This window comes from Pseudopipra pipra, chromosome 24 (genome assembly GCF_036250125.1).
Source record: "Pseudopipra pipra isolate bDixPip1 chromosome 24, bDixPip1.hap1, whole genome shotgun sequence".
Lineage (NCBI taxonomy): Eukaryota > Metazoa > Chordata > Aves > Passeriformes > Pipridae > Pseudopipra > Pseudopipra pipra.
Genome location: NC_087572.1, coordinates 7,022,431 through 7,142,748, shown reverse-complemented (window position 1 = coordinate 7,142,748; position 120,318 = coordinate 7,022,431). Strand labels below are relative to the sequence as shown.

The 120,318-nt window shown below is 45.0% G+C and overlaps 3 protein-coding genes and 1 long non-coding RNA gene across 11 annotated transcripts; 2 read left to right on the top strand and 2 right to left on the bottom strand.

Moving 5' to 3' along the window:
• The first annotated feature begins 2,489 nt into the window (after nt 1-2,489).
• KDM1A (lysine demethylase 1A) lies at nt 2,490-43,274 on the top strand. 3 transcript variants are annotated; one of them, XM_064635392.1, is made up of 20 exons: nt 2,490-2,793; nt 5,402-5,567; nt 10,400-10,459; nt 14,018-14,151; nt 16,900-16,978; nt 17,924-18,016; nt 18,768-18,874; nt 21,554-21,635; nt 24,346-24,440; nt 29,000-29,142; nt 29,663-29,753; nt 30,474-30,608; nt 32,582-32,655; nt 33,340-33,451; nt 33,813-33,945; nt 34,599-34,786; nt 35,213-35,327; nt 39,296-39,423; nt 39,781-39,927; nt 40,951-43,274. In XM_064635392.1, exons 1-20 carry the CDS (start codon nt 2,506-2,508, stop codon nt 41,134-41,136), a joined length of 2,556 nt encoding a protein of 851 aa, XP_064491462.1. In that variant the 5' UTR covers nt 2,490-2,505; the 3' UTR covers nt 41,137-43,274. The 3 variants fall into 3 exon arrangements, with proteins under 3 accessions (XP_064491462.1, XP_064491463.1, XP_064491464.1); XM_064635394.1 differs by lacking the exon at nt 2,490-2,793 and adding an exon at nt 3,266-3,328; XM_064635393.1 differs by lacking the exon at nt 10,400-10,459.
• Nucleotides 43,275-50,182: 6,908 nt separating this feature from the next.
• On the bottom strand, nt 50,183-88,351 carry LUZP1 (leucine zipper protein 1). 2 transcript variants are annotated; one of them, XM_064635390.1, is made up of 4 exons: nt 88,202-88,351; nt 60,505-63,760; nt 56,254-56,418; nt 50,183-54,769 (listed from the first exon to the last, which is right to left on the bottom strand). In XM_064635390.1, the coding sequence occupies exons 2-4, from the start codon at nt 63,664-63,666 to the stop codon at nt 54,734-54,736; spliced, it is 3,363 nt and encodes a 1,120-aa protein (XP_064491460.1). In that variant the 5' UTR covers nt 63,667-63,760; nt 88,202-88,351; the 3' UTR covers nt 50,183-54,733. The 2 variants fall into 2 exon arrangements, with proteins under 2 accessions (XP_064491460.1, XP_064491461.1); XM_064635391.1 differs by lacking the exon at nt 88,202-88,351 and adding an exon at nt 81,890-82,083.
• Nucleotides 88,352-88,537: 186 nt separating this feature from the next.
• LOC135402332 (uncharacterized) lies at nt 88,538-95,837 on the top strand. The gene is made up of 2 exons (XR_010425089.1): nt 88,538-92,834; nt 93,038-95,837. It is a non-coding gene; the product is annotated as an uncharacterized LOC135402332 (long non-coding RNA).
• A 9,224-nt stretch (nt 95,838-105,061) lies between these two features.
• Nucleotides 105,062-117,366, bottom strand: HTR1D (5-hydroxytryptamine receptor 1D). Of its 5 annotated transcripts, none has more exons than XM_064635402.1 (4): nt 116,692-117,366; nt 109,467-115,899; nt 107,792-108,011; nt 105,062-106,942 (listed from the first exon to the last, which is right to left on the bottom strand). In XM_064635402.1, exon 4 carries the CDS (start codon nt 106,905-106,907, stop codon nt 105,771-105,773), a length of 1,137 nt encoding a protein of 378 aa, XP_064491472.1. In that variant the 5' UTR covers nt 106,908-106,942; nt 107,792-108,011; nt 109,467-115,899; nt 116,692-117,366; the 3' UTR covers nt 105,062-105,770. The 5 variants fall into 5 exon arrangements, with proteins under 5 accessions (XP_064491472.1, XP_064491468.1, XP_064491469.1 ...); XM_064635398.1 differs by having other exon boundaries at nt 105,062-106,938; XM_064635399.1 differs by having other exon boundaries at nt 105,062-106,938; nt 109,467-109,507.
• Nucleotides 117,367-120,318: the final 2,952 nt, after the last annotated feature.

Below are 120,318 nucleotides of genomic sequence, written 5' to 3'. Positions count from 1 at the left end.
AAAAGCCCAGGAAACAGTTTGCCCACATCAATTAGTGAAGAATGAAGTGAGTAATTGTGGAAATGGCTTCGGCATTGATTATTTCAGACTTTCCTGATGAAAGATGCAATTAAATTTACTTTTGTTGAAATAAAGATAAAAGTTAAATATAAGTTTGCATGTGCATACAAATGTTTTGGACCAGCCTGAATGCACATACTTCATATAAAAATTAGGTTTTCTATCTGCAGTAAATTAAAAAGTTTTGCTCAGCTCTGTACAGAGGTCATCAAAGCAAATTGCTGTTGTTTCAGATGTCAGAGTATTCTTAGATCCTTTATTGATAGCTTTGTTTCCTTTTCTGATCATAAGGAAAAATGCCTTTATAAGATGATGGCCATGATGATGTCTCAGATGCAACAAGATGTTGCTGCAAGTCCTTTGTATGCCTTATTCTAATTGTGTTTATACCCCAGCAAATACAGAGCTAAAGTATAAATATGGATTTAGGATTTGGTTTTACAAATATGGAAAGCCTATATTTGTCATGTTAACTGCATTTAATAAATGGCCCTCAAAAATAAAAGGATTAACTTGAATCTGTCAATTCAGAAGAATAAATGTGTCAAGTTTTGAATGAGATGTTGGCTGGTCTAAAGCTATGGAAAACATGTTAAATGTGCTCTGAGAAAACCATTTGCCTCATCCATTAGGTAAAAATTATACACAAAAATTAATTTTGTGGCTATTTCAGAAATTTGGCTAAACACAAATAAAAGGGAGACTAAAATGGGTAGGTGAAGGAAATATCAGTACCTATGGAAGCATGAAAAACTTAGCTTACAGGCAAAGATAGCATTCTTGCAGCAATTGCCTGTTACTTCCTTTTCTTCCCTGTCACTATTTGGAGTTGATCTCTGCAGTTCTTGTAGCTGGATTTCATATCTACCTCCTGAACAAGAGTTTGGGTTGGTTCCATTCTGCTCCAGTCACTTCTCAGCACTGGAACTGTCAGTGTGTGCTGCTGACCTTCTGCCTGCTCACCTTACTGCTGGGCAGACATCTGGAACACATCATCTACACCTTGCAGACATTCTACAGCCTCTAGTTGCTTCCTGGCTTCCTGAGAATGGTTGAAATCACACCTGAATCTTCCTGTGCAGCTTTTGCCTTCCCGGGTACATCAATCCTCCTATAGTGTCTACACAGCCATGTGATCAGCCAATACAAACCAGCTTCATGACAAGGTAGGTCTGCTTGGACCAGCCACTATTCCTTCCAAGGAATGACCAGTTTTAAGGAGAGAGGCAAGAAAATTACCTGTTATCTTTAGCAAACCAAGAGCAGAACATCTCTGGCAGTACTCTCCTCAAAGGCATCTGTGGGGCTGCTGGGCATTGATCAGCAGTGTCCTGCCCAAAGGTTGGAGATCCAGTTTCCCATTCCCACCTCACCAGCGTTTTCTACTTGTTTAAGTAGAAACTTGGGAGAGGACATGGTGAGGAAAATTCTCAGACCTCAGAAGGTGACAGGAAGACTAAAATTTGAATGCTTTGTGGATGTGAAGCTTGGTAGGTCTTGGCAATGTGTGCTGGCAGCCCAGAAACCCCCCGTGTTCTGGGCTGATCCCCAGCAGCCCGGGCAGCAGAGCAAGGGAGGGAATTCTGCCCCTCTGCTCTGCTCAGGTGAGACCTCACCTGCAGTGCTGCCTCCAGCTCTTGGGTCGCCAATATAAGACACGGACCTGCTGGAACGAGTCTGGAGGAGAGCACAGAGATGGCTGGAGCCCCTCTGCTCTGGAGCCAGGCTGGGAGAGCTGGGAGTGTTCAACCTGGAGAAAAGGCAGCTCTGGAGAGACCTTAGAGCCCCTTCCAGTCCCTAAAGGGGCTCCAGGAGAGCTGAAGAGGGACTTGGGATGAGGGCCTGGAGTGACAGGACAAGGGGAAATGGCTTTAAGCTGAAGGAAGGTAGATTTAGATCAGATATTAAGAAGAAATTCTTTAGTGGGGCTCAACTGGCACAGGTTTCCCAGTGAAGGTGTGGCTGCCCCATCCCTTGAAGTGTTCAAGGCCAGACTGGATGGGGCTTGGAGGAACCTGGTCTAGTGGAAGGTGTTCCTGCCCATGCTTTAAGATGAGCTTCCCTGCCGACCCAAACCAGTCTATAATTCTATGATGAAACAGGCACAAACGTCTCCCTTTCAACTGTCTTGACGTGTTTCAAGGGCCTCCATGTGTTCACACAGGACTGCTGTGGCCGCAGGGCTCCTTGCTGCTCTCAGCCGCCAGGAGGTCCTGCTGCTGTGTGCAGGCAGGGGAGCGGTGGGGGAGCTGCGTGTGCGGGGCGGGGTGTGCAGGAGCGCTGAGGGCCCGCTGAGGGCCCGCTGAGGGCCCGCAGAGGGGGGGTGACGCTGCGCGGGCCGCAGGCGGCGCTGTGCGCGCGAGGCCCGGATGTGACGTGTAGGGCGGGCGTTGCCAGGCGGTCCTTTGTGCGGCGCGCGGCGCAGCCCTTTGTGCGGTCGGGACGATGCTTGCGGCGGGCGGCAAGAAGGGCGCGGAGGCGGCGGCGGGCGGCGAGGCCGGGCCGGAGGCGCCGGTGCCCCCGCCCGCCGCCGCGGGGGCTCTGGGCTCCTCTTCCGATAGCGGCGGGGCTGCGGAGCGCACGCCCCGCAAGAAGGAGCCTCCGCGGGCCTCGCCCCCGGGCGGTGTGTCCGAGCCGTCGGCCGCCGGGGCCGCCCCTGCGCCCGGCGGCGAAACCACCGGCATCGCCGAGACCCCCGAGGGCCGCAGGACCAGCCGCCGCAAGCGGGCTAAAGTAGGTCTGGGGTGCTCCGGCTACGGGCCCTGCTGGTGCAGAGCCGCGACCGGAGGCGGGGCTCGGCCCTGCTCGGGGTAGCGCTGCCCCTGGGACCGGGTCCGGCGCGGCTGAGCACGGGCCCGGGCGCTGCCGGCGGGGGCGGGCCTGTGCCCGAGAGGGTTCGGGGGCGTGAGTTCGAAGGATAAACACACGGGCGCGCAAGAAGGCAGTGTGGGTCAAGATCCCGTGGTGTCCCAGCTCTTCGTGGACTATGGCGTGACACGGTGCATGTCACAAAGGAGAGCATTCTGCAGCAGCCCAGGAACTTTTTGGGGTTCCCGATCGGATACCGAGCAGTAAAAATACTTCAAGTCCCTGACAGTGCATCGGAATGCTCATGAGCTTCATTTCATCAGTGCATTCTTGTCGCTGGAGTATAGAGGTGCAGATTCTCTTGAGGCTCATGTTCATGGGCCTGTGCTGATTTTGCAAGGTTGTGAAGGTGATGGCCACGCTCAGTCCACTGTTCCTCACCTTCCCTCTATTGGCTTTGGTGAGCTGAGTCAATGCTGTGTTAAGGGTGAGACTTAGCACTGAAATCTAAAGGCCATAAAGAGTCTCCAGTAATTTGGGTCTGTAACATGTAATTCTCATCTATTGTTCTGAACGTATGAGAACGTTATCTTCTTTTTGTGAAACTTTTTCTTCGAAACCTTGTCTCAGAAGATATTGAACATCTTGGCTGTGCCCACAGCTGGGGTGTTTGGCTGGGAAGCTGAAATTACTTTTCGGAACTGTTTTGTCCTGTGGCTGTGGCATTGAATGTCTAGCTTTTCAGAGCCATTGTGTGATGTGATAGCTGGTCATTTGCATACAGGAGCTGCTGGGTAGGTCAGTCTGGTGCATCTTTTAAACTGAAAGAAGGTAGATGTAGATTGGACATAAGGAAGATATTTTTTACTGTGGGGGTGGTGTTGGGCAGAGAAGCTGTGGCTGCCCTATCCCTGGAAGTGTTCAAGGCCAGGTTGGACGGGGCCTGAAGCAACCTGGTCTAGTGAAAGGTGTCCTTGCACATGGCAGGGGGGTTGGAATGAGATGTTTTGAAGGTCCCTTCCATCCCAAACCATTCTGTGATTCTGTGATCTTCAGAAGCAGCATTCCTGCTTTATAGTGGTCTGTTAACAAGTAGGAATTATTGCTCTGTGTGGGTTATGTGTTGATGATGTTTCTCTGCACTGACAGTACTTATCTGCAAAGGGTTGTTCATCTCTTATGACACCCTCTGTCCCCATGAGCACTTCAGCCCAGCACGAGATTGCCTTACTGTGAATGTTTGTGGGGTGAATTTAGTTGGGGGGGTACCCAGGTTAAAAATAAACCTAGGGAAAAGCTTAGGTTTTTTATTGGACTCGATTGTTCTTGGAAAGCTCTGTGAACTCAGGGGGAATAGGAGAGTTCTGAGGGCACACGTGGCTTCAAATACGGTGGTAATGTACGGTCGTGCTGGAGGGTCACTGTAACTTGCTTCAGAGTGGGAGTTCGCAGAATGTCCTGGTGGTGCAACATTCGCTCAACAGTGGGAAAAACTAAATATGCTGGAGATTGTGGAATGCAAATATTTAAAAGAGAGCAGATCGTGGTGTGTGTTAGTGTTTTACTGAATCCAGGATTTCCTATACAGAGGCTTCCCAGTGAAACACAGTTGTGTTTTGAATTGGTGCCTGTTACTGCCGTTTCTTAATGATTGAACTTGAGCTATGAAAGATTTTTTGTTCTTTTAATGAGAAATGCAGAGTTGCTTTTGTTATTTCATGGTGAAAGCTGACCTGTCAGATGTTGGAGGGTCACTAGCTGCTTTCTTTTTATTTTTCCCATGGCTGCATGTCGAGAAGCGCTTTTTTCCTTTCCAGTAGATAGGGCTATTCAATAGCATTGTACAAAGCTTTCTTACTTTGGAATTCGTTTTATTAAACAGTAAGAGATGCATCCCTTCCAGGCTATTCTTGAGGTTTCCGTATTCCTTTAGGTTGGAGCAGCGTCTTTTTGGCTGGTAATATTATTTATTTTTACTGGAAAACAGTACAAAACATACATGGCAATAAAGATGGGTGGGAGCAGGGCATCGTTCTGGTGTTAAGCCACTAGTGTGACTGTCCTGGAAAGGAGGCAGCTGTGAGCCTCTGTACCAGGACAAGATTCCCAGGAGACTGTACGGGACACAGATGGGATTTCCTCAGGAAGTCTTATGTATGGTTCTGATCACCCATGGAACGTAGGGACACAGAGGCAACTTCTTATCCCCAGGTTTGACAGGGACATGAAGGAAGGAAAGAAAACTAGATGGGGTTAAATGATGATACAACAAATACACGTAAAGTGGGCTTCATATGAGTAGAAAGCTCCCACTATTGGGTGCTGGAGACACTTTTTTTAGGTGGAGGTGAAAACATGGGGAACTTGTTAAGCTTTGTTGCATTTTATAACATGGTATCTGTAATAAGACTGCATAAGGTAACACAAGCCTTCTCTTTGAGCTGTAAGCAATTTTGTTATTTGCAATGTTCATTTTTGTAGTCCAGCTTACAGACATCTTCAGTGCGTTTATTCTCTGTTGTGCTTTTTACAGGTGGAGTATAGAGAAATGGATGAGAGTCTTGCAAACCTGTCAGAAGATGAGTATTACTCTGAAGAAGAGAGAAATGCTAAAGCTGAGAAAGAGAAAAAACTACCCCCACCACCTCCACCAGCTCCTGCAGAAGAAGAGAATGAAAGTGAGCCGGAGGAGCCATCTGGTGAGTAAAGAAAGACCTCTTTTGACACTACTTACCTAGTTTATTAACAGAAATGTAGCAGGGCCAGGTGTGGCATCATGAATTCCATGTGTGGGTTTGATCTGGTTTCAAATTATTCTACAGTGTTTTATTTACTTGCCCCATTCTCCTGAGGGGAAAAACTCAGAAGAGCAGCCTGAAAAAGTTGAGAATATGCATGAATCTAATTCCAAATGAAGCCAGACTTCTCGTGCTAGATTCTCATGATCCTTACTGACTTGTCTTTGGAAACTTATTGACCAGAGTAGCCTCTTTGGCTCTCTGCTGCCACACCTGTTCATGTAGCAACATTCACTTACTCCTCTGAGAGAGAAAAGGTTGAGTTTATGGGGGGAGATTCTGTGCAGAAGAACGAATTTAATATACTGTGATTCCTGTAGCTTTAAACTGTGGCTCTAATCTTAAGTTCTGGTTGAATACTGTTCGCTTAAACTTCAGTGTTTTCCTCATTATCTTTGACAGAGCTTCATTTTACAATGAAAAGTTTCTTAGACAGGAGGCAGCTTTCAAAATCTGTGGTAGTAGTAGTACCCTATCCTTTACCTCTGTTGTGTTTACAGTTCCCATCATTAGCGAGGTCTAGTGGTGGGGCATCACTCAGGTGTCTACAAGATGGTGCTTTTACAAAGTTCAGAGTCCAAGATTTTATGAGATAAAATGTGTACTAGTTGTTTTGGATAAGAGCTGAAGTCTAGTAGTAGTTGAATCTTTGCTGATTCATCACCTGTGTGAATTACTGCTAGTCTTCAGTTGCACTCCCTTAATTTTCTTTTTATCTGGCAGGTTTGAGAATGTAGGCAACAGGACTGATGTCAGCTTGGGGATACCTACCTTTAGTTGCAGAAAAATTATTAAAAGCCACAGTTGTGTTTTATCTCTTAGGATTTTCCCTTGTAACCTTTCCTTGTTGCAGCTGTTGGCTCCTGCCTTGATACAAGAATACTGTAGCTGATATGCTTGACTAAAATATTTGCAATGATAAAAAACCTCCTCCCTCAGTTGTAGCTGATGTATCAAAAATGGAATTTTAATAGATGTAATTAAGCAAGTATCTTAAGTTTACTATTTAGTTTTGCTTAGACCTTGTGTTTAATCATTGAGACCTAATATTAATACATTTTTTATTTCTCTCAGATTCCATTTTATGCTTCTAAGAATGATTATTGAAATCAGTTTGAGGCATAATCGGTGAAGTACAGTGAATCAGGTTTTATCCCATGAAGGAAGAAATGTGGAAGATAAGCAGTGATGAATCATGCCATTCTATACACACAACAACCTGTTAAGCAGCTATTCTGCAAGCACTATATTTAGCCATCTAAATACAATCAATATTCAAACAGGCTCTATGCAGCAGCCTAGAAATGAGTTGACTTCAGGTCATCATATAATTTCTCTATTCCTAGAAATTCTGTGATACACATGAAGCAGTAAAGTAGGAAAAGGACAAATTTTCAGTTGTCATTCCATAGCTAGTCTTGCTGTAGTTTTAAAGGCTTCTGAGACTATATACATTTGTGGATCTCTCTGTCTGTATTAATGCAGGTGTCAAGAGCATCAGGTGTTATGCTGGCTGTTAAAGTGCATTGAAACTTGTAATTCAGGCACCTGTTAGAAGGAGGAGGCATGGAGTCTGCTATTATATAAAAGCAGTGTTTATAATTGAGGTTTTCTCCTCTGTCGCTTTGGAGCAAAAATTGACATATGCAATAAGAAATACTAAATTGGACAGTAATACTAGAGTAGGATTGCATATTGAAAATTTAGCAAAATTTTAATTAGCCTGTGTATTACTGTTAATTTATTCTCATTGCAGACTTTAAAAATTTCCTTTCTGTGTTTAAAGCCTATAAAAACACAGGAAATGCAGTAGAGATGTTACAGGTTATGCCCTTTAGAGTTGAAAAGCCTGACTGTGCAACTTAAAAATGTCTTGGTGCCAGTGTCTGGCATTTCGTTAGCCTGTTCCCACAGACAGCTTACAGTGAAGTAGGTTACTGTCACAGTTCAGGTGAGAGTGAAATGCTGGTCTTATTTGGGGTAGGTCCTGTTGATGTATTCAACTGTCAGGAATTCCAGGTGTTTTGGCTATATACATTATTACAGTCTGGATTTGCAAGATTTACTGCCTGCTATTGCAGAGCAGTTTTAAAAGGTGTGACAGTATTTCATAGTTAAGATAATTTCCTTAGATTATCTCTTCTCTTTTTACTCAAGGAATGTTTTCTAATAGCAAAAAGCTTCCAAATTCCCTTTCAGTGCTGAAAGACATTTGTGTTCTTGTTTGCCAGTATCCCTTCTCAAATTAAGGAGCTTACTTCTTTTGTTTTTCTCCTCTAAGGATCTTTTTGGTTTTCCTCACCAAATTGGATTTTTATTTTTATAACTATTGAAGATTTTCTTTACCAGCTCATGGCCGTTTAGTGTGCTCAGTATTCTTACTTTGTGGTAATCCTAGCTGCTGTTTTCCAAGGAACTGAGTATGATCGAGATTAACATCAAGTGAATAGTCAAGCGTAGTGGTGCTCTGTCTGTCATCTGACTTTGTCTGTTTTTCTAAATAAATTCAGTACTCTGTGATACTCATGTGCAGCTATTTTTTTATTTTGAGACAGGGGATGATTAGATGAAGTGGACTCCTTTGTGGATCTACTTCCTGATTGCTCTTCAGTTCATGGTCTGTTATTCTGTTGCCTTGAGACTTTCAGCAGATTCTGCTCTTGCACATGTTCTGCTGAGCTACAATAGTGGGATGTTATCGTAGATCAGCAGTTTGCTTGCTGCTTTGTTCCTTTGCAACTAGAACCTGACTTTCTTCCAGGGAAGGAGAGCCAATCTTCACTAGCAGGCCTTGTTTCCACACTTCTGTGCTCAGACTGGGTAGGATTTAGAATTGTGTCCAAGCAAGCAGTAATACTCATGAGAAGAGGAAAATACAGATTTCTTTCTGTAAGTAAGCCGAGAGCAATTTTTTCCCCTCTACTCCTTGTCAGTGCTAATTCATGGATAATGAATTCTGCAAACTGATGTCAGCATCTTTTCACTTTCTTAATTTATGGAAGGCATGAGTGAAACTTTGATTGCAAATTAATGACCTGTGATTGAGTGTAAATATTAATGTTTGAGCAATGTTAGTCTCTGCTAGAATGGAAGCAGGTCTTGAAATGTTCCCGGCAAAATAAAATACTTACAGTGTTGGTCAAGTAAGGAATTTTATCTTGCTGTTGCAGGTATGTTAGTTCATAGAATCCTGACTTTGGGTCTTGTAAGGCCTTTCAAAATACAATTATTTATCACAGTCTCTCAAGTGAGTTTTTGAACTTTCCTGCTGGCCAACTGATTATCTACAAGTACTGACTATTGCTCCTCTGCTGTAGCTGAGTGAAAATGCCTGTCTTGTTTCAATTCTTATTTTGTTTTATAGATGTGTAATGTTACGACATTCTAGATGTTAATCCAGGTTATCACAGTATGCAAACATTTGGTTCACTTTTTGCGTCTTACTGTAGGGGTTAAATTTGTAGTTCAGATGAAATTCTTCTAAGTGTATCCCCTAAGAGCCTCAAATTACATTCTGGCAAAATTGTCCACCTGGTCCTAGACTCTTTAAAAGCGCATTCAGCCACAGGTTAGACCTTGCTCTCATCTGTTTGGAAATAACACCTTGAACAGTTGTGCTCTAGGAAGTGGCTGTTGTACTCCAGTGACTGTTGCAGCAGTGTGTTTCAGCGGGGGTTGCTTTGGGATTGCTGACTGTTGAAGCATGTGGTTTGAAAAAGCCTTGGTACAGCAGCAGCCAGCTGAACAGCACTCAGCCATCGCTGGAGTGTGCCATGGCTTCCTGCTCTCTGCAGGTGACAAGACTCCAGGCAAACATCTGACTGTGGAGGAATAGTGCTCATGAGCTCAACCCAGAGCTAGTGTCTCCTGAGAAGTGAGCAGTGTGTGAGGTGACCTGTAGTGGCTTTGTTCCTGCAGGCACTGCAGCTGCACTTATCTCTGTTCTCAGCATGCTCTGTTCCTGCTTGTGTTGCAGTCCTGTAAAGGCTGCTGCTCAGGACTTTCGTGCAGGCTAAGGTAATTCTGAGACTTCTTCAGATCTTTCAGATGAGTGCTTAGCCTTTCCCCATGTTTCTGTCACTGGGTATGTTGAAAGACTGATGTCTTTCAGTGCTGGGTGTTGATCACATCACTGATCGATGGTCTGATGTGTACTTGGCTTCAAAGGCAGTCTTAGTGTGTTAGAACATTGATGGTGTATCAAGGGCACTGAAGCCAAAATAAGTGGTCTGAGCCTTTAAAGAAATGTTCTGGCATCAAGCTTCAAGGAAGGGTTTATGACAAAAAGATTAAGAATAGGCTCTCCTGAATGTAAGAGGCTTTTCAGAATGGCTCAGACTATACCCTTGCATATGAGGAGACTCGGGAGCACCAAAGGCAAGCTTTTCAAATTCTTAGGGTTTGAGATCCATAGAATCTGATGGTATCCATCCATCTTGACAGTAAGAAATGTGATCTGAGTATTTAAATCCTAGGCATTAATGAAGTTGATTATAAATATTTAGCCACCAGGAATGCTACATATTGTATACTTCTTTATTTCCCATAAAATCTGATGTAAAGCTTTCCAGTAACACGGATAACACTTTAGAAGATCACAGTTTGGTGCCCTGAATCTAGGTTCCAGGGTTGGTGAAATTTAATACCTACAACGCCAACTTGCCAGGCCTTTATGTCCAGTATGGTTTAACTTATGGAGTAAGGTCCCTGAGTTCTCCTCTTTCCTTCCACAGGGCAAGCAGGAGGACTTCAAGACGACAGTTCTGGAGGGTATGGAGACGGCCAAGCATCAGGTGAGGGTGGCGTTTGATGCTTGCCACTGAGTAGCAAGAGCCGCCAAGTTAGGGATTGATGCTTGCAAGTGCGCATGGGTGTGGTTGTCCCGAATTTAGCAAGAGATGTAGGAGTTGTGTACCCACCTGTTCAAAAAGCGTGGAGTATTTTCAAATTTCAGTTGAGGACTATAACAACTGTGGAAAAGGGCACTAGCTAACCTGTGTTGAAATGCCTCAGGCCGATCTCTCATCCCTCCACTCCTCTCCATGTTCAGAGGAGTCCAAACGTGCAAAAAGCTGTTTCTTACCTAGCCAGTTGTACCACCTGGACTGACAGAGAGAACCCTGGGCTTTAGAATAGTAGACCTTTTTTCTAATTTGCTGAAGAAACAGCATGGAGTACCTTTTTGCTCCTTTATTTTTGTCTTGAAAGGGTTTGTGTTTGAGCTGTGTGCCAGTGGTTAGACCAGGAGATTATCTACTGGGCAGATTCATAGTCTGCGGCTCACTGGACTTGTTTGTGAATTGCATTTGCCATTTGGCCTCAGTACTGCTGCTGGCAGTACACACTTACTGCTTCAGTCACGGGATTGGTGTCTTTACTCTTAAGTACTTGGAGTGCTACTGAAAATCTTCTCTGCTTTTGCTCTCACTTCAGGATTAGGGTTTTAAGCAAAGGAGTCAAAGGCTCTAGAACCTGTTCTGTACCTCCAAGTTGCTCTTTTTGAAGAAAACAGAACTTCAGGATTCTCATCTAAAAGTGCATCCTTTGCTGTTCTAAGTAAGGGAGCCAAATACTGTTATGAATCTTACCACTTAAACAGAACTGCTGGCTCATGGGCTTAAGGATGCACTGCCTATTTCATTTTTAGGCAGGCATTGGCTAATTGGAAATTCTACATATTTTGCATGTAGGCTTGAGAGTATGCTTTAACAATTGTCCAATTCATTGGCCAGAAAACTTTCCTTCAGAGTGTTTTCCATCTGCAGATGTTTCAGTGAGTCTTTAAATGAGTAGCATCCCTCAGGATTTCTTCTGTGAGGAAGAAGATAATCAAAACTTCAGCGCATGAGTTCCTGATGCTGAATGTCAGGAAGTGGCAAGTGTGTGTGCGAATGTGTGTGAAGAGGAGCTAGGCAGAGCCATTCCTTCAGTTGTTAGAGTTGCCTGCCCCAAGAAGAGAAGCATGTGTAGCTCTGAACTGGTACTTCCTGTAATGTGTCACTTTCATGGAATACAAGCAATAAAGGTGTGGAATGGGTGGGATTTAAGTAGCTTGAAATCCAAATCCATTTAGCTTTCAGCTGTGTAGTTGCAGAAGCAAGTTCAAGGACATTTAGTTCTTATAAGATCTTCCAGTGCTTGGCCGAATAAAAACGATATATTTGCTATTAATAGCTATGCTTTTGCTAAATTCTTGTATCAAATGCTGTTGCAGGTTAGGTTTTTTGTTTTTTTTTCTTAAATACCAGTGATCATCTGGACCTATTCTGACATTTTTGTTTTAAAGTTCATGTATTCCCATGAAAGACATATGGCCTTAAAAAAAACCAACAAAACAACCTAACCCACTTTAAAGTTCTTTACAAAAATATTGGCAGTGCCATATTCTCTGGCTGCTCAGTTTGAAGAAATAAATCCCAAAGCTTTTCAAGAAAATACCGAGTTGCCTTAAATCCACATGTCTGAGTTCCCCGGTTATTCATGATTGCATGGCTTTTTAGCACGTACCCAGAGAAGGACACTTCTTTTAGCACAAGTCTATAAGATGGAGTCAAATTCAGCATTTCAGGTCTTTAACTGGCCATTCTCTGAAATTGTGCTGCTGAGCTTTTTGCTAGCACTTGAGGATCTAGAACCTTAGTTAAGATTTGTTAACATTAATGAAGTATCAGAGAATTGGTAACTTTGGTTTGATTTCCATGCTCAGTTTTACAGAATTTATAGTTGAGCATGTGCATTCTTATGCAGATGTTGACACAGTTGGGCCAGTGTTAGATGGAAGGACAGCAAAAGGGCTGTGGGGGGTGGTGTTACTGGAGAAAGTGAAGTTCTAGCAGAGCTGTAGGTTTCTATTCCATAGGTGAATATCAGCACAAGAAGCATTGTGGGTGTGGCAATTTCTCCTATGGTTACTTTTATTTTACTTGTAGTGCTCTGTAGCTTCTGTTACTAATTTCCTCTTGTAAAATTCCTGGATTACAGACAGTTTTCTTTACCTTGAGTCATCACACAGTTAGATCTTTTGATCTTTGCTTGTGGATGAATTTTTTTAGTTTCACAACCATTTCCTTCCTTAGTTTTTTTTCATTACCTTTGAAATGTAAAAGTGCTTGGAGTGTGTGGTGGCACCAGAATTGGAGAAAGATAATTCCTCTTCCTGATACAGTGACATGTACTGCTGCAGGGGAACTTCAAACTCTCAGAGAGTTGTCTTGATTAGTGTAATACACTGCAAGCTTGTATTTTCTTTGATATTTATAATAGTCTTTTGAACAATTCCAGTTTCAGCAAATGATCTTAATCTTACTGCATTACTTGTGGGATTTTTTTCCCGTGGGATGTATTGGCTTCTGTCTTTCCAGACTGAATGCACTCTCCTCTGTCTCACTCCTGATCGTAAGTCACTTCCTAGGACACGGGAGATTGATATTGTTCTTGCTATATTTCACATCTCAGTACTTCATTTTGCTCACTGTGCCTGCGGGGTGTGCTTTCTGCACTCTGCTTATGCTGTAGCACTTGATGCACCTGTGTCTTAGTTTGTTACTTTATAGTACAACATCACAGAGACTGAGGAAAGCAGGGTACAGAATTATAGTTACTTCACTGCCAGTGTGTGAATTGACAGAAGTGCAGGTGCCTGTATGAATGAAGGCTTTCCCTGGAGAAAACCTCTCCTGTGTGGGTTCAGCATCACTCTTTTACATGTGGAGCATTTAAAAGGAAACGTAAGAAATCTGTAGTTGTAGTGTACACAGCACTTAGGGAGGCACAGGAAATGTGTGTGATTGTATGTCATTGCACTGCATGATGTGAATATGCAAAAGGAGAGGTTAAGGTGGGTTCCTCTAGCTGGAGGAGGTCAGTGGAAATTAAACCTTGAGAAGCAGGTGAGAGGGGACAGTAGACATTGTGCTTGTTTCTTAAAGATATTTTGGCTTTGAATAGGTTCCAAAATGTTGTCCCAATTCTGGTAGAAACTGGAAACCACACAAATTAAGGACAACATCTAAAGTAGTTACATTTTATTGATATTATTATGTGTTATGTATAACATATTGATATATGCCCCTGCCCCACTTATTTTTCAGGCTTTGGTTTTGGGGTTTTTTTTGTTTGTTTGTTTTTTGATTCCCCTCCGTAGTATAGCTTTTTCATTAACTCTAGATGATACCTGTAATTCAAAGTACTGTTGACTTGGAAACCTGTATGTCTTGCACAAGTAAATAAAAGGACTAATTGAAAGCATGATGTGAAATTGGCCACCATATCACCTCATGGCTGGATGCACTGGCTAGGAAGGGTGGTGTTCCTTTTAGGGTGCCTGTAGACAACTTGTCTTTTTATTGTAGGTGTGGAGGGTGCAGCTTTCCAGAGTAGACTTCCACATGACCGTATGACATCTCAAGAAGCCGCCTGCTTCCCTGATATAATCAGTGGGCCACAGCAGACTCAGAAGGTGTTTCTGTACATCAGGAACCGCACCGTAAGTTTGTTGTAAAAGTATTGATGAAAAAAGGGTAGGACATTGCAAAGAGTTTTGGCAGTTACCATGTCTAACAGTTGGTAGATTGTTTTTTGTTCTGAGACAGTGGGGTTTAATTTCTGGCATTCTGTCATGCTCTATGTTGCTAAGGAAGTTGCTATCCAGTTCTTGATCAAAGCAGTGCTGTAAGGCAGCATAAAGAACCTATAGTGTATTTACAATATCCAGAACAGTCATAGCAAACTACATGATTCAGCTAATGCAGCTTTTAAAAAGGAAACAGAAAGCTGGTGCAAATGTTCTATTACTTGATTTCAGCTTAAAGTAGAAGCCTCTCTAGATTACTTAAAAATAATAATGAAACACATTATTGCTTAAGGCAAACCTCTAAGCTTTTATTTTTTACTTTGCTTAGCATTCAGTTGCTGTATTCCTGAGACATCAAGCCAATCATGTGGCTTATTCTCAGACCAGAACAGTTACTTTGCCAGTTTTGATTTCATAAAAGAAATTGTAATGTTGAAGAAATGAAACTCTACTTCTGTATGTTTGTAGCATTTCTGCCCAATTCAAAACTTCCATGCAACTTAAGAATGAAGGGGCAGTATTCAAATAATTATTCAGGAGTTCACTCACTTGAGTCCAGCCAAACATGCCTGAAGTTTAGCCCTTAATAAAACTTCAATATTAGTATTCTGTTTTGCAGATTGCGACAACACTTTCAGGGTCCTCAGCATACCAACAGGGATCAGGACTTTCTCCTGTATTTTGAAAAGTGTGTTTTAGAAAACTTAAGTCATGATAGAAAAAATTAACAGTATGACAGCAAGAAATATTTTGAAAATTGCTGTATTGCCATAGTTAAGGGAGAAAACACCTTATGTACCACTCAGTTTTTTTCACAGACTTAAGATGATCAAGGAGCATCACGGTGTACTGACCCTGGTAGCACCCAGTGCTTAGTAACTTAAACAAGTTATTTAAAATTTATGTGTGGTGGACATCTTCATGCTTTTCCTGTGAAATTTCCCTCTATCCCGGGTTGTAACTGTTGGGAAGTTATGAGATGTGTAAAAACAGACCAGAACATGCCAAAAAGTTTGAAAAACTGTTCTCTCAAAATGAATAATGAGTTACAAATGTGTTAGAAGCAGAAAAGCCTTCCACTGAAACTAAGAAATTACTGGAGAGGAGTATTTGCAGGGCAAACCAGCATGTCGACCTTATTCACTGTGGAGGAACTTGGAGAAGTTCCTGAGCAGGAATCCCATTTGAGGAAGGCTTGTGAGAGGATCTCCTCCAGTGAAGATAGCAGAGGTTATGGAACAGCTGATATGAACCTGGTGCTCAGCAGTGCTCTGGCAGTGCTGGGAACTGCAGTGTGCAATCTCGTACTTTGAGCTGGAATCAAGAATTGAATGAATGATCTGATAAGTAAAAAATATAGTTTTGAACACTTACAGTAGCTTTTACAAAGGGAAGTCAGTCATTTGATCTTTTATGTGAATCCCTCCCACCCCAAAACATTAAAAAAAACACAACCAACCAACTAATGAAAAAACTCAACCCAATCCAATAAAAGCTCTTGCTAAATTACTGTGACATAAAACAGATGATGAAAATCCACAAAGCAGAATGTAGTATAAAAGATCTGTCATGGCAGTGCAGGGCAGTTGTGGTTTGAAGCCTTTAAAATTTTCTAAGGCCTGTGCTGTTGTGTGCTCATAGAAGGTCTAAAAATCAGAATTTGTAGAAAAAATGGAAGTAATTGTATATATGCATACAGAGAGATTTATATATAAAAATATAATTATGGGCTTTGCACTCTTCCCTCTGAGAATGGAACCTTAGCGTTGTGGTACATAGTACTGTGAAATTGTTAGTTCCGCGCTCAGAAATTGTTAGAAAAAAGGGTGTTAAAAATCACTGGGAAAATGAGTACAAGGAAGTACTGAGCTAAAGATGGAATTTGCCTCAAATGGCCTCCCAGATTATATGGAAATTATTTCTTAATCCTTCCTATTCATTATACTTGTACGATTTGTTTAATATCTGTGAGGAGCTGTAAAGTTAAGTAGTGCAACTGTAGAGAAATACCCCAAAAAATTACTAATTCTGGAAGGTAAAATGATGTGGAGATGCTATGTATGACCTAGATCTAGGCATGGAACAGTAAAATTTTGTGACACTCTGTGCAACAAAGTGGGCGTTCTGTTGGGAAAACAGTTTTTTTCCTAGCATGAAGTGACATTAACATTTCACAGACAGTTCTTCCTGCTCTATTTTTGAACTGTAACTGTCTTCTAAGTATGCTTTTTATGTGTGCGTGGCCAGTATATATGTGTAGTTTGTGTATATGTGGTAGTGTCTTACCTTGGTGAAGATGGATTGAATGATTAAATGTCTGAGATAAATAAACCTTATAACATGACAAATATTGCTGTAGCTTTTACAAAAACAGGAAATTTGATGCTGAAAAGACAGTGCTGGCTGATGTTGTCAGCTACACACATCTTCATGCTACCTTCGTGTATTCCCACTTACTTGAAATGGTGTGAGAGTTTCAAGTGGTCTGTATTGCACCTTAAGGAACACTTGAAGACAAAGTTCAGTGCAGCTTGGGTAGTCCTACCAAAGTTTAACCCATTAGAGGATTTCATCTCCTGACAGTATTTGGTAGCAAACACCTCGAAAACACCTCTTTTGTATTGCTTAATATGACATGTCATATTTTTTGTTTAAATACAGTTGCAGCTCTGGTTGGATAACCCAAAGATTCAGCTGACTTTTGAAGCAACTATCCAACAATTAGAAGCACCTTATAACAGTAAGTCAAAGCTTTCACTACCAAAACCATCCTGTGTGTACTGCTGTTCTCTTTCACTTTTATTTGGGGAAAAGCTGCTACAGATGGGTCCTTTGTTAGTGGAGCTCCATGAGCGTTTGTGTAGAGACTGTGTTACTGCATTATATTCATGATTTAGGTTTGTTAGAATTCATTTGTCTGGTAAAGAAATATCACTACCAGGATTCATAAAAGCTGCTAAAAAGATGGGTTGTTACAGAAGTTTCCTGCAGGGTTAATTCACGTGCATCTTTTAAAGTTTGCTTCAGCTTCATGTTGGTTTTCAGCTGTGAGACTTTATTAATCATATGGGTTTGGGAGGCATTAAAAAGTTGCCTAAGACTTGAGCAGACTGGATGTGATGAAAGAAGGCAGTCAAAGAGTGAGGAGTTACTGCTTGCAAACGGAGACTATTCTACCCATCTCAAGATCTCAATAAACTGAAAAAAGGTGGAGAGGAGTCATTAAAAAAATTAAGAAGAAAATAGTACTGAAATGAACACAGATACAACTGTCAAGGATTGCAAAATAGTGAATTATTGTGCTTTTAAGAATAAAAATGAGAATTCAGTGCTCCAGTAAGGGGTTGGCATGATATTGGTAAATCACATCACAGTTCTGTGTCAAGATCTTGGGATTTTGCAGTCAGTTTCAGAAAAGGTGTTCTTCCCCACTAGATTAAAAGAAGCACTTAATGTCCTGTACAGCTTTTCAGGCAGGACTCAAAACTGCAATACAGCATGGAAAACAGCTTGTGTTTTCCAGAACAACTAGTCTCAGGAAGATGGATTGCTCAGTAGGGCAGCAGGGCTACAGAAGGTGATGTGTTCAGTAGGGCTTGACTAAGTTACTGCTGTGAGTATGTCCTTAGTCCATACATGCTGCTGAACATAAAGAATAATTTTAAAACCGTACACATTCTTTTAGGTGACACAGTGCTCGTTCACAGAGTTCACAGCTACCTGGAGCGGCATGGGCTGATCAACTTTGGGATCTACAAAAGAGTGAAGCCTCTTCCAAGTAAGAAACTTGAACATTCTTCTGATTGAAGTTTTGTTTTGTTGTTCTGTGATTTCTCAGGACAAATTTTTGACTGCCTTTTTTTTTTTTCCAGAATTGCAGTGCTAAGAAAATAAAAAAGTCTGGAAAGCCAGCTGGTTATAGATGTTAATGTGTTTTATTTTGATGTGGAGAAGCCACGTACTTATATAAATTACTTTGAGAGGAGAAATGTTGGCAAATCTTCTTTAGAAAATTTGGTGACTGTTGCTGTTTAATGAGTTATCTTTGCTCCTCAGTTAAATAACTAAAGTCAGAAACACAATATTGTACTTAGATCTGTTACCTGTTTATGTGGTGCTTGAATTTTGCAACTTCTCTGCCCTTTCTAGGCTTTATTCTTCTGGGGCAGAAAGAAATAAAACTATGATACTTGTCCCATAATTAATAAGAATCAGTAAGTAATTAATAAGAATCAGTTTCTTCTTCAGACAGTTCTCCTTCAGTAGTATTTTTCCTCCTGTTTTCTTCCTTGTCCCAGATGTACTACTGGTGCATTTTTCTTGTATGTGTCTCATTAAAAAAAATGAAGTATAATGTACAGAATTACTTCAGTTTTCTTTTTGCTATAGTTTGTTCTGTCAGAGCTACTGATGAGAAGGAAGCTGCTTTTTGTTCTTCGTATCTCTTAAATGTAATTTTAACATAACTGCTTGCAATCTAGTACTGTATATACAGAGCATTATTATAGCTGATTTTTCCCTTTCTTTAGCCAAGAAGACTGGAAAGGTGATCATTATTGGTTCTGGAGTCTCTGGGTTGGCAGCAGCTCGCCAGTTGCAGAGTTTTGGAATGGATGTCACAGTTCTGGAAGCCAGAGTATGAATTTCTGTGCTATTTTACTTCTATATAGCAACTTAACCAGTAACCACATGTAGTACTAGCACAGGGCTGTGTCCCAGAAGCGTGCCCAGGGTGGATAAGTGTGTGTGCTGTTCCAGGCAGCATCCATCTGGGATGGATTGCTGATTCTGAACCTGTCTCACAGTGAAACAAGTGGATCTGTTCTTACTGGGAGCTCTCTGATGCTTTCTCAGGGATGGGCTGGTGTAGTAGGGAAGGGTTTGAGACATACTGAAGCTTGAAAACCACGACACCGTTAAAAGCTTAACAAAACCCAATATTTATTACCAAGAGGTGGCCAACAAAACGAACAAACCCAAAAGGGAGGAAGGAGGAGAGAAATAAGCCCCCAGCACGACCTCCCCAGTTACCCAGCTGTTGCCCATAAAGTTATCTTACTGACCTAGCATGCCTATAATTACCCAGAGCAGAAGCTGCATCCCTGGAGAGTCAGTAAGTTCACAAACTGGCAGGCGTCCCCGCCAAAGGCAACGTTGTCCTTGGTGTGAAGTTAGCTCCCCTCCAAGAAAGCACTATCTACTTTTATACAATTAACTGAGTGACCACAACCTCCCAGGTGTGGCCAGCACCGCCCAGCCTGAGGCCCTCAGTCCCACCTCCCGGTTATGTCAGTGCATCTCTTCTGCGCATGCGTGAGAATTTCGGAAATCCCCTCACGCACGCGTAGTATGCTTTGGGGGTCTTTCTTAATTGAGTTGGGGGTCGAGCCTTCCTCCCCTCCTCATCACTTTCTCCTTCAAGCGACCTTGGAGGACAAGTAGCCAATCACAGAACACCAACTAAAACAGTTTATACAGAAGTTCTCCCTCCAAGGACGAATTCACTGTTTTATCAGTGAACTTGGCAGGGAGAGTATAAACTACTGCAGGTGGCTGGGGCCAAACAGACCAAAAGTATCAGCATAAATTCACCCTGGTACAGACTGGGTACTCAGGTGCTAGTGTTGTGTGCTTACACCAGGAGCAGCTTAGAACCTTCTTCCTTTCGTGGTTAGAAATTGGTTGTTCACCAGAAAGCAGAATGCAAGTCTGTATTTTGAAAACTTGCTTGTTAAATAGAATCATTGCTTGGAATTGTTTTACAACATCAAGCAGAATATTTTTCTTGTGACTTTTAAGTCTACATTAATTCTTTCCTTGCTTATTACTGTGTGCTTAACAGAGACTTCAAAATTATATAGGGCTGCAGTTTGTGGTATGTGAACTAACTGCTTGTTCTTTCAGGAATAAGGTATTCTTCATATCCAGCCCGAAGTGGAATATCTTTTTTCCTTTTTAAGTGAAGTTTTTCCATATAATCTAATCAAATTGAGAATAGCTTGATACACAGTTAAAATAAATCCATTGACCAATTGGACTTATATCTTATGTTTTACTTCCTGGCTTCGTTTGGTCGTACATTGACTTCTGACACTTTTCTAGCACAGATTAAAATAATCTGCTCAAATTTTTATAAGATTTATGTTTCAGGCTCTTAATATTGCTACTGCTCTTCTGGCTGGGGAGCAGAGCCGCTGACTGTGCTTCCCAGGTGCCACACCACTGCAGAAAGTGGAGTGCAACAGTCTAATGGTTTAGGAGTCTCTTGCTCACCTGAATGTATTATGTGTGTGTGTGGGGGGGGGTGTCTTATTGTTTGCTTGCTTGAGTTTTGGGGTTGGTTGGGGTTTTTTTGAAGCTGGAATTAAGAGATTCATGCTGTAACCTGGCTTTTGTTCTATGCATCTTGGTTATACTTAGTACGAAAATCTGGCACAAAGCTATTTTAAAATAACGTGTGATATTTTTCAGCCATTTTCCTCTAGACTGCTCTTCTTGAGTAGTCTGTATCTTTAATTTTTAATGCAGTTTGGTGTTTTCATGCATTATGATTTCCATGATCTGAGTGATAGTTTCATTGTTTCTACTCATTTTCTGTTGCTTTCAGACTTAGTTTACATGCTTCTGAACTGCTAACTTAATTACTAAAAATCAAACTTAACATTTTTATATTAACTGGAAGCTGTCTGGGATCTTTGCCCATTTGTAACCAGTATTTTTCTCTGATACCATCCTGCTAGCTGGATGAGAATAGGGGAAGGTGATTTTTTTTCTTATGGAGTTTAAAGTGGTCGAGAAATAAGTATCATCTTTAGCAGGATGTGAAAGGATCAAAATTTTTTTTCGTACTTCCAAAGTGGGATGCTAATTCATGATTTTCTTTTTAATTGATAGCACAGCTAAATCATTTCCTATATAGCTATTGAATTCTGTGGTAGGAAGTAGGAGAAGGAGGAAATTTATATGTAATTTAATTTGTTCATGGACAGTGCAGGATTGGTTTTGGAATCAGAGTAGATCCTACTGTAGATACAGTTAAATCTGCCCAAATCAGATTAAGCATCTTTTTTTCTATTTTTATTTCCTTTTTTCCCTCTTCTCTTTTTTAAATGCAACTTAAACATTTTACTCCTTAACTTACACGAATGAATTGTATTCAAGTGTTCATTTTCAGAGGTTTTTGAAAAAGTGTATGTTCTGTACGTTTGATTAAGAGAACACTTGCCCAACGTTCTATAGAAGCTTCAGTGATTATATTTCAGTGAGATGTCTTGCTGAATGTAACTGGAGGTTTACTATACTGTGCTTTTAAAAGGACCGAGTGGGAGGAAGAGTTGCTACCTTTCGCAAAGGAAACTACGTTGCTGATCTAGGAGCAATGGTGGTAACAGGACTTGGTGAGTTTTTCATAATCAAAAGGAGCGGGAAGGAAAATGAGGATGTTACAATTCTGAAACTTAATTGCTATTTTCTTTCATGGCCAAAATAATTGGGTATTTTTAACTATTATAAAATACATGTTCTAGTTCAGCCTCTTTGGTGGTTAGCATTTTTCATAAATAGCAAGACTATGTGATGGGAGTGACCCCAAAGAGATGGCACGTGTTTTTTCATTTAAATGAAAAAACAAGGAAGGAGGGGAAGTGCAGATTAGAGCCATTTTAAGGAGAAAGCCCTTCTTCAGAATTTAAACCCCAAAAGTACTTTCTCTAAGTGATTTAAAAAATAATTGTGAAAGTAATGGCAAAGCTGTATTTGTTCCTATTTATTACTATTTTATGATATGGCATCAGTTATTGATATGGTTACTCTTCTTAGAAGATGGGGAGGTGTTTAGTGTGGAATATCTTTCAGTAATGCAGTGAAACGATAAAATAATATAAAATCTGTACTAAACCTGAGTTTTACTGACTGTGTAAAGTTGGTGTCTGTCTTATGGTTAGTCTTATTAAATTGCATACAGAAGCTGGTTCCAGACAAAAAATTTAAGTGGCACAGTCCCAGAAAAAGAAATTTCAGGTTGCCTAGTGAAAGACTACTATTTTTATGTTTAATTCATGTAATCATAGAATGTGAAGGGGTTGGAATGGACCTTAAAGATATCTAGTTCCAACTCCCCTTGCCATGGTCAGGGACACCTCCCACTAGACCAGGTTGCTCAAGGCCTCATCCAACCTGGCTTTGAACATTGCCACGTTTGGGACGTCCACAACCTCCTTGGGCAACCTGTTCCAGTATGTCACTACCCTCACAGTAAAGAACTTCTTCCTAATATCCAGCCTAAATTTCCCCTCAGTCAGTTTGTACCAATTACTCCTTGTCCTGTCGCTACAGTTCCTGAGGCACAGTCCCTCTCCCTGTATGACCCTTCAGATACTGGAAGGTTGCTATGAGGTCTCCACTCAACCTTCTCTTCTCCAGGCCGAACAGCTCCAACTTTCTCAGCCTGTCTTTGTAGGGGAGGTGCTCCAGTCTTCTTACCAAATTCGTGGCCTCCTCTGGACTTGCTCCAACAGTTGCATGTCCTTCTTATGCTGGGGACACCAGAACTGTACACTGTGCTCTAGCAGAGGGGGAGAATCCCCTCCTTTGACCACATTCCTTTTGATGTAGCCCAGAACATGTTTGGCTTTCTGGGCTGTGAGCGCACACTGCCGGCTCATGTTGAGTTTTTCATCCACCATTACCCACAAGTCTTTCTCCACAAGGCTGCTCTCAGTCACTTCTCCACTCAACTTGTGGGTGTGTCTGGGATTGCCCTGACCCAGGTGTAGGACCTTGCACTTGCACTTTGCTTTGCTAAATTTCATGAGGTTTGCATCAGCCCACCTCTCCAGCCTGTCCAGGTCCCTCTGGATTGCATCCCTTCTCTCCAGTGCATCCATTGCCAGCTTCCTCAGGACCCACGGATGAATCATCAGGTCCCATGGACTTGTGCACCTTCAGGGTTCCTTAGATGGTCTCAAACCTCAACCATGAATGGTCACCCATTTGTGATTGGTGTTTCCTTTCCAAAAGAATCTGCCCTTTGTCTTGAATGAGGCAGCATATGCTATGAAGAAAGATTCCTGTGAGGATGGAGATGGTTTGAAAGGCATCTTTCATGTTTCTGAATGTGGAAGAGAAGAGAGAAGGTTACTGAAGGGGTTGAGCTTGTGGTTTGGAAAGGTGAAAGACTTAAGTAATAGGATCTTTTCTGGTTTTGATAGTAAACTGTGGAAGAACTGTAATTTTTAGTAGGTTGTTGAACTAGAAACAGGAACTTATTTAGACCTACTTCAACTCTGTTCTGCTTGTTCGGTCACTTCTCTAAAGACAGGAGGTATTAGGGTGGCAGAGCTTCCCCCTCTATTTTGAACAAACACTCTTGGTTCGATTGAGTTGCAAAATAAGAGACCATTGGGAATCTAGACCTGAAAAACTTTTCTCAAATTTAATTTTGTGGAGGAAGCCTATGTTGCTTTTGTTCTATACCATTTCCCATTTGTGTCTATTCTCTTTCTTTCTTCTGCTGCACTCAGTTTGATATTTAGGGATTTAAGATGCTTAAAGTTGTTGCTTTCTGTCTTTCTCGTTGTTCAGTTGTGGGATCTCCTCAGTTGTTTTCTAATTTGTTTAGTTAACACAGCTTCCAGGTACAGTTGGTGTTTGGGGTTCATCTTCTACAGAGTGTATTCACTAGTGTCACTTGTTGGAGTTCCACTAAGTTTTTAGAGACTGGATTCCTTCGGTTCCATGTCACCACACTTGGGCAACAGCTCCTGAAGTTCCTGTGCATTTGTGAGAGCTTTCCTTGACTTTTCAAACACCGTGCTTGCAGATGTGTTTGTAGCTATAAACTCTCAATCATACTAAGGTTGCTGCCACTCTAGGACTCTGCTTGTATAATCACCCTTTTTTACATCCCGTCCTTCAAGTGCTGGTCAGCAGGTTTTTTTCCATGTCCTCATTGCAGGAATTGCTGTGAAGAGCAGACCTTTGACAGTGTTACACTAGGTCACTGGAGCTGATGTTTTAATCTCTGAAATAGCTTTAACTGTTGAGTTTTTGTTTAATTGCAGACAAATTTTGCAGGAATTTCTGTTAACTATATAAAATCTTTTCCAGGAGGAAATCCCATGGCTGTGGTCAGCAAACAAGTGAATATGGAATTGGCAAAGATCAAACAAAAATGTCCACTTTATGAAGCAAATGGACAAGCTGTAAGTCTGATACTGTTTTCACAAACCTTTTAAAAAGAAGTATATCTCAAGTGTATTTGTTACCAGGCTATTGGTCTTGCAGGAGATGGCTTCCAAGGAGAGGGAAGAACAAAAGCATGTCTCCCTTTTTAGGCATTGTAGTAATATGCTAGCATATCTGCACATACTCTTCTAAAACCTGTTCTTTGCACATGAGTTTTTACCTTTATATTTCAGAGGTTTTGTGTAAGCCAAGTTCCTGTTTGTTTTTCCCAAATCCATTACTATTTTTCCTTAGACAGTTGTCTGTCTCACTCTTTAAAGCAATTATCTGCTGTGCTGGCACTCTAGCTTCTGTTATTGTTGCTGCTACTCCTTTCCCCTGAAATAAGCTCGTTCTTGCTGTTGTAGTTTGCTGCTTTTTAAAGACTCGACTGGCCAATGCCAGCTGGTTGAATGCATGCAGCAATAATAATCTAGAGCTGTGATTCACAAACTTAATTAGCTTTATTCTTCCTGCTTAATGTCAAGGAATGCTGTTAGAGATAGAAATGATAGATCTTAAGTGTAGTGCTGAATCTCACACATGTGTTTACCAGAAGTGTCTTGATGGATCTTCAATCATGGTACAAAGATTAACCTCTGAAAGAAGACAGGTGAGGATGCTGGGCATCCTGCTAGAGGCCTGGAAAAGTGATCCTTGGCTCAAACTTTTTTCTAACCTGGGACCTGCAGCTCCTCTTACTGCACATGAGTCAATAGGATGTTGTAATAAACTCAGGGAAAGCTAGCAAAGGCATTGTAAATAGTTCTACAGTAGACAGTCTGCTCCTGTGTTGTGAAGCCAGTCCTGTGCTGGTCTCTGCACTGCTGTGTTCCCTCTCTCCCAGCTGGTTTCAGTTTCTGCCCAAGGAATGCCTCAGTGGAGCAGATGAATCTATCCCTGTGCTACTGGGACTCCTATGTTAAAACCACCCACCCACTTAGACACAGGTCAGCTGCTTTGAACTTCAGCCCATGCTTTGATTGGCTTGGTACACACTGTGATGTCTGCAGCCTGACCCTGCAGCTTTCTTTGGTGTAGCCCAATGCTTTCTGTTCCCTAGTATGCAGCAACTGGATCACTTCTATCCAGCTAAGCCCCTCAGGCATAGGCAGCCTCTGTGGACCAGAAATTTCTCTTACTCATCAGCCAGGCACTTACTCCAGTGGGAGCGGAGTGTTCTGAAAAAGAATATTCTTCTTGATTACTCTCATGTTTCCTGTACTGCATTCAAGTGTTGTTGATCTCAGGAGACCCAGTCAGGATGGAAACTGGCAGTGTGGCTGCATGATGCCAAGCCCTGGTGTAGGGAGGAATCCCTCAGCAAAGACAAGGGTCTTACTGCTGCTTTGGCTGACCTGGTGGGACAGGTAACATCACCTCCCATGTTCAAAGGTAGTTGCTTCTCTTCAGGTGTGTGCATGTATTAGTGTGTGCTGGTTTAAAGGTAAACCGGCAGGAGAAATGAACCCAACTCAAAAAAGATTATAAGTCAGAATCACAATTTAATAAAAATAATACAATAAATACAATTATACGGACAAAGAATTGGTTTTAACCCACAAAACCCAGATGTATAACCCAGCACCCTGGGGCACGAACAGAATGGTGTTTGTTAGCCCCTGTGCTGAGCCCCATGTGGTCCCCCTGAGTCCAAAGGAAAAGGAAAGAAAGGCCTGTTGGTGAGAGTGGTGATCGCAGTCCGGTCGAGGTTCTGGTCCTCCTCTGGATCCAACGAGTGGTACCAGAAGTCCCAAGACCCCAAGATTATATACCCTCAGGTTCGAGTGGGAATGCCCAGGGCGGGGAGTTCCACAATGGGTGACTGTGAGTCGTGAGATATTTTTGGAATCCTTGGTGGCCCATTAGCAGACATGACCCCTTGGGCTGGGTGTGGAGGTGCTGGTGACTCCCCAGAGGGGAGTCATCACACCTGAGTTATTGGTGTGATGACAGGAACATCCTCCTATCTCACAGGCTTCTTAACACCCAGCTTATAGCCTGAGGGGTCAGAGCACACCCAGGTGTGCTCTGGGCAGCTGCTGCAAATGATCTATTGTTAACAGTTCCTGGGAAATGACATAGAGGGTGTAGAATACACAGGTTGGGTTACACCCACACAACTTTGTTTACAACTTGGGTTGCTCATTTTGTCTTTATTAGTATACTCCATGATGCTACTGCCCTGTGGAAACTCTGTGGAGGGCCTCTGTTCAACCTTAAGGCAGTGCTTAGCAGTAGCAAGTCCTGTTTTCCACAGTCTTCTACTGGGGACGTACACCAAGTCATGGCCCACAGAAAGAGGCTTTTACTTAAGACAGAAGGTGTAGTATCATCCTGTCCATCCCCAGGGTCTTCTCTTCAGAAGTAGAATCACTTATCTATGGACTGACTGTAAGAAAGTATCCTAGAAAACAAGTCATTTAGATCAAGCCTTTTCATTTTCAGCTCTTTCTTTTTTATCATTAAAAAACTCGAAAGGTCACAGTAGTGTGGACCCACTGAGTTAAAGTAGATCCTGGTGTTCAGGTGTGGTACTAGAATGCCAAGGTTAACTCAGCAGTGGATGTATCACAGGAATGTGACAAAAAAGTTTGCATTTAGGAACTGCCATTTGAGGCTTTCCCTATGCCTCTGCTACGCTCGGTAGCCTTGTTGAAGCTTTCTGGTATGCATAGGAAAATAGTCTCATAATTATGAAATACACGTTCTACCTAGAATCAAACCCAAATGTTTTTGGACAATAGTAGGTACAAGTTATATTTCTTACATAAATATGGAGTTACATAATTGTTATCAAATATTGACTGGCAGGCACTAGTAGAGAGGATGGCATGGAGGAATCTTAAGTACAGATCTGGCTGAAGAAGTTTCAGCTTTAATACTGAGGGGGAGCAGTATTGACCTGGGTGATCAATATGATACAGGCCATTGGGGAAGATACTCAGTTTTTCACAAATGAGCAGAAATGTAAGCATGCATCTACATCTTGAAATTGTAGATGCAACAAGATTGAAGATAAGTATAGGGGTAGTTTGAAATACCATCATATATAGTTAAAAATATAATCTGTGCTCCAGTAATCATATAATCTGTGTCTTCCATAGTGCTGTTGCATATAATATTCCAGCTTTTGAGTTTACAGTATGACAAAACTTTTATCAAGTTTTAAAAGCACATGATCTTGAGAAATGGATAGTGGACATAGAATAGAATATAATAGTGTAAAAAATGAGATCATTCATTTCTGAGACCTAATAACTTTAATGATAGGAGAATTAAGAAACTAGGAGAACCTTACATGGATTGCAGAGTAGGTGAGTCACTAATCTTTGACTGCCATGGGGTGGGGGAGGTATCTTCATTCTTAAAATCCTCTCAAAAATGGAGATGCATCAGAAATAGGGAAACTCATTTCATGATGCCTTAAGTCTCCAGGGATATGCCACCTGCAGATCAGTACAGGGTTTCTAAGACACTTCACCACAAAAATAGTGGGGGAATCAACATCTTAGTACAGGCGGGTGGAAAAGTTAGCTTGTGGTGCTTATGGGATGTAGGCAGAGATGAAGTATGACAATAGTGAACCTTGGTGTTTCAGTCTGGGAAAATGCCAGAGAAGAAAGACTACAGGGCTGGAAGGTAGTCACTGGCACAAGAATGAGGGGCCAACTGCAAAGTGGGAGAGGAGTCATAATTAGAGCAATGAGATACCGATAGAACTTCCTTGTCAACACAGGGTATCCTTTGAGTTAGGGCTGAATAATTAGAAACAAGACATCCGATCGAGCCGTAGGGATAGGCTTAACGCTGTTAACAGGACCTCTCAAGCTATTTTTGTTCTGTTTAGCAGAACAATACTGGGAGCTTTCCCAGTATTTCTGAAGTGCATACTTTTTTCTCCTTCTCGTGCTGTTCTTTCCCTTTGTCAGTGTTTTCTCTCTATGCTTTGTTTAACCCAGACTTGGTTTAACAGATGTGAGGTTTGCTCTTTCCAGCACATGAATTCTCATCGTCTAACAGATATTTCCACACTGGCAGCACACAGTATTTAACTGAGTATCATCAGTACAGTCAAATACCATGATTCTGGAAGTGTCCTGCTTCCTTCATTGTCCTAGAAAAGCTGGATTGGTAGTTCTTAGTCACACTGACCACTCTAAAAGATAAATTACAGCCTATCTACTTCAGTGAGCTATGCCAAGCCTCTTAAAGGCTTGTGATTGTGTAGAGCCATCCTACCATCAGGGTGGTCTTTTGGCAAGCTTTTGTATCTATGATGAACACACCTTCATTCCAATAAGGAAATCTTTGTGAACCCGTTAGTTGGTTTAGTTTCCTCTTACAAGAGAAGTCTGTTGTCATGGTGGTTTGACACTGTGGTCAGACTTTTGACAAAATGACATTGTATTGTACAGACCTTGGTGTCTGACCGTTTGAGAGAGCTGAGGTTATTAAATTTCTCTTTGCAATGACTACTCTCAGCAACTGTATTATTTATGAATAGGTTAAGAACATTTGTTCTTTTGTCTCCTAGGTTCCCAAAGAGAAAGATGAAATGGTGGAGCAAGAATTTAACCGTCTACTGGAAGCCACATCCTATCTCAGTCATCAGCTGGATTTTAATGTTCTCAATAATAAGCCTGTCTCTCTAGGTCAGGCTCTGGAGGTTGTCATACAGTAAGTGACTTCTCTCTTTGTGGTAGACTTTCCTGTTTTGTGAACGAATTTCCAAAAATGCCTGAAACAATTGCGATGTTCCTAGGATAAGGATTACCCTCTTAATACAGCTGCTTGATCTCAGCTGAGCTCTTGTTTGCATATGTGTTTCTTGTTTATTGAAGAAAAATATGCCACAGAGCAAATCTCTCTTCTTGAAAGTTTACTGAAAATTATTGCTGCAGTGATGAATAGTGGATACTTGACTCAGTGTGCATACAGCCCACTTACATTACTTGAAAGCTAATGGCAATTGTAATGGCCTTTAATAATAGCAGGTGACTTCAAACTTACATTTAGCTAGTCATGTATCCCTTATTTACAGAAACTTGTATCAATTTTCCAGTTGTCATACAAGTATTAACTAAAATATCCCATGACAAGTACTTTTATTGCATTCCGCTAATTTGATTGTGATAATGAGTTCTCATTAACACAAGGATTTTCTACTGAGCTGACTTTCACTTATCACCTTTTCCAGATTGCAGGAGAAGCACGTGAAGGATGAGCAGATAGAACACTGGAAAAAAATTGTGAAAACACAGGAAGAATTGAAAGATCTTCTTAACAAGGTCAGATGACGACATTTAGAATAAGACAATAGCATTGTGTTCCTGAGAAAGTGCCAAATTTACAAAAATGTCCAAAGAAAAATACCAGAAAGTTGCTATTAATGCTGTTCTTAAAATACCTCTTTGCTTAAGACCTGCTTAGAAGCCCTGTTAGGACAGGGCTCCTTCTTGAGGAGGAACATAATTGATTAGGCAGAAAACCATAAAATGTAAATACAGGAAAAGAAAGGAAGAGGACAGACTTTATAAACTGTGATGTTTTGTAGCTTCCTTTAGAGATGCTGATAATGGCTGAAGCTTTTGAGAGGTTATTTAAAAATGTGTGCTGTCTTTACTACAAATCCGATTCATAGTACGAAAAACTGGGTTAGACCTCCTTCTGATACTTTTGCTTGTGGTAGGTGACATATTTTCTTCTCTGTGGAAGTTTTTCAAATGAAAAATTGTTGTAGACAACTCTAATATTAAGTTATCTGCAACATAATTAGTAATAAATCAATGTTGGGTTTAAGCCATGTTGTTTGGGGGTTGGTGGTATTTATTATCTTTTCTTGGAGGTAGAATTGCATGTAAGTAACATCTGCCAAAACTAGGAAATCTCTTCAGTATAATGGCATAGCTTGAGGTGAATATGCATTTTACACAGTAACTTATTGAAATCTAACTTTCCACATATTTTTTTCCCCTCTCTTTCTTCCTTTTCTCGCTCTGTCTGAAAAGATGGTGAATTTAAAAGAGAAGATTAAAGAACTTCATCAGCAGTATAAGGAAGCATCAGAGGTGAAGCCACCTCGGGATATTACAGCGGAATTCCTTGTGAAAAGCAAACACAGAGATCTGACTGCACTTTGCAAGGTAAAGGATGACATACATATAGCATGTTTGTCTGCTTCCTGAGGACTTCAGCAGCCAGGTAAAATTAACCAATGTAAATGTTTCCACATCTCTCGCTCTGATCCAGTGCTTTCAAGAGAATGTGGTAGTAACTCTGGGTTGTTACACTGGTAGGGCTGCATTGAGTACTTTTAGGTGGGGAGTATTAGCATGTTGAAAACTCAGTTTTGAGTAACAGTGCGCTGGCTTGTGTCAGACAGCACTTAATGTTTTGAAGGTGAAATTTTATGTCAGGCTTGATCTTTTGGTACAGCTGGGTCTCACAACAGTCTGGAAATAAAATCCGCATTTGAAGAGAAATACCTTTTCTCTAAGATAAAAAAGGCGGTTTACGAATAAAAGACTTCTTTCTATCCAAAGATTATTTTGCACAGAGCTCTGTCTTGACAAGCAGAGTTAGTTGGCCCTCTCTGGGGGTATCTTGATGTAGAAATGTGCTTTAAAAAGGAAACCTCGAAAACTGTTCTTTCTATGATATCTTGCTGGTTTAAAGGTAAACCTTTGGGAGAAATGAACCCAACTCAAGAGAGATTACAAGTCAGAGTTACAATTTACTAAAAAGATTACAATACAGTGATACACAGAAAAACTGGTTTTAACCCACAAAAACAGTTGTATAACCCAGCACTCTGGGACAAGAACAGAACAGTGTTCATTAGCTCCTGTGCTGACCACCATGTGGCCCCTCTGGGTGCAAAGTAAAAGGAAAAGAAAACCTGTTGGTCCAGATGATGGTCGCATTCTGTCAAAGTTCTGGTCCTCCTCTGGATCCAACGAGTGGTACCAGAAGTCCCAAAACTCAAAGTTTATATATGCTCAAGTTCAGATGAGAATGCCCAGTACCTCCCCCAGGGCGGAGAGTTTCACAATGGGTGATTTAACTCTCTGAGTCATGGGATATTTTTGGAATCTCTGATGGCCTAGGTGTTGCAGCTGCCCATTATGCCAGCCCATTGTGGCCCATTAGCAGAGGTGACCCCTCAGGCTGCGTGTGAAGGTGTTAATGCCTTTCCGGAGAGGAGTTATCACAGCTGAATCACTGGTTTGCAAACAAAAGAACACTGTCTTGCCTCACAGGGTTTCTTTAACACCCAGCTTGTAGCCTGAGGTGTGCCCTGGGCAGCTGCTGCAAAATATCCAGTTAATAACAGTCCATCGTAAGTGACATAGAGGATGTAGAATACAAATTTTGGTTATACCCACATAGTGATAAACTGGTCCCAGACCCTGTAACTAGGACAGATACTGACAGACCTCTTGCTAACCCAGGTCAGATAGAACCAAGGATCATTTTTCAGATACTGAAGATATGTACCTTTATTTGGAAGCTCAGCGTGTGTGTGTATACATAAGTAGTGGCTCTCCTATTTTGTCACCAGTGAACAGCTTTGTGCTCTCGTTGCTTTTGTTGGACACTCCAAGTTATTCTGCCTTGAAGGAAAATGACTGTTGCCTTTATACCTAGTTCTACTAATGTTTTTTAAAATCAGGAAGAAGCTTGAATTAGATCATGTCTTTATCTTTTATGCATGGTTACTTCTGCTTTGGAAATCTCCATATTCAATATTAGCTATAATTTTTTAGGAGAGAAAGAAAAATAGAAGAAACATCTTGTGGAATATGAAGCTTTTAGTACCACAGGAACCCTTAAAATATCAGGACTGTAAGGGACCTTCAAATCTGAATGTCTAAATTCCTAAAATATCACCAGACTAATATTTTCTGCAGTGTGGTACAGAGTATATTCAAACAGCAGAAGAGCAAAATATGCTGGATTAAATGTTGAAAAAAATAACAAACCTGATTTAGCTTCCACTAAATCCATGAATCTTACAGTAATTTCTCTTGAGATTAGGTCCAGTCTGATGCTACATGATGCCTTCAAATCCTTTTACGTGTAAACTGATTTTAATGTTAGCTTTTAATCTTACTAGGAGTATGATGAATTGGCAGAAACACAAGGAAAGCTGGAAGAGAAATTACAAGAACTGGAAGCCAATCCACCAAGGTAAAGATACAAACTAAAAAAAAAATACTCAGGAAAGCAGTTCTTTTACTACTTTTCTAAATTTTCTAATTTTCAAAAATTGCTATGGTATGCTTTAATTATGGTAACTCAAGGGGTTAGGAAGGTACAAACATGGAGTTTGAGCTCCTTCAGCTTTAGAACTCAACTTCCTCTTTTTTTAGAGGTGACTTGAGCAGAGAAGGTGTTTCTGAGCAAGGGCGATTCAGTAGGAATCCTGACAGTAACCAGTGCCTGATCTCAAGAGGCCTTTGAGACCTGAAATCCCTGTCAGTAATGATAGCATACAATCCTACTTATTTTGGCAAAGAATTATTATTCTGTTCTGTGCTCTGTATGATTTTACTAGTTTTTTTTGTCATTGTCTTTATGCATGCTGCTTAAGCCATTAGTTATGTAACCTGTTTTATTTTTAAAGTTAAGTTTGTAGCTTCCCACTAGAGTATGAACTCTACTTTCAAAATCTGAATTTGCTGGGGTTTGATCCTCAGCTTTCATGAAGGAGGTCCAAATGTTTGAAACAGAATCTGCTTGTGTTGTTTGTTAATGTTTTTATTTCTTCACCAAGGAGGGACACAATCATTTTTGTTTGAGGAGAAATTTTCAGAAGCAATGCATTTACAACATCCTCTAGCAAACTGAATGTGTTATCTTTGTTTTTTCTAGTGATGTTTATTTGTCATCAAGAGACAGACAAATACTTGACTGGCATTTTGCAAACCTAGAATTTGCTAATGCTACACCCCTCTCTACACTTTCACTGAAGCACTGGGACCAGGTAGGTAATCAGTGTATTTATTCAGCAATTTACTAAAAACTTCAGCTATTTTATTTCATTCTCATGAAAGTTTCTCAGTGGTAATAGTTTCTAACTGTTAGGTCCTGTCTGCTTTTGTGTAGATACTGAATTCTTATGTGATTATTATTTGCTGATGAAATTCCAGACAGCTTTTTGTTAGTGCCAAACCAATCTTTAATGGTAGTCTGCTGAAAGTTTCTATACTTGTTACCTGACTAATAACCAGAAGGGATTTCACATTTATTTGACTCTTGAAATAATTTTTCCGTTGTGTAGAGTTGTTGATTATTTTCTCTTGATTTAGGGCACTTCATTATAAATTTATGCCTCTTTATTTTAGGATGATGACTTTGAATTCACAGGCAGTCACTTGACTGTGAGGAATGGATATTCCTGTGTGCCTGTAGCCTTGGCAGAAGGGTTGGATATTAAATTAAACACAGCAGTTCGACAGGTTCGCTATACGGCATCAGGTATGTGAAACCTCCATTACACATTTGGGGTTAGATAAACAGACATGGTTGTTATTGGGATTAATTGTGTAGAAAGTTGTTAGAGATTTATTTGTCCTGAATGTTTTTTTGCTTATTTCTATGACTCATTTGACATAGTCCATTTCAGTTGTATTTACTGATTGTTCACATTCATTCTTTTATTTCTTTACATCATCAATCAAAGCATTTGGAGTAAGTGGTCTGAGACTGCTTAAGGCTTGGTGCCACAGAATCTGGTATTAAAAATATAAATTAATATAATGGAAAGAATGTATCTTTTTGTTGTTTTTCAAAACATTAGGCTTGGGAAACTGTGAGTTGGGAGAGCAATGCAATGAGAGGCTCACTCTCTACTTGCTGTTTATTTATGCGTATCTTTAAATATCATTTACTGGATGAACTTTTAGGCTTATCCCAGTTAAGGCCATTTTCAGATGCTGTATTAATTACCTTTTCTGCAGTGGAACTAAGTGGTCAGTAACATTCACTTGCCTGCAAGTTAAGCAGTTGTTAGTGTAAAGCTCTCTCAATAAACAAAATATTTTCTAATGTGGTTATGGTAGTTTCTTTAATTTTTAATCCAGTGCTCTTGCCTCCTGGCCTATTAAATTGTTTTTGTCTCCCCTTTCCAGGCTGTGAAGTAATAGCTGTAAATACGCGATCTACCAGCCAGACCTTCATTTATAAGTGTGATGCTGTGCTGTGCACTCTGCCCTTAGGAGTGTTGAAACAGCAGCCTCCAGCAGTTCAGTTTGTGCCACCTCTTCCAGAGTGGAAAACTTCTGCAGTGCAGCGTATGGGATTTGGCAACCTGAACAAGGTGAGCTGTCACTGAGGAAACTGCAGTAGTTCAGGGGTCGCCATGGGTAAAATATGAAATGTGGGTGGAATATGTGGTGGTGAAGAGGAAGAATGTCTTTCCCATGGCTATATTGCTAGGATTTGATGATGAAATTTGTCTGAAGAACTGTAAGGGCCTCCTCTCTATTTTCCAGGTTTTAAAGAGTTAAATTGCAGAAGTAGGTCTGCTGGATCTTGTTAACCAGCAAATTGGTAAACTATGAGAGCACACTAACCTGTGGGAAAGCAGTGTAGGCGCACACCTCCATATTATGTACATGCAGTATATATTCACCAGATTTCCCTTTCTTGACCTGTCCAGTGATATAAACATCAATGAATGCAGTTGTCTTTATTTCTTCTGTCCTTAGTTCTTCTCCTAACTGTCGATACTCTTTCTTTCTAGGTTGTGTTATGTTTTGATCGTGTCTTCTGGGATCCGAGTGTCAATTTGTTTGGCCATGTTGGGAGCACTACTGCAAGCAGAGGAGAACTTTTCCTCTTTTGGAACCTGTACAAAGGTATCTGTGGTGCATGTCTACTTTTGCGAGTGCCTCATTTGTGTAGTTTCAGATCTAGAAAATATGTTTTAAGATGCTGTCAGTGTTCACATATGGATATGATAAAAAGATAGTATTGTAGGAAGACAAATGGAAGCAGAGAGCAGCACTGACTGCAAACAGTTCTGTAGTAGATTAGGGCAGCACATAGCTGAATGTGAGTTTACTGATGCTAGATTCCAGGCTGTGCATGTTAAATTGCATTACAACTATCTACTGTAACACTTGCACTTCTATAGCTACTTTATTGTCTTACACTTTGGTGGAGTTGTCCTGTGACCTACTCAGTGTTACCTTCCATTAAGCATCTATTAGTTGCCACTGGTATTCTGGAACCACTCAACTTCCAGTGTTGTCCTAATTATCTACTTTGTCAGGAGGGTGCATTGAGTTCTCCAAGGAAAGGTGATTTGTCACTGCAGCATTTCTGAATTAAAAGCCATTTCTTAGTTCATAAGTGTATTTGAAATTGAGTTTTTTCTCTGGCCACTTGATAAGATAACTAACACTTTTTTCAGATGTAAGAGGTGCTATTGATCTGTGTATTCCTTTAAGTGGCTGAGTGCAGAACTCAATACTTGCAAGTTATACTCCTTCAGTTTGTTGGGGAGTACAGTGCAGCCTTTGGAGTACTGAACACCTGGATTTCAGTGGAGCAGACTGGAGGCTTTGGGATAGCTCTGTTCCTCTTGCTGAGCAATGCCATTCCAGCTTGATGAGCTGCAGGTCCATCCACATGGTTAAGCTGCAGTGTGCCCCTCCAGGCAAGCTGTGGGGTCTCCAGTTTGTTGAATGGATGACCTTGGTTCCTGTTTTGAGCAGCAAACTAGTTGTGACTGTAAACTATGGGTCTCAGACTGACAGATAATTTTAGAACTCCTCTTTAGAAAATGCTTAAGTAGGCAAAAGATATTGATTGCTCTGCCTGTTTCTACAGATGAACTTTGCCATTAGTAGTTTTGGTTTATCTGCAGCTGATGCTGCCACAATAGATTGTCAGGAGATCTCTGCAGTAAGCATACTGGTTTTTTTATTGCCATATACCAGACTAAAAGCAAAAGTGTATATACAGTGAGCCTATTAAATGAGATATATTTGTCTTGCAGATGACCAGGCGGTTTTCTTCCTTTCTGTCATAGGCAGGCCAGATTTTTCTTTTAACTGCAAAAAAATTACTGTGCAAGGACAGTGCCTTTCTAGGGTATTGAATTGTAAAAATGTTTGATAAGACTTCACTGGAGAAATACAAGTAATGAGCCTTGGATAGCAAGGCTGTTCATGTTGCTTTTGTGGCTTTAGGATGACTTTATTACATCCTTAACAAGTAGTGTGGAGGTTTTGGTTTAAGGTGGAAAGACCATGTCACATAGAAAGGTTTTGCTGCTAGGTTCCAACCCTTCTTTCTCATGAAAATAGGCAGAGCAGGTAAAAATAAAACAGCAGTGCAGTAAAACCCCATGCTGAAGCACAAGTCAGGTGGCTGAAATTGAAAACAACAATTACCATTTATCGTGGATAGTTGGGAGGGAGTTAACGTGGTTAGACTGAAATATTGAAGTAGACCTGACTGAACTTGTGAAGCTGCTGTTTATTGCTGTCATAGTCTGTATTTCTGTAGCTGTAGTATTTTGGGCAGAAACTCTGTAAACTGATTGAAGAAGTTATTAATCCAGAAACAAGAAGTGTAGCAGAAGATAGAATTATCGCAGCATATGTTGCATGAACTCCTTGGGTTGTCAGAGACCAGTTGATCTCTGAGGAGTGTTTAAAGATATATGGGGGAATGGATCAGGTAAATAGACTACACCTGTCTGTACTGCCTGCCCTGTTATAGGTCAGACAAGAGTCCTCCCAGTGGTTTCAGTATAGCCCAGGGTAATCCCTGCTGAGAACACCTGTTGGCTCAGGAATGCTGTGGCTAGCCCAGAGCAGCTGACCCATGCTGCTGGTGCCTCTCGCTCTGCCACACTCTTGGGTTATTGTCATAGCTGTGAAGATGGAGAAACTCCATCCACAGGGCAGAGGAATGCCTGGCAGAAATGTTCAGTGTTTTCTGGAAGTCCTATAACATTTCAGTCTCTGTTTTCTTGCCTGACTCTTCCATTTTTCCTAGAGATGAGATAGAGAAAGGGCCTCATCATCATATCTCTGTGATTGCTGATCAATGGCTAAACTGCGTTCTTGGTATTTGGTATCAAGGCTTAGTAAACATCACTGCCTCAAGGAGAGAATTTCTTGGGGAGCAGTGACACATGCTCGTCATACAAGAAGCTTTTCTGAGCAGCACTTGGGTATTTGCATAGCAAAATAGTAATTGTTCTGCTACTGCCATCTGCCTTTCTGTTACAGTTGTGAACTTACCAGGTGGCTGAATAGCAGTATTTTCAGGTCTAGATAAATGCTTACAAAAAAGGAAGGATTTCCACAGAAATATTTTGGGGTTGTCTGGATACAAGTTTTCAGTGAAAAATTCACTGGAAGCTGCATTTTGAATACATAGTTGTTCCATCAAGAAAAAATTTGTTGACTGAATAGTTGCTAAGACGTTCAGGATCTCATTGTGTCAGGGATGGCAAACTAGGAAAGACTTGGCTGCTGAAATGACAAAAAAAATCCCCAATGCCTATGGATGATAGGAAACCAGTTTTTTGTTCTTTCTTTCAATTGTTTGAAAGACTGGCCTTAATCTTTCAGAAAATTGAGTTAAATTAGAGGAGCAATCCTGTATCTTTTTTCTCTAGTCCTGCATATTTAAGTGTCTTAATTGTGTCTGAAGTAGTGTAATTATCAGAATTTCAAAGGCTTTTGTTTTTAACCAGAATACTTTATTGGGTATTTCAACCTGTGTATTGAAGCTGAACTTCTCCCAGTTGTCTTTAAGGACTTGATGAGAATGTACACCAGGAGATCTTCATCTATACCAGGACAGAACAAATTCACTAATCACATTGGAAACTTGTACAAAAGTTAAAGCCAGGTTTTTAACAGGGACTTTATTTTCCATTTCAACATGCTTGATGTCTGTTTCTAGTTGTAGTATTTTCTTTGCTAAATTTAAGAGTTCATAAATACCTCCAGGAGGCGAAAGATCAACTGAGAGAGTTTTCATTAAGTAACTGTGCTGAGATCTGAATCACTTGTAAATACCTGTTTCTTGCCCCTGAGTTATTTTGGTGTTTCTTCAATACTTACCTAAAATTTTCTGTGACTTTGTGACTACCAGAAATGTGAGCTTACTCTTACCGCAGCTGGCCAGAGGGAAAACAACATAATCTGTTTCGTGTATATCCTGGAATCACATTACTGCTCTTAACCACAGCGTCTCATGGCTGCTGAGTTATTTGATACCTGTCCATTTGACTTCTGAATTCTTCTCAGAATTGCTTCTTTTCTGGAAATTGTTCTACTGCTCATTGTTTTCACTCTATTGAGATTATTTAATGTGAATGTTCTTTGTTAAAAAGGAAATCTAAATATTTGTATGAGGGAAGTACTTACACTGGTAACTGAACTGCTCTGCTGCAGTTAATCATGCCTAAATTAGACTGTTTGGAAGGTACTGAGTTCCCTTAAATGTGGCACAGTTGGGTGTTAAATCCCAGTGGATGCTTCTATGTCAAACAAGTGATATCTTAACTGAAGAAATCCTCTCTTCTGCTTGCTGTGCTTCCTGATGTGTGTATTTATTTTGTAATACATCAGTTCTCTTGATAATTCTAAATAGCACCATGGCATATATAAATACATTTTCCTTTTGTTATTTTGACATGATACTAGAAGATTTAGGACTACTTTTGTCGGATTTGTTTAGTTTCTAATCTTGTGACTTACCTGCAGATCTTGGATAGCCAAGTCCAACTTGTCTGATTAAAATGTTCGATTTCAGTAATTGAAGTGTTTTTTTCTCTCTCCTTCCCCACCCCCCACAGCGCCAATTTTGTTGGCCTTAGTAGCAGGAGAAGCAGCGGGGATCATGGAGAATATCAGTGATGATGTCATTGTTGGTCGGTGCCTTGCTATTCTCAAAGGCATATTTGGCAGCAGCGCTGTGCCCCAGGTCAGTACAGGCAGCGGCTTGGGCTGAAGGAGTAGGAAGGTGCATTGTCATCATGTTGATAATGGGAGAAGAAACAAAGAAAGTAGTATATACACAGTGGGTGTGAGCAGCTGTACAAGGTGTGAGTTCCAGTTGAGAAGCTATGTGCAGCAGGGTCTGGTGATATATTGGGAAGGATTAAGGAATCACCACGAAAGATTTAGTTTAGTGTGTGTTAGAATATAAACATGAAATTCCACCATTAGCGTCAACCGAAGGACTTTGTTCCTTATATTGTTGCAATTTGCATCATTTGTATTTGGCACAAACTGTAGGACTTGCACTGTCTCAACAACTGAAGTTCCTGTCTTGTCTCAGCCTAAAGAGACCGTGGTGTCCCGCTGGCGTGCCGACCCATGGGCCCGGGGATCATACTCCTATGTAGCAGCTGGATCCTCTGGAAATGACTATGATTTGATGGCTCAGCCAATTACTCCAGGGCCAGCCATTCCAGGTGCTCCACAGGTGAGAATATGTTTCAGTTATTTTTAGAAAAATTTCAAAATAGGATGATTTCTCTGAGTAATTTGCATGCATATCTAGACACAAGTTTAGATAACTTGCATCTTATGATGAATTATTAAAACCTGTAAAATAATTTTTCCATCCATGAGTTCTGCCATCACAGGTTTGGTGTCATTTGTTTGCTAAAAAAAAAGAGCATTTTTATTCAGAAAGTCAGTGTGGTAATGTCTGAACGGAATATTTAGTATTACATGTGTGTTTCATCCTCTGTATTTTTATTGTCCATCACCATATTTAAGTGAGTTGTAGTGATTTGAAAGAGGGTGAAGGCCAGAGTGAGATGACCGGGAATCAAAAGGTCTGTCCCAAATAGGGGGCAAACACAATGAAGGCAGGAGTTATCTCCAGTTCATGTTGAGCAGATGGAAGTTTGAAAGCAACAGCCACTCTTGAAAGCACTGCCAGAAAAGGGTGTGTAGCTTTAGCTTTATTTGGGTTCTTGTTCTAATGATACAAGTCTTTAATACACTCAGCTATGGATAAAGTGATTCCTTGCAGAATGAAATACATGATTTTCTCCTACATTTTATGATTCTGTGGATAGTTGCTTTAGGCCTCAGTTTAAAGAGAAACCGCTGATTTTAGTGAATTGCTACAGTTTTTGTTTACTAACTGTGCTAGAGTTCATGTACCAGGATCAGAAACCATTCTTCCTAAATACGTTTTGACAGTTTGGCTGTGGAGTTACAGATACAACATGCAAATGCTGTTTCGATACAGCTGGGACATGACCCTCCTCTGCTTCTCTGGCTCTGCAAACATTGCTTATTGAGTAGAGCTTTATTTTCTTGGTAATTTGTACACAGGTTAAAATAGTTTAATTGGAGACTATTTTATATGCACCACCTTCATGTTAATGGAGATTATGTTGTGATTTGAGCACTTTTAACATCCTTAAAGTATCATTTGCTGCAGGATCTGAAGGAACATGAGCAAACCCTAACAGTGCTCTCTGTCCCCCAGCCCGTTCCACGCCTTTTCTTCGCGGGAGAACACACCATTCGCAACTACCCCGCGACGGTGCACGGCGCGTTGCTGAGCGGGCTGCGGGAGGCCGGGCGCATCGCCGACCAGTTCCTGGGGGCCATGTACACCCTGCCGCGCCAGCCCGCGCCCGGCGTGCCCCCGCAGCAGGCTGCCAGCATGTGAGGGGAGCGGGAGGCCTCAGAAGAGGGTGTGAAGCCCACAGTGCTACTGTTGTGGACTCTGGGATGAAGATACTCATGTAGTCTCTAGCAGAGTCTGCTGAGAGGACCCTGAGTTACTGTACAACATTTGTGTGAGAATGGCCTTACAGAAGCTCACTGAACCTTTGGCTTGGCAGCCTTCTAAAAACCTTAGAGCTGTTTGAAGGGACAGTGTAAACAGAATCCTTTACTGTGAAGCTGGTGAGGGACTTTGATTCTGCAGGTACTTTTGAAAGTCAAGCTTGTAGCTGGAGGTTTTTTGGAATGGGATTTTTTCTACCTGTGTGTGTATTTACAGTTTGGTAATTGCACAAGGCCCTCTAGAAGCTGGTTGCTACAAATAGTAACTTAGTGTAGAATTTATGTAAACTTCTTTGTGGTTTTTCTATGGTTTTGTTTTGAAGACTAATATTTTTGACCAATTCTATTCCTGTGTGGTTTTGAGAATTTGGAGCAACTGTTTACCTACCAGTAACAGCAAATCACATCCCTCCAAAATGGTCCATTGGCTGCTACACCAGCTGCATCCTGTTGTAGAGAGTAAGTTGGTATCACTGAGCAGGCTAAGCATACTGTTTTATTAAATACTTTCGAACAAAAGAAATCTTCAGAATTGCATATTTGTAAGTTAAAAACTAGAAAAAATATTAGCATTTGTTTATATAGAGAGAGAGTTGCCTAGACAGGAAGTTAACTGAAAGACCTGAGTTCTTGACTTCTGCTTAGTGCAGGTATTCACTCTGTACCTCTTGGCTTTGTTTCTGCCAGACTGATGAGATGATGTTGCAACTGCCACTATGCTTCTGAAAATCACTTCGGTTTGGCTGCTTTTCCATGTATTCTCCTTCTTATAATTCATCACAAGCACAATAGAGCTTTCTTTTCATTGCACAGAGCAGTTTTATGTAAGCATTTAGATCTTTTTTCCCTCTCCTTTCTTTCCCCATTAGCATTAGACTTTTCTTATTTCTTGAACTTTTCTCATCCTCCTTTTTCTGCAGTTTATGTCTGTCTCACCTAGCTGCAGTCTCTGTTCACACTGGCTTTTCTGCTCTTCACTGCTCCTGTTCTCATTCTCTGACCCCATGTCTGTATATGTGCAGTCTATCCCAACTTCCTTCTGCCCTTGCACCTTCTGTTCTGATGCCTTCTCTTGTTCCATGCTTATCCATCTACAATTACACTGCCCATGCTTCTCTCTGAAGAAAATGCACACAGAGGCACGACTGCAGACCTTGCTTGTTTCTGGCTCTGTTGTCTTTGGCCACAGACTCTCCATCTTCTATCATCATTGCTTCTACTGTTTTCTTGTGTATCCTTCTTTGCAGCAGGAGATCATTCATCCTGACCATGTCTTGTGGTTGCTTTCTCCTGACATGTTTAGGTCTGTGAGCAGGTATCTCCATAGCCGGTCCTTCTGACAAGCCATGAGAAAGGGCTCATGTGGCCAGAGTATTAGGCTGTGAAGGGGACACAGATTGGAGGTGTCAAGGACTAAGCCCATTGGAGGTTGGTTGGATTTGGTGCCATGGGAGACCCTTTATGCCAAACCTCCCATCTAAATCAGTGTTACTTTCCTCAGGTCTCTAACTTTGCAAATGTTGTTGCTACTTGAGCCCTTGGTGAAAAGGGATAGTATTGAGCAACATCACTCATTCTTGCTGTGCCTTCCAGGGACAAGAGAGACTTGTGATGGTTGGTCAGAAAACTGTCACTGAAGGGGGGCAGGACTTGAAAGTCCAGCAAGGCACGGAGGAGGAGTGTCTGAGGGTGACGGAGAGTAAATGGGGAGTAATTTGAAACTCAAGAGTCCCTGCCTTATGCTCATCAACACCAGGGAAACCTGTTCCAGGATGACAGATGTGACAGACCTTTAAAATCCACCAACAGCTGAGCTCCTTTTGGCTACTCTGACTGAAGATGGGAAGAGAATTGGGGTGCTATGCCATGTAATTGGGTCTCCATATTTGTAGGGTGGTTTGCTGTTGGGATTCATGATGGTGCCATCTCTGTCGTGACATCCTGCATGCTCTAGCAAAGTGTCAGAAACTCTTAAAAGCACTTCAGGCCCGCTAGAAAATAAAATAGTCCTGAACTTAATGTAGTCAAAGATGTCTTTTTCCAGACAAATACCAGGCCACTTCTGCATGGTCTGAGGCAAGCGTGAGTTGCTATCACTGCAGCTACACCATAAGTATCGGACTGCTGAATCTCTGCTCAGCAACAGGAGCCAGTGCTTTCTGAGCTGTCAGTGGTGGAGGATGCAGTGTGGATTTGAGTGTGGCTGTGGTGCTTCCATGTGCTCTGTTGGCCTTCATTAAGCCTTGCACACCCACTCTAGTGTTTCTCGGCCCAGAGGGACCGGAATCTCCCGATCTCTACAGTGCTCTGTGCTTGTTTTGGGTCAGCAGAGGGAATGTGCCTGTTGAATGGGTAAGGATTTAGAGTATCACTTACCTGGGTTTTGGGGTGGGTATGACCTGCAGGTCCTCATGGTTGAAGTGTGCAGACTCTGCCTGTTTTAAGAAGCAGCTGAGGTGCTGCAGCTTTCAAAGAAAACAAATTACCATTTATTGGCAACTCACTACAGTTCTGGAGGTAGCTGGACCATTTGAAGAGGAAGGATAGCCAAGTTGCTCCTGAAAGGAGGTCCTGGAGTCTGGCCTGGGATGGGAATGGCTGCAGCTGGTAAGATTTTGGTAAGCCCGAGGACACTTGGAAAAACTCCACCTCAGAGCATGGAGCTAGTGGAAGAGCATGAAGGAAACAGTAAGGGATGGTCTTGCCTGAGCCTCCACCTCCTTCCAGGAGTCATGTTCAAGCCTACTTGGCTTTATCTCATTTCTTAAGAGTCATAGAATCATTAAGGTTGGAAGAGACCTACAAGGTCATCCAGTCCAACCATCCACCCAGCACTACCACTGTAACTTCTAAACCACATCACCCAGCACCAGAACCAGGTGCCTCTTGACCACCTTCAGGGATGGTGACTCCACCACCTCCCTGGGCGACTTATTCCAGTGCCCGACCACTGGAACAGTGAAACAATTTTTTCTAATATCCCATTTGAATCTCCCATCTCAGCTAAGATGGTGCTTTCCTCTGGTGCTCTCACAGGGGCCACGGTAGAAGAGACCGGCCCACACCTCACTCACCGCAGCCTCCTGTCAGGGGGCTGTGGAGAGCGATGAGGTCCCCCCTGAGCCTCCTCCACAGAAAACAAACGCAGCTCCCTCAGCCATTCCTCATAAGACATATTTTTCTAGACCTTTCAGAGCCTTGTTGCCCTTCTCTGGACATGCTCCATTCTGAAAAGAATGAACAGGCCTTCCCTTCCCTGTGGAGTCAAGGCTACCACCTGATAAAAACATGACTGCTTTATTTGGCTTTTTTGAGGGGAAATAGCTGTGGCTGCTGTGCCTGACTTGGTGCTGTCTGTGAGCTTGGATGGTGTGTTAACAGAGTCTTTGGGGACTGAAGACTTTGCATATCCTTAAACCTCGTTTGCATAACCTGATGACACTACACAGAATTCCAGTTCAAGCTGAGTGCAGAGAATTGTGGCAGGTGCAGCTGCTCCAGCAGGAACCAAGTCCTCCAGGCAGTGCCTGCCACTGACCTGCTGTGTTGTGGCTGGCATCAGGTGTGTGGTGCTGATGGCCCCTCTTGCAGGCTGACCCCCATCACACCCACATGGCAGCTGTGGTGGGGCAGAAGGTCAGACCCTGGCCAGAGAGGGTTAACGTGACTGTATCTGACCACAGATGCAGATCAGAGTGGGCTATAGCTCTGCCAGTTGAGTCAGCCCTCAGAGCAGCAGGTGAGGCTGGGGCCTTCCTGTGGGTTGGGATGCCACTCAAGGGAGCTCCTCGAAGTCAGTAGACTTCACCTTCTTAGGTGAGTGAGAGCACATTCTGGGTTACTCTTGTAATATCTTGAGAATTCTTAACTCAGGCCATATGAATTCCACTGGACATCATGAATCTGTATTCCATTGTTGGCAGAGCTTTAATTGGTTTATTTGGTTTCACTGGTTTATAAAATAAACCTTGCTTGAATATATTATTTGTCTTGATTTTGTAAGGCTGAGCTTACAAATTTCTTACTTGGCAAATCAGCAGGATGCCAACAGGGAATTGTTACAGAGGCAGCGCTGTGCCCCTCTTCTTCTGGGAATGGAAGGGACAAAGTTCAACCCCCCCAGCATTGTGGAGAATACATCAATGCCAAGAAAGCAAGAAAAATGGGAAAGGCAGAGGAGCTGTGTGTGCATCTCAGGGTGTGCCTTGTGCAGGCACAAGGGAGCTTGAAGAAAACAGCTGAAGATAAAGCTGTAAAAGAAGTGAAAAGAGAGCGGACACGTCTGTTAGAACAAAAAATTGAAATTGTGCTGGCACCAGTAACAAAGCCCACAACCCAGCATTGTCCAAATGCTGAAATTAATCACGGGCACAGAATCCAAGGAGTGGGATGGGAACACGGGGAAGATCTTGGCATGTATGAGGGGGGACAACAGGGTGCCATGGCCATGCCAGCGGCCCCCAACCACCTTAAACTGAATCAGCAAACCCATCAGCTTCCACCTACACCTGCAGTGACCTGGGCAGATGCTGCACAGCCCAGTTACCTACAGGCATGGGGGGGGCTGGTATGGCCAGTGGGGCCAGCAGAATAGCAAGGTTCAACAGACCAGTGGGAAACCTCTCCCCAAGCAGCCCCCACTCCACCCCTCAACAGCCTCAACTGCCTGAGGCACAGCTAATGGAGCCCACCCAGGGGACGATAATCCCTCAGGAAAGGCCCAAGGGCTGGGAGTGCCCAAGTGAAGTTACACGTTCATTCAGTCAGTTGCCCTCCAAGCCTACAGGCAAGGGGCAGAGCTGTTAAAAGGGATGATGAGGGGCCAGGATACAGGTGTCCTCCAGCCGTGTGCCATCAACCCTTTTGCATCTTTCCAATAAGACCTGAAGGAGTTAAAAAACTGGAAGCCAAGGTTTGGGGTTCAGGCCACCAGATCAGTGTGGTGAATTTTTGCCAATGGTCTGTTGATAAGGAAAAGCACAAGACACATTCCTGTGGGCCCACTAATTGATACAGGGGCCCAAATTAGTGTTTTGAATAAAAGGCAGGCAGAGAGTTAGGAATTACACCATCAAGGAAAGCTTTAAATATAGAGGGGGTAATGTCTGTTAGCCTGACCCAGGGAAAAATGACTCATGGCTGTGGAAGTGCTCCAAGCCCTCATATGGAGAATTTATTAGAATTTGACAGACTAGGAGGTAAGTAGTGGTACAGTAGAGCAGGATGATGGCCTGATCAAAAGACATGCTGATGTCTCGTGCCACAGTTGGGATCTGTGTTTGAGACACAGTCATCATTGCCAGTAACTGCTGAAGAATTCATGGAAACACAAAGATTTGCAAGTTATGTCCTACTGGGCCACTGACAAGGTGCCACCTTGATGATTGAAGGGATCAATTCCCACTGAAAACACATGTGGGACAACCCATTCTGTTGAAATTGCCTTCTACTGTCATTGAGCCTGTGATCCTGCAAAACTCAGGGGCTTGTGAGTCCTGGGAAGCCCTAAAGGCTAGTGGGAAGACCCATCTCATTAGTGCCTGATGGACGAACCCTGACTTCTAACTCTGAACCCGTCTTCAAAGGGTTCAGAGGTCTGGATTTAGTTTCTTAAAGTGCAGGACATGGAGACCTGGGTCACCGAAATTCTTGCTGGCAACAGGGTAGTGTGCAGCATCAACAACCAGGACCTGTAATAACAAAGATACAGTAGGGTTTGCTCAAATGATGAAACTAACCTTGAAAACTCTCCTTGAAACTCTCCTTGAAGAGAGGAGCCCACACTGGAGCAGGTTTTGCTGGTAGGACTTGTGACCCTGTGGAGGACCCATATGGAAGCAGCTTATTCCTGATGGACTGCACCCCATGGAGAAGTGACCCACGTTGCAGCAGTTTGTGAAGAACTGTTGCCCGTGGGATGGACTCACGCTGGAGAAGTTGGTGAAGGACTGTGTCCCATGGGAGGGACCCTACAGGGAGCAGGGAAAGGACTCCAACTCCTCTCTCTGAGCAGCGGCAGAAACAACTACTGACCATAACTCCCAATTCCCATCTCCCTGCACCACTGGGGGGGAGGAGATACAATGTGGAAGGAGTGAGGGATGGGGGGAAGGTGTTTTTATTTTATTTCTCACTGTTCTGCTCTGATCCTCTTAGTAATAAATCTCATTAATATCCCCGCTTTAGTCTGTTTTGCCCATGATGGTGATCAGTAAGTGACCTCTCCTGGTCCTTGTGTCAAATCATGAATCCTTTGTTGTATTTTCTCTCCTCTGTCCAGTTGCAGAGGGGAGTGAGAGAGTGGCTTTAGCGGGTACCTGGCCTCCAGCCAGGGTCAACCCACTGCACCGTGTTACCACGTGCCTGGGATGCAAGTCTGGGATTCCATCTTTCTTCCTGCTGGCAGAGACGGGCTGGGGTTGGAAGGTACTGAACTGTGTTCCAACGTCCCGAGGTGAACTCTGCACCAAATGGGATACTGCTGCCTACTTACTGCAGTACATGAATGCCTCCTGGTGTGTTAAACTCCCCAAAGGAGACGGCAACAATTGCTCCAGTGCACGTAACCAGAATGCCAGTGCTTGTCAGTTAAACTTTACATGGACCAGGAGAACAGGCAATGCTATTTGGGATGGGAAGAACACTAGGACATCTCCAGCCTGGAAATCCCTGCTTGAAACTGCCATTAAATGTAGGCACATAGGTAAAATGCCTTCGTTAAGGTTATATCCTCCTGCCTGGAAAGCTCTGGCACAGGGCTGAGTCCTGGTGCAGTAACGCTGGCTGGCTGTGATCCTCTCTGTCTTAGTGTGCAGCAGAACCAATGACACCCTTTGCCCACCTGGCATCTGTGACACCAGGCTCGTGGCAACCATCAGCTGCTCCTAGAACCTTCACCTAACTCCAACAGACACTTGTATTCCTGATTATCTCCTACTATTCTGGGATTAGCCTGTAAATTGTCTGTGCCCTCTCTATGGCCCATCTTTAAGGACGGGTCCATGTGCCACAAGTGGTGTGAATACATTCCAAGAAGCCAGCAGAGGGGGTGGCAGGAAGCTTCAGCACAAGTAGGATGGTGGTTAGAATCAGTATATGAACTGGGAATCATTTGGATGTATTATTTGTCTCAATTTTGTAAGCCTCTGTGACAAGAAACTGAAAACAATTATGTCCATCAGTGCAACTGCCAAAAGCAAGGAATGAGTCTGGGTTTCAGATCCTTGGACTGAAAAGCATGTTACTGAAGATACTAACAAGGATGTTGGGAACAGGATGGCTGGATATAGGCAGGCAGCATGCCCTGTGCTGGTGAGAAGCAGTGTTGCATGCTAAAGGCATCAAGAGGTCAGCGGGGCTGGCTCCGGAGCCACTGGGTGTTCCCCACCTCCTTACAGGGCTGTGAACATTGGGCTTGTTCTTTCCATTGGGGTGGTGGTAATGATGTTGAACAGCTATTTTACAAGGTCAGGAATCACAGTGAAGGGGAGCTATCGGCTGCTTCTGCAGCTTGGGTACACGCTGCTCTGGGTGTGATGCCAGAGGTAAATGTGCGACACTGCTTGCCTTCTGTGAGCAGCTGATCAGGAACCCAGGGCAGGAGCAGGAATGACCTGGGCATGGGCAGCACACAGGATCTGGCTCAACATCTCACCATTAAATAGAGCAGCAACCTTCTCACAGGTGTGACTAAAGCAGAGAGGTTTGCGTCTGAAATAACAAGAGAGTACACCTGTTTGTAGGCAACAGGAGGATCACCTAAACCCACCAAACCAAGCAGATGTGACTAATTAAAAAGATCAGAATAAAAAAAGGCTTTGGAAAAAGTGAAATTTCCTGGCTTTTAAGCAGCAATGCCATGGTGGGTGGCCAGTGGTCCAGTTCACATTCCTCACTGTCCCCACGTAGCAGTGGTGAGCCTGGCCTTGAACCACGAGGCCAGATTTGGCAGCAGATTTGGCAGCTTTGGAGAATAACGCTTCACTAACATGTTTACAGGTCTCTGCTGCTCTTAGCAGGCCAGACACAGCAGCATTTGTGTCGTAGCTACAGTTAAACAACCACCTCTTTAATGATGCTCAGTAGCTGCCTGTGTGAACTGGGACAGAAAGGGCTCAGAGCCAAGCCAGAAGTTAGTTTTCTTAGACAAATATTTAACGGAGGGTATCTCTGTAGGACTTTACCTCGCATTAATGGGCTCTAACCAGGGAGCAGCAGCTGAAGCGACAGCTATGGATGGCTCCTAAAATGTCTGTCCATAATAACTCATTTCATAGAGCTGCTGGAAACATATCCTGTTTTGCAAACAGAATAATCCAGACACAAGAAGAATAATTTTGTCTATAAAGTGTGGTACCCCCCTTACAAATCAACGTATTTCAAGTTATAGTCACAGGGGCTCATCCTGAATGTGACAGGTGCTAATTGTACCTGTATCTGTGCTAACTGTACCTGCACATGAGAAATAGAAATCATGAAGGAGATTTGCCACTTGTACTGATCTCTGTATCCTCCAGTGCCTTCCAGGTGACGAACGGATCCTGGTTTCACTACAATCAATACTGACAGAGTGAAAGAGCTCTAACCAAGTGGTGGCTTCTTTCCCTCTGTAGTAACACCCTTGTTCCCTCACTCTCAGCAATGCCATGTTGAGCTCATCCAGCCACAGTGGAGAGTGGCTGTGTGCAACTGGTTGTGCTGTGTATGCACTGTCCATGCCCGAAATGCAGCCTGGAATGGGTGTGTGAGATATGCCTCAACACAGGCACAGAATGAAGCACAAGGTGCTCAGCTCCTGCACTGACCCACACACACACACACTCTGCTGCCAACCAGGGCTGCCTCAACGCCTCACCGAGGGGCAGCAACACCCCTGAGCAACAGGACTTGCAGAAAACACTTGCTGGAAACACCACATCACACACACGTAAAAAGAGAAGTGTTTATTGGTTATATACTGTAGCGCTGACAGTGTTTGAGTCAGGAGAGACATGCAGATAAGTGTGTGTTTACATTTGGCATGCAGACTAAGAGCACTGTGTCACTTGAAGGAGGTGAGCACCATCAGTATCCACTGCATGGGCAGCGTAGGGAGGAAAGCACTGGCTTTCCTCTACTCAGCATGCTGAGACAGGCAAGTTCTGAAAGGGTGGAACAGTGCTGATAGCTCTATTTTGGACACAAAAGTTTGTTTTAGGGATAAAGGCAATAATGTTACCCTGGAAAATTTGCTTAACTTAGATGAATCTGTGATTATGAAAAGATTTCTTGCATTATTTGTCTTCTAACTAAGCTGCCCCAGCCCAAATATATGTTTGCAAATACAAAAAAATAGATTTATTCTCTTAAAAATACATTCCATGCAGCCTGGAGTGCTGCTTCCCCAAGGCAGGAGCTGGGACTGCACATGGGGCAGCCCAGGAGGATGATCCTTTGGGAGACTTGGGTTCTGACCATCAGAGGCATCTGCAAACAATGGCTTTGTGTTCTCTTGCACACAGCACAGCCCGTGGGAGGCTGGCCTGGAGCAAGGCCCTGATCACTCCAACGCTGTGCAAGGGTGGCAGAGATAAGGTCTACTATGTTAGAGATAACACCAATATGACTATTGCTTCGATCCGTACTTAGGAAATGTGCTTGTGTCAAGTGTCTCTTGAAGCACTGAGGTGCACCACCCCACCCTGTGCTTCCTGCCCTTTTCCCTTGCTGGAGGTCCCATCTGTGGGAGGGCCACAGGGCTCCCCTCAACCAGGCCCACTGCCCAGCACCAGTGGGCACATGGCCAAGCTGTCACACCCACGCTCCCCGAGCAGCTGGAGAGGCAGCTCTGCGCGCTGCAGAGGTGTTTCTGGGTGTGAAGGAAGCTGTTCTGTGAAGCAGCAAGCTGCTGCCCCTCAGGCTGGCACCAGCCCTTCTGGGGAAAGCCACTGGCTCTCCAAAAGGGACCAGCAGCTCAGGGTCCTTGGGAGCAGCGAGCACTGACACACTTCCTCTGTACAGCAAATACATTTACAACTTTGGAATTACCCAAGGGCTCGATGCGTGGCCTTGCACATCATCAAGCCTACTGAAAAGCCGGTTATATTTATATGCTAAAATTACAAATACTTCTTCAGTGATGGCAATATTTACACATATACTCTATTTTACAGCTGTTCAAAAAAAGTGTGCAATTTGAGTAAACACATTGTGTTTCCTGAAGTCATTGCTATAAGGTTAATAATACAATCAGCTCCTATTGCACTCATTGACCAGAGGGCATGGCCCCTTTCTGTTCTAGGGAGGGTTTTCTTTCTCAGATTTAATCTTGGTTGTGGTAAAAACAACCAGTGTGACATCTGTGTCCAGTATTTACAAGCAGTGAGACTGAGTCTAGAGCAGGAGTTCAACGTATCTGCTGTAAAATATTGAACAAATGACTGAAGCAGCTGGAGAAAGGAGAGATGTTACCTTGTGAGAAGCACTTGAGGAGAGCAGACAGTGCCCAGCAGCTCTGCATTGCTGGGGCAGCAGCTGTGGATAAGCCAGCTGAGCAGCAAGGTGAAGCCCTCTAGTTGCTCCAGCAAAGCCTGGTCCTGGATGACAGAAGTGGAAAACCCAACAGCTATTGTTGCTGGTGGTTCTTTCCTTGCAATTTAGACACAGGGGTTCCTGGGTGAGCTGTGGGGTTGAAAAGCTGATGAATAAGCCAGTGTTTTGTGGGTAGGCACAGGGAAACCTGTGTTTATCCTGCATGTCGTGTCACAGGGATGCAGAGACTTCCTGGCCAGGACTGAAACCAGTTCCCTTGGATGGAGCTTTGGGAGCACCATGCGAAGCTGTATCCGAATCAAGAAGATGAGGAGAGGGCTGGTAGATGAGTAGGGGTGTCCCGTGGGATGTGGACCAGTGTCCTGCAGCAGGATGGGGACTGGGTGGAAAGCCATTCAGTTGCTGCCCAAAGCAATACTTGTACAGTGCAGTACATGCTGTCCCACGGTGTGTACAACAAGCTGCAAGTCCTGGGCAGCAGTGACCCAGGGCAAGGGGAGCCCCCCAACATGCCAACTCTCTGGAGGCGCAACCGCCCACGGTGACTGTGACTGGTACAGGTTATACAGCTGGAGAGCTGCTTAGCAGCAGGTTCGGGAATGCACAGAGAGGGAAATAATCCCTGTGACAACTGAAGAGGCAGCTACATGCCAAGGTGCTTCCCAGCTGCTTCCAGGTTAAGCAAGCAGGTACTGCATGAGGCATTTGGACTGCTGAGACAGCAGGTTTAGTTTTGAGAGGAACATGAAAAGAAGGGGTAAAGAGAGGCAGCACTCTGCGGTGGACAGGCTGCAGCAGCCCCGTGGAGCAGTGCTGAGCTGGGCACTGCTGGGCAGGCTGCAGGGCCGGATCTGCTGTGGGGGCAGCACAGCATCGGGAGGCAAGTGCTGCTGGCAATCCATCTGATTTTGGGTGGTGGCAGTGATCCTGACATACAGTGAGTGCTGAGCAGAGCAGGGTGCTTAGGAGGGACATGGCCATTGCACAGGATTGTTACAAAGAAACTGTGGTTTCAGATTGAACAATCTGCAAGGATTTCCAATCCTTCCTGATAAACACATGGGGAAGCAGTTCAGAAATCTGAATTTAGCTTCAGAATTTCACTTTCTTTTAGTTTGGATTTTGAATTTAAATTTTTCCCCATTATCTTGTTCTACTAGCACTGTTACCATGTCAATGGTAACAGAGAGTGGTTCATATAATTTATTTTAATATAATTTAAAGATTATTATAGAGCTGCCACTCAGTACTAATTTAGAAGCATTATCTTTTTGTCTTGTTATGCAACTTGAGACTTATAAGTCATGACATATAAAAGAATAAAACAAAGGGTTAAAAATATGAATTTGGGAAAACATCTTAAAAATTGCAAAAGGAAACACTTTTTTTCAAAAATAATTTTTCCCTTCCTCCAAACAATCTTCATAAAAAAATAATCATGTCACTGAAACACATCTTTGTGTTTTCATAGATATTTTGCAGCCAGGGAGGAGCTGCAGCACAGGGATGCGCAGTACAGGCAGGCACACAGCTGTGGTACCTGCTTCTCTGGAGGCGGGATATGGGAATGAGTGTGGGGTGCAACTCAGACATGGGAGCTGCTGGGGTGCAGCTCTTTCCACAGGACCTCAAAAACGGATCAGGGACCTTTTCCTTCTGGCGTATTACCCCTGTCCCTCTGCAGAAAAGCACAAGCAGCAGGAAGCACTAGGGGGGGTCAGTGCTGTTTGTGTACAGGCCAGCCCAGCAGCTGGGGGGTGGAATAGAAAAGAAGGACTAGCCAAGCCCTGCCTGTGCAAGCCAGGAGCAATAACCCTGCTCAGGGCAGATGTTGCTCCAGCACCTGAGCACCTCCTGGAGCTGCAGGGGCAGTGTCTGCCTGACAGTGACACCAACTGCATTCCGTGGCCTGGGGGCACTGACAGGGGGACACATCTCTGTTGTATTTGAAGCAGTCTCTGACCACACTTGAGTCCCAGGCACAGTAGACGGCAGATAGAGCACAGATCGAGGCTGTAACCATACTGGAGATCAGCTTAGGGTTCAATCCTGCTGCCTCCACTCTGTTTTGGGAAGGAACAAGGACATTCTGCTTGTCTGTGAGGAAAAGCACTTGTTTCTTTTTCTCTTATGGCTCAACTGCTAAAAATGAGCTGCAGAGCTGTTGCCTGCAGAGTGTGACAGACATAAAGCTTCAGGTAAATGGCACTCCAGTCCCAGGCAGGAGGAACTGTTGCTGCTGCAACACTGGTTTGGCTCACTGGATGACTTCTTGGTGCGGGATCTCAACTGGTGATGAGTAGGTCATGCAAGGCTCATTGCAGAGACTGACAGCAACAGGGAACAAACTGCTTCTAAACAACATTTTCTGTTCTCCTTCCCTCTCAATGTGTAAAGCAACAAGCAACCAGTGGGGAATGGTCTCCTCCTGCCTAGAGAGAGAGGGTGCTGGGAACACTGAGGTGACCACTACCCCAGCCAAAAGGGGGTATTAGGAGAATGCAAAATGTCTCTAGGAACTGAAAGCTTTCAATTGTGGAGGACAGCTGTCATGGGCTGGATGTAGTCATAGGGACACTGCTGGGATCTTGTGTGAATGTAAGTGGTTAACAAAAAATTCTCTCTTGTCCAGGGAGTACCATTGTTCAGAGAGGCTATGTAGTCAGAGTTTCCATATGGAGACAGACTTATCATCCTACATGGAAGATTAAGATTGCAAGTACAGAGATGAGAAAAGGGAGTCCCCTGAGCAAAGTCTCTGCAGCTGCCTCTTCAGCAATGAAGAATAATTCACTGGTAAAGCTCCTGTACCTTTCAAATCGCATTACAAAACTGGTTTCAGACTACCTGAAGCCTCTGGAGAGGTTACAAACAGGTGTGATGCCTGTGAGCTTGGTACTATTCTGCCTCTTGCTCCACTGTTTTCACTGACCAGAAGGGAATGCAGCTCATCTCCGAGATGTCCGGCAGGCCCGGGAAGTGCCCTGTAAGAGACAACCCACAGCGTCACAGGACCCGCAGGACCCGCAGCTGCCCCGCAAGCATTTCTACTCTGTGGAAAAGGATTGCAAATGCCTTTGGTAACTACCCCAAATCCCACCAGGATCCCAGTCCAATGGTGGGGTGGGGAAGAGCAGCGACAGGATGGGTTTGGAAGACAGAGGTTCTGCCAGCTGGGAATAAGCCCAAAGCAAAGGGACCTGGCCCTGCCTCACATAGCTTTTTTTATGCTGTAGGATACCCCGCACCCATTTCCACATCCAGCATGTGGGTCCTGGAACTGGGATGCAGAACACCTGACAACAGAGGAGCTGGAGTTGATTTAATGTCGAGCACACCTTTTGTGGTGTTCAGGCTTCTGCTACAGCTGGTGGAGATCTGGGCAAGACAGCAGACCCAGATGATGGTGTGTATGTTACAGGGATGTTACCCAAGTTTATATTTGCTGTTGATCCAGTCTGTGCAGACAAAGAAAGCACAACACAGTCTCAGGTATAGGACTCTGCACTGGGCCAGGTGAATATTACCTACATAACACCTCCTGATGACCACATAAGAGCATTGCTGGGGTGCCTCTTTCCTCAGCTACCCACAAGGACAGTGTCAGTTCACTAACCTCTGCTGCCAACACTACCTTTCTTCTTCAGTCTGCGAAGGTCAGCTGGGACCATGGACCTCCGGGATCTTAATTCTGTAGCACTCACCATAAGGTATGACTCTGTAGGGCATTCAGCTGCCTTGCTGCAGTCCTGCTGCTCTCATGGCAAGACTCAGCAACTGTGCATGTCCAGTGACATACACTGGCAACGGGTTTGGGGTCTTACGTATTTCCTGCTGTAGACAATCCATAAATTGAAAGATACACTTTGCTCTCGGCAGCTGCACAGGCCAAGAGGGAATGCCAGGAGAAAAAGGAAGTCTTTTGTACAGACACAAGCATGCCTGTGCACCTGAGAATTAATGTCTGCCTGGACCTCTATATCCTCAGAAAGAAGCCCCTTGTGAAGAGGCTGTAATACATACTTTTTTCATATTTCAGACAATAAGTCATAGTCACTATAATGTGGGCCATTTTGCAGTTGTGTGTCCAGAAGGATGTATTTTAGGAAGCAGAGCAGCAAGTATGTAGCAGCAGAGAAGCACTCCAGTAATACAGCAGCCAGCTGAAGCTGGGACTCTGCTTTTGTCTCTCCAAATGTTTTTTTCCATCCCTGATTGACTCGTGTACCACAGCATGACTAGATGCAGTGCCTCTTAGTCCTTGGAGAATATTTTTAGCCATAAAGCTAGCTGAAACAAGTTTACAACAGAAAATACAGCAGCCACTCCACCCCTGGGAAGTGCTAACTTCAGACTGGATTTTTTCTACAAGGTATACTTTCTTTTTGGACAAGCTCTATAAGTTATGTTACTCGGAGGTCAGTTCAGATATTGGCTTCTTGCTTTGTAACTACCTCCCCTCACATACCTGCTCCTCTGCTTGAAGACCTGGTTGCGCAGGGGAGTTGGATTCAGGGTCCTGCAGCTCCACCTTGGTGGCTGGCCTTTTGCCTGGAATGTCAGCCTGTAAGAGGTACTCAGAAGAGCTGTACTGCTTCCTCCTGGAACTGGACACAAAATCCTTGCTTTCATCCTGTGCAAAGGAAAATAAAAAGGGTTGGGACCTGGGGACTCTGAAGGGCCTGGAATAACGCTGGGCTTCTAGTCCTGGGTTTGTGGTGTGAGGTACTGTCTTGAGTCCCTTTGGCAAGGAGGGACTTGGGGCACCAGACCAGCTATGGCATGGCCTCACTTATGTACTATTTCATAAAGATTTTTTAAAAAATCCAGTAATTTTAACCCAAGTTATGGATGCAGAATCACAAAACAGAATAGATCCCTTGGACAAGGTTACCGAGGTCCAAGGAAAGATGAAACCACTGATGTGATGTAGCTGGCTGCTTAAGTAGAAGCTTATGTGGAGTCAGCAGGAGTGAAAAGATGATGGATGCTGTGTTGGGTTTGCGTGGCCAGGTTTTGGTAGGGGGGAGCTACTGGGCTGGCTTCTGTGAGAAGCTGCTAGAAGCTTTCCCCATGTCCATCAAAGCCAGTGCCAGCTGGCTCCAAGACAGACATGCCACTGGCCAAGGCTGAGCCAATCAGAAAAAGTAACAGCATCTCTATGATAACATATTTAATAAGGAAAAAAAGTCACTGTACAGAAGTAATTGTGGCCAGGGAAGAGAGGAGTGAGAATATGTGAGAAACAGCTCTGCAGACACCAAGGTCAGTGCAGAAGGACGGGGAGGAGGTGCTCCAGGCACTGGAGCGGAGATTCCCCTGCAGCCCATGGTGAAGACTGTGGCGAAGCAGTCTTCTGCAGCCCGTGGAGGTCCACAGGGGTGTTGAGATCCACCTGCAGCCTGTGAAGGAGCCCCTAATGCAGGTGGATCCCAAAGGAAGCTGTGACCATGTGGGAAGCCCACTACGGAGTAGGGTCCTGCTGACCTGTGAGGAGAGGAGATCGTATACTGGTAGGATTTGTGACCCCTTGGGGGACCTATGCTGGAGCAGCCTGTTCCTGAAGGACTGCACCTCATGGAAAAGTGACCCATGTTGGAAAAGTTCATGAAGAACTGTAGTCTAGGGCAGGGATCCCACGCTGGAGAAGGGGAAGGACTCCTCTCCTGGAGCAGTGGCAGAAACAACATGTGATGAACTGACTATAACCCCTATTACCCATCTCCTTACATTACTGGGGGTGAGGAGGTGGAGTCCTGGAAGTAGAAAGGGGAGTCCAGGAAGGAGGAAGGTGTAGGGGGAAGGTGTTTTTAAGATTTGTTTTACTTCTCATTATCCTGCTCTAATTTTGATTGGTAATAAATTCAATTAATTTCTCCAAGTCAAGTCTCTTTTTGCTTGTGACAGTAATCTGTGAGTGATCTCTCCCTGCCCTTTTCTCCCCTCATGAACTTTTCATCATATTTTCTCTCCCGTGTCCAGTTACAGAGAGGAGTGATCGAGGGGCTTTGGTGGGAGCCTGGCATCCAGCCAGGGTCAATCCATCACAGATGCACTGCACATCAGTCCCCAAAGCAGGGGAGAGAAGGGGCGAGAGGCAGCACATCCCTGGACATTGTCAGGGATGAGCCACCCATCATAAGAAGGTATGAAGGCTTCCTTTGAAGACAAGCCTGCCTTTAAAGTTTTGTCTAATATGTGCAGCACACAGCCCAGCTCCAGTTCTATTAATGTCAGAGGCATAAGAAAACTACGCATTCATCTGGCATTGCTGCTGCTCATCTGCTCACTCCCTGCCAGTGCCTTCGCACTAATTTTCATCAGTCAAACATCAGATCAGAGAAATATCGACTTCACTATCTGAACCATGAAGCCCAACAGAATGACTGCTCAAGGTCTTGTGTTGCCTCAGGTCTTTAGGGAGCTTGAGGAGGTTGACTGCCAGCACCAGAGGGAGCTGGTCCCCAGGCTGCAGCACCCATCCTGCTCCCTGGAGCTCCCAAAGCAGTGTTACAGAGAACTGCTGCTTCTGCAGCACAGGTATTGCAAAGGACTGTCAGTAACTCCTGTAGCTTCATTAGGGACATTTGCCTACATCAGCAGCAAGGAAGGGAAGGCTGCAATGGAGGAGAGGCACACGGATTTTGGCAAAACCAGCACAGGTCTTGTGTTTCCCAAATAAGATTGTTAAGGGAATCTTCACTGTGGACAGCAGAGCTGGAAAGAGATGACAGCGATACCTGCACAGGACAGCTGAATGTCAGCACAGATCAGTGCCCAGCCTTCTGCCAGAGAAACAGCTACATCTTTAAATGAAACATAAATCCCAGCAGAAACAGCCTTCTGTGATATGAGGCATATTATAAGCCTGAAGATACCCTTCAAAGGGTTCTTTTCCAAGGGCATATGCAATAATTTAAGTTGCCCAAATACATACCATTTGGTATATCTAGTACACCTATGTATCTACAGTCTTTTAGGTTAACTTCATACTCCTCATTTACAAGCTAAAAACATACTTACTTTATGACCAAGAATTCAGGTTTGTGACTACGTAGTGTCAAGGGTGAGTTTATTGCAAAGTGATGCAGAGAGAGACTGCATCAGAGAGACTGAGCTCAACTCTTAACAGCCCTGTGTGAACTAACGACGCGGTTGTTCTCCTTACTGCCTGTCCCTGGAGACATGGGCAAGGCTGGAAGCCAGCTAATCCTTGGGATAACCACACAGAGGTCAGGTTGCGCTGTGAGGTACACTTCAGCTGCTGTGAATGTAGACCACATAGCTGGCAAATTTGATTTGACAGTGACCTTGAGAGCACCTGCAGAACATACTGCAGAGCTACACTCAGCCCTGGGTGGGCTGTCAGGGGGAAAATGGAAAAGAAATCAGTGCCTACTGTTTACAGCTCCATGACCAACCACATGTGAACCCAGCTGCAAGTGGAGAGAGTCAAGTCAGCTGTGAGAGTTAAGGTTGTGGGTGCTGTGAATTGAAACTCCTGGGATAAAGGGAGGCCCAGGAATGGATCTCCCATTTCCCAAGCACATAAGCTGTTGTTATGCAAAAGGGCAACTTCAATCATATCAGCTCTGCTTGGATTCATGAAAGAGCAGTACAGATTGCCTGTAACCCACCCTGGCCAGGGAGACGATGTATTCTCAGTGTCACAATATAGCTGGAAGGCCAGCCTGCACTTTGTAACACCAAGTGACAGGCTCTCTGCAAAGCAGAGTACAAATTCTTCCGTGCTTCTCATCATCAGAGAAGTAGAAGAGAAGTTTTGAAAATGTAAAACTCCTTTCCTATCTCCACCGCCTCATCTTCGTCAATGCCAGAATCATTCAGTTAGGAATCTGTCCCCTCTGTCACCAGCACTGTTGGATAACCCAGCTGGGTTTTTCCTGCAGACTGGCAATGGCAGCAGCTGCTCAGAGCAGTGCTAAATGAATAGCAGAGGCAGGAGTTGCAGCAAGAACTAGTGTGGTGTTTAATGGCCTGGAGGGCAGTGAGCTCACTTGAAATCTGCCAGAGCCTGCAGCTCCAGTGGCAAACACAGCTCACCAGACCAGATATCTACATGTGTCAGTGCTTTGAGGGACACCCCTCATTGGTACTAGCCAAAGGAACAGGAAAAGAGCACAGCCATCCTTGTAGAATATGGGCACAGACCAAGGAGGGAGCAGCCTTGTGTTACCAGCTACCACTCATCTGTTTAGGAAATGCCCAGGGAGCATTTCCAGACCAGAGTCTGGTTTCACGTGAGGAAACCATGCAGCTCTTACCAAAAAGAGCTCTATCTCTACAGCTGCCATTAGAGCTACAGCTCTGCCTGAGGTACAACCCCACTCAAGTCTGCTCACTTTCAGCATTTTTTCATTGCTACTCCAAGTCAAAAATGCCATGCAAAGCCACTCTGAAAAGCATACCATGTCCTACTTAAGCTACGACTATGTCTTCTCTAATCTTGGCAAGACTAAATGCTACTATGTAGTTATTCATATGGCAGTACAAGACCCAAAGCAGATGGATCTAATTTCAATAAAGCTAAATCTGGTAATTCACATATGAGATGCTGCACTGAAGATAGCAGAAGCTGGGAGAGGCAGCACTTAGGAAATAAGCTGTAAGAATTTCAAATCACGCATCCTACAACTACCAGGCAACGTGGAAAACCTCATCAACTGAAAGAGAAGAGTGTTGAACACAGGATACTTACAGGTAGCGCAGTCCGGTGCCAAACAGCAGCTGCTGTAGGATCACTTGCATAGCTCCTGCGTGTCAGCAGTTCAGATGCACTTAAGTTACTTTTGGTCCTTCGGGACCCCAGTTCAGGGGCACTCCAAGAATTAGCCGTGGCACTGGTCCTTGCTGAGGCCTGCTCCAAGGAGTCTGTTCTTGTACTATTCCCTTCCACTTCGGAGAGGTCCACTGAGGACCTCCACAAGTCTGTAGTACTGGAAGCTGCACTTTTCTCCACTTCAGTTTGAGAGTCCTCCAGGGAATGTAAGCCTTGTCTTGTTCTCCAGGAACTTCTCATAGTGGCATGCTTTGTTTCAGATGAAGCTGCATCTGAAGAGCCATGGCTCTTCCAGCTGATTGTCTCTGAAGGCAGTTCACTGTTCCTCTCTGTGAGTTCAGAAGTCTTTAGCATAATGCTGCTTCTGGAGACCACTGTTTCAGCTTTACTTCTCGGCACTGCCTCTCCACTTCTGTCCATCTCAGATAATTTCAGAGCACTTTTATTAATCGATATCTCAAAGGGTGTGGGGACATTGTTTGTTATTGATGGTGAAGGCTCATTTGAGGCTGCTCTGATGTTGCTGCTGGTAACATGCCTTTCCTTTGCTGGTATATCTGCAGTGGTCCTTGGAGCTGTTGGCTCAGAAGGGAAGATTGTGATGCTGCTTGTCATTTTATTTGTTACCATTTTAAAAACAGACTTCTGTTTTTCTGACTCTGCCTCCGAAACAGTCCCTCCCATGACTGCCTTCATATCCTTCTCAACAATTGCAGGTTTAATGATGGCTTTTGACCTCAGAGCTTCTCTCGGGCTGAACGACCTTCTGGATTTCAATCCTCCAGTGCTGGCATCCAATGGTTTTATACACTTGGTGGAGTCTTCATCATTTACAGTATTTTTCTCATTTTCAAAAAGTGATGCTCTAAAAACTCCTCTAGAATTGGAGAACTGCTTGGAACTGACTTTCTTTCTTGTCTCAAAATCTGACTGAGTGGTTGTTTTTTTGCCTCTTCCTGATTCTTCATCTGAATTAAGCTTTTCCTGGTTACTCTGGATTGTCTTGGAGTCAGTTTTTAAACCCACGTTTACATGATCTGTTGCTGAACTTGAAGACTGCTCTGTCTCTTCTTTATCAAAACCTGTGAGAATCTGCAGAATGTCTTCCTGACTCCTGGAGCGATGGGAACGCTTTGTTAGTATTGAAAACTTCACACTTTCAAGAGATGTGTCTGTGACTTCTTTTTCCTGGGAGATTATTGCCCTTTTAGCCCTCCCCTCCAAGGGCTGTCTGTGTGATGCAGCAAAAGTGTTCACTGCTTCTACTTTAGAGCCAGCAGAGTCTGAGGCTGACACATGGGAGGACAGATGGTACCTGTATGCCGAAGCTGTGCCATTGGAAGAGGTGTGGTTACCCCTTGCGAGCTGCGTGTCCCCCGTGCAGTCACTAACTTCAGCCTGGCTTGTTTTCAGCTTCTCAGCCAAAGAAACCATTGATTCTTCTTTGCTTGACTTTTCATCCCGTGTGTCAGCACCATTTTGGCAGCTGCCACGGAGCACCTGAGATGGCTTTTCAGCCTTGGATCTCAGGCTTGTGTCACCAACAGATTTGGAAGGTGCTTTCCAAGACTTCTGCTCCTGTGCAGCAGGAGGATATCGGCTGAGGACAGATGGCTGCTCTTTGGATCTCCTCCCCTCATTCTGCATGACGTAGCCTTCCTTCTGACCAGGAGAAATAGTGGAAACTAAAGATTTCTCTTCCAGTCTTTTTGTATCTGTGACAGCAGCGTCTGAAAGGGCAGATGCACCAGATGTTTTTCCCGCTTTTCTGTTCATTAAGCTTGAACTGGGCACCTGCTTACCACCATGGCTGTAACTGTCATTACTGACAGAGAAGTCTCTGTTCCGTGCTCTTTCCCGGCGCTGCTGTGGCGAGAGCTCCCTTGGCTTGTGCTTGGCAGCTGTCAAGTCAGCCGTGACACCTCTGTATTTAGGTCGGTCATGTTTTCCCCTGCTGGTAAAGCTTGTATCTTCATTTTCAACCTCTCCGTTCTCCAGATCTTTCTGTTTTTTTATTTGCATTTTTATTTCTTCTAGCTGACCTGTTAAGAGTTTGTTTTTATTCTGTTCACTCAAGTAACTGTCTTGCAGGTCATTGTTTTTGGCTCTTACTTTTTTAAGTTCTTCTTCTAAAGATTCAAAACGTTTGATCTGAGTTTTAAGTTTCTCAATTTCTTGGGTGAGATCTTTCACTTTGTTGTCTTCCTGGTTTTTATTCTTTTGGTTTTCTGATTTATTCCTGGTTTCATTTTCTACATGTTTCAGGTAATCCACACTTCCCTTCCTCCTGGTCTCCTTAGAAGGCAGTGCAGAAGTCAAGTCATCTTCAATTCTCAAATCATTTCTGTCCAGGAGATTGTTGGATGACCTTTCTAGCAAGTTGGATGCATTTCTAGTTTGATCTGCCCTATTTATTTTATTGTTTTGTTCTAGTTTCTGTGTTAGCTCCTGGATTATTTTTTCATTCTGCTTTTCTCTTTCATTAAAATGTTTTCTTTCTGTGATAAAGCTCATAGCTAAGGATTTCAGCTTTTCTAGCTCACCCGTTAAGCTCTGCTCAGTTTTATCTAGCCTGTCCTCAGATGCTTCCAGTTCTTTCACTTTCACTCTAAGTATTTCTAATTCTGTAGATATCTTTTTGGTCAAGTTCTTTTCTTCATTGAGGCTAAGACACAGCTGTGTACAGTCATTCTTGCTCCTTCCAAAGGCCTCCTCCAGCTTCTCCAGCTCTGCCATTCTCCTCTGAAGGTGTTCAATTTCTGACTTAAGTTCTCGAGTGAGGCTCTCCTCCTCTTCAAGTTTTTCTTTCATTAATCTGCAAAGCTCTTCAGCCTTTCTAATTTCTTCATCCTTGCCTTCAATCTTCAGTACTCTTTTCCGCAGGGCTTCGATGTCAGCCAGCATGCTGGAGTTGCTGCCTTCTGCCTGGATAACTTTGTCCTGGAGGTCAAGCAGTTCATCCTCTGCTTTCTGCAGATTTTTGGTTGCTTCCTCCAGTTCATCAAGGCGGCGACTAAGGCTCTGCAACTTGAAACGTAGGTGCCGATTTGAGGTTTCCTTGTAACCTGTAAATTCTGCCATGTTTATTTTATTTCTTTTAGGTGAAAGCTTTGCTTAGTCTGGGTGAACTTGTGTATTTCTGGTACGTGTTCCTTTGAACAGAGGCAATCTCACCCTGAAAGAAAAAATGTTATAAATCAATATAAGAGCTCAGAATATAAAGTATTCTCACTATGTAAGCTCGACTATAAATGTTCATCTAAATAACTTCTTAATTAAACACATTTCTGAGTGCTAAATTAGGAGAAATGAAACTGCAGAGAAGACCCACAGTCCACTTACTTCGGTTATACAGGGTTTCCAAAAATAGCTTGCTCCCAATATCTGAAGGCAGGAAGTGCCCTCCCCTGCTGGTCTGCACAGGCGGTTTGTGCACTACCAGCAGATTCTAACCCAGGGCTCCACAGTCAGTGCAGCTGCCTATGTGCCAGGTCCCAGGCTGTAGAGGGTCATGCAAGACTCAGGTCCCTGTACATGGACACGCCCACACAGCAGACACCTCTCTTTTCAGCACTGCACCAGCCTCCTGAAGACACCTTAGTGAAGAAGATTCAGGATTTCAGAACCAGAAAAATGCAAGCCCCAGCCAGGTGGTAACCATTGAGGAGAGGGCAAGCCCCCCATCCTGGCTTGCAGTTGGAAGGACTGGGAGCTGCTGCCTTTCAGCACTGCCCATTGCTGCCAGGATTTCTCCTGCATCCTTGGCTGCTCAGCAGAAATCTTCCGCTGGGAAGGACACTATGCCAGTGGAGTTTCAGGTTTCTCCCTCCTGTTTCAAAAGCTGTCATTGCTCTTGCCTGCCACCCACTCACCCACCCAGGAGATGAGCAGCTGCTTATGCCGCTCCCTGCTGCTGCTGAGAGCAAGTACTGATTAAAACACACTGGCACACTCTTGATGTACTCAATGTGAACTCTTCCTAGCTCAGCTCAGAGCTGGTAGGATGTTTTTTAAACAGTCCCTCTGTGCTTGGCAGGGAGTAGCAGGGAAGGGGCCCTGGCCACACCAGAATGACCGCTGGGAGGATATGAAGTTCCCCTCTGGCAATCAGCATTACCACCGTCCTATCCTGGGCCTGAGGCACAGCCCCAGTGAGTGCCAGGGCTACTGCAAATGTGAGGAGAGGAAGGGTGACTGCAGCAGCTCTTTGACCTGTGCCCTTGCTCAGGCTGGCTGCCTTGGAGTGGGACTTGACCTCCAGAATTTGTGTGGAGCTCTCTGCAGAGGAAGCACTCAGGATTTTCCTATTTCACAGTGCCAAGATGAGCAGGATGTGGGGAGGAGACAGGGCTGGGAAGGGAGGCAGCAGTGCCCCAACACATATCCTTGGGCTGGAGATGATCCATTTCCAGCCAGGCAGAGGGGCCGTGCTGCAGACAGGTACCTGCCATGCACGCCATGGAGGTACTCCTGGTGCACACTGGGCACCCTTTGACCCATCTCCTGAAGGACTTCCCTCACTCTGGGGGGGTCACCAACCTATTTGGTTGATCTCACGCTCCTCAGGTACCTACCTGAAAGGAGCACTCCAAAGAGTACCTGGAGAGGAACCTTGGTGTTCTGTGTGCAGCAGTGCACAGCCTTGGCCACACGCCTGTCCCCTCCCTCACCACCACAGCCATGTCCTGCTCCTGGACAACCCTCTCTCATGCTGTCCACACACCGTGAAGGCCTCATGGGCCACAGCCCCACTGTGCAGCTGCCTGCAGGCAGGAAAGGATGCTCAGACCCCAGCAGAACCCCACGAGAAACATCACCAGAGCGGCACAGGAAAGGCCACGGTGAGCAGCTTCGCAGTGCCCTGAAAACAAAGCAGGCCTAGGAGCTGGGAGTTAATGGTTAACCTGGCATCAGCTACCAGCTGGGAAGTGAGAGCAGTCTCCTCCCCAGGACAGTCAAGAGTGTGATGGAGGCAGAGCCACAGCAGGGCTGGTATGCAGCACTGGTATGCTGTGTAGGTGTGCGGTATCAGTGCACAGTGCTGGTGTGCTGAGCAGGTGTGCAGTGCTGGTTTCCAGGCAAAGCTGGTATGCAGCACTGGCTTTCAGGCCACAGCTCCCACAGGTCATTTCTGCAGAGCTCAGAGGACAGAGCTGCATGTGGCCCACAAGAGTCCTGCCAGCTGGGACAGGGTGACTTTGGCTACCAAGCAACAGGCTCCTCACCAAAGACAGACCATGGTGGCTCAGCAAGCTCTGCCAGTGGGACCAGTCCCACAGCCCACTTTATGGGAAGGGCTGGGAAATAGAGAGCTACCTCCACAGGCAGGTGGGCAAAGGGGCTGCTCTTCTCTTTCCTCCCTCTTCTACATTCCAAACAATCCTGCAGCATCAGCTGCCACCCAGACAGAGTAGGACCCCTGCTCTCACACACTTGGTGCCCTGGGGGAAGGCCCACCATGGAGGCCAGTAAAGGCTCAAGCTCAGTGAGCAACTGGGTGCAGAAGAGTGACCTTGTCATGAAAACAACAGGCTTCTGCAGATGAGAAGAAACAATCACCCTGGGAGGTGACCTGGAATGGTCCAACACAGACTCCACCAAGAAGGAAGGGGGTTATGGGCATAGATCCCTGAGATGGGACCCAGTATTGCTGGTGAACCAGATATCTTGTAGCTCCACCAAACCATGCTCGTAAAGTTGGTTCCTACAGAGTCTGGACCACGGCTTATAACATGCTTTTGTATTTGCACAGGAGAAAGCCAAGTGAAGAGCTGGCTGTGGGCCGTGGGTCAGGATTTAGACCCTCTGGCTATGTCGTCACAGCTCATGGGTCATAAGGAGGAGAGGGATGTTGGGACTAAGTTATTGATTTCTGTGTATGTCAGAGGCTGCTCAGCAGAGAACCTGATTTAGGAGGAAACACTCAAATTTTCAAATTATGCAGATAATTGAACTCAACAATTAACTGTATGAATGAATTACTAGAGATGTCCCTCAGGGGCTGATGAAGTTCCGCATCTTTATTAATGACAAGAGATGACGGGATGGAGCATGTTCTCATCAAGTTTGTGGATGACACTAGACCAGGAAGTGAAGGGGAGCACGACTGATATGCTAGAGGGCAGGGTTGCTATTCAGAGGGACCTTGATAGGCAGAAGAAAGGGATGGACAGCCACCTCAGCAAAATGCAGTCCAAGGCCAGTCCCTGTGGCACCAGGACAGGCTAGGGATTATGGCTAGCAATCCGCTTCACAGAAAGGGATCTGGGGAGTCCTGGACACTGAGGAGCTGAACAGAGGTCAACAGTGTGTTCTTCTGGCTAAGAAGGCTAACCACAGACTGGGCTGTGTCAGCACACGTACAGCCAGGTCAAGGTGATCTTCTCTGTTTGGCTCTTGTGAGGCCACCTCTAGAGTGTTGTGTCTGATTTGGGACTGCCTGGTACAACAAAGACATGGATGTACTGGGCTGAGTCCAGAAAAGGCCACTGAGATGGCCATGAGCTGGAGCAGTAGACACACATGGAGACACTGAAGGAACTCAGTTTTGCTCATCATTATCTACAGTTTTATGAAAATGTTTCTTTAGCAGCATCATTGGATATAATCTTCCCCTGGAACCACTTTATCTTGCCTGCACAAAACATACATAGTCAGTTCACAGCTATGCATGGAGGCAAAAAACCTCCAGCTAGAAACATTTGTGTTAGCTAAACACTTCATGAAATGGGAGATAAGCATCATCTAATTCAGGAGCAGCAATTAAATGACTGCTACATGAGATCTGTATAGATCATCTATGCCAGAGCTCCTTAGGACTGTGATGCTCTTCCTCTGCAGAGGCACAGAAGCATCTTACCCTACACATTGTCTTCCTTGCTCTGGTTTGATTGTTGGTAAGAGTCCCATGAGCACCCACAGCTCTTGGTTTCAGGATGTCCCCAACACGCTTATGTAGGAATAACTGTTGGCACCCACTCCTATTGTGCTCTCTGCTATGCCAAGATAAAAACATGGCCAGCTGCCACATACGTCTATACTAGGACACTTGTATATCTCTCCCGAGCGCATTTTGCACTTAATCTTTGGGGTTTTTAACCTTTTTGCTGTGCTTTTATTCTGACAATGCAACATCCCGCACTGTGGCTGGGCGAGCCTGAGCTCCCACTGACAGTGCTGCTGGTCTGCCATAGCACCTGTCCTCTTAAGAGTCACAGTATATGTATTTCAGCCTTACCCAATCATAAAGATAAATGAGTATTATTAATACCTTGGCCTGCAGACTCTTTTTATTAGTTTCTTTGTTTGCTCTTGAAGTTGTCAGGGTTTCCCATAGATTCTGGAAAGCAGCACTCATCATAAGCAATAGAAAAATCAATACATTCAAGCACAGCTATAATCAGAGAATAGAAAAGCAATTTGTCCCATTAGAGTTGGAGTCCTTGGGATTCCCCGCATTGTGAAACACCACAGGCTGAGGTTTGTACTTCTCAGCTCACAGGTGGTCCAGTTTCAGGTGAGGAGCAGAGAGGGGCTATTTTCCATGCTCTTACGGATTGTACTACTCCCTCCACTTCCCCAAATGGTGAAGTGAACTTAGATTCTCCCTGTTCTATTTTCCGTTAAATTATTATTCAGAATACCCATGGGAACTGTATTTTTGCACTGAGCACAATGCTGGGAGTGTTTGCACACATCTGGGGAAAGGGAGCCTTAGGCAATGCAGGTCTCCAAACTATGGATTCAAATTGCATTAGGCAGCTGACAGTCACTTCAGGCATGAGGACAGCTCTGGGGATGTACATCAGCAAAACCTGGGGTAGCAAGGGGTTTCCCCTGAGCAGTTAGGGAGGAACTGGTGAAACTATGCTCCTGTTCTAACACATAGTCTTCCACCTGAAGAATAGGTTAGGTGTGTTTGTTGGATTCTCCCCCATGTGCACATACACCTGCAGTTTTATTTAAAGGGTTTCTGGTGTTGCATACGTAGGCAAGGGAGAGTGAACATGCCACGTTCACACGCACTGACGAATCATGCTTCTATCACAGCTCAACGTGGTGCGAGCATCAGTGGGACTTTTCTTCCCTGCCCTAGGGTGGAATGTGCTGGGAGGAGTCCAGCATGTCATTCTTCATTTGTAAAATAAAATTTCTCTGCCATTTATATAGAAAAAGGACATGGGCGTTACAAATTGCAGGAAAGGCAATAGTGTGGCCAGAGCCTTCAGTCAATTAAAGAGAGAAGGAAGGAAAGTTTTTCTTAATTTGATTTTGCCTTTTGTGAGCTCTTTCCAGCACGTGGTTCTTGACCTCACACAATGATACACAGTCATGGGAACAGGAGAAAAACATTCAAGAAAAGAAAAAGGGTATAAAACAAGACAGACTAAATAACAGCCAGAGCCCACTATGTGACATCAACTCTGCATGCCACCTCCTGGGGCAGCTGAGGAGGAAGACAAAGTGTTTGCTCACACAGGATGGGGACAGGGAGCCCCTGAACACAAAGGCAGAACGCCGAGACTTTTTGGGATGCGTTTATTTTGAGGGATGAACTGTCTCAGAAATGTCTGCATCTAATGGGAGAGGAAATTCTCAAAGTCAGAAAAAGCTCAGCAATCTGGAACTGGTTTGAATATTGACTAATACAATGCTAGACTAGAGACATGTGAAATAATGAGACAGCAGCCAAAAATAACCACAGCAACCATAATCTTCAAGAAGACTCAAATGAAGACACCAAACAGCATCCACAGCAAGTGTGAGACACTGCAGCAGGCTCTGCAGATGCAGAAGAGGATCTGGCACATCCCTGAGTCACACTGATCCTATGTCAACACACAATCACCCAGCAAACTCCTCAGTGCTGCTCTTCTCCTGGCAATGTAAAAGGAATTTCTCTACACAGAGTTGGCAGGGCCAATGCAAAAGCAGCAGAGCATAAAGGCAGATCTGTTTGCTCACAGCAGATGCTTTGAGCAGCACTGGGGTTTGAGCAGTTGCTGTTGCTTTACTGTGCACAGCAGAGATTTTGTTTTCCCCTATTAAAGCTGCTTTCCTCTGGTTCCCTCTTGAACTCACTGCTTGCCTCACACTGGAAGGGCTCACTGAGACCAGGTCTGAGCATTTGGTGACCAGGTGCAGCATCTTTCTTCCAGCAATACACAACAGTGTTAACCTGCACAAGTGCCAAACAAAGCCCTGCAGCTAGTGGCAACCTTGCCCTGGGAGCCCGATGGCAAGGAGGATGTTATCCATACTCCAGAGCTCTTGTTCAGAAACTGATTTCAAAGCCCCTCAGCATGCTACTCCTATGTGCCAGGTATCAAAAATGCCTTGTACCTGCAGCAGACAAGTTACCTATTTTGACAAGCTTATATTTGAATTCAGCAACACATTTTTACATATTGTAGGCAACCAAAAGAGTTGGTGGGACAGCTGGGGACCTCATCAAAATCACAGGCCTCAAGAATTACCTTCCTGCCTTCTTCATGCTCTTCCAACTAAAATGCCCCATCCTGCACTGGAATCAAAGCCAAGAAAGATGGTTTTTTGTCTTCCCATCCTGCCACTTGTACTGTCCTCAGAAGCACATTTTACTGTTACATTTGATTTCACAAACACTATGCAGGCATCTCTCCAGCAAACTTGGCAGCATCCAGCAGACAGCATGGGAAAAGTAGCCCCAGCTCAGTGGTGCCTTTGTAATATTTACTGGACATGGAGGTCTCCCACCTCCTTCACCCTCCATCCCTCCCTCCCATCAAGATCAGCATTGCAAAGGCTTCAGGGACCATGGCTGTCACCATCATTTCACCCCCATAACATGTGCTAGCATGAAAGCACCTCCTAGAGCTAAGCCACCCACAGGCTGGCTAAAAGCCCCAGGATCCAAACTTTACAAGAGCTTCAGACTAACTGAAAAGATTCAGAGGAGATCAGAGCAAGCAAGATCCAGAAAATTGTTAGAAAATTAATGAAAGAATATTTCAAAGATTATTGAATGTGAAGAACACCAAGTCCTATGACTCAAGAAGTCCCTGGAAGTGGACAGTGGGGAAAATCATATTCACTGTTCTCATGTTCCTCCCCAACATCTGGTTTTGGCCACTGGTGCAGGTAAGATGCTGAGGAGACAGGCACCTCAGTCAGACCTACAGTGCCCTTTCTTCTCTCCTCCAGTTCCTTTTCTTTTCTCCTGCATCTTCTCTGATTCTCAAGCTTCCACTATCTGCAGATATTTAGCATATAGTAAAAGCTCTTCTCAGACTTATCTTCCACACTGTCACTTTAATAAGCTTGATTCCTGAATTTGCTCTTCTAACCTCTTCATCTGGCCACCACAAATCTTACCCTTTGAGCACAACTCTGTTCCCTCTACTCTCTTCTCTCATGCTTGTGCTGAAGGTTGGGCCAGTACTATTAGTCCCAGTTCCTGCTGTTGTTTTCACTCCTCATCTCATCCTGTTACCTTCTGCTTGTCTCTGGTTGGGCTCACTTTGTTCAGCGTCCTAATTCTGCTTGCACGTGGTATTATGCTGGGGAAATCCTTGCTGCACAATGCTGTGGAAGCTAGAATTCCTCGTGGGTTCATAAAGCAGCAACTAGATGAATTCATGAAAGAAAAATCCCTCAAGGTCACAGATACAGGAAAAGGGACCCCCATCCTAGTTCAGCAAGTCCTTTGAGACAAAACTTAGAGGCTGGGAAAATTCTCTGACCTGCATCGTTGCACACTTCCCTGTCCCTATCCTCCTTCCTGGGAGCCCATTTCCAGCCACTGCTCTCATCCATAGAGTTCTTATTATCTTCTTGGGCTCTTGTATTGTCCCATCCCAAACACCTGTCCAGGTGAAACAGGACTAACACTGCACATCTGCCAAGTGCCACACTGCAAATGGGCTACATACCCAAAAGCATAAACCCACACAATTTATCATCCAGCAACACTTACAGAGCTGGGAAAGGCCTTCCTGGTAGAATACATCTAATAAGATTAACTTCAAGTACTCATAACCATCTCCGAATCATTTTGCTCATTAGGCATAGGCAGTTCTAACCTTCACATTCTTCCTAACGCTATATCCAAGAGCCACATGGCAACAAATAGATCCCTGTGGGAATGAAAATTACAGAGTATTGTGTGTTTCTCTGCACCCCATCTGATACAGGGCACATTCCACTCTCCTAACAGAGTACTAGAAGGACATCCAAGTCAGCTTCTTTGCAGGAACACTCCTTTGATTGCTGTGAGCTTTTCTGGCAAAAATCTTGGCTCAGGGGTTCAGAGGTTTCCACGTGGATCCCTACAAACTCTGCAGAAAATGGAGATTGCTCTAAAAGTCCTCTAAAAAATATAAGCTCATCAATTCAGTAGCACAGACAACTGGTTACCCTTGTGACTTTCTTCCTGGAAGAACTCAATCAATGAAGTTTGTAAGTAGTAAAAGAAAAGCTTTTCAGCTCCCTTACACACACAGGAACAGCATGAGGAGTTGCCATAGCTACTGTCTGTCCCGGACTGCTGCAGCTCCCAATCCATCTGCTTTCTGCCTTGGACAGAAATCAAAGGACAGGCGGGCAACCAGTCTGTGTGTGGGTGCCTGCTCAGCCTAGGCAGAGAAATGCAATTCAGCAAACTTTCAGTGGATGTCAAAAGCTGGGACAGAGCTGAATTTTGGAAAAAGGAAGCATATAGGCCCCAAAGAAGCTATACAACACACCTGCACCAAGGCAGCACCGTGGCTGCAGGGTAAAGCCATGTGGGGAGAGTAAACAGACAACAATCACCTAACATCTCCCAGTGTGCTGTTCAACAGTGCAAACAATGGGATGTACCTCTCATCCCCACTCACACAGTCCCAGCAATGGTGTCCAGCGTGAGAGTGTGTACTCCATGTCCCAGCTGTATTTTCTCTCGGCCCAGCAAGGCTGCTGTCCTCACAGTTTAAGCGCATTTCAGAAGAAAGCAGCAGCTCTGCTAATCATCCTGAAGAGCAGGGGCCCAGGCTGCCTGCTGCTGCCAGGGAGCAACTCTGAAAGCTGCAGAGGTACATTTGATTCAGACAAAAAAGGCTACAGGGCATGACACTGAGCCCCAACCCATCCCTGCTGGGCTTCCCCAGCAGCCCTGACTGGTCTCTTGATGCACTCCTGCACAGTTCTTTCCATGGCCTATTTTCAACACTGTTTTGGATGTCCCACTGAAATAAATCTGTTGCCCCAGCAATGGCTTTCTGGCCCTCAGATATACAATAATGCTCCAGAAGGAAGCTGCCACTCTTCAGGTTTTTTGAGAAAGTCTATTCTTTGATAGTACTTGTTCAAAGATTCTCCCAGGTCCTCTTTCTTATGCTGCCCATTTGCCACAAGGTTTATAAGCTATCTTTGCTGAGGTCCATGCTCTGATGAAAACACAAGTTTACTTGCTTGTGTTGCAATTTGGATTCTTGTGCTTTGCTCTGCTTCAGCCACTTAAACAAGTACTACATCTGTTGCCACTTATTCAGGGATGTCCCAAACTGTCCTGACTGCAGCTCTGGAGTGTTGCTGAGCTGGATCTGATGCCTTCTCACTCCCAGCTGCATATTCCCTTGTGCTATGCACACTCACACACTCCTATCCCACACATTCATACAGGACTTCTCTGGGCTAAAACTAACCTCCCTAAGGTAAGAAATAGTGGACAGAAAAATGTTTGTCCCAACACAAAGGAGTACAAAGTATGAACAAGGGTGAAAGTGAGCAACATAGAAACAAGGAAGGCAGAGGCAGAAGGCAGCACTATTTCTCCATCAGTGAGACTTCCAACTGCCCATAGCTGCCAGGTGCATTTCTTAAGGAAAACAGTGACAGAGCTCTTATTAGCTCCTACCTACATAAGCACTTCAGGAGAAATGGGTTTACCACCAGAAACTTCCTAGATTTGCACTTAACTTTGAACTCACACCTTCCTGAAGAAGCTAGTGCCTGCACATGACACCGGCAATGTGGGACCTGCCCTCGCTGCCACCCTGCATCCACATGTTTCTCTACCGCATTAGTGAAAACAGCTGAGGACACTCTGAGCTTAGGGTCATAGAGGCAAAGGATAACTCTGAAGATCTACGGAAGGACCTTCCAAGTCTAATGAGGGAAATGACAGATGATGTTCAGTGTAGATTGGCATTAAGTTACAGACATGGAAAAAGTATCCTAACTTTACAAGTAAAATAACAAGCTTTCACCTTACCACAACCATTCAGGAAATTATCAGCTCATTGCTCCACAGTGGTCAAAAATGATGTCTAACACTATGAGATCCTAGTAAAGAAGTGCAACACAAAAAGAAGAGAACATTAATTTCCCACTGTATCAACCCATGGCGTGTCAGCATCTCCAAGGCTGTTTGCAATTCCAGTGCCACCTCAGCCTCTGCTGCCAGCTAGAACAGATATACAACAAAGCTAGTCATAAGTATGATTTCTGAAGAGGAAAACCCTGACAAACAAGAACTATTTAACCTAGAAAATTAAATGACTCAGAAGGAATGCAACAGTTCTATAAGATTATGAGTAATTGGGAGAAGACGGATATGATCAATTTGTCTCTCTGTGCAGTCACAACAAACATGGAGAGATGCTCCTCATGACATGCAGATAGGCTGTTGGACTCTGCCACAGGATGCTGTAGATACTAGAAGTTTCCATGGGTGCTGAGACAGTACACAGAAACTACTTACCACGGGTTTGCCCTGTTTCAACTCCCTTTCCTAGGGCCCTGTTCTTGGCCACTGCAAAAACACTGGGCTAGATACGCTTGTGGTCTGATCCAGGACAAACGCAATGGCCTTGGGTAGGAAAGTCAAGCCCAGCTTGAAGATCTGTCCTGCTAAGACTTGGGTCAGGAGCTGGGTGAAACCAGAATTATGGCAGAAAGAAATCACGGATAGTGGCTCTTCATGGACAGGTCTTTGCCCTCTCTGGAAGGCCAGGCAAAGCAGCAGCTATGCTTTGTTTTATGACTTCAACAAGATGTAAAAACCTTGGATGCCACATTGCTCTAAAGCACAGCTTAACAGCGAGAGTAAAGAATGGGTTCATCTCACCCACAAGTCAGGCCCCAGCACACTCCCAGAGGTGGCAGAGCTACAAGATGAAGCCGAAGCAAACCCATCATCCAGGTCTGCTGACAAATCCTCTAATCCTGAAGCTGACACACAAGGTGACTGAGGCGACCTACTCCTATCTTCGGTATTTTAAACCCCAAGAAGACTGCATGGCTAGGCTGTTCAGATGGGCGCTGTGGGCTGGACATAGGCAGCTCTGTACTTGCTTCCGCGCTGCTCAGTATCCGCTGCTTCAGAAGTACTTTGGCTCCACAATCGCCTGGAGGTGGAGGCCCTGCAAGGAGGCAGTAACATGCAATTTCACTGAAGGAATGTTCTGATCTCATGTCACAACTCAAGACAGAGCTGTCAACAGATTATTTAACAATCTAATTTGCATCTCATTTTTTAAGTAGGTGTTTTGTGCCAGCATCAATGAACAAGACTGCTCATTGTCAAGAGCAACATATAGTCCTAAGTAGGCTAAACTCTGATAAAGAAGACTGATCCCAGTTCAGGGAGGTTCTCACCTCTAAAATCAAGCCAAAGGTAGAGTCTGAAGTATGAAGATCTTATTTTGTGAAAACAGAGAAGGAAATAGAACGTTCAAATTCATGGTTGCGCTGGTAATTACCTTAACACTTCTTAAAGCTGAGTAAGAATCACACTCAAAAGATGAAGAAGCAGAAGACGTAAGGAATCTTGACTTTATTGATGCTTTTGATAGCACATTCCATGTGGATTCCCATAAGCATAGTAGGGAAACACATGCCTAGAGGAATTATGATGAGCCAGAAATCCCAGGACTCCCTAAAACTGTCCCTTGATGGCAAGGGAAGCACCTAAACAGAGAATGGGTGGACTCACAGCAGAAAGCAGAGGTAAGTGTTCTTCCACCTACCTACAAGGCCATCTTGTGCAAAAAAGGCAAGTCATGCTCTGGACATATTAAGAGAAGAGCTTTACACACAGTAAGTGAAGTAATTTTTTTTCCCTGAGGATCTTGGTGGCACAATACTGTCTTCAGGGCTTGGCTACAGGTTTGTACATGACCATATAAAGGGACCACCAAGCCACTAATGTGTTATCCAGGAATCAGTCATAGTAGCAGGCAGCTCTGTGCTGCACTGAAGATGCAACTACAGTGTCACAGGGGCTCAGAGGCACAGATCTCCTCACAAGCTGCCTGTTCTGCTCCTTGCTGGCTCACTCCCGTGTCCCACTCACACCCCACCTGTATGGAGGGCTCAGCTACCTGCAGGATGGAGCACAACCTCAGCATCAAGTACCCAGCACATCTGCAGTGCCCCACCATCACAGGTACCAAAACAGCTGCTGAAAAACCAAAGGTGAGCAGGGCAGGCCTTTGGCATCCCTCCCAGCTCTCCTATGCTGGGAAATCCAGCTGCCTGACCTCAATGTCCCACCCAGACCTATTGCTGTACGGTTTGAGGAAAGAACCTGGCTTAGCTCTCTGCTTCAACACTCCATCTCCTTGGATGGTACCGGCATCCCCAAAATGTAGCTGCTAGAGCTGTGTATTCAATATAAAAATGTACAGGCACCCTCCACAGATAAAAAAAAGAAAGTAGGCAGCACCATCACATAATCTTTCACCTGATCCCAGTTTGCTACCTAAGGCCATGTGGATCAATGGCCCCTTGGAGACTGCACTGTCATCACAGACCAAAGAGAGGATTCAAGGTACACCCTGTATCAGTACATGAGACTAGCTTAGGTCTCTCCTCCGTGCCAAGGCCAACTGGCATGGATCAAGCCCCCCTGCCCTTTTAAACTTGCTTTGCCTCCAAACATGACAGACCTTGCTAAATCCTGATCCATCCCCAGGAGATGTCTGCGAAGGTCCAGGCCAAGCCATGCTAAGAACTGTACAAACAAAGCAGCATTGATGACGGTGATCCCTGGCTCAGGATTGCCCTCACTCCTTCGCACTAGTAGGAAATATCTTTCGGGAACAGGCAACTTCTGGCTCTATTTCAGAAAAGGTGCCCTGTCCTCTCTGCACATTTTGCCCTGTGCTTCCTTCTGCTCTTTTCACGCAGAAACTCGCTCTGAGCAGGCTCAGCAGGCACTGGACAGGCCCTCAGACTAATGGCACAGTAGCACAAGGAAATAAAATGTGACCTGAATTAAAAATGATCATTCATATTTCAGTCTAAATTTAATTTTTTCATTAATCCTTACTAAGAGCCCTTTAACTCAGTAATTCTCAGGAGACTTCTAGGACTGATTACCCTGACAAAATTCAGTATTCAAGATAAGACCAGTTTTAACTGCTCTCTTGTAGGTCCACTTTATAAACCATTATCATTGCTATCCACGCGTTGAACAGAACAGCCCTGCCACTAGAAAGAAACATGATCATCAGAAATCTTCCAAACCAGTAAAAGTTCTACCCCAAGTCTCTGTAGAGTTGCTCTTGCTGGGGGGATCCCTCTTCAGGGTATGCTGCTCTTCCCTTGACTCATCTGCAAGAAGCTGCCCTGGCCTGGCTAACACCCAACACAGTCTCCCTGCGCAAATCCACCACTTGCTGTGCTTAGTGCAGATGCAGGAGATGAATTTGCTGGGATTGTTTCAGGACCCTACTGTTGGATGGATGGATGGACAGCAGTGCTTCTGCAGGCATGCTCAGCAGCCTGGCCTGTGCTGTACTTGCAGCCAAAATGCTTGGGGCTGAATGAAGGCTGCAATTAATATGAATTCAGACTTGTGGAAAGGCCCCTGAGGAATACAGGGAATTTGATTCAGGTTACAGGTGCCACTGCTGTTGTTCCTGGAGCAAACCAGAGTTTAGAGTTGAACTGCGTGTTAGAGGAGCTGCAGTGCCCAGTGTGCAGGCACACTGGCAGCAGCAGCAGCACTGCAGTAGCTCAAGCATACGCTGGAGCCCACTGCAGCTGTCCCACTCTACAGCTTTTGGACAAGCATTTGTTAAAGATGGGGGAGAGACTAGCAGCATACCTCAGCTCAGCTGCCTGGGGAACGGCAGGGATTAACACCCCGTGAAGAGGCCAGGAGGAATTGGTCAGCCATTTGAAATGCCTCTGGCATAAAGGGTGGCCAGCTTGGGTTACACCAACAGCATCACTTCTAGCTCCAGGCAAACCTTTCTTGGCCAGGGAGGAGACTGTCTCCTATCTGCTCCTTTTGCAATTCATGAAATCTACACACACTAAACCAAGACATTGGGTGCTGTTACCCAACCAAGGTGCTATTGCCAGCTCTGTGTCTCTTCCAGAGCTCTGCAGGAGCAGCAGCTGAGTGGAGCAAGCGTCCAGGACAGCATGTAGGCAAGATGAGGCACGATGCTCCAGCGGGACGCCCTGCTGTTAGCGGGGTACCCACCCACTGCATGCACTGACTCACAGGCAGCATAGCCAAAGCCTGTGTGATTTCTCCCCAGTCATGTGACCCAGGTGGACCTCAGGTAGAGCGTCTTACAACCACTTGTACAGATAAATGAAGGCTCGCTAACCAACACACTGCAAGTAATCTCCAGATCCTTCATGGCACCCCAACACAAATTGTTGTTAACCCTGTCCCCTGGCTGTACCACAAATATTAACTGTGATTTTGGACTCCTTTATAATAAGTGGCATTTTTTTTCCTTCTGAGCTCCCAACCTGCAGCTCTTTTGTTCACTGGCAAGTGTGAAATCAAATGAAAGGAAATATTCAGGAATTTATGCCACTCTTTCAAATGTGATTTACTCAATGAAGACAGCTGGGTGGATTGGAAGATCCTAACAGCAGTCTTTGTGTTCAATTTATTGCTGAAAATATCCTCAGGTAACAAAAAATAACTAAAATAACACTTACAAACAGATCACAGCCTGGATCTTCTAAGGAACAACACTGCCTTTGTGAGAGCATGCTTGTAGCTATGAGGACTTAAACACATTAAACCTCAAAATTAATGCTCCATGGACAATAGGGAGACTCCAAGACAAGCTGCCAGGATGGTGCACACGTGGGAGCTGTGCTACTGAAAACTGCCCACTCAAAACCCTTGATGAATTTATGGATGAAATATGTTCACTTACAGGCTGAGTCCTCAACAGGACAACAGACAATTCACACGCAGAGCATTGTGCCAGGACTGGGGCAAACAGGGCAAAAAGGTGAGGGCATCTCATTGCCCTGGCAGGCAGAGACCACCTGCATGCCCTGAGCTACAGACCCTGCTCTGGGCAAGAGCTGTTAGGATTTCCCTTAATGCAGAAAGAGACAGCAGAGGGATACCTGGCCTCTGCTCCCTCTTCCCAAAAATGGGCCAGAGCAATTCCCCATTTGCTTGTATAAAGTGTCTCCTTTGACTAGGAGGGCACCGACACAGCAGAAGAGCCATAACTTCCCAGAGAGATCACCCTCAGCATCCATTTGCCTCCTTCAGTAAGCAGCTAAGAAGCTGTTTCAAGTCAGAAGTGTTGGATAGGATTTCCATCAGGAAGGTCCTGAGTCATACTTCTCCCACAGACAAGGGTGAGTAACATTACCAAATTCAAAGTTCATCCATCTCCCACCAGCCTCTTGTCCATAGAGCACGAAAGAGTTAAAGATGCCATTCAACTCATCATGGCTATCAAGGGAAAACTTGGTTCCAAATTTTCCATTTCATGCTGCTAGAAAACCAACGACCTTGAAATACCCTGTATTAACAAGAAAGGCAGTTCTACAGGGCAGCCTGCACTTTTTTTAAGTCCACTGTATGTAATGGACAACAGGGACAAATTCTATTGCTCTTAAAGCACACGTATTCCTGCAAGCATTACACAAGATGCTAATGAGGAAATCTGCAGCCTCAATGCCAAGCATTAATTTATCTGAATCTCATCCTAAATGAAGATTGGAGCCAAGAGGGCATATACTTTTGTTATAGCATGTTTAAGAAGTGGAGAGTGAGAAATAGAGCATAAGGCACAAATGGCAGCAGAGGATCACCTCCAGCACTTTTTCAGGGCATGGCTGTCTAACCTTGCTCCCTGACATTGTTATTTATGTGTCTTTTTTCCCCCTGTACTCCCTGGACTGAAGGAAGGAAGGATGTTTCATAGGAAGGACTGGCATGGCTGTGCTGAGTTGGGACCACAGCACTTCCCCCACCACAGCACTTTCCCCACCACGCTGTTCATCTCTACAAAGGAGGGAAGGAGTGGGAAATTCACATTTTCTGTCTCGTCTTGGTTGCCAGTAAGGGGATGAAGTTAACCCTAGTCCAGCTCTTGCTCCAAATAGGTTACTGTCCAAAGCCGGAGCAGGTTGTTCAGGACTGCATCAAGTTGTGAAAATCTCCAGGGTCGGAAATGCCAGAACCCTTGGGGCCTGTCAGACCAGTCTCAGGCTGAAAATTATTTTACTTTATGTTCAGTCAGAATTTGCCACGCTGCAACTTCTTGCACCTAGAATGGGGCAATCCCCAGAATCAACCTAGACTGGGGGATGAATGAATTGAAAGCAGCCCTGCGGAGACAGACTTGGTGGTACTGGTGGATGAAAAACTCGACATGAAAGCTAACTGTGTCCTTGGCTGCAACAAAAAAAATAATGGCCAGCAGATCAAGGGAGGTAATTCTCCCCCTCTGCTCTCATGACACTCCACCTGAAGCACTGCATCTGGAGTTCTGGAGTCCTCAGAAAGACTACAGTGGGTTCACACAAGGCCACAAAAAGGATCCAATGACTGCAATATTTCTTGTCCGAAGAAAGACAGAGAGTTGGGGTTGTTCATGCTGGAGAAGAGAAGGCTCTGGGGAGACCTTGTTGTGGCCTTTCAATATATGAAGAGGGTTTATAAGAAAGACAGAGAAAGACTTCACCACGGACTGTAGTAACAGGACATGAGGCAATGGTTTCAAACCAAAAGAGAGTAGGTTTAGACTAGATATTAGGAAGAAATTCTTCCCTCTGAGGGTGGTGAGGCCCTGGGACAAGCTGCCCAAAGAAGCTGTAGATGTTCCATCCCTGGAAGCGTTCAAGGTCAAGTTGGATGGGGCTTTAGGTAACCCAAAGGTCTAGTGAAAGATCTACCTCAATTTCATGACACTTCAGACACCACCTCACTAGTACTAGGCAGAAAAGAACAACCTTTTCTTTTGATCTGCCCCACACTCAGTCACTGCCATGCCATCAATGCTTTGCTGACACCATTCTTGCTTTTGCAGAGGAGAGGTGGTGTGCCTCACCAGGTCACACACAGCTAGGCTGCAAAGCAAGGACTGTGCTTAATGCTCTCAGCCACATGCTGCAGCAGTCACAGCAGTCACCGGAGGCACACAGGCAGAGATTACTAAAAAAAGAAAAAAGGAGAAAAAAACCAAAACCAAATAAACCCATCCTGCTCTGCAAATCCCCTCAAAGAGTAGGCAGCAGAGGAAAAACTGAATGGAGATGATCTGTGGGTAAGGACTTGGGAGTATGTTTCTGTTGTAAGACAGGCAGAGAAAGCAAGCCAGAGGACAGGGCTCAGGAAGGGAAATGTGGGGCAGGTGACCTAAGCTTGAGGAGTACCACTTGGCAATCAAGGCAGTCAGCAGGGCACAGCCATTTTCCTGCACTTAGCAGTTATTGTTTCACTGCCTCAAGCCAGCCGCTCAGCCCAGCTATTAAACACCAGCTACCAGCAGCCTGTTTGCTGTCTAAGCTCTGCAGAGACTACACACCCAGAGAGCCCCCCCATCTTCCCATCACTGCAGGAAGAGAGCCCCCCACCTCCACAGCTGGTCATAGCATTGCTCCCGCAGTCACCTTCAAACACAATTTCACGGCTTTACCAAAGCACTGCTGATACTTGTTCACCCTTTCACAGTCCCTCTGTGACAGTGGTTACAGACAAAAGGAAAAGCCCTACTCCAAACTCTGCTTCTTGCTGCCATCCTCTGCCCAATGCAAAAAGGCAACATCCAGAGAATTTCAGAGCATATGCAGACAGTTTACAATATACTACAGCCAAATCTCAAATAGATACATCAACTATTACGTCACACGGGATACCTTTATGCAAAGACATTAATCACACTCAACAGCACTAAAAACAATCCCAAAGAGCAGAATGGGATACAGACAGTAAAGTGAGAAGCCTCATTAGGAATTCTCAATTGCTGCAAGTTCAAATTCTCACCACAATGCAGTACTAGCAGTTATTTACTATCATCCAGGAATTATTGTTTTTCAGTAAAACAGACATATTTCACGCTACCTGAGGAATTAATGTTTTTGCAGCTCTGTTCCAGATCCTAGGTCAGGAAATCTCCTTTCTATTCTGGTAAATTCCACTAAGATAGCACATGTAACAACAAGTTCTTGGAGCAGTTCATCAGATTTTCCCTTTAAGGTAACCCACTGCACTCCCACGTGAGGCATAGGCACCTCAAAGGCACAAGCAGCTGAAAGTGCTGCAGTGGAATCAGATGATCAGCGAGTGCAACCTTGGAGCCTCTGCAGCCTCTTTTCAGCTTTGGAAACGTGTCCTGCGATTTTCAAACCAATCCACCAGGGAAGATAAAAGGCAGTCTTGGAGCTTAAAACCCAGATAAGGCATATAAAAGTAATTTATATTAAGGCAATTTTGAGGATAAATGTGAAAACGAAGTCTGACAGATTTTGCTGCAGCTCTGCAGCAAAAGCTGTCACTCCCAGCTGTATGGAGCTGTGCAGCACGCAGCACAGGGTGGCAGGGCTGACGACACCAGGCAGCAGAACCACACTGCCAGGAGCCCTTGCTGCATAGCCCAGAGCTGTTCTAGCTTTCTGCAAGCATCTGCATTGCACGTGACAACAGAGGAAAATGTGAAAAGTAAACATTCAAGGTAAAGAAAAACATTCTTGAGTTAATTAAAGAGTTGCTTGAGCTTATTTCATCATGATCGGTCATGTAGAAAGGCACATCTTCTTACGATGAAGCTACCACTTTTAGAGGTCAATTAGAACACTGCAACACATACATGAGAAGTACAAACACAGGTCCTACCATGTCACGCAACAACGTGCTCTCTCTTTCACTCCCACTACACCTTTTCCTACCACGGCACTTATACTTCCAGTGCAGTGTGCTTGCTGTCGCCTGCTCCTGCCCCCTCAGAGTAGATGGGATGACTTGCTACGTGTTGCTCACTGGCTCTCTGAGTGGGAGGGGTGCTGTCCTGCAGCAGAGGTGATGTGTGTCACCAGAAGGCACCCTCCTTGGCTGCCCCGCAGGACTGCTGTGTGGTGACACAGGTCAGACAGCCCTCTCATATCACCTGCCTACAGCCACAGCCTGACACATGAGCCCCAAGCTCCAGTGGTTTTGTAATACTAACCATCAGAGCTGAATCCTACCAGGGCTAAGAAGGTCTCGGTTCTCATCTCCTGCTGCTCTGTTTTCTCAGAGGTGTGCAGTGTACACTCAAGGATGCATGCCTGGTCTTGGCCACAACACTGTTTGCAGGGAGCCTGAATGAAATCTCTCCTGCTATTTCTGAGACAAACAATCACAAATCCAACCAAGTAACATGGGGTTTTGTGGCAAAAAAAATCTTATTTATATCAACACCCCCCCAATCATCAAGTTTGCAATTTGAAACTGCAAACCTCAAAACCGCCGAGTTAATGAGTTAATTCAGTACTAAGTGAGGCTTGATACTACGGCCTCAGCTGTACAGTAGGTCAAACTATGACTTAATCGATGGCTTAAAAACCAATTAGCTAAGTAAATTCAGAACTATAAACGTTTACATGCAGGGGCTTGTCCAATCAGTACTAATTAAAAATCACTAAAGCTTACACTTTCCCCTTTGTGACTTGAAAGGGCAAAACCACATTCCTCCCAAACCAGGGCAGACAGTGAGGGGTGGTGAAGAAGCGCCCATACTTGGCAGTGCATGTTTCCCCTGCTTCATCCTGGAGCACCCAGGAGCCCACCTGTGAGAATTGGGAACTGCCCACAGAGCCAAGCCTGCCTTGTGCCTGCTGGCAAGGGAGGACAAGGGCTGGCACCAAGCATGGCTGGGTTGTGGACAGCCAGAGCAGCTCAGGATGGCAGCTGTTACGCTGCAGTGGGCTGAGAAGCAGCTATACGGAAGTTTCCAGCTCACACAAAGTATTTACACACATGAGACCAGTGCACTTTGCTGGCCCAAGTTCAATACAGCTGATCAGACCCCAGACAACAGGGCTCAGAAGTTACTTTGCAAGGAAGACGTTTGAGGTTAGCTCAATCCAATCAAGCTTTGACAAACAGGGCCAAAACTGTTGAGACTTAATAAATACAGGAACTTTTCCACTGAAGTACTCTAAACATGGTGTCTCTACTCCTCTGCTCAAACCTGGGCAGCGCTTTGTGCAATCAGGAATTTTACAAAGGCAGGATGTCCAAAGTGAAAGCACCATGAAAGCAAGGTGGTGGCAGAGATTTGAACAGAGACAGCAATACCTAGTATGTTCAAGGGATGCTATCACTGCACAAGTGACCTCACAGACTGCGGACTAGATCCTCAAACTTAAGTTTCATAGTCATTTTCAGGTGGCACTGCACTGCACCTGCCCCTTTCTAGTCCCATGCTTCCCTTTCTTGACCAGAGTAAAGCACCCTGGTAGTCAGGCTGGGAATCAGGCAGGGCTAAAGGAGTGAGAGGGAGGCTGATGGTTAATTTTCATGCAGATCAACTGCTCCCCGTGGCTGCATGGAGTTTGTGTCAGCTGGAGCAGGGCAAGTCCACTTCCTCCAGCAACAGTGCCCACCTGCGCTGATGTAGCACTTCCAAATCCATGACTGGATAGGATGTGAAAATCCCTGTCTCTCCTGCAAGTAGACAGAGTTGCAGCAGCAAGCAGCAACTCTCATCTTCGCACTGTCACACAGAAACAAACTTACCAGTTGATGTGTCCTTACACTTTATAATGTGTATTTTGGCAACTTTGTTCGTAAGCAAAGAAATTATCCATTTAATTCCTGGAGTTATTGATGCCAATCCTAAGGGGTTCCACTATGTGCATAACTTCTCCCACTTTCATGGCCCAAGGCTGCAAAGCAGGCTGAGTGCTGAGCGTAACATTAAAACCTCTCTCCTTTCAGCTTGTCACCCTGATAGTGCATTCAACTTTCTGGATTTTGTTTCTACGAGAAATTCAAATGTTCAGGAATGCAAGTATTAAATTCACTGCACAACTTCCGTAAGAAAGCACAGAAAAATTCTCAGCTTTGTTTTACATAGAAGGAAACAGAAACTGCCTGTGAATGGCGTTCATACTTCTGTGCATGCTGAGGGCACACTTAGGTAAGGCTATGTGTTGCATCTGCATATCTTACTCCACCCTGGCAAGGGTTAAAGAACACAGGGCTTGAGCCGATCCTTACAACCCCTTATCTGTCAAAATTAGGGCCTTAGCAGAGGAACATCACTGCCAAAACCTAAGACAATGCCAGAGACACAAAAATATTAAAGCCTAAATTGCCATATTCTGATGGCTGTTATCCAATGCCACACTTCATATTTGATCATCTCAAAAAGCACTGGTTTTCAGGCTACTGAATCAGCCAAAACCCCACTGACTTCACAGAAATAGCATGCCTGGAGTGCCTTCTCAGAGTCAGGGTGGTTATGAAAGCTCCTAAATCTGGACTATGAAAGGCAAATGGTTTGTGGGTTTTCCACTAAACTGATTCTGTCACCAGCTCTAAACCCTCAAATCTGGAGAGATGTGTGTGTGCAGTGAATGGCCACAGTTGCCATTTGGAGCAGGCAGCCAGCCCCTGTTACCCTGGCAAACAGCTGAGCTTGGACAGGGAGATTAATCCCACCTTTGGTGACTACGGAGAGAAGAGGACATCAAATTAAAGGACTAAAGCCTGTCAAAGATTCAGCTCATCTAAAGCAGAGAATAACAGAACAGAAGGACGAAGCCAACCACCGGCACTGGGAATGCAGGAAGTGCTGGCAAGCCACACCTGCTCATCAGCTATCATCAAGTATTTGAAAACACTTGTGCTTTCTACTACTTCACATGAGTGGATCCGACCATTACCCAACGCAAAAAGTTTGTACATCGGGCCTTAGACTTGCAAAAACCTAAGTAACCACGCCATAACCATCACAACGAGGGCTCTCTCTTCCAACACATTTTAAGGGCTCCCATGACCTGCACTGCACTAGTCAGTACAACACATATTACTGCTACGAATCATCTACAATTCATCACCCTTGCATGAATCTTCCAATCCTAATGGCCTCCTAAGAAGATTATTTGCTTCTTTTTAGTGTAACAACTGTATCAAAATTGTTCTTTTTTGTCATTTGGCTCAGTCATGCCAACCACACTTTTTGAAAAACTTCCATTAGGAAGGAAGCCTTTGGTTCCTCACAGACCACAGCCTGTGGTGGGAAGGAAAGGTTTCATGGAGGATGAGTACAACCTCAGAGTGCCTGTGTACAATACTCTGGTAAGGTGACACTCAAAGAGGTAATCACCAACCCATTTGAACAAACAAAATTATGTGGTCTTGATTGCAAGGCATACCAGGCTTTTAAACATTATCATTTCTGGTAACAGCTACATTTGAGAGTTCTCTTTTTTAACAAGAGTTATTTTTGCCTGTATTTCCTAGCTCACATTAAATAATGAAAATCAGTAACTTATTCTCAGTTGGGCCAGATTTTCAGAACACAGAAAAAGCCAGAGGGCTAGCGAAAAGCTCACGCTGTTGTAACTTATTTCTACTTCCTAGGAAGTCAAAGTCAGTCAGGCTGCCCTGTACTGGAGTGCAGAAACTTTACCATTTATAGGATTAAAGGGAAGTTGGGGCTGAAGTGCTACTCAGAACAGGAGACACGGGGGGGACGTGGCTACTGTTGAATTGCACTGTTCTCCCACACTCTACCCCGATTCACTTCTTTCCACAGGAACTTTCAGCAATAACTCCAAAAGAAACCAGCTCTCCATGTCCTCCTCCTCCTCCCTGCAGTGGTACAGAGGGCTGGCTGCCCTGAGCAGCCCCAGATGGCCCAGGTGTGATCCTGGTGAGGGGGCCCCATGCCCAGGAAGGGTCTTGCACTTCAGGGCTCCCTGCACAGTCATCACTCCCTCGGGTCTCCTGGAGCCCCAGGGTGGGGGAGTCAACCTGGCAGGCAGTGCCGACCATTTTTTGCCATCCTGACCACTGTAGAGCCAAAACAATGAAGGAATTATACTTCTGCGAGTGCCACAAATGCAAACCATCCATGAAGCACGCTGCCCCTGCCGAAATGTGCCAGCTGGCCGCTGGCTGCACAAACTGACCAGAGCACAGAGCTGTTGGTTCTGTACTCACACAAACTGTGACACTGAGGAACACTGTACCCCCTCACTGTCCTGAAGGCTGGGAGATGCATATCTCTGCTAAGAGACTGTAGGCATGCAGTAAGTTGCTGCATTTTTTCCCTAAATTCTGAATGCCTGAGACTACTCCAGGGTTGTAAAAATACTTGCCCCTTTCCACTGTCATCACAGTAGTATCACTCAGAGAACGTGGCTTGCCCACCCCAGCGGCTTTCAGTGAGAGACTCAATAGCAACAACCCCAATACACACGGGTAGCAATGAGCACTCCTTCCCGTGATTTTTGTGGAGGATTTTAACAGAATTTATGCATCAATTAAAATCTAATCCCACTGCAGCTAACTTGAACATCCTGATTAGTTGGGATGGTCACTTTAACTTGTGTTTAATCGGTTTAAAGGCTTCAGATGTAGCATTAGAAGGGAAAAAAAAATGCAGATTTGCAGTGAAAGTGCGGTGACCAAGGACAACCAGCAAAGGTCTGCTGTGCTGCTGGCTTCACATGGCACGTGGGACACCTGACAAAGCCAAATGGGGTACATTTGAGAAATTCTAGGAAGACGAAAAGTTTCACAACGCTCCATCAATTAATTCCTTCATGACGGCAGAGCAAAGAAAACTGAAGTGATTAACAAAGGCAGAGCGTCGGACAAGCAGATATATAAAAGAACGTTATTAATTATATGATAAGCATAGGCAGGCTAGAAAAAAAGGGAATTCAGGAAAAATAAGCATCAGGAAAGGGAGCATGTGGCTGCAGCAAGGAAAAAAAATGGTTATCCACAGAAATCGCGTTAAGTGCCTGGAAATCTCCAAAATCTCAACTCCACCAAGCCCCAGCTATAGGTTAAGGACCTTCCCAGAGGTCCTGCTCGCGGCAGCCCCGGAGGGACCGTGGTGCCCTTCCCGGGCGGGGACCGAGCCGCTCTCCGCTCAGGAAAGCGGCTGTTCCGGTCCCGTCGGAAGGAGCCCGACGGCGGCTCCATTTCCGAGCGGGAGCCGAGGCCCCGCCGGGCGCCTGAGGGCCGGGTCGCCCGCGGGGAGACCCCACCGCCCCCGCCACTCCGCGGGCGACCCGGCCCTCAGGCGCCCACCCGCTCGCCCAGGAAGCGACGGGAAGGCGGCGGTCAAAGACAAAGCGGATGCCTCAAATTCCTCCCCGCCCCGCCGGTCTGCGGCACCCCCCGCCCGCCCACTCATCGCCCACCTCTGCCTACCTGGGCAGCGGGAGCGGCCGGGCCTCCCTCCCTCCCAGCCCGTGCTTGGGCAGCCGCAGCCCACGGGGGGCTCCGGGGCTCGGGTGTCGGGTGCGGGCGCTGACAATGAGGGGAGGGACGCGGTACCGGGCGGTGCTTGACGTCAGCGGGAGCGGGGCGGGGGCTGGCGGGCCGGCCCGGCCGCGGTGCGGAGCCTGGAGAGGGCGGGGAGGGAGCGGCCGCCATTTTGGGGGGGTCAGGCTGCGCTTGGGGGGGGAGGCAATTTTCCGAGGTGCCCCAGGAGAGAACCGGGCGAGGCGGGTGTTGTGGACGCAGCGTTGTTGGGCGCAGGTGAGGTGCTCCCATGTTTGGTTTCACGGTGGATTTGTGGTCCAGAGCGCGCCGGATAACCCACTCCTCAGCCCCGGCCCGGGGCTACCACTGCCTTGTGGCTTTAGGGGCCGGTGGCGAGACGGGCAGTGCCGGTGCCGGCTCCCTAAGAACAGGGCAGAGTCCCGTGCCAGGTGGCAGAGCGAAGTTTTACCCTATCTCGTCGTTGCATCCCCTCCTTCAGTGCCATCTCCCGGAAAGTTTGGGACTTGGTGTTCAGTCCAGCTGTGGTTGGTTCCACGTCTGGTATGTGCAGCCCTGAGATGCTGAGATGGGATCAGAGACAAGAGATCCCCCCAGCACTAACCGGAAAAATCTGCTCCCGGTGTTCCTGAGCTGTAAGCAGAGCGCCGGGACTCCTGACCGGACGGGTGGCATGGTGAGGGACACCGGGGAGCATGGCTCCGTGCTCTGTACAGCTGAGTCCACAGCAGACATGGTCAGGCTGATGAGCAATTCCAGCCTCCTGGCCAGTCAGCAAGACAGGACAGGCTCCGAAGGCGTTGTCACCTTTGGCCACTGTATCCTTAACTAAAGTTGTCTCTCCAATATTGTTTTATTTCAGATAATGCCAAAGGAAGATGCTTCAAGTGCCAGGTGATCTGCTTGTAATGCTTTGCTAAAGTGTTGTCCTTGCTGTCACACCGAGTTTAAATATCACTCTTTAATCCTGTTTCCACAGCACAGCCTGAAATACACTTGTTCTGAATGAAGTGTCAACACTTCAGTGAATTCTCTAGGTTACAGCTTAAATCCAAGCTCACATGAAGATACAGAATGAACAAGACCTTGCTTGCAGGCGAACTGTGTAGTCATTCTTGCTGGGGAAAGTATTTGCCTTCCTGACACTCCACCTGTGCACCAGAGTGCAGCAGCAGAGGCATGTGCTCCACGTGCTCTGCAGTGCAACCACATTCAGTGGGTTTTGGCTCTCCACTTTACAGATGTTACTTCTAATTTCTGAACTGGTGTGAGGGAAGTTTACTAATACAATTCCAGCTCTTGATACCCATCTAGCAATGGCATTATCTGAGTATGACTGGGAGATGAAGCGGAATAATAAAAAAAAAAAGGTATTTATTTATTTCAGCAGGTGCTAAATGCAAACACCTCAGGCTTGCCAGGAGTTGGATACATTAGAGCCTAGTGTCTTCCATGTGCTTCTTGGATTTGCTGTGTTGCGAGAGGAATGGGGCCGTGCTTGGATACTTTTTCATATGTTTTATGGTGAAACTCATTGCCGAAGCATGATATTGGCACTAAAGGTTCCCAAGTGTTTCAAAAAAGCATGAAACATGAGGGGAAGAAAACTGCCAGGTGCTGCCAGGGGATCACAACAATGCCTCCTTTTGACTAAAGAAGAACCTGAAGAGATGTTAGGAAAGTATTGTTATATGTTTGGCATCCTTCCTCAGGCATAATCTCCCTTGCTGTCGTCCACATTGGTTTCCACAGGGAAAACAGCTGCAAGTGTTCATAGTTCAGTCCCCATCATTATGAAGATGGAATTTTGGGTGCTGAGATGGGCTCAGGGACTCCGGAGGACCACATTCAGGAGTGGATGAGATGAGAAGGGACAGAAGAGGGAATGTGTCTCCCCATGGCAGGCCCTCTCCTTGGTGTATCCTTCATACCATTTGTGTGGATCTCACCTGTTCATTGTGGTCATCAGTGTCTGCTGGCTGCAGCAGGCTCTGCAGGATCTTTCCTGGCACCGAGGGGGGCCGCTTAGCAGCTATTGAGGAGACATCTAGGGAGAGAGGTTTCTGCCAGTGGTGCTGGCAGCCTGCTTTGTGTTTTGGAAACCCAGCACCTGTCCTTCCAAGCCAAGAGACAAGCATTGTGACCATGCCCCAGTCTTTGGCGAGTCCTCATCATGCAGTAGTGCAACCAAGAGCAGAACGCTCATTTAAGGACTCAGTGGGAGAGATACTCCTCAGCCTCCTGTGCCACCAGATGCCAGCAGCACTGGCACAGTGAACTGCTGCTGGAGGGGAAGCACAAGGTGCAAGGTAAAGTCCCACCCAGCATGAGTGATGGAGGCAGATGAAGGGGGTGAGAGGGAACAAACTGAGCTGAGCTGATAAAGGGGGAGAAGGAAGCCCTTCCCCAAGGCGGCAACTGAACCAGCTGCTGAGTGGGGACTGCAGTGTGAGGAAGAGACAGTGAATGGAAAACCAGGGAATGACAAATATCAGATCTCTAGATCCAAGTGGGAGACACCCTGCTCACTGTGTGTGGTGCAGAAGCAGCATGGCTGCAGCTGGTGGTACAGTGCCTGTGGCAACAGGGCTGCCAAGCTGATATCCCACAGAAAAAAGCATAGTGAGTGAGGTTAGAAAATTAAAAATTTCTGTCCTGGGAAAGGAAATGACATAGAGGAAAAGAGAAAAACTAAGGAAGCTCTGGCTGCTCTGAGAGAAAGGAGCCATTTTTTTTTTGTTTTTTTAGTGTTTTTATGTATGGGGACTTTGTGCAGGCAGTGGAAGCTGCAGACAAAAGGACAGAAAGGGACAAGTGGAATGAGGGATTTAACAAGGTGAGGAGGCAACTTCAGCTCATGGCTGGGCTGGGGAGGTGCTGAACAAAAGGTATCCAATTGGCAGGGAAGATGGGAGCAAAGTAGGGAAGCCCAACTCACCCTGAAGGGTGAATGGGACCAGGAAGGGGGAAAATGACACAGAGGCTGGAACAGAAAGAGGAGGCAGAGGCACAGGGGAGTGGAGGAGGAGGCGCACTAGAGGTTGCACTGCTGGTGGTGTGCCCTTGCTTAGGGTGGTCTGGAGAAGACTGCTCTGCTTGTGGGCAGATATGGATAGCGGGGTGGGTTAAAGATGGAAGGAAGATGTGATCTCCTTAGCTGGAAGACTGTACCTGGAGAGTAGTATCTTCTTATAGTACATGATAGAAAGGTTGTTTAGTTCCAAGGGAGCAGGGTATAAGTAATGTGGGCAGATGTGACCAGAAATGATGGGCGAGGGGAGATGACAACACCCATAAAATCATGAATAATATGGGGAAGCAACAGAAGCTGTCAGTGTGTCTGACAACAGAGGACCCATATGGGTGTAGTAGCTTTAAACAAACAAAAGTAGCTCATACAGTTTATGCACAGCTTGGTAACGTGAGAAGTGGATGGCTCCAGGATGCCATGAACATCAGAGGCATGAGATTGAAAAGGGATTAGCCAAATTCACAGAGAGCAGATTTCTCAGGGGTTATTAAAAATGTCAATCTGAGTCATCTTCCAGTTCTTGAAGTCCCTGAACTAACTCTTCAGATATTCTTGCTATTCTGTACTCACTCTGTTTCTATGGTGAATTTGAGTGAAGTGTCTGAGTTGATCTAACAGCTTGCTGATGATGATACATGCAGTTCTGCATCCCTCCTAAAAGTACCTGTGCATCTGTGCTGTTTCTGCTGCACCAGTTCTGGGATTTATTCAGTTCATTAAACTGGCAGATAACTCAGAGTGAATACTTCTCTTCCTGTTTAGTGAGCTGAATTAGTCCACTGTTTTCTAAGCCAGTGGTTCTTGCTTCTCTCTGCAAAGCAAGATTAGATATTTTTTTAATGGAAGTGAAGATTATTCTGTTATTATCTGATTCCAGGTGTTCAGGTTTTAAGTATTTAGAACGTCAGAGTCATGATAAGATCCTGATATTATAAAAGCTCCCAACAGAGCTGGAGCCTTGGCTCTCCTGAGTGCCACACAGTTTAGGAATATTATTAAAACACAGTGAGTGGGGAAAAAAGAATCATGCTTGTCTGGGCAGCAGTGCTGCATGGCTTGGTAGTCTCACATCATTATCAGCACTCTGTATGGCAAACAACATAAGTTTTGTTGGGTTTGGGTTTTTGTGTGTGTAACTGTTTCTCGTTCCTAGAATCAGCAAGGTGCCACCATTACCTCCCCTAGGAGCCTGCAGCCATACCAGGGTATGGTAACAAAGGCGCTGAGAAGCAAACAGGCACATAAGAAACAGGTCAATGTCTTGTTAGTCTGTACTACTGCCACCTTCCTCTCAGTCAGAAAGCATATGCTATGGCATTACAGTGAGAACACTTTCTCCTCCTCAGACTGAGGGTTTTCTTATTTGTCTTCACCAGCTTCAACCTGGCATGCCAGGAGCCACAACCTGGCGTACCTGGAGAACACCAGGATGGGCAGTTGCAGTTGCTGGGAATAATAAACAGGATTTGCACACAGTAGGAGCAGGGTTTGTCTGCATGTATGAGACATCTCCACTACAGATTCTTCCATGTAAGTCTCATTTCCGTCCTTCAATCTAGGTAATGGAAATAATGTCTTCAAAGTCAGTTGAGCTTAGGGGATGTTTCATCCCTTCCTGGAGCAGACATCTTAAAAATGTCAGGTCTACACATGAGGCCAGAAGGGATGCATTTGAGAATGCCAAGGGTGTTTGCCAATATAATTTCAAGGTTGATTTCTGTCATCTTTGAAAGATGCTGGTGATTGAAAAAAAGACAAATGTCATCATACCTGTCATCAAGAATGGCAAGAAGGAGGATCCAGGCAACAGTCAGCCTCAACTCAGTCCCTGGGGAGACTGGACAGCACATTATCCTGGAAGCTATTTCCAAGCACATGAAGGATGAAAAAGTGACTGGGATTTACCTGACCAACCTTATTTCCTTCTACAATGAGACAACAGCCTGTGTGGAGGGTGTCAAATTGATTAGGATTGGCTTTATCGAGGCTTTTGACATGGTTCTGCACAGTGTACTTGTAGGCAAGTTAGTGAGATTTGGACTGGATAATTGGAATGTGAAGGGAATGAAGAACTGGCTGGATGGTTGGGCTGAAGGGCTCATATCAACCATATGAAATCCAACTGGCAACTAGTTCCTGGGGGCATCCTTCAGGGATGCACACTGGTAGGTTGATAGTGACTAATGTCTTTTTTAATGGCCTGGGCAATGAGCTGTCTTGCACTTTCAGCAAGTTTACAGACAACACCAAATTGGGGAGAACAATTGCAATATGCCTTAGGTCAGGGCTGCTACTCAGATGAACCTTGGCAGGCTGGGGAAGAGGGCCTCTCCCTCAGTAACAGGTGCTGGAAATACAACTGCTGTGAAGGTATGAGTTGCCACCAGAAGCTGGAGGTGGTGTGTATGTAAAGGAGGTGGCTTAGAGGAAATCTGGCTGAAAGGGCTCTTCACATTTTCTTCTGTTTCACCAGTGATGAAATCTAAATGCAAAATCTGTTATTGGCAACAATTGTGTGGAATATGTGTCTGGTCATTGGTATTTTGAAGACAACCATCTTGGCTGTATTGAAAAAGAATTCAGAAAAGTTGAATGAATTTTGCCGAAGCTGTTGGGAATTCCTCACCTCTGAGTGACAAGAGCTACTGAGAACCTGTGGCCAGATTGTCATAATGTAAATTGCATGGGAATTGTAGCTACGGGCTGTTCCTCTTGACATTCCTTCAAGGACTTGCAAGGTTTACCACAGAGGGAGTAGTAAACTCAAAAAGGAAAAGCAGGGTACCGAGAAGTAGTTTCTATGCACTACTGGTAGTTCAAAATTTGAACCAGCAGAAATTGTCTATCCATCATTAACTGCTACAGAATAGCCAGGAAAATATGAGCCATCACATCTTCATGGTATCAAAATACCTTTTTGCATTAGAATATCAGGGTGGCAAAAATCATAATTGTCAAGGAAGACATTCTGACACTATGTTACAAAGTGTCTTGTGCAAACACATTTCCATCATGCCATATACTAGTTACATTTACAAAGCAATCATTTCAAAAAGGATTTTTTTGCCAGGTTTGTTTGTGAAGATGTGATCTGTTCATCAGTAGGGCTTCATATATGTAAGTAGTCTTACATAATGTTATAGTATTAGTTAAATAAGAAGCTTTTTTGTTGAATTTTTTGTATCATCACATAGTTCAAAGTACAGGGGACCACCCCTGCCCTGCCGGGGCTGCACCAGGGAGGGACTGTCCCCCAGCACTGGTACCCTGCTAGAAAGAGTAGGGTGGTCCCTGAAGTGAAACATCACGAGAACTCAGGGAAAGGGGATAAAACTCTCCAGTGCTTCTGGAACTGTCTCTCTTGGTACTTGTGGTTTTGCTCACTGGAGCCTTTCCCCCGGGGACCAACCTGCTTCATCAGCGGTTGCTCTCGCTCTGTCGCAACCCAGCTTTCCCTCACCGTGGCAAGCTGTCACCAGTGCTTTTTGCCGTGGCAACTGCCGTCAGCTGCCTGAGGGGTGCCAGCGCCGCTGCCAGCCGCTGCCACAGCCATGCCAAAAGCCTGGGAATTTCCTTCTGGGAGCTGTACGGGGCACTGCCACCACTTGGCTCATGATCACCTGGTCCCAGCGCTGCTTTGGTTCCATCGTTGTCACGTCACATGGTTTTGCTTCGTCGGGATCCACGCTGCTGTCTTGGTGGCATAGGACTCCTTTCTTTGAACGAAACACTCTTCCAGGTTTTTCTCATTATCACCAAGGGAGAGGAAGTGGCTAGGTAACATATTTTGTGCTTTTGTTTGTTTTTGTTTTGTTCTGTATTGTTCTCCATTTTTTAGTAGAATTGTTATCTTTTTCCTCCTTCATTCAGACTCCTCGTAACTTCAAAATTTGTCAGTATTTGGGAGAAGGGAGTAAACAAAAGAGAAGTGGAGGTTTACCTCATTAGAGGTTCCACCTCCTGAATATATTGTCATTAAACCAAGACACATATACAGCATTTGTTTCCTCTGTAACGCCCTCACAGGGAACTGTTTTCAGATAGGTAAGCATGGCAGGATTCCCTCAACCCACAGGCTTTCCACGACCGACCATCTTTCTTTCACATTGCAAGGTTCAGGCTTATCCTGAGAGGATTGATCAGGTTCCATTTTCATTGTCCTGCCAGTCTTCAGTCATGGTGACTCTTCATTGCTGACACTTGTCCTCTTTCCTGGTTGTAGGAATAACCTGCACTGGAATTTAATGGTGCTGCAGTGAACACACGTGCTTTGACTTACATTTAGCTATTTCTTCTGTTCTCAATAAATTCCACATTTTAATTGAAATAACTATGTGCTGGGACATCTCAGTATGTACTTCAGTAGAAACATAAAATGTGTTTTAGGTTACCTGTGTGGTCAGTGTTGCAAGAGCTTCATTGTAGAGGCACTGAGAAATCACACAGCCCTTGTGTACCTTCTGTGAAATGAATTTGTGTGCTCTGGACTGCAATTCACAGAGCATTATAAAACATGGTAAATATGGACATTGATCTCTGTGACATGAGAGTCTCATCCTTTCCACTCAGAGGTTGTGGGGTGTTACTTATCTTTCATTTATGATTCCTAGCAAGTGTTTTCCTCTGCCAGTTCCATATCAGTTTTTTTTCCAATATGAGTTCCTGAAGCACTATATCAAATATTTACCAACATTAAGAATGGTATAATATTAGACTACATGCCTTTTTAAATTAGCTTATAATCTAATCAAAGAAATGGCCTAATTAGTTTACTCTTGAATTAAACAGTGTCATAAAAGCCCAAAGAATAGTAGTGGATCATCTTCCTATGCTGTATTTTGCCATTCTGTTCATCACTGGAAATTTTCAAGAGTAGGAAAGATGGGAAAAGGGCAAAAGCATAGCTGATACAGGCAGAGCAATGGGAATGGACTAGCCGGCCTCTCAGAGGCCCTTCCAGGACCATGATCTATGGTTTTATGTTTCACACTAAGCAGGTGAACCATCAGAAGAAATTCTGTGGAGACATTTGGCCTCTAGATCCCTGTGCATGTGTACGTGCTGTCCCAGCTTTCTCAGCTGAGAACTTTCCTTGGCTTTGAGTACTGATGCCAACTCAGCTTTTTCCTGGAAATGCCAGCCTCCTAAGGCAAGGGCTGGGAAGTCTGCTGGGAAGTCTGTTTTTAAACAATGTCACTCCCTAGATACTGAAGGACAAAGTTCACAGTTTCAACTGCTGTTGTGCATAAACCCTCTACTACGTATTAGAGAACTGACTTGACCCTCTGTCTTCTGCTTTCTAGGTGTGTTCTAACCAGTGGGCTGTACTGCCAAGGTCTTGCTTTCCTTTCCCTCTTCCTAGCTTCATTTGTATATGTACGAATATCCTGGGTTTGGCCAAGGCAGGGTTAATTTTTGCAGTAGCCAGGAGGGGGCGTGGCCAGGACACAGAGGTTATTCTATACCACCTCACATCATTGCCGGAGTGGGGGAAGAGACCGTCTCCCAGCGAAAAGGGGTTCCTTCTGGTCGAGTAAATGTTGCGAATGGAATAGTCCGGTATTGTTTATTGTTGGGGGCTTTCCATGTAAATAGTCTCTTTTCTTGTACCTTTTGTTACTATTGTTGCTGGTTTTGTTCTTTTTCTTATCTCACTGCTGTTTCCAGTAAGTTTTTCTTACCTCAATCCCTGACCTTTGCCTTTTGTGTCTCCAATTGAAGGGGGAAGGGGAAGTGGAGCATGGTTTTAGAGGGAGTACCAAATGGGAGAATACCCTTCCTAAACCATGACAGTCTTAATTGGCACACAATGTGGGGCTTGAAGGGTTGCGACAACAGATCTGCCCAGAGCATGTTGGAAACAAATATGATCTAGCATTTGTTGTATTAGGTACAAAGCTGCTGGCCACAATGTTGCTTGGTCTGTTCATGTGGGTGTGGTACCGAACCCTGATATGTTTGCATATATGCACTGTGTGACCATCATGATGCTCTGTTTCAGAGCAAGGAGGGGATCAGGATTGTTCTGTTGCTGTATTGTGTGGTATCAGTGTGAGGGTTATTCAGTGCTGCTGTCCTGCCTTCACCTTGGGCACTACCTTTGGGAGTCCATTAATAATTGTATCCAACCTGTAGGGGGAACAGGGGAGGATGATATTCCCTAGCTTTTCACCCCCTTTTCCTCCTTCAGGGCTGTTACAACAGCTTTTGAGACTTTTGAATTTCCTTTGGGTGTTAAGGAAAGCATGTTCTTGTTGCTAAGCTTGCCAGGTCTCCATAGTGCAGTCCACGCCATGTTTAGAGCCAAGAAAGAAATTTCTAGGAAGTTCATTTGGGTATCTGCCACGAGGGTGGATAGTCATGAGTGGCATGGAATGTGGGAGAGAATGGGCCAATTTTTGGATAAATTCCCTGCTCCAATGATTTAGGAATTCTCCCCTGAAGAACTACAGGACCCTAGTAAAATGAGAGGTAATCTGCAAGGAGAATGCTGTGGCAACTCCAGAGGAACAATTTATTGCACTGTGCTGGACCCTGGCTACTATTTATCAGACACTGCTTGCTATTAGACAGCACCCTCAGGGGGAGGAGGAAAGCAGACCAACAGGCACCGAGGCCACTCAAACTACAGCTGAACCAGAGGAACAACCCGTGATGGTAGTATTCACCCCTACACATTCAATACATCAGTTTGCTTAGTGAGGGATGAAGAGGAAGAAGGGCCCTCAGAACAGAAGGAAGAGGCAGGGCTAGAGATAATCAACCGATCCCTATCGCTGTGTGAACTGCAAGATATGAGAAAAGATTTCAGTCACCAGTCATGAGAGCCCCTGGTGACCTGGCTGCTCCAATGCTGGGATATCGCAGCCCACAATATGAAACTAGATGGGAGTGAAGCCAAGCAATTGGGATCCCTGTCCTGGGATGAGGGCATTGACAAAGGGATGGGGAAGAAGACAAAAACTCTCATGTCAAGGGTGAAGGAAAGGATTCTCTCAAGGATGATCTAATAGTGCATCCAAGCAGGTGGAACGCCATGGAGAAAGGTGTCCAGTACCTGAGAGAATTAGCTGTGCTGGAGGTAGTCTACAGGGATTCAAATAACAAGCAGTCCTTGTAGATCCAGATGAGGTCCAGTGCACACAATCCATGTGACGGAAGTTTGTATGGGGCGTGCCATCATCATACACCAACTCATGGGCATTGATGTCATGGAAAGAAGGAGAACAAACAGTGCCTGACTCTGGCAATATGAAGATCAGGTCCTCCCTACTGACCTGCATCTCGACTGTGGAGACACTGTCCAAGACTGTGGACAGGTTCAAAAGACACACTCCCTTCACTGAGACGGTTCCTGCTGTATTGTAGGGATACATTGAAAACGGAAAGCTGTTATGCAGAGTCCTACACAGTGAGTCACAGAAACTGTTAGGGACAGCCATTGAATATAGAAATAATACCTGTGCTTGTGTATATTTGTATATATATATATATATATATATATATATATTTATGTATATAGTTGGAAGGTGTAGGATCTGGGTATGGCATAGATGGTATAAAATAAGGGGTGGATAGTGCCCTGGTTTCAGCCAGGACTGGGTTCATTTTTTGGCATGGCCAGGACCCAAGGTTATTCACCACTTCACCTCATTGCTGGAGGTGGGGAAAAAGGGACTCTCCCTCTTCAGGGGAGAAGGGGTTCCTTCTGGTCCAGTAAATTTGGCAGACAGAACAGTGGTATTTTTTATTGTCAGGAGCTTTTGTTCATTTTCTTCTCTTATTGCTGTTTCCAGTAAATAGTTCTTATCTCAGTCCTGATCTTTCTTTTTGTACGTCCAATTGGAGGTGGGGAGGAGAAGTGGTGTGTGGTGTTAGTGGGAGTACTAAATTGGAAAATGCCATTCCTAAACCGTGACAGCAAATAGGGGAATAATTTCAAGTTGATCAGCTCATAATACAGGAATTATGGGAAGGATGGTGGGTGGAAAGGTTTCAGATTTTGTTGAAGTCAGGTGAAGTCCCTGATGACTGGTGAAAGGAAAATATAACCTCCATTTTTAAAAAGGGGAAAGCAAAAGGCCCTGGGAACTACAGACCAATCAGTCCCACCTCTGTGCCAGGCAAGAACATAGAGCAGAGTCTGCTAAGGCACATGAAAAACAAAGAGGTGATTGGCTTTACAAAGGGAAAATCATGCCTGACAGATTTGGTGGTCTTTTATGACGGGACTGCAGCAGTGGTGGATGGGGCAGAGCAACGGACATAATCTACCTGGACTTATGCACAGTATTTGACACTGTCCCACACAACATCACTGTCTCCAAATTGGAGATGTGGATTTGATGGATGGACCCTTGGTGGGTAAAGAACTGGCTCGATGATTGCACACAAAGAGTTGTGGTCAATGGCTCATTGTCCACATGGAGACCAGTGACAACTGGGGTCCCTCAGGGGTTGGTACTGAGGTCAATACTGTTCAAAATCTTTGTTGGAGACACTGACAGTGGAATTGAATGCACCCTCAGCAAATTTGCTGATGACACTAAGCTGTATGGTGCAGTCAACATGCTGGAGGGAAGGGATGCAATCCAGAGGGACCTGGACAGGCTGGAGAGGTGGGCTGATGCAAACCTCATGAAATTTAACAAAGCAAAGTGCAAGGTCCTACACCTGGGTCAGGGCAATCCCAAACACACCTACGAGTTGAGTGGAGAAGTGACTGAGAGCAGCCTTGTGGAGAAAGACTTGTGGGTAATGGTGGATGAAAAACTCAACATGAGCCGGCAGTGTGCGCTCACAGCCCAGAAAGCCAAACATGTTCTGGGCTACATCAAAAGGAATGTGGTCAAAGGAGGGGATTCTCCCCCTCTGCTAGAGCACAGTGTACAGTTCTGGTGTCCCCAACATAAGAAGGACATGCAACTGTTGGAGCAAGTCCAGAGGAGGCCACGAATTTGGTAAGAAGACTGGAGCACCTCCCCTACAAAGACAGGCTGAGAAAGTTGGAGCTGTTCGGCCTGGAGAAGAGAAGGTTGAGTGGAGACCTCATAGCAACCTTCCAGTATCTGAAGGGGTCATACAGGGAGAGGGACTGTGCCTCAGGAACTGTAGCGACAGGACAAGGAGTAATTGGTACAAACTGACTGAGGGGAAATTTAGGCTGGATATTAGGAAGAAGTTCTTTACTGTGAGGGTAGTGACATACTGGAACAGGTTGCCCAAGGAGGTTGTGGACGTCCCAAACGTGGCAATGTTCAAAGCCAGGTTGGATGAGGCCTTGAGCAACCTGGTCTAGTGGGAGGTGTCCCTGACAAGGGGACACCAAGGGGGGTTGGAACTAGATATCTTTAAGGTCCATTCCAACCCCTTCACATTCTATGATTCTCTGATTCTATGCCCATCTGAGTAGTGGGAAGAAACAGAGGACACCAGGTCCTTCCCAAAGAACAGGCACAAACACTGGCACGGAAGCAGAGGTAACATCCTTCAATCCAAAGGGGTGAGAGGAAGAAGGGGCCTTTCTCTTTAAAGACTTCCCTATGATTTGGGTTTCTACATACCCTGCCTCCATTTGCCCACTGGTCTTTAATCCATTTGAGCCATCTTCTTCGGGACTTTGCAAGCGTGAAGAAATCTCAATTCAGCAACCACTTGGAGCCAGCCCTAAAGTTACACCAGCGAAATATTATTTATCAGAACTCCTCACATAGCAGACATAAACTATGTGCTCTCCTCCTTCTCTTGTTCTCTGAGACACTTTCCCTGTGGGCTGTGGTCTAAGTGAAAAGGTGCTGCACAGGTCACTCAGACTGACCTCTTTTGAGCTCCTGTTTCTGTGCCATCCTGCCCAGACATTTTCTCTTGCAACATGGTCTGAAAAAAGAATGGCAAAGTTCTGGCCCTCATCTGTAATGCCATGGGAGTCTGGATCTGAGCCAAGAGCACAGTGAACAAAGTGAGCAGTCAGCATGGATTTGCAGAGGGTAAATCATGTCTGCCCAGTTTGATTGCCTTGTATGAGACATTTACTGGGTCTGTGCATGAGCCTTGACAAACTCAAGGCTTTCAACACTCACACAATATCCATGAATCCAGTTTGGGATGCTGGGATCTGTATGGGTGGACAGCCTGATAATAGGCAGAGTACTAGAGGGAACTGTCCTAGGACCTGTCCTGTTTCTTTATCAATCGCCTGGAGGAAGTGATGGAGTGCACTCAAGTCTGCAGCTGACACTGAGCTGGGGGGTTCAGTGCATACATTCAGGGGCAGAACCACTATTCAGAGTGACCTAACAGTCTGGAGGAAGGGGCTAACAGGAACCTTCAGAATTCAACAAGGACAAATGCAAAGTCCTGCACCAGGGAAGGAAGAACCCTTTGAGATGATACAGGCTGAGGACTGACTGGCTGGATAGCAGCTCTGCTGGAAAGGACCTGGGGGTCTTGGTAGACAGCAAGCTGAACAGGAGCCAGCAGTGTGACGTGGTGCAGAGAAGGCTATATTAGCAGAAGCATAATTAATAAATCAAGGGAAGTGATTGTCCTGCTCTACTCAGCCCTTGCTAGCCCACATCTGGAAAACTGTGTCCAGTTTTGGGCCTCTTAGTACAAGAAAGGCATAGCTAAAGCAGCGTGAGGTTGATGGATGGACACCAGAATGGTCAGGAGACTGGAGAACTTACTTGCTGCAGGAACACAGAGGGAGAAGCTGAATGGACTAGGCTTGCTCAGCCTGGAGAAGAAAATGATGTGAGGAAACCTGAGAGCAGCTTCCCCAGGACCTAGCAGGAAGTGATTGGTGGGAGACTGAGAGACAGCAGACATAAGTGAAAAAAGAGAAATTCAAACTGGATATAAGGAAAATCTTTGTCTAACAAGATTACAACTTCGAAATTAAGAGTCTGCAAGTGAAAGTGTGGAAAAGGAAAAGAACAGCTCTTTATTACCAAATCCGAATAAACAACAATGGTGCAACCAAAACTTTCAAAAGAAACAAAACAAAGTCCTAATTCCCCAGGGGGGGAAAAACCCCGCAGCAAACTGGGATGGGGGTGGGAGGGAGGGCTGATGGCAAAACTGTCCCTGGCAGCTCAACAGCTGCTCGCAGCCACGGGAGAGGCCGGTGGCTTCATAGAAAGAGTCCTTCTTCCCAAAGGCGCAATCTCAACTCAGGCAGCTCTGATAATGGAGCCCCCACGCCCCGAGAGCATCTCGCTGCGAGATGCGTTGGTCTCTCAGTCGCTCTCCACGCGGCATCCGGCAGGGAAAAGAAAAAACTTCCCATCAGGAGAAAAAAAAAAAAAAAAAAAAAAAGAGGCGCCGAAAAAAACCCCTCAAAGCAGCTCCCGCTCTGTCCATCGGTGGAAAAAAACCCCAATCCTCCCGACAAAAGGGCTTCCGAGGCGTGGCCCTGGCCCGCTCTTTAGAGGGGCCCCCGCCCGCTCCCGCGCTGCGCAGCGTGTGGCGTTCCGCTCCCTCTCCCCCTCCTGACTCCCCCCATCCCGGAACAAACAGACTGGGGAGGGGGGCGGGCGACACTGGGGGGAAAATTCCAAGATCTCTTTTCAAACCTATGACAATCTTTTCCGCCAGGAGGACAGTCAAGCACTGGCTCAGGTTACTCAGAGTGGTTGTGCATCCTTATCCTTGGAAAGCTGAGAAAATCGCTGATGGCTATGCTTTGAGCAGAATTTTGGACTAGCGACCTCCAGAGGTCCCTTTCAACCTGAATTACTCCGATTCTATGTATTGTACATCCCCAGATCTGAGAAGGAAGACACATACACTAACTCTCATTGCCCCTGTCAGTATTTCTGATGAGATGTGCCATCAGCTGCTCCAAGGCTCTGATTTCAAGGTTAGAACCAGGCATGAGGTCACTCGAAGGACACTGTGGAGAAGGTCCCTAAGTGATGTGCAGACCAAAATTCAGCATCATTTAGACAACAGAGTGAGTCTTGCTGCCAAGTTTTTGCAGGAGCACTGTGACCCAAGGGCTCATTGCTAGCACGACGTCCTGAAACATGAGATAGGAAGAGAACAGGTATGTAGAAGGTAGTTCAGAAGTGAAGACAAGGGCTGAAGACAAGCCCTGCCTCAGGCAGCATGAAGCCATATGGTGGGAAGGCCAGACTAGCTCTCAGCAGAGACTAGTACAAAGCAGGAGGCACCAGCACTATGCTGGTGGTGCTGGAAGAGAGGCAGAGAAACCATGTTTAATTCTCTTATTCAAGTCCCCGAGGAACCCAGAAGATGCCAGTGTTCTGGAATATGCCATGTTCTGTGTTAAGCTAGGAGAGCTTTCTTGAGTCTCTACAAATGGTTCTTTGAGTGACAAGACCCTGTAAGATTCTGCAGTTGTATCTCTGAATTCATGTAGTCACACAGGTCCCCTGTTGCAGACCCAGTATGAAACTATATATCCCATTTTTCTAGCAGAAGTGGTTATACCAACCTTTTGTGATGCCTCCATACCTCAGCTACCTCCAGAGCAAGACTGGACTGGTAGTGCCATACCGTCTTGTCCCTTAACGGTAGCATCTCTGAGTGCCCTGGGCACAGGGATGGCAGCCCAGAAGGGAATCTGAAGCTCCAAGTTGGACACTGCTGTAACACCAAACTGAATAATGCCAGGGACTGGCCTCAGGTGTGAGAGCTCAGTTGTCAACACTAGTTAATGGTTCAGGCCTTCCCCTGTGTGGCTGTGGCCTGTGTCAGCTCACATGTCCCCTGGCAAAGCAACAGCACAGCTAAGGAGTGAGCACAGGCGAGAACCACCATAGCCAGTGGGCACTCTGGACGCACTTTAGAAGCAGACTGTGTGGACACGGCCAGGTAGCAGCACCATCAAAATCTTGAGCTGGATGGAGCTATATCAGCACACTTCTGGGAGGGGAGGAGAGTTGTGTCCCAAACAGGGCAGCCTTAAGTGCCCTTGGTGGATAATGTGAGAGAGAAGAGTACAGTTCTGTGACCAGACAACTGCTCTGCTTGACTCTGCAGCATACAGGTGGTCCCAGGCCATCACTTTATGGTCCAGTCCTCAGCAGAGGCACCGGCAACAGGGAGAAGCTGTGAGGCTGTGCCTCAAATGCAAAGGAGAGGCTGAAAGCTGTGGTGGGCCTGGGCTGTGGTGGAGTGCATTGGAATGGCCACAGCAGTTGATAGTGGAGATGAATTGGGGCAGGCCAAGAGATTGAAGGGCTGTCAGAAGGAATACAGGATAACTTTCAAAGCAGTGGGTGCCTCTCATAACACAGTATAGACACTTCTGCTGTAAAATGCCCAGAGACTAAAAAGTTGAATGAAATTTGGGCTGCACCACTTGGTGTGCTGTCCTGTCCAAGAGTTCAACCAAGACCTCCATGTGCCAGCCTTCCACCTGCCAAAGCAGGGAAATAATCCCAAAAGCAGAGAAGTGCAGATTAGAGGGGACTTGCTCCACCCTCTGCAGCCCCAGCAGAGGGTTCTGACAGTATGATTCCTGACAGATGTTTGTTTGACCAGTATTTAAAGACTTCCAGAGACAGTGATGGCCCATCCAACCCAACAACCTTAATTGCTAAGAAAATTTTCCTTAGTGTGTCACTTCATTCTCTCCTCTCTAAATTCCCATTTCTTGTCACCAAGGAGTGAAGCTCCTGGCTGTTTTCTGAGGTTCCAGTCATTCCACACTGGCACTAACCATATTCTCCTGTTTCAGCTTGTGCATGCAAAAAAATGAAATAAAAATATAAGATCAAGGTACTTCGCAATAATTTTCATGCTATTTATTTTGCAGTATTTCTGCACTGGCTATTCTATTCATGATAAAATGTGTAAAAATTGCTTCCAATAAATTGTCTTCTTTCTGCAGTTCACCAAAAACATAGCTTCAAATGCAACAGTTGTGAAATATTCATATAACTTACATGCCCCTCTGCCCTGCTGCTCGTCATAGCCAGGCTGTGTCACACAACTTCTGAAAAAGTTACAGGTCTTATCAGCTTCACGTGGATATGATACAGGCCATAGAAAATGTAGATATCAGATCCTGCTCTCCAGAAACTTTCTCAGCCTACATAAATGATTAATAATATACAGCAGAAATACTGACATCCTGCCAACACATACACAATTTCCTCCCACCAGGTTACAAAGCATGGTAAAATTGGATAATGTGTCACCTCCTCACACAAGCCCAGCTCCCTGATTTGCACACCTTCCCTCGTTACAAAGCTTATTTCACGTGTTGTTGATCTTATATACACACACGATCACTGCAGAGACCACAGACAAGTTCTGTTATGGAATGCAGAATTCCAGACAGAAAGTATCAAATTGGCAAGAAGTCCCCAGTTACATGCACAGAACAGGGTTGCAGCAGAGTTGGCAATTACCACTCTGTTCCTTAGGAATAAAAGCATGGAAAGTTTAAGGTAGGCTATGAGATTGCACAAGGGTCAGTAACACAAGAGGAGAGTCTCAAGATGAACGCTTTTTGAAAAGTATTAGTTTTTGGAAAGCCTGTTTAAATTCTTCATTAAAAGCTGTATAAATGACTGGATTGATCAATGAATTTAGGTAACCCAGCCAGGTAAAAAAGTCCAGTAGGATGGGATGAAACCAACAGGCATCTTGGCAAATGGGTAGGACTAGGGACATGACAAAAAAAGGCAGCCAGCAGAAAATGAAAGCTCCTAAAATAATGCCTAAAGTCTTGGTGGCTTTCCTTTCTCTTGCAGCAGAAATTCTTTTCCTTTCCAGGACACTATCTGCAACTTTTATTTTAACATGATTGATAAATATTGGGGATCCACCTGAAAGGGAATGTCCTTCATGGAGGCTAGCATTAATGGAGCAGAGAGAAGACCCTGCAGAGCCGGCGATCAGGTGTGCAGTAGTAAAACGTTTCCCACATAATGAGGGTGGCTTCAGAATTCTGGATCGAGCTGCTACATAAATTCTACCATATAATATCAGAAGGAGCACAGTTGGGATGTAGAAAGCTCCACAAGTGGAATAGATTGTGTAGGTAATTTGATCTGTGTTCACAGTACACTTTGCAATTTCTTCATGAGCTTTCACTTGCCTCCAGAAAAATGGTGGCACAGAAATACTAATAGATATCATCCAGACCACTGCAATCATGAGGGCTGCTCGGCCAGCAGTCCGGCGTTTGGTGTATTCCAAAGCGTCTGTGATAGCCCAGTATCTGTCCAGGGCAATAACACAGAGGTGCAGGATGGAGGCTGTGCAGCATGTGATGTCTGATGACAACCAGATATCACACAGCACTTGGCCAAAGGTCCATGTATGGGTGACAGTGTAAGCAATACTGATGGGCATTACAAGGACAGACACTAAAAGATCAGTCACTGCCAAGGAGCCAATGAGGTAATTTGCAGGTGTGTGGAGCTTTCTAGTCAGAAAAATTGTAATAATAACAAAAACGTTTGCAAGGATTGTTGCCAAAGTTATAACAGACAGAAGGATTGACAGTGAAATCTTCAGCCCTAAGAGTGTCCTTTCATCCCAAGCCAGTGGTGTTTCAGTGAAATTTAATGACTTATTTGCTGAGCTCTGGAGAGAGAACTCTGCTGAATGGTTGTACTGAGTCATCCTCTGCTCTGGTTTCACCTTCCAGTGTAATCTTTCTAGGACAGTGAAGAAAGACGCTCACTTTTTTTGATGAAATAGAACTTTTCATACTTCAGTCCAACATGGAAGAAATATTAACGTGTTGAAAACTTCAGCTGACACAGTAGATGAGGTACTCTCCAAAACAAGATCTTCCATCACATCACATCAATGACATCATTGTTAAAGCAAAATGTTAACATAATCATCCAGATATCAATCTGGTGTACAACAATGCAAGCAGTACTATTAAGTGACAAGAACTTAGGTGGGTTTCATTTTCATCTTGAAGACGACTGAATCATTCTTTGTCTTTTTTTCTGAACTAACCATCTGCAAAGCTGCATAAATCGATACTGAAGGATGAGAGACAGAAAAGAAACATCTGGGCATGTAGTTAATGCCCCTTTGCTTGGGATAAAGCTGCCCTCAACAGTATTTCCCCTTTCTCTCTAATAGCTGACTGTCATGTTTTTGGTATTTACAAGGGACACTTTATTAGTAGAGTACCTAAGATATAAAACAATACTGTCTGGATTCTTTCTGTAAACACAATTTCTGCCAGATTTGTGAATCAAGACTTCTTTTTGAAAAGTACGGATCTTTGGTTTCATTTATTTCTCCAGACCATTCAGGTTTTCTCTCAACATTTAGTCTTCGAATGCTGAAGTCAGATGTAAGGTACCAGAACTCAATGTGTTGGCACACATTATAGCACAGTATGCAATCTACAGGCTTTCCATACTTTTCCTTGGATTCACTTAGTGTAACGTGAAGTCTTCACAAACCTGAAGAAAACATCCTAAGATAGATTTCCCTCAGGCCTTTCACTCACTTCCAACCATGAGTACCAGAATGTTACTTACATTATGCCAGCCCAACCCTTCTTGAAAGACATCCTTAATGTGGGTCACGAACGGCTTTGCAGTGTGCGAGGAGGGCTGCAAAGAGAGACACTGAACTTCTCCAAGGAAATAATCATCAGGCCAGCCCTCTCCTAGTCATCGAGGAGAAATGCCTCTCTCAGTCATCACTGGTACAGATTCATGCATCCAACAGAGAATGGACAGTCACTTGATTGGGAATCTGTGGAGCAAGAGCAGCATATATTCTACATGAAACATTAGCACTTTGATGTCAAACAGCCTCTCTTAAGCTCCTAAATCCTAACATAAGAAACACTTTTCGGTTTGGTGTGTTTGATTTTTTTTTTATAAACCACCACCTTCTGTGAGTTAAACTGATTTTTAGAGATGCTTTTTCTTTTGAGGTGTACTTTTCCAATTAGGGGACATGAGTCTCGTATTTCATACTAGACTATTACTTTCTTGATTTTTTTTTCTCCAGGAAGGGGAAGATCCCTTCCTAATAACCATTTTTGTGACACTGAACAAAGGTGCAATTTACAAGAATTTTTTAACATAAAAATGCTTATAGTGACTGAAGTCCATCAAATCCTGACAATGACCCATACATTCAGCTCAACTTTGTTGCCTTTTTCTGACACTTTGCCAACATCAATATGTTCTTTTGGAGACAGAGAACAGAACCACAAACACTTGTTGAATATGTGGATACACCACAGATTGATACTGCAGCATAATGGTATTTTCTGTTCTCAGTTTCTTTCCTCGTGATTCCTGAAATTTACTTTGCTTTTTGAATCATCGCATAGCACTGATCTGACATTTCCACAGAGCAGTCCCAATTAATATAATTCCAAATACCTTGAGTGGTATATCAGCTTTTTTTCCCTGGCAGCTCACTTTTTACATCTATGAGCACTATATTCCTTCTCCCACTTTTTAACTAAGGTTCTTTGCAACTCTGCACAGTCAGTCCTTGTCTTTATTACTCTGAAGACCTTTGTTTCATCATCATATGTCATCACCCCACTATTCATGTACTTTCCAGATCACTCAAAGTCTCTTGAGAGTCTAAGTAATTGTACGGGTTGGACTTCACTCACTCCATATACTCATCTGCTTTTCTTAATTACTTCAACAGATTGGTGAGACATAACTTACCTTTACTAAAGCCTGAACTTTGACTGTTCTCCAAAACACCATATTTACTATGTGTACAGTGATACTATTGTTTATTGTAATTTCTGCCAACTGGCTATATGTACAGATGTTGGGTTATGGCTCAGCAGTTGTCCAGATCTCTTTGGGAAGTGACTCCACAGCGGTTGTCTTGCAGTTAGCAGGTGCAAAAGGAGTTGAAGTAGAGGCTGACCCTCCCACTGATACCATTGCACTTTGGATCTTGAGTTGCACTGAACTCTCTAGCTGAGCACTGTCTCACAGTGAAGTTATGTTGTTGTTCCCTTTGGCCAGAAATAAAGAGTCCACTTTTAAATATCCCCCAGTTTCTCTTTGTGAACAGGGATGCTGAAGTTAATCTAGTTTCTCTGTGAGAAATTTCCTTTATCTTCTCTGGATGTATTTTTTTTCCATAGCTTTACCATCCCTTTAACTCTTTGACACAGTAATGGCTCACTTCAGAGCTCTCACTTATAGAGTCTAAGAAACCTCTTACCTGAACATTGGGCTGACTGCACATCCCACGCAGAAGAAAAGCTAAACCAAAACCACCAGACAGACTGATTAGCAATATTAAAGACAATGACTGTATTTCTTAAAAACTAAAGCCAAGGCCAATCTTGATTTCAGTTATTGAGAAAAGTGATATCGAGCCTTTCACATATAATGTGATTATCAGTCTTAGAATAATTCCAGCAACATGAACTAAAGTGAAGTGCACCTCACCCACCCACCTGTACATGAACAAGCTTATTAGTAGTCCTACTGCTTCCAACAGCTCTCAATCACCATGGGAAAAAATAAGTTGATGTGAAACGTGGCATTTTCAGTGAAATGAACTAGTCTAGAGTTCAAAGGAATTATTAATCTTCAACATGCCAGTAAACAGGACACTCCTACACTGGGAGAAAGTCTTACTGAAACCAAATGATGTGTTAACATATATTGAGTTACTGAATTAATTAAGTGATGTCTCAGAACAAATTTTTTACAAAAATGCTCCAAGTCAGGTATTTATCCTGTACTCAGGAAAAGTTACCATCTAGATAAAATGAACATACTCCCAGTAATTTAGCATTTCAATTAAGTTACCTTTTACTCAACAAAAAAAAATGCTGAACAGAGGTAAATGATTTTCCCATAAAAAAAGAAAAAGAAAAACATTTGCATAAACTACAGACACTGAAAAAAATAACACTAGATGTTAAGCAGTCATTAAATTAAGTCAAGTATAAGGCCGTGCACATAACTGCCTATTAATAAAAGCAGAACACAAATGCACAGGCACACACATCCTGAAACCCCAGAGCCCAGGAGTAGTGACTGGACGTGCTGCCTGGGCAGAGCGCATGTGGTCTCTGGAGCATGAGGAGCACTGGGCAGAACCTGGTTGTTGAGGAAAACATTCAGTGCCAGTAGCTCAGGGTGCAGCTGCAGCGGAGCTGCAGGTTGAGCTCTGTGGGACAGCAGCCTGAGCCCGAGGCAAGAGGCCATGAACTGTCGACCCTTTGGACAACAGAGGGCCCCGGGAGCTGTGTCTCAGCCAGGGGACACGACACTCAGAGACACAGCAGGAGCCGACAACCCCCAGACTTTCCTGTGCTTGGACTGTGAGGGGATAAAAGCCCAGGGGTTCCTTTGTTCTGGGTCCCTCCTCAGAGGCACCGGCTCAAGCTGTTATTTTGGTATTGCACCATGATCAAATTACTTTTAGGAGTCTGAGACTCAGCAATGGGAAACGTGGGGCGGAGCTGGTGAGAAAACCAGGTCTGACTGTATGAGTGTGGGGGGAGCAGCTGCGAAGGGGCTTCTGTCCCAGCTCAGGTGGTGCGAGAGTGAGTGCCAGAGGGGCTCCTGGAAGGTCAGACAGGGAAGTTTCCTTAATACTAGTGATGTTATCACCCCTAGATAAGACAGCATTATTGCCTCCAGTGTGTGCAACTCGCAGCCTGGGTCAGTGCTCCTGCTGCCTGCAGGCAGTTGTGTGCACAGTGTGGATCAGCCCGCGCCACCCTCTGGCCCTGCCAGGCAGGGCATAGCAGGTTTGTCACCCACACTTCACAGGATGGGAATCCTCTCAGATGCCTTGGCTGCATCAGCGCTGTCCTTGGTTCATCTTTTCTTGGGCTTCACCTGGTGCTCTTGGCCATGGACTGTGCGTATTTTTTTCACTTCAAAGCTTCTGAAATAAATTGATGTCACAGCCAACCAGAGTGAGGTTTTCACAGCACAGCACGTGTGACGTACAATGCCTAGCTGGAGCAAACCAGCATTGTCTTAGATGCTTGCAGGTGAGGCAAGATGCTTGCAAGAGCAGCCAGGAACAGCATAGAGTAAAGGAGGGTACACCTGTCCTTGGTTTATCCATGCTAGTGTCCCCAGTAGTTTATCCACACTACTGTCCCTGTGGATTGTCCACACTACTGCACTGAGTAGCATGCAGGTGTGGCAGCTGGGGGAGGATGGGGCAAGTACAGAGCCGTGCAGTGCCAATGATGAGAAACCAAGGCACAGAGTGACCCTGGGGTGAAGAAACGTGATGATAAAACCACAGCAAGCAGCCCAGTCACCAGAGCCTCTTCTGTAACCAGCAGGGACAGAACACCACGTCCTGACTGCAAGGCCACAGAAACCAGGACTGCCCTCTGCAGCTGCCTCCCTCCTGCATCCCAAATTTGATCTGGGCTGACTGTGGCTCTCATTTATATACCTCCAACAGTACTGAAGGTTGCATGGGAAGGGACCTTTTGATCCCTGTGTCCACACACTCAGTAGTTCCTGTGAAAGTCCAGGAGGTAAGGAGATGTGTAATAATGTCTTGGTAACCTGGAGAGATTCTTTTTCACTAATCAGAAAGAAGGAAAGAGCATTTAAATGGAGAGACAATTTCAGACACTGCAGTGCTATTTAACTTAGCAGAAAGCTCAGCTCAAGGACTGGAAGGTGAAGCAAGATCATGTGCAATGTGAAAAGAAAACACACTTTAGCTGTTGGCGATAGCATTGGGACTGCTTCACTGTTCAGGGTCCTCACTTAAAACTAGGTACTTCTTAAGAAAAGGTGCTTTGCGTCCCAGCTCTGCAGTTAAACTCACAGAGCAAGGGCAAGGTGGCAGGGTAGGGTCCCTAGGAGGAAAAACTGAGTTCCAGGTGTGCCAAGGCAGGAACACCGGCAGGCAGGAGGAGGTTGGGTGGCACCAGGAGCTCCATAGGACCGAGTGCCATCGTGTAGGATCCAGGCATGGAGCTGCAGAGACTGCTCAGATTGCCAGAGATGCTCAATCCCAAGGGTAAACAAAGTCCTGACACATTTCTGTCCTTTCTGGAGTACAGCCATTAGTGGAGAGTGGGGTAACTCCCACAGACTGCAATTTCATGGTGCAGCTGATACACTTTCTGAGGATGCTGAGCTGCAAGGAGAAGGCTTTGGTGCACTCTGAACTGGGCTGGAGGGGGGTAAATAGTGTGTACAAAATAGGTATGTTGAAATGAAAATACAGAAACTTACTCTTTCACTAAATAGAACAGTAAAAAAATGAAGAACAAGATAAAATGTTCCTTAATATGTTGCACATTTCCTTTAAGTTCACACCAAATTTAGAGGAATTAGGAGATTCATTCTCTTTCCTTGAAGCTGGGGAACTGCAAAGGGATGGCTGAGAACAGAGTTAAAGTTCAGCAAACTACTGAAAATTCATTTTGTAACTGATTCTCACTTTTTACACGTAGAATCCGCTTTCTTACCTAAATAGACCAGGTCTATTCTGTCATGCTGAAAGCATGACCAGCAGTGAAGCTGCTCCCAGTGTGAGCTAACAGCAGGTGGCTAGGAGGCACCCCTTGGGACAGGAGGTGGCACTCCAGCCAGGAGGCACCCCTCTAAAGGCATATTTCAGAGCAGAACTCAAAAAAGGGAGCAGGTTTTGAATAAGTTCTTGTAGATTTGGGACAACTGACTCAAGCATGGAGAATAGGGTAGCTGTGGTGTCCAACTTGGAGACAAAAGCCCTTTTCAAACATCATGAAACACATTTAGAATTAGCTCTAGGAATCTGCCTATCCAGAGATCATAATCACATCCAGATGCAGCTTCTGGCAGAAAACCAGGCAATGCCACAGTGCACTGAAAAGGTGAGAGGTACAGTCTGTAAATTCTGTTTGCACCTGAATTTCTGGTCAGCCCCAGCAGCAGCTGGGCCCTTTAGGGCTGAGCATCTCTCTTCACTGCCTGTGAGGGGAGCTGGCACAGAAGAGTTCATGTTTCTAAAGAAGTGAACTGACACCGCGAGTGTTCACTCCGGCATGGCTCATGCAGCACAGCTAAATCTCTAATGATACAGTTATTGTGACTATTTCCAAGGAAATCAGGCATTTTCTTTCTTTGACACAGAGAACAGCACTCTATGTGAGAAACTGTAGAGAAAACATTTCTCATTTTAAATAAGCAACTATAGTAATTGTCACGCAAATATTGGCAAAGTTTAACACTTTTGCTGCCTTCTCCCCACCTTCTATTTTGCTCAGCTTTCAAGAAAGTATTGGTTTTTTCCTTTCTTACCTTTATTTATACACAGCCAACATGTATTAGCAATTAACCCATTGCTAACTACCAAGTTACAAATGCTGTTATAACTAAATATTACTTATAAGAGACAGGCTGAGATTTAGGAGCAATAATGTTGGCAAATACTACATTGCAAAAACAGACTCTACAGTATGTTACCATAAGTTCTTTGAAGGCAGCACAGTCTGGAGCACTTAGCTCCACGTACTCCCTCAGCCATAAACAAACACACACAGTGCAAATCTCCAATGCACACAATGCAAAATCTCCAGTTAATTATTTCTTTCTCGCATTTCATCTTCCATTATTATTTGGTGTCATTAAATCAGTGGAATTTTAAGTACCAAAAAATACAGTGGGGTGTGAGATTGTAATGCCAGCTGTGTCCAAGTGCCTGCAAGGTGGGATCTGCGACAAGCAGCGACATGACTGATCTTGGGGAAACAGAGCCCCCAGCCTCCACCATTTCAGAGCATGAACAGGAGGAAGGAACTCCCCATAATTGTGCCAGGTAGAAGGACTGCACCAGAATGATCTCTTGACACACTAGGGCATCAGCCCCACGAGCATTTTCCACATGCCACTGACTTCCTGAGTGTTGCTCCCTACCAATGCTCTACCCTCCTCTCTTGCTGCACTCTGAGCTTTAGTATACTAAAGTGAACCTTCTGGTTCACTTTCTAGGATGCAGACACAGGCTTCTCTGATATGCAATGCTTGTTCCTTTGTTTCCTGAATGTTTGTAAGGCACTATGAAGTAGCATTCCCCCATATGACCTGTTAGGAGCTCTCCAGCCTTGGCAAAGAAGCTGAACAGTTATTGCTCTGACCACAGTGTTTATGGCCACGATGCTGGTTATTTTTTTCCCTGGTTTAGAATAAATTCTCCTCATCACCCCAATTTCAATGAGCTCAGAGATGGGAAAATATCTAAACTGCCCTCTGCACAATATCTCTGTGCTCATATAGGGTCAGGAATGGGCAGGCTGGGAGTGGGCAGGAAGGAACATCTTAGCTGAGTCCTGCACTGTGCCTCTGGGGATCACAGAGGATGGATCATGGCTTTTGTGCACACTGAGGGATATCTCCCTTTACATGCATCTCTGAGTGCCTCGCCAAAGGGCAGAAAGGAATCTTTACTCCAAAGACAGAGGAAAAACCAGTCAATTTTTATTCTAACTTTTGATATCAGGCTGGTTCCTGTATGTAGGACAGCTCTAGCCAGGCAAACAGCTACAAGACAACTGCATCACCTTGCTGTGTACATGCCAGAACAGAGTGATACTTGCCATTGGGTTTTTGTTCTGCATTTAGGTGAAGACAGTGCACTGCCATCATTCTTACTTTGTGTTAGATACTGAAAGTAGCCAGGCCCCTCACATCTTCCTGCATTTTGACATGTTTCAATGTAAGAAATACATTTCCCAGATTTCTAAGGAAGCTGCAAACCAGCAGTGGGTTTGATTTTTTTTTTAATTTCCTTATTCTCTGCCATTTACTCACACATGCTTGCATTACACGTGCTCAATTACCAGCCCTTCAGAAGTGTGATACATTAGAAGAAAATGAATGAATGATGACTGGTGAGGATGGTACTCTGAGATCATCCGGATGTGGGGGTAAATGGGAAAACCAGAAAATGTTACAAGCAACATGAAAAATAACAGACTGACTATTTGTTTGATATTTGTTAACTTTACTATTTGAGAAGCATGTGTGATGTACAGCCTAAATCCTTTGTTATGATGCTGCCCTGACTTTAGGGAGAACATGAAAAATAAAAGCAAATTTGTCTTGAGAAACCTCACACATCCCAGCCATGGCTTTCTGGAATAATCTACATAACACTCCACTGACAACAGTTCCTATGAAGTTACAATTACCGGCAAAGTAGTCCCACCTCTCTGAAGTCAGCTGTCCACTTAGTTTTGCAAAGGGAGTTTCTTCCTTGGGGTTTACATCAGGCTCACTGCTAGGAAAGGGACTGTCTGTCTGGGGAAGCATTATTCTCATTGAAGTCTGTGTTCAAGTCTCAAGCATTGCTGCCTGCAGTATCCTGGAAAAATCAGGATCATCTCATGACTGCAGGGCAATGCAGTCCTTGTTCTTGGCTACGTCCTGCTCTTTGCTGCGGGACCAAAGCTCATCCCAAAAGTGGTTCACATTCATCACTGCTGCAACAAGTGACAGGTGGTCCACCGGCTCCATGTGAGAAAACAGTGTGTTCTGTCCTGGAAAGCCTGGCTTGCATCCAAGCAGGTACATACATATGGATAGGTGAGGACTCCAGAAGTACAACATTACAGCGGCAACTCCTAGCTTTGCGCTAGCACCTCATCGGAGGTGACATTTGGTCACCATCATACCTGAAGCAGGAGTGAGGAAGAAGCCAGGTTAGCTGGGTCAGTCATAGAATACAAACCAGGATGGTGTGGGATAATGATGGAATAACCCTAAGAAGACATATCTCAGAGCCACAGTAACCCAAAGCTTTCCCCAGGTAAATCCACATAAAATTACACTTTTAAAATGGTCACTTCATTTACCCAATATCATCCTGCACTTGGAGAAAGAGACCTACAATATGCATTTAAAGCTCTAAATCGCCTGTGAGAGCAAAGTCTCCCTCTCAGATACACGGCATAAAGGGTCATTACAAGCTGCCCAGAGAGGTTGTGGCTGAAAACATTCAAGGTCAGGTTTGACCGAGCTCTGAGCAACCTGATCTGGTTGAAGATGCCCCTCGTGTCAGGAGGGAGGGACTACGTGACCTCTAAAGGTCCCCTCCACCCGAACCATCCTCTGATTCTGTGACAAACGCCCGTGTCCGGTGCCGCGGGGTTCCCCGCTCTCCGCTGGCCGGGGCTCCGCAGGGCAACGCCGCCGAGGGAGCTGTGCCCGCCCCACCCACTGGCGCTCGCCGAACCGGGGCGATGCCGCCGCAGGCCCCGGCCTCGAGCTCCTGCCCCTCGCCCCCGTTCCCCCTCCCCCGCCGGCGGGTCCTGGCGCTTCTCCCGGGGCCACAGTAGCGAAGCGCCCGGCGCTCCGTCCCCGGGAACCAACTTCAGCCGGGGCTCCGCGGGCGCCCCCGCGCCCGGCCGGGCCATGCGGCGGCGGGAGCCCGCCCCGTCGACAGCGCTCCGGCCGTCAGCACTCACCCGGCTCCGCGCCGTCCCGCTCTCGCCCGGCTCCGGCAGCGCCCGTCCTCAGCACCGGCGGCCCCGGCCGGGCTTCCCTCGCGCCCCGCGCCCCTCTGCGCTGCCCCTCCGCTCCGCTTCGCTCCCCTGCTCCGCTCCGCCGCTCCCCTGCTCCGCTCCGCTTCGCTCCCCTGCTCCGCTCCGCCGCTCCCCTGCTCCGCTCCGCCGCTCCCCTGCTCCGCTCCGCTCCTCCGCGCCGCGGGGGCCCGACCGCTCCTCGGCGCGGCGGCGGCGGCGGCTCGCTCAGCGTCGGGGGCCGGGCCGGTGCTCTGCCCGCCGGCTGGGTCGAGGCAGCGCGGGGCCCCCGGCCCAGCCTCCACCGGCCGCCTGCAAGGGCAGCCCCGAGTCGGCGGCGGGCGCGGGGGCAGCGCTGCCCGGGGGGCGGGGGAGGGGCCTGCGACCCCCTCCCAGGAGGTCTCCTCACCGGACCCCACCACGCCAGCCCGGGCCTTGTCCCCGGTGCCGGGAAGCGCCGCCGTGGCAGGCTGCGTGGTCAGAGACCTCGCGCTGTTCCCGTTGGTTCGAGGATCAATAACTTGCCCTGAGCGGCAGCAGAGGCCCTGTCGATAGCCAAGGATAGAGGATTGTTCAGAGCTCACCTAGATGGGCTTGACCCAACTGCTGCATCAGCTTTGCTCCGACCCGGGGCTCGCAGCCCCCTTTGCAGAGTAGCCCTTCTGCATCCAAACCTAAAAGATCTAGAGTGTTAATTCCAGCTTTTATAAGCTATGCAGTTAGTGGGTTTTAACTGGTTTAGTTGCTAATGAGAAATTAAAGCCCTTTTTTTTCAGAGAAGCAGTAACTTTTCACACTAGACAAAACTTTTGCATAAAAGTAATGCAAAATCCAAGGTCTTGAAAGAGCAATGCTAAAGTTGCAGCCCCTTTGCAGCATCGTTTAGGGTTCTAAATAGATTCTAAATTAGCCATTGCCAAACAACTGTCTCCATTTCCCTCTCGCAGCTAATTTACATATTGGATTATTTCAAAATACAGATAATCTCATGATTTTTGAACACTTACTACTGTTGATAGCCAGACTCTGCCCTCTCCACCACACTGTCTCAGTGAATGGTTTTTGACCCTGAGCCCAAGTCTGCTTGAGCTGCCCTCAGCTCAGTCTCAAAAATGTCACACACTTTCCAAATATTTCAAAGGGTTTTGTCCCAACTTCAACACGTCAAATAACTGGCTGCTCACACAAACAGCAGCATTTCATCTATTCTCCACTGCAATATAGGACTTAGAATACGCTTTTGAACCCGAAGAGGCTGGGTATTGTGTAAGTCATAAAGCTAAAGCCTCATTTGAGACTGAGAGGAAAATGGGAGCTTTTTAAACTGCAGCCACACAGTGTGAATATTATACAAGAAATAATTCCCTGCAGCATCACTTCACTTCCAGGCTGGGAGAGGACACATGGTGAATCTTTTGAGCCTCCAGAATTTCCCAGAGACAGACTGAGACAAGAGTAGCTACAATACGTTTTCTTCGAAAGTCTGAAGATGCCTCTCAGTTTATTTTCTTCCCAAACAATGTGGGTGTTGTTTCGTGGGTGGGAATGTGTTAGATGTGATACAATGTACAAGGAAAGAGGTTGGCTCTTTTATATCTCCAGCTGAGGAATAAATTCTGCCCTTGGGGTAGAGATACTCCAGGGAATCTTACAGAGGTTTGCAGCAGAGTGCAGGCTGGTCTGGGGTCTGTGGCCACCCCAAGACAGCTCCTGCTGCTCTGCAGTCCCTTGTCAGGAGAAGGGAACTCACGGGCCACAGGCAGAGGCCAGATTCCTCCTAGCACAGGAAAAACATTTGCTGTAAAGTCATCGTTCTCCCATGCCAGGGCTTCACAGATGTCAGTTATTTTTCAGAACCATTAATTCTATGCAGAAAAAGGAAGTGCCTGGTGTCTTTCCTTAGGCTGACTGGGAAAATCAGAGAAAATTTTGGGGTGTGGACTAGTCTGATCCTCCAGATACTCTTTTGCCCCATAAGAGCTATAGCTCATTCTTTTATGCTTTACAAGGTCAAAAACAGTATTGTATTTAATATCCTGTGTTGAATGCACTTAGAAAAATAACACAACTACTCTTTTTTTGAGATATTTTTTGAGATTTTTTCATTTTTGTTCAGGCGGGTGTACAGAGAGAATTCATGTGCAGGCCAAGAGCCAGTACGTATGTGCATCAGTAAGACAGGCAGATCTACAAATAAAGAAGCCTTTGAAACAAGTCTGCTCTTTTGCTTAACACTAGGGAAATAAACCATAGCTGCGTTGGCAAGGTTGGCAGAGTCACAGCAGTGTGTTGGTGATGCTTAGTCTATAGACCCCCGTGTTGAAGTAGTCAGAGCTGTACATCAGTGGAGCTCAGGCACATTTGTACCCACTTGGTACTGGCTGAGGCAGGTCCTTGGGAGAAAATCTGAACTTCACACACAGCTTTTAGTGAGTTTCTTCCTTTAATCCAGTTATTTTACTTTCACAAGACTGATTTCAGTTTTCAAACTGAGCTCATCTCAGCAGTCCTACCTCTAATTTTGTTTCCTATTATGTGTGACTCTCAGAATTTCTCACCACTGTTGCCCACAGCTTAAACTTTTGCCCAGCAGTCTGAGCCAAAGTTACCATGCAGCTGAGTCTTCGGTCCTTGGGACTGCAGGAGGGTGTAGGTGGGGTGGGTCACAGGAGAATTAAACCTCATTCCTTAGAATCCTGAGTGAATACCTCACCATATCGACCAGACTGTTGATTGCTCTAAGGTGCATCTCCTGGATGCACCTAAGTGCATCTCCTGGATGTCTGATCTCAAAGGGCTCAGGTTTTTATTCTCTTGCTGCAGAAGAAAGTCTGAAAACTTCATATTTTCACAATGTGGGAAACAGTTTCCTTTCTTGGTGTAGCTGGAAGACCATCAAAGGCAAAATGGATGCTTTCCTTCCCAAGAGTATTGGCTGTCCAGGTTGTCCCAGAGTGAGCCCAGGATCTGTGGTCTGAGCCCTGCTCTGGTCTGATCTATCTCAAGTTCAAATACATTGGGGTGATGTTGCTTTTCCTACTGTGACTTCCCTGTGAAGTGGAATAATAGTAACTTTTTAACTTTCCCAGACATGCTGGAGAAGTGTTTTTACTTGTTTGAGATGGCAGGAGGGGTGGCAATCAGTAATAAAGGGCTCTGCAGGACTGTGCATAGGCACAAACTAATCTGGTTCTGGTTAAAGACTGCTGAGTTATACTGAGAACCAACACTGCTTGCACAAGTGAGACACACAGCACCACTCACACAAGTCAAGACAAAAACTCTGAGACTGGAATTGTTTTGCTGCCCTAATTGAAGTTCTCCAAGAGCTGAAAACTGTCCTGGTCACATTGTCCAGCAAATGGGAGGGACAGTAGACCAAGCAATTGCAGTGAGTTCAGCATGGAAGCCGTCACCTGAATACATCCTCCTCACAAGATGGGAAATGACATTAAAATGGCTGTGGCCTGGATAGTGTTCAAGTAAAAATACCTCCTTCCTCGCCAGCAGCGTGGCTCCCTGTGGATGCACCTCAGTCAGATCCATTGCTTATGTGAACAGAGAGAATTCTTT

Bases quoted from the DNA above. Each gene is read 5' to 3' on its own strand.
- KDM1A (XM_064635392.1), top strand. From the start codon at position 2,506: ATGCTTGCGGCGGGCGGCAAGAAGGGCGCGGAGGCGGCGGCGGGCGGC. The intron at 29,754-30,473 runs GTCAGATGACGA...CTGTCTGAAAAG, and splicing joins TGAAAGATCTTCTTAACAAG to ATGGTGAATTTAAAAGAGAA. The intron at 35,328-39,295 runs GTATCTGTGGTG...CACCCCCCACAG, and splicing joins CTTTTGGAACCTGTACAAAG to CGCCAATTTTGTTGGCCTTA.
- LUZP1 (XM_064635390.1), bottom strand. From the start codon at position 63,666: ATGGCAGAATTTACAGGTTACAAGGAAACCTCAAATCGGCACCTACGT. The intron at 56,419-60,504 runs GTAAGTATCCTG...TCCTTTGCACAG, and splicing joins GGCACCGGACTGCGCTACCT to GATGAAAGCAAGGATTTTGT. The intron at 54,770-56,253 runs GTATGTGAGGGG...TGTCTCTTACAG, and splicing joins GTCTTCAAGCAGAGGAGCAG to GGCACTTCCCGGGCCTGCCG.
- HTR1D (XM_064635398.1), bottom strand. From the start codon at position 107,823: ATGTCTTTCAAGAAGGGTTGGGCTGGCATAAT. The intron at 106,939-107,791 runs GTAAGTAACATT...TGTCCTAGAAAG, and splicing joins AAGGGTTGGGCTGGCATAAT to ATTACACTGGAAGGTGAAAC.